At 47.4% G+C, this 144,179-nt stretch overlaps 2 protein-coding genes across 4 annotated transcripts; both read right to left on the bottom strand.

The window, feature by feature from the left end:
- Nucleotides 1-76,352: 76,352 nt before the first annotated feature.
- On the bottom strand, nucleotides 76,353-125,937 carry LOC146808966 (putative G protein-coupled receptor 33). Of its 2 annotated transcripts, none has more exons than XM_085615766.1 (2): nucleotides 125,913-125,937; nucleotides 76,353-80,872 (listed from the first exon to the last, which is right to left on the bottom strand). In XM_085615766.1, exon 2 carries the CDS (start codon nucleotides 80,866-80,868, stop codon nucleotides 79,393-79,395), a length of 1,476 nt encoding a protein of 491 aa, XP_085471892.1. In that variant the 5' UTR covers nucleotides 80,869-80,872; nucleotides 125,913-125,937; the 3' UTR covers nucleotides 76,353-79,392. The 2 variants fall into 2 exon arrangements, with proteins under 2 accessions (XP_085471892.1, XP_085471891.1); XM_085615765.1 differs by lacking the exon at nucleotides 125,913-125,937 and adding an exon at nucleotides 86,428-86,557.
- On the bottom strand, nucleotides 105,864-126,049 carry LOC146808965 (putative G protein-coupled receptor 33). 2 transcript variants are annotated; one of them, XM_085615767.1, is made up of 2 exons: nucleotides 125,913-126,049; nucleotides 105,864-108,964 (listed from the first exon to the last, which is right to left on the bottom strand). In XM_085615767.1, exon 2 carries the CDS (start codon nucleotides 108,943-108,945, stop codon nucleotides 107,755-107,757), a length of 1,191 nt encoding a protein of 396 aa, XP_085471893.1. In that variant the 5' UTR covers nucleotides 108,946-108,964; nucleotides 125,913-126,049; the 3' UTR covers nucleotides 105,864-107,754. The 2 variants fall into 2 exon arrangements, with proteins under 2 accessions (XP_085471893.1, XP_085471894.1); XM_085615768.1 differs by lacking the exon at nucleotides 125,913-126,049 and adding an exon at nucleotides 125,421-125,566.
- Nucleotides 126,050-144,179: the final 18,130 nt, after the last annotated feature.

Raw genomic sequence — 144,179 nt, 5'->3', positions numbered from 1 at the left:
ACAGATTAATGAAGAGGGCCTAGATCAACCTGTAGCCTTTATTAGCAGGAGGTTACTACCAAGGGAACAGAGATGGAGTGCTATTGAGCGTGAGGCATTTGCTGTGGTCTGGGCGCTGAAGAAGCTAAGACTCTACCTGTTTGGGTCTCACTTCCTGGTTCAGACAGACCACAGGCCCCTCAGATGGTTGATGCATATGAGGGGTGAGAATCCAAAGCTGTTGAAGTGGTCCATTTCCCTACAGGGTATGGATTTCACGGTGGAACATCGCCCTGGTACAGACCACACCAATGCTGACGGTCTGTCCAGATTTTTCCGCCTTAGTGATGAGGAACTCCCTGGGGTAGGGTAGCTCTCCCAACTTTTCAGCTGGAGGGGACATGTGTTAGACCTGGCACCTTGGTGTGAGTCTCCCTTACACTTTTTGTCGCTGTGCCTCATGTGTTTTGCTGGTGTTGGCTGCTCAGAGCACTGTGCCACTGCCAACCAGTGCCACAGTGCAAGTGCTCCTTATTTAAAATGTATACGTTGGTTGGATTCCATGATTGGCTTATTTGGTTTACTGTCAGACCCCAGTAAAGTGCACCAGGAGTGCCCAGGGCTTGTAAATACAAATGCTGCTGGTGGGCTTGCAGCACTGGTTGTGCCACCCACAGAAGCGGCCTGGTAAAATGTATCTAAGGTCTGCCATTGCAGAACCTGCGTGCAGTCTGGTACTGTCATGCTGACTGGGCAAGTGCACCCACTTCCCAGTCCCTAAACCTTCCCTTAACTTCATATTAGTCACCCCTATGGTAGGCCCAAGGGCAGGGTGCATTGTAAGCATAAGGTAGGACAAGCCCTGATGTGTGTGGCATGTCCTAATAGTGAATTACAGCCATTTTCGTTTTTCACTATTGTAAGGCTACCTGTTCTCCATAGGCCAGAATGGGCTGCTAGAATTGTTACATTCTATGATCCTAACAGACCCAGGGAACATGGTAGAAATTCGAGTTTAGTATGCCTGAACTCAGAATAATAAAATACATCTTTTAGTAAAGTTTATTTTAATATTCTGTGTTTGCAAATACCACTTTTAGAAAGTTTGTATTTGCTTGCCTGACCATTTGAGCCCGCCTCTGCTATGATGTGTATCTGCCTGTCTGGTTGTGTGAGTGACAGGGCTGGGGAAACCCAGAGGGGCAGGGCTAGGTAGCCTGGTGGTGAATAGGAAGATTGGCAGTCAGATGGGTGGGAGGAGTACACCTGGGCTCTGAATAGGGTTGTGCTTTGCTACCACAATGCTGGCTCCACCTCCTGCGGAGCGGCTGATGTCTCTGCCCTGCACCCTGAATATAAAGGTAGAGTCATGTCAACAGAGTACTCAAGAACTGTTTTGGACTGGGCAGAGGCCCCTCAACCCCAGAGGAACAAATGAATTAGGGGTATAAGTATTGGGACCCTGCTCCCAAGAAATTAGATCCTGCTGAAACAAGAAGAACCTCTGCCAGAGGAGAAGGAACTGGGAAAGCTGTAGGAGGAGTACTGTCCCTGACCTGGGGGATTGGCCTGCAGTGGTTGCCTTGTTGCTGAAGGAGAGGAGAAAGACTACTAAAGACTTTGCTTCAACTTGTGCTTTGAAAAGATCTCCAAGGGCTTGAACTGAGCTTGCCCCCTGAATGAAGTCCCAGGACCAGTGGACTTCACCCCCAGCTCCCCAGAGTCTTTTGGAAGTGCCTGCTGCTGTTGTTGGGCCTTCTAAGGGACTGCGTGTCGCAAGGAGCTGGAAGCGCGACGCAAGGAAGAGAAGTGTGCCGCCGTCGGAGCCGCTTTCGTCGCATCTCGCAAAGGGTGTCGCCGCTGCAGCATCGCATCGAGCGGAAGCATCTCGCATCATTCCGGAAGTGTCTCGCAACGCCGAAGAAGCGTGTCGCCATCGCAGCCATCGTAGCTGTCACATTGCACCGCATCGAGAGAAGAGTCTCGCATCGAGGAGGAAGCGTGTCGCCATCACAGCCATCGTAGTTGTCGCATTGCACCGCAACCAGAAAAGCGCCTCGCATCCACGGAGAAGTGTGCCACCGTCGGAGCCGCTGTCGTCGCATCTCACAGAAGGGGTGTCGCCGCTGCAGCATCGCATCGAGCGGAAGCGTCTCGCAACGTCGGAGAAGAGTGCCGCTGCCAAGGCCGCTGTCGTCGCATCTCGTCAAGGGTGACTCCGCTGTAGCTGACGCATCGAGTCGAGTCTTCTCGCAACATCGGAGAAGCGTAATGCATCTGGAAGATCCCGTCTTTATTTCTTTTGCACCAAGAACTTCAACGCATCTGCATCGCTGCAACACTTTCGTTGCCCGGCGTGTCGCATCTAAGGTACATTGACTTAAAGTGTCGCATTTAAGAACTTAAGAGAAACTAAGAAATCTTCTACCAACTAAGCAACCGTATTGTGTATTTTTAATCGTTTAATGGTCTTGTGATAATCCTATATAAAGAATCCTTATTTTTAATATAAATACCTGTGTGGTGTCCATTTGTAGTGTTGTCACTTGGTTACTGTATGTGTTCACAAATGCTTAACCTATAACGCTCTGAGATAAGCCTTGTCTGCTCGCGCCAAGCTACCTAGAGGGTGAGCAGGGGTTGTTTTATTAGTGTAACCCCTTACCCTGACTAGAGGAAAGGTTCCCTGCTTGTCACAAGTACCTACCTGTGCCAACCGGAGAACCTGGATTCTAACAGGTCCCGTTGACCCGATGTGCCCACAACGGCAGGCCAAGCTCGTGTGGGCAGGGGTGGTGGGAGTGGAGGCAGGCGGAGGCGCGAACCTGCCCAGCCAGCTGAGGGAACCGGTATGTCACATATACGCCACATCCTGGACACATACCGGCATGACACCAGGGGCATCAGCCAGGTAGTGGGGAGCCTCACAGAGATGAAGGGGACCCTCGACGAGATGAAGAACCTGCAGGCAGAGCAACATGCCAGTCAACAACAACACCAAGGACGGATGGAGGCAAGACTGGCTGAGCTCCTGGCGGTGCAAAGGGACATAAGCCATTTACTCCGTCGGATCACCGACAACATGGGCAACCCTCCCTGTGACACCAGGCACAGACCAGCACCAGCCACAGGGAGGGAGGAGGAGGAGGAGGATTCGACGGAGCGTCCCAAACATCGTCAAGGCCTGCATCTGAGGGTCCCCGGAGGAAGGTGGGTCGTCCACGGAAAAGACCGTGAGAGGCAGCAGAGCATCCACATCTCCCAGGTCACCTGGCCTGGCACCTGGCCCTCTGGCGCAACAGCAGCACCACATCCAATGACATTCTCTGCCACATGGACTTGCTGGTCACCGTCTGACCAATGATGACCAACACTGTTGTCTGGACTCTGATGACTTCAAATGCCAAGGATACCATCTCCCCCTGTGAACTTTGGATTCCATGCACCCGGTAGAGCACCTTATTTTATCTACCAAAACACGTACCCCACCGCAAATAAAAAGATTTATTTTTTATTATGAGATGTTGCAGTCATTTTGCATTAGTCCACAACATATGTGTGTGAAAATGTCAAACTATGCCTGAGTGTTGAACTAACTCCACCCATCCATACCCTGGGATCTTAGTCTGGTACAGGACACACATGGGTCACAATGTATCATTCAATGCAGACATGGAGCACAATACTCACCTGTGATGGCCTCAAGCTGCTGAGGGGGGGCTTGCAATACTGTGTGGACAGACCTATTTGGAAGAGTATCATTAAGGCGTAGAGGTCATGGCTCATGTGGAGGTTCCCGGGGAGGGAGTCCCAGGTATGTTTTGCCAGGTGGGAGAACTATGTCCTGCATGCTGGAGTACGGTGGATGTGAAGAATGGTGGCCAGGGCAAGGTTGGATGCAAGGAGATGGCCCAACGGGGTCTCGGATGACAGTGGTACAAGGTTGGTTTGGGGTCGGGGTTGTGGCCTGCCTCCTGAGTGTGGGTGGGGAGTCTGAAGGTCATCCTGCAGCAGACAGTGATCCATTGCAGCTATCTCTGCTGGACGGTGAAGTGGCTGGGGCACGGGATGTTGAAGCTGAGGTGTGCAGATGCACCCTGGATGTGTACTAGTTTCCCGGGAGTTTGGATGTATTTGCTCCGTAGAGGGCAGGGCAGTATCTGACACGGATGTTGTTGTTGACCTGGGGGATGGTCTGTCTCTCCTTGGAGTTGATCTATCTGTGGATCATGTGCATAATGCAGAGGGTGTTGCAGCCTGAGGTACAGATGCTGGTGATTACCATGGCAAATGTGAGCGAGCAATACATGATGCACACCATCTTGTGTGCATGCCCACTGGGTGCTTGTGCAGGGCTCTTGCGGGTGGGACACAAGCAGTTGACCCAGCTGTAAGGGGACAATCCGCAGATGATTAGCTCAGTCCTGTACAAGTCCAACCTCAGGTGGCTGATGTTCAGCCATTCATCAATGGATCTCATGCATTCTTGAATATTGGAACTGTCAATGTCGGCGTCTTTGGTGAGGGTGAGGAGCACCTGGCTGTCAATGGCATACGAGCTGATGATGAGGTGCTGTGCGCATGTGACGGTGGTGAGGGGGGTCCTGGACACATTGTAGATGGACACGCTCAGAGATGATACCTGTGCCATGTGCCAGACGACTACACCATACTACATGCAGAAGCCTTGAGTCCCACTCCCATGGCCTTGCTGGGGTACAGAGCCGGTGGGGAGTAGGAGGGACATGACCTGGTTGGTGTGACAGGGCCTGGAAGGCGTGGCAGCGCTGTGTAGGCAGTCAGAGTTGCACACTCATCATGCAAAGGTGTTGTGTGTGCGCTTAGTGTATGCCTGAGAGCAGGCCGTAGATATGCGGATGGACATTGCTTGGAGGGTGGCTGCAACATCAGACTGTAGTGTGATGTGGGTCATGCAAGGACATGAGGGTCGAGCAATGTGCACGTTGCATGTGCAGACGGTCCAGCCTTTGGCACCGCGTGGTCGCAACAGTGGCACAGATAAGCTGATGACAGCCAAATAAATAAGTGGAGGGAGGAAGGGAGGAGCATCTTTGAGGCGTGTGTGTTGCCAAATCCGGAAACTCTGTGTGCCCTTGCTGCAGGGGCTGCAGCAGCAGGCGGCATGTCCTGGAAAATATGCCACAAGTTGCACACAAAGACAAGGATGTCAGAAAGGACAACTGCAACAGGCGTATGTAAAGGAAGGAGTGTCCGGTTTTCCATGGTACACCCAGAGACAATGGATGCACAATCACCAAAGATGACTGACACCGGATCAGGAAACTGAATGCCGAGCTGCGCACAGGAAACACACCCTCAGCAGGTGTTGAGGGCCCGTTGTGGGGACCAACATGCCAAAATACATACACAACCATGGACTTCATGCACAATAGAGATTCTAATCCATGAAGAACAGCATACATGTTGCTAATCTACACATAGACTCATATGCACAATCTTTGACAACTATGCCAGAGATGCCGCATGCACAGTGGCAAGAGACCTGCATTGACAGATGAGGCACCTTGGAGGGTGAGGAACACCTTTATTACTCAGGCTCACACCTGGGGAAATGCATCAATATGAACAGACTCACAGGTCATTTGGGTGAACATGTGGGACCTACACTGGACACCCTCTTCACACCACAGATGCTGTAAATCCATTGAACTGGCACACAAGTGAAGGGGGTGAGCTAAACAACCCCTGCTGCACACGGAGAGGCTGCAATTATGGGGATGTCCCACACTATGTCCACCCGTAGCCTTCCGTATGTTTCAGAGGGAAGTTTTACACACATTGATGCCTTCATCACAATCCACAATCCCATTACAGGTGACTGTCACGTAGGGTGACTATCAATTCATGGGAGTCATGCTACATGTCATGTGCCCCATGGTGAGTCGACATGTATGCATAGTAACAAAACCTGCACAGGAGCAGTGCCCACACATTCCAAACAACTACCACACCCAAAATGCCTTGCTTCAATCCTTGCCCAAAGGAGACTTTTTACCATGTCCGTGCATGTAACGCTGATTCAGCACACGTTGCAATACTCATGAGGAATAGCAGGAGCCCAACAATGCCACGAGCAGACAGCATGTGCAACTACCTGGGGATGACAGATACACAAGAAGTCACCGAAAAGATAGTCAACCGCATGCATGGTCATTTACTCTACAGGAATAAGGTTGTCACCATGCTAGTTTTAAATTTACTGTCTCAGCTACAATGTGTGGAATGACATCATCACTCGAGTGACACATCAGAACACACCTCTAAGTCACTTAGCATACAGTCAGCTGGACACACACATTGCAACACATGCCACACAAGGCTCAAAGCGTGCACACTCAGACCCAGGGACTCACCATTATGAGAAGAAGTTGCGTATGAGCTGACTCCGGATGTCCTCCTCCTCCTCCTCCTCCTCACTTGCCTCGTGACCAAGCCCTTCATCCTCCACGGGTGGATGTTCCTGCTCATCCGGATCCAGGATGAGTGGAAAAGCTTTCTCCACTTCCATGTAGTGCAGCATGCAGCACACGAGGAAGATTTTGCAGACCTTCACCGGTGCATATGGGAGGGATCTGCCTGTCTTGTGAAGGCACCGGAATCGGCTCTTCAGGAGGCCAAACATCCTCTCAATCACTCGCCTGGTCTGCCCATGGGTGTTGTTGTAACGGTGATCTGCAGCTGTTCTGGGGTTGCGGAGAGGCGTCATCAGCCATGGCATGTTGGGATAGCCAGAGTCCCCTACATGGAAACATCATGTAAAGAAGTGGGTCAGGAGATGCAGTAAGATACAAAGATACCGCTAAATACAGGACAAACAGAGTATACCCACCAACAATACATGCTCGTTCGTTGTGCAGCCGCAGCATCATTTGTGGCACCCTGCTATGCCTCATGATGTAGGCATCGTGTGCTGACCCTGGAAAACGTGCACAGACATGGGAAATCAGCATGTTATATAGACACACCACAAGGGCATTAATGGAGTGATAATGTTTTCGGTTTCAATAGGCTACCTCCTGTGCCTGTGGTGGTACCAAAGCCACATGTGTCCCATCAATGGACCCAATTACATGGGGCATCCCTCCCAGGGCATAGAACTCACCCTTGACACCTGTCAACTGCTCACGAGTCAGAAAATGGATGAATTCATTCAGGTGCTCCAACATGGCTTCTATAACATCATGCAGGACACGGCTGAACATGGTCTGGGACATGCCACCAACATCAGCTATGGTGAATTGAAACGTACCAGTGGCAAAAAAATGTAGGGCTGCCATCACCTTCATCTTGGGGGTCAGCGCAATAGGATACCTGTGTAGCGGTTGGAGGTGTGGTTCCAGCCGGGCGGTCAAGCGCTCAATCAACTCTTGCGAGAAGCGGTAGCGTCTTATGCAGTCACGTTCCCTCATTGCACCCAAGTCTGGCATTGGTCGGGGGAGAGGCGGTGCCCTGCAGAAATTTGGAAGGAATAACGAAGAGTGAGTACATTACAACACCAATGTCAATAAACTGAGCACATGTTCAACAGCTAATACACATATGCGAAATACAGAGTCTGGTATGTGCAATACATCCAGGATATGTATGCCAGCCAGATGAAACTCCTACGAAGAGCCAGCTACAACCGTTGATTGTCAAGTTCTACATTACATGCCCTGAAACAAGCTGTGGGCCAGTGTAAGTGAACAGCCAGAGACATCACAGGAGTGACAAACATCCACATATCTGTACAACGGTAGTACACGGACGTGTACTACGGTAGTACACGGATGTGTACACACTGGTCGTACACGTACGTGTACACACTGGTCGTTGACGTACGTGTACACACTGGTCGTACACATACGTGTACCACCAGTGTGTTCATGTACGTGTACCACCAGTGTGTACACGTACGCGTGCCACCAGTGTGTACATGTACGTGTACTATGGTAGTACACGTACGTGTACACACTGGTCGTACACGTACGTGTACACACTGGTGGTACACATACGTGTACGACCAGTGTGTACACGTACGTGTACTACGGTAGTTCACGTACGTGTACACACTGGTGGTACACGTACGTGTACACACTGGTGGTACACGTACGTGTACGACCAGTGTGTACACGTACGTGTCAAACGCACTGTGCAACTGGTGCTGTAGGGGTACGTGTGAAACGCACCGTACCTGTGTGTGGATTGTAAAATTACATAGGGGACACATGAGGGACAAGTATTATGGCCTAAATGCATGCTGGTTGTCATGGAGACCGAGTTTCCAGTTCAAATTTATCCATCAGGTGGCCAGCAAAAGTCGGTTGGAGACAATATACAATGTTGCAAAGTGGTTGTTGACTTGACATGATGCACAAATTTGGAACCATGCAAAGGCACTCACTGGTGTATGTTTAAAGGGATTGGAGTAAACGTAGGATGCAAATGAGTCTGACCAATCACTCTGTACTCCTGTAAGTGAAACAGCCCAGCAAGGCAGATATAAGGCAGCCAGAACCCATGAGAGGGCACTTGCCTGCACAACACGTCATTGGACACCACTGCTGCTGTCATTGCTTCCTCTGTCACCATGTCCAGGTCTGTGGAGAGGGCCCAGCCATTCACCCAGGAGGAGAATGAGGCATTGCTGGATGTCATCCTCCCACAGTACCCCAGCCTGTATGGGAGACCAGGGGAGCAGGTGAGTGCTGACTCCACTAGCTTTGACTGTGCACCTTTTTTGTGACTGTCACTTCTGGCATTGTGTCCAGGTGTGACAGACATGCAATGTTGTTTAGAGTGGGTCCCAGGGGGAAGAATGCCTTATGTCTCTCATGCAGAGCATGATGTAGTTCATGTCTGCACTCCTCACTTGCATTGTGCTTACTGTGACAATCACTGCATGGTGCATGGCACATTCAGCCTGGCTAATCCTCTTGGGCATTTTTGTTCTATAGTCCTGATGTGATTCAGTGGTCCCCCTGGTGTGACAGGTGACTGTACCCACAGATGTGTGTGAGTTGAGTGGAGCTGCGGTGAGAGTATCCAAATGATGTGTACGCCCCCTGGACATTGATGTGTGTGAATGTTCCTTGTCATGTGGGTGAGTGTCTATGTGGAGTGTTGCACCACAGCTGCATGGAGGATGCAACTGCTCTACCCATCTGATGTGAGAAGGAAGCCGTGCTGTGTGACTGATGTGCTGAGCTAGCCCCACACCTGTGACACCCCCCAGGCAAGTGGCACATGTGCAGAGTGAGGTTTGTATCCGCTGTTGCCAATGGCATGGGATTGATCTGTGCCTATGTGTGTCTGTGTACTCTGCTGAGGTTGCGTCAGTGGCCTGGGGCATGTGACTGCAGTAAGATACAAAGATACCGCTAAATACAGGACAAACAGAGTATACCCACCAACAAGACATGCTCGTTCGTTGTGCAGCCGCAGCATCATTTGTGGCACCCTGCTACGCCTCATGATGTAGGCATCGTGTGCTGACCCTGGAAAACGTGCACAGACATGGGAAATCAGCATGTTAGGTAGACACACCACAAGGGCATTAATGGAGTGATAATGTTTTCGGTTTCAATAGGCTACCTCCTGTGCCTGTGGTGGTACCAAAGCCACATGTGTCCCATCAATGGACCCAATTACATGGGGCATCCCTCCCAGGGCATAGAACTCACCCTTGACACCTGTCAACTGCTCACGAGTCAGAAAATGGATGAATTCATTCAGGTGCTCCAACATGGCTTCTATAACACCATGCAGGACACGGCTGAACATGGTCTGGGACATGCCATCAACATCAGCTATGGTGAATTGAAATGTACCAGTGTCAAAAACATGTAGGGCTGCCATCACCTTCATCTTGGGGGTCAGCGCAATAGGATACCTGTGTAGCGGTTGGAGGTGTGGTTCCAGCCGGGCGGTCAAGTGCTTAATCAACTCTTGCGAGAAGCGGTAGCGTCTTATGCAGTCACGTTCCCTCATGGCACCCAAGTCTGGCATTGGTTGGGGGAGAGGCGGTGCCCTGCAGAAATTTGGAAGGAATAACGAAGAGTGAGTACATTACAACACCAATGTCAATAAACTGAGCACATGTTCAACAGCTAATACACATATGCGAAATACAGAGTCTGGTCTGTGCAATACATCCAGGACATGTATGCCAGCCAGATGAAACTCCTACGAAGAGCCAGCTACAACCGTTGATTGTCAAGTTCTACATTACATGCCCTGAAACAAGCTGTGGGCCAGTGTAAGTGAACAGCCAGAGACATCACAGGAGTGACAAACATCCACATATCTGTACAACGGTAGTACACGGACGTGTACTACGATAGTACACGTACGTGTACACACTGGTCATACATGTACGTGTACACACTGGTCGTTCACGTACGTGTACACACTGGTCGTACATGTAGGTGTACCACCAGTGTGTTCACGTACGTGTACCACCAGTGTGTACATGTACGCGTACGTGTACCACCAGTGTGTACATGTACGTGTACTACGGTAGTACACGTACGTGTACACACTGGTCGTACACGTACGTGTACAAACTGGTGGTACACGTACGTGTACGACCAGTGTGTACACGTACGTGTACTACGGTAGTTCACGTACGTGTACACACTGGTGGTACACGTACGTGTACACACTGGTGATACACATACGTGTACAACCAGTGTGTACACGTACGTGTCAAACGCACTGGGCAACTGGTGCTGTAGGGGTACGTGTGAAACGCACCGTACCTGTGTGTGGATTGTAAAATTACATAGGGGACACATGAGGGACAAGTATTATGGCCTAAATGCATGCTGGTTGTCATGGAGACCGAGTTTCCAGTTGAAATTTTTCCATCAGGTGGCCAGCAAAAGTCGATTGGAGACAATATACAATGTTGCAAAGTGGTTGTTGACTTGACATGATGCTCAAATTTTGAACCATGCAAAGGCACTCACTGGTGTATGTTTAAAGGGATTGGAGTAAACGTAGGATGCAAATGAGTCTGACCAATCACTCTGTACTCCTGTAAATGAAACAGCCCAGCAAGGCAGATATAAGGCAGCCAGAACCCATGAGAGGGCACTTGCCTGCACAACACGTCATTGGACACCACTGCTGCTGTCATTGCTTCCTCTGTCACCATGTCCAGGTCTGTGGAGAGGGCCCAGCCATTCACCCAGGAGGAGAATGAGGCATTGCTGGATGTCATCCTCCCACAGTACCCCAGCCTGTATGGGAGACCAGGGGAGCAGGTGAGTGCTGACTCCACTAGCTTTGACTGTGCACCTTTTTTGTGACTGTCACTTCTGGCATTGTGTCCAGGTGTGACAGACATGCAATGTTGTTTAGAGTGGGTCCCGGGGGGGGGGGGGGAATGCCTTATGTCTCTCATGCAGAGGATGATGTAGTTCATGTCTGCACTCCTCACTTGCATTGTGCTTACTGTGACAATCACTGCATGGTGCATGGCACATTCAGCCTGGCTAATCCTCTTGGGCATTTTTGTTCTATAGTCCTGATGTGATTCAGTGGTCCCCCCGGTGTGACAGGTGACTGTACCCACAGATGTGTGTGAGTTGAGTGGAGCTGTGGTGAGAGTGTCCAAATGATGTGTACGCCCCCTGGACATTGATGTGTGTGAATGTTCCTTGTCATGTGGGTGAGTGTCTATGTGGAGTGTTGCACCACAGCTGCATGGAGGAGGCAACTGCTCTACCCATCTGATGTGAGAAGGAAGCCGTGCTGTGTGTCTGATGTGCTGAGCTAGCCCCACACCTGTGACACCCCCCAGGCAAGTGGCACATGTGCAGAGTGAGGTTTGTATCCGCTGTTGCCAATGGCATGTGATTGATCTGTGCCTATGTGTGTCTGTGTACTCTGCTGAGGTTGCGTCAGTGGCCTGAGGCATGTGACTGCTTTGAGGTGCTGTCCATCAGCCTTGTGTTGCTTGTGATGCACAGTGTGAGCCATGATCAGGGAGTGTGTCGCACCCCTCATGCCACTGTTGGACAGGCCACATGAGGGGCTTACTCCCTCCCCGCATGACAAGGCCCAAGCCCCGGCCCTCCAGGTGTGACCCGCCGAAACCACCCGCACCCCGTCTCCAGACGGTACTCCTGCCCCCGGACATCTATGTATCATGGGGCCGACCCACTCCCGGCTCCCCCGGCCGGACCAGCCGCCATCTTGGACACTGCACCACGAGGCCGCGTGGCCTCAGCTCGACCCTAACCCTAGGCCTGGCCAGACCCCGCCATCCCGGCACCACCATCCACCCAGGAGGTGAACGGACCACTTGGCAGGTCGATGGGAGAAAGGAAGTATCAATGGCTCTCCCCCGCCAGGTGCCGCTCGCCCTCCAGCTCCCCCAGGCGCTGGCTCCACCCCCTGCTGGGTGTCTGGACTCCCTCATCCCGGACCTCCCGACCTCCAAGTGCGAGGGTCCGGACATCAAAGGGCGCCAGACCTATAACTAGGGCAGCTCCAGAACAGGAAGGCAGTTGTATCCTGGAGTCGAGAGACACCGAGAAGAACTCATCCTTGACGGACTACCGGCGCTGCCGTAGCCCTGCCTTGTGAACTGTCGTCCTGCCTGCTGGCGCTGCCGCGGCCTTCTGCATCCTTCATCCTCGTCGGGACCTGCTGGCGCTGCCGCGGACCGTGTAACCACCATCTTCATCGGGACCTGCTGGCGCTGCCGCGGACCGTGTAACGACCACCTTCATTGGGACCTGCTGGCGCTGCCGCGGACCGTGTAACGACCACCTTCATTGGGACCTGCTGGCGCTGCCGCGGACCGTGTAACGACCACCTTCACCGGGACCTGCTGGCGCTGCCGCGGCCCGTCCAAGCTAGAACACCGAGCTCGAGGATTGGGAGCTATCCATCATCTCATCTACCAGATTGGTAACCAGACTGTCCCGCTACCCCCTTTCCCAAACCCAGAGACTAGAATCGAGGGGACCCCTGAGTCCAGACCTCCTTGTATCACTCCATCGTACCTTAAACTGCTTATAAAGAACGTTAAAGCCTATCCTTGTGTGGTGTACGTCTGTGGGGGGGAAGTTATTCGTCTGTACGATCGCTGGAGACGGCTCTCCCCGGAGACCTCTCCCCTTGTCCTCGGCCGACCCTCCCGGTCCGTCTAACATTGGTGGCCAGCGGCGCGATCCGAATCAACGCGTAATCGTACAGAGAGTAGCTCACCCCACGACAAAACCACAATGTCAACCAAAGAGAGCGGATCCACCGAGAAATTCCAGATGGATAAATTGGAAGAGTATAGCCATCGTGAGTTGAAACAATTCTGCATTGAACTAGGCATTGCTACCACCGGTACCAAAGACGATTTCAAGCACGCCATTGAGTCGTGGGCAGAAACCGGGGTAACCAGATCCCCAGACCGAAACAGTACAGCAGCAGAGAGGATCGCCACGGCTCCCGAGGAGCGAGGAACGGGCCTCTCGCAGGAAGAGATCCAAGAGAGAGAGAAAAACCGACTGCACGAGTTAGAAATGGCACGGCTCAAAATGGACGGTGAACTAAAATTAGCCGAGCAAAAACTGAACCTAGAACATCTGCGGCTCCGAGAAGAACGGGAAGAAAAACAGAGGCAGAGAGAGCTCGAAGAAAAGAGACTAGCGTACGAACACGAGCGCAAACTGGCAGAAATAGACCTACGGAAGCAGAACAAAGAACCGGAGGTGCCCGAGCGACCGCGCACCCCGGGAGCGACAGAAAAGAAAGTCCACATCCCCAAGGATGTCGTTCGAGAGTATGTCCGAGAGGACGACATACAACAGTGGTTCAAGGCCTACGAGATCGCCATGACCTCCCACCGGATCGATCGAAGTGACTGGGGAGCCGGCCTATGGGGGAGGTTCGTCAACGAAGGCCGTGATGCCCTGCTACAGCTCCCAGACCATCAGATGTCATCCTATGACCACATGAAGGCTGCCCTCCTCACCCGATATGGGCTCACGCCCGAAATGTACCGCCAGAGGTTTCGAGACTGCACCCGGATCCCGGGTACAACTTGGGTGGAATATGTCAACTATTTCAGCCGAGCCTTTGAGGGTTGGATTAAGGGGAGCCACGTGACGACCTACGAGCAACTTTTTAATCTTATGGTATGGGAGCACCTCTCTAACAACTGCTTCGTCGAGCTCAGGCAGCACCTCCTCGACAGTAAATTAACTGACCCACGGCAACTCGCCGCCGAAGCTGACCGGTGGGAGAGCACCCGAGTGGGCCGGAGAGGGCCACCCGAACAGAACCGGAACAACCAAGGTCAGCACCGTCCCCGAGGAGGAGGAGGAGGCCAGGGGCGAGGGAGAGACACCGTCCCGGCCACTCCCGCTGCCAGCACCCCGCCCCCGGCCGGCCGGGGCAACCCCCCGATGCGCCCGGGGTTCCGAGCCAACGTCACGTGTCACCGATGCCAGCGAGTCGGCCACTACGCCAATGACCCGAACTGCCCGCAGAACCAAACGCCAAAACCCCGCCAGGTAGCTGCCGCTGCCCTGGGGGGAGAACAAATCTCCGAAGAACAGGAAGAGTACGAGCAGGCCCAACAAGAGTGGGAACCGGCCGCCATGGTTCTAGCATGCCTAGGGGGAAGAGACATGGTCCCGCGGGCCCCCCTACCCGCCAACACCAGAAAATATAGCCAGTGGGTGAACATTAATGGGAGCCGGGCCGAGGCACTACGTGACACAGGGGCCAGTGTGACGGCCGTCCGCTGTCACCTGGTAAAACCAGAGCAGATCCTGCCGAACATTCTCTGCCCCGTCCGTTCGGCCGACAATTCAGAAAGTCTATGTCGGATGGCCTGCATCCCCTTCGAATGGGGAGGAGTCTCCGGCATGTTGAAGGTGACGGTCCGGGATGATGCCCCCGTGGACTGTCTCCTGGGGAATGATCTGGAGAGTTCCCCGTGGGCCGCCGTCGAAAGAAGAGAGCATTTGGGGATGTTGGGCCTCCCGGACTGGGCGTGCGTAACCACCCGGTCCATGGCCGCCCGTACAATCCCCCGACCAGAAGAACCAGAATGGCCAGCACCTCCTCCCCCGATCGCTCCAGTAGAGGACACCGACCATACCGACCCCCAGAGCAAACCCCCGAAGGGGTCGCCCAGCCCCAGGACCTTCCCGACCTGGCTCAGTGGCGTCAAGAAGGTGGGCCCACCCAGGAACAGTTCCGTCAAGAGCAAAAAACCTGTCCCTCCCTCGAGGGACTCCGCCAGCAAGCCCTCGCCCAAAGCGCAGGGGACACCACCGGAGCCCATTGGATCTATTGGGACAACGACCTACTATACAGTGAACAGAGAATCGCGGAGTTAGGGGCCAGTCGAGTGTTGGTCGTGCCCCTCCGTTTTAGAGACTTCTTGCTAAATTTGGCCCACGATGTCCCTCTGGCTGGACACCTGGGCCAGGACAAAACCTACAGTCGCCTGGTGACACACTTTTTCTGGCCGAAGATGAGAAACGACGTCCTCAACCACTGCCGGTCCTGCCCCACGTGCCAGGCCAGCGGGAAGAGCGGCCGCAAACTTAAAGCACCTCTGCAGCCCTTCCCAGTTGTTACCACCCCGTTCGAGAGGGTGGGAATAGACATTGTGGGGCCCCTGGACCCCCGTACAGCACAAGGACATCGGTTCATCCTGGTACTAGTGGACCACGCCACCCGCTACCCCGAGGCTGTGCCCCTGCGAACTGTAACAGCCCCGGTGGTCGGCCGGGCCTTAATGGGGATCTTTTCCCGGGTGGGCTTCCCCCGAGAAGTCATCAGCGACCGAGGCACGAACTTTATCTCGAAATACATGAAGTCCCTCTGGCAACAGTGCGGGGTCACCTACCGATTCACGACCCCCTATCACCCCCAAGGAAACGGACTGGTCGAGCGGTTCAACCGCACGCTCAAGGGAATGATTGGGGGGTTGGAAGAGCCCCTCCGTCGCCAGTGGGATGTACTACTTCCGTGCCTCCTCTTCGCCTATCGGGAAGTTCCCCAGAAGTCCCTCGGCTTTAGCCCGTTCGAACTCTTGTATGGGCACCCTGTGCGAGGGCCCCTCAGCCTAATCAAAGAAGGTTGGGAGATGGCCCCCCTAAAGACCCCTCCAGACGTCTTCAAGTACCTCCTGGCACTACGTAACCAGACCCGGCGGTTCAGGGAAATGGCCAAAACGAACCTTGAGGCCAGTCAGGAGGACATGAAAAAATGGTACGACCGAAATGCCTCCTCCATCGAATTCGAACCTGGCCAGCAAGTGTGGGTAATGTCCCCCACCGAACCATGTGCCTTGCAGGACAAATGGACGGGACCCTTCAAAGTGGTCGAACGCAAGAGTCCCGTCACCTATCTCATCGATATGGAATCTCCCCGGAACCCCCTCCGGGTCCTCCACGCCAACAGACTCAAGCCCCACTTTGTGCGCTCAGAGCTCAGCCTCTTGATGGCTACAGACAGTGGAGCAGAAGAAGACTCCGAGCCTCTCCCGGATCTCCTGACGACTCAGGAGAAAGATGGTTCCGTGGACGGGGTCCGGCTCTCTGATGCCCTCACCCCAGAGCAGCGCCAAGGCTGCCGGGACCTCCTGCTGCAGTTTTCTACCTTATTTTCCCTTACCCCAGGGGTCACCCCCTGGTGCTTGCACGACGTGGACACTGGGGACAGTCCCCCTGTCAGACACCGGGCCTACCGCGTACCGGATCGAGTACGGGCCTGCATCCAAGAAGAAGTAGCCAAGATGCTCACGCTCGGGGTCATCGAGCCCTCGGATAGCCCCTGGGCCAGCCCGGTCGTGCTGGTCCCCAAAGCTGCTGCCCCTGGCACCACTCCTGAGCTCCGATCCTGCGTCGACTATCGGGGCTTGAATGCTGTCACCAGAACCGACGCTCATCCCATCCCCCGAGCGGATGAACTGATCGACCGCATGGGGGCTGCCCGCTACCTCAGCATCTTCGACCTGACAGCGGGCTACTGGCAGATCGGTCTCACACCCCGGGCCCAAGAACGGTCCGCCTTTTCTACCCCCGATGGCCACTACCACTTCAAGGTCATGCCCTTCGGCATGAAGAATGCCCCAGCTACTTTTCAGCGTCTAGTGAACCAGGTCCTGGCGGGGCTCGAGGAGTTCAGCGCCGCCTACCTGGACGATATCGCTGTGTACAGCCGCCACTGGTCCGACCACATCCACCACCTCCGAGAGGTCCTGCAGGCCCTCCAGCGGGCCGGCGTCACAAATCAAGGCCGGCAAGTGCCAAATTGGTCAGGGATCCGTGACCTACCTCGGACACCAGGTGGGAAGCGGGCTGGTGGCCCCTCTGCAACTCAAGATCGCTGCCATCCAGTCCTGGCAGCCACCCGTCACGCAGACCGAGGTCCGAGCCTTCTTGGGGCTCACCGGCTACTTCCGGCGGTTCGTGAAGGACTATGGCAGCATTGTGGGGCCCCTCACGGGACTCACCTCCAAGAACCAACCGAAGAAGGTTAACTGGACCCCCGACTGTCAAGCGGCGTTCGAGAAGCTGAAAGCCGCCCTGTGCACTGCCCCTGTGCTCCAGGCCCCCGATTACAGTCGGGAATTCATTGTGCAAACGGATGCCTCTGACCATGGCATCGGGGCGGTCCTCTCCCAACTGAACCCCGAGGGACTGGACCACCCGGTGGCCTTCATCAGCCGACGCCTCCTGGCCCGAGAACAGCGCTGGAGCACAATCGAGAGGGAGGCCTTCGCAGTGGTGTGGGCCCTCAAAAAGCTCCGGCCCTATCTCTTCGGTACCCACTTCCGGGTGCAGACAGATCATCGACCCCTGCAGTGGCTCATGCAGATGCGGGGGGAAAACCCCAAACTATTGCGCTGGTCCATCTCCCTGCAGGGGATGGACTTCACTGTGGAACATCGACCGGGCCAAGACCACGCCAACGCAGATGGCCTGTCACGCTTTTTCCGCCTCGACGAGGAAAGTCCCCAAGAGGATGGGTGACTCTCCCCGCCTTCAGCTGGGGGGACGCATGTTGGACAGGCCACATGAGGGGCTTGCTCCCTCCCCGCATGACAAGGCCCAAGCCCCGGCCCTCCAGGTGTAACCCGCCAAAACCACCCGCACCCCGTCTCCAGACGGTACTCCTGCCCCCGGACATCTATGTATCATGGGGCCGACCCACTCCCGGCTCCCCCGGCCGGACCAGCTGCCATCTTGGACACTGCACCACGAGGCCGCGTGGCCTCAGCTCGACCCTAACCCTAGGCCTGGCCAGGCCCCGCCATCCCGGCACCACCATCCACCCAGGAGGTGAACGGACCACTTGGCAGGTCGATGGGAGAAAGGAAGTATCAATGGCTCTCCCCCGCCAGGTGCCGCTCGCCCTCCAGCTCCCCCAGGCGCTGGCTCCACCCCCTGCTGGGTGTCTGGACTCCCTCATCCCGGACCTCCCGACCTCCAAGTGCGAGGGTCCGGACATCAAAGGGCGCCAGACCTATAACTAGGGCAGCTCCAGAACAGGAAGGCAGTTGTATCCTGGAGTCGAGAGACACCGAGAAGAACTCATCCTTGACGGACTACCGGCGCTGCCGTAGCCCTGCCTTGTGAACTGTCGTCCTGCCTGCTGGCGCTGCCGCGGCCTTCTGCATCCTTCATCCTCGTCGGGACCTGCTGGCGCTGCCGCGGACCGTGTAACCACCATCTTCATCGGGACCTGCTGGCGCTGCCGCGGACCGTGTAACGACCACCTTCATTGGGACCTGCTGGCGCTGCCGCGGACCGTGTAACGACCACCTTCATTGGGACCTGCTGGCGCTGCCGCGGACCGTGTAACGAGCACCTTCACCGGGACCTGCTGGCGCTGCCGCGGCCCGTCCAAGCTAGAACACCGAGCTCGAGGATTGGGAGCTATCCATCATCTCATCTACCAGATTGGTAACCAGACTGTCCCGCTACCCCCTTTCCCAAACCCAGAGACTAGAATCGAGGGGACCCCTGAGTCCAGACCTCCTTGTATCACTCCATCGTACCTTAAACTGCTTATAAAGAACGTTAAAGCCTATCCTTGTGTGGTGTACGTCTGTGGGGGGGAAGTTATTCGTCTGTACGATCGCTGGAGACGGCTCTCCCCGGAGACCTCTCCCCTTGTCCTCGGCCGACCCTCCCAGTCCGTCTAACAGCCACCTGTGTACTTTCAATGCCATGTAGGGCATTGGGGCTTCCCCGGAGGCTAATGTCCCTATGACAAAGGTGCTATTAGTTGGCAGCATACTATGCCCTGTTCAAAAAATCAAAGATGTTCAAATGTGTGTCTCTGTGACATGGAGCAGGTGTAGTGATGTTGTCTCACTTTGTCATCCTCACAGGTAACCGCCAACGAGAAGGGGAGAACTTGGAAGCGGGCCGTCAGGGCCGTGATGTCGGTGGAGGGTCGCAGTCGGCGCCTACCCCAAGTGAGGAAACGCTGGCAGGATATCCGGTGCTGGACCAGGAGGATCGCCCGGATCCTTCTGGGGGACTCACCTCCACGCCCCCACAGCGGGCGTCGACGACAGACCCACCAGATGAAGGGTGTCCTTGCGGTGGTCTTCCCTGACATGGATAGGCGGTTACAGGAGGGACAGCAGCAAGGAGGGGGTAGGTATATGTGTGTTTGTTGTGTGTCACCAGCTTTAGGATGTGCAGTGCATATCCTGTTGCCCCAAGTCAACCGGGGCTGTTCTTCATCCCTTCCCCTCCTTGGCATGTGTTCCCTGGTCTGTGTGTAATCACTCTTGCACATGGTCATCTAGGCTGCCAGTTAATCCAAGTGCACAATGCTTACTGCATCATGTGTGGGGGTGGTCTGTGACATGTGTTGGTACCTTGCCTGTGCCCTGTCCTGTTCAGTAATTTGGGGGTCCATGATTGTTGGCACTGATGCTGAGTCTCAACATAGGAGTATGAGATTTAAAATGAACAGACTTGCAGAATGCATGACCGATGTTGTGGCCTCAGACATGATGTGCATGAGTGGGAGATATGCATAGTGCCGGGATGGTTGCTCCTGTTACAGTCAGATCATTCCAGGACCATGGAGCAGTGTGCCCACTACAGTCCCCTGAGACACCTTTTCCTACAACTCATGTGTGTCATCCAACACTGTGGCCATTCTCGGTGTGTTCAGCATAGGTTGGCCTCTGTGGCATTGTTCCCTGGCCTCATTTGTATTTCCGTAAAGTGTGCTACATGTGTCCACTGGACAGGGTGACCCCATTTGGCTTGTGCATCCTCACACTGGGCAGTGCCTGTGTGTCTATTTACAACTATCTGTTGATGGTTGTTTGTCACTAATATGTGTGGTCAGCCTCACGAGGTGATGTTGAGTACATTTAGGAGTTCTTGCTGCACATTTTAGTAAACCCAGATTAAGAGGTGTAAGTACTTGCTCTGTCTCAATCACATTGTCTCAGGTAGGGGGGGTTTGCGCGGGCAAGGCCTACATGTCCAAAACTTATGTCTCCTTGCCAGGTCTGACCTGTGTGTAATAATTGTCTGGACAGACACTCAACATGCAGTGACCCAGTCATGTTGTGCAGGGTTTAATGTTTGTGCTTTGCAGCATGTGTCAAAAGTTAAAAGACATGGTTCCTGCTTATCCATTTTTGGCAACGGTGTGTGGTCCAGATGCTACGTAGTTTGGTCTGTGTGTGCTGACATCTGTGTGGACAATCTTGGTTCCCATGAGGGTGTCTCCTCAGTGCAGGTGCTCCGTATTCCGACACAATTGCAGGGCCATTAGCTAATGCATTGTCCTGTGTTTGGACATGTGTGCCACTCCACATGACAGGTATTGGGTCAGATGTGTTGCCAAATGTGTCATCATGGTACGGATGGCCATGTGACAGGTGGCATGATTCAAGTTGTTAGTCAAGAAGTCTTGTACGTTGGCACTCACTACACTTGTCAACATGTCTAAATAGTTGATATGCATGACTTTGATGTTTTGTGGTGAATGACAATAATGTGCCTGCATGACAGATGTCTCCCAAGGAAGTGCACAAGACACCACCTTTACCCTTTTCTGGGCCACGCTGGCACATTTAAAACAAAAGCACAGTTAGGAAAAAATTTGTTTAGAGATTATACATATCCATGTTCCCACAGTGTGTTTGCATTTGGGTAAGTCCTTGGTTGTTGCTGATACCAACTTACGAGTGTCAAGTCATCCAGACCACCGTGGTGCCATGTATATGTACTTACTGAAACCCCATTTCTTCTTTACAGTGGCTTATTTGATTTAGGCTGCCAGCTCATACAATGACTGTGTAAATGTAGTTTTGTGTGCACCTCCTTGTGTGACTTCTGTTATACAGGCACATGTGTGTTCTGATCAAAAAGTGGCACATTCACACATTCCAAACACGTCGATTGTGTAAAGTGGTGTGATTCCCAAGGGTTCACAATGTATTTCTTTTGGCTTTCCAAATTACTCACAGGTCTCTGAGTGTGGGGACACCTTCAGCATTGGCGTCTGTTATTTGCCCTTGGGTGCACCAATACTGTTTCTTTCACAGTGAACAAGAGGTGGCATGCCTTCATAGTGTGGCTGTGCTCAACAATTCCCAGACACCATATCCTCTGTATAATTGGATATCGAGTTATTTGCTGTTGTGTCCTAATTTTCATTGTTTCCAAGTGGCATGATGGGTCAACCAACTGGGGAGTGCAGGGCTTACATATGTGCAGAGTTTTCTAGATGTTACTTGTTAGACCCGGCCCTCGTAACATAGCTAGACCTGACCCCTGCACCTCACACCAGCCCCCAAACCCACGGCCTAGCCGATCCTTCCCACCAGAACTCGCACGCACCCAACCCGGACTTCCCCGTCCGTGGCCTTCTGCCCTTCGGCCACACCGGGCCCGCGTGCCCACTTCATGCAACAAGATGGCCGCCCGGCCCCAGCGCGACCCTGGCCTAGAGGCGCCACTCCGGCTGGAGGACATCACGCTCCCCTTGGGATGAGAGATGGAGGAGCAGTTTCTATCACACCTCTGCGCTTCCCTGGGACGGTGGGTTTCGATCGACCTGCTGGCCTCCCCGAGGGCTGGCTCCACGCCTGCTGGGTGTCTGGGACTCCTCCCGACCCGGCCCTGAACGGATCAAAAGACAATGGCAGGAAACCCCCAACAAGCGACCCCCAGGTGACAAGACCCCTGCCTGCACAGGCTCCGGACATCAAAGAGGGGTCGCCCTATAACAAGGAGTGCTCTGGGACTGTCCGGCAGATTCGCCTTGGAACACCTGAGCCCTGCTGAGTGACTCGCGGCTCCCTGAAGATCGTAAGACCTCCGAACTTGTGCTTGAGCCCTGCTGAGTGACTCGCGGCTCCCTGAAGATCGTAAGACCTCCGAACTTGTGCTTGAGCCTTGCTGAGTGACTCGCGGCTCCTCGAAGATCGTAAGACCACCAAACTTGTAACCGAGCCCTGCTGAGTGACTCGCGGCTCCCACAGACTCTCTTGGTCCCGCCGGACCCCACGACGACAACCGTATCCCCCAGCTCGAGGATTGTGAGCTGTGCGACGGGTACGCTCCTGCATTTGATCCACATCCCCAAAGACTGTCCTGCTACCTCCTACTCCCCTCCAAGACTTTGAGAGCCCACGCTCTGCTTGTATATATTTGCTGTGCTGATCATAAAGATCTTACTACTCCAATCTGATAAAGATTTGCTCGTAAGAACTCCTCGTGTGGTGTCTATCTGTCGTGTGGTGCCGAGTGTGCGATCCTAGATACGAGGTTCCTCCCCTGAGGAGTCTCCCGCCAGTGCCCGGCTACGATACCTCGAGGGTGGGTCTCAGGGCAGTCAGGGCCCCCTCCGGGCCCCTCTGAGGTCGCCTTCTAACATTGGTGGCAAGCGACGGGATTCGGGCCCATAATCTAGAGATCGTACCGTGAACGGCTGACGCACTACCGACAAAGATGGCAGAAGGAAACACCGGGATTCTCGTAGAAAACGATGCCAGTACCGTGTTCCAGGTGGAACAGCTGGAAGAGTACACTCACAAAGAACTAAAACAGTTCTGTAAGGAACTCAGAATCGCTACCACTGGTCTCAACACCAAAGAAGATATGCAAAAGGCACTGAAAGCTTGGGTGGATTCTGGAGCCTCCCGGCCTGAAGGAGCGGGGGAGCCACACGACGAAGCTGGACCCTCCCAAGGAGAACGCAGCAGCAACCAGGTGCGAGGCTTCGTACAAGACGGGAGCCTATCCCCGGAGGAACTCGCAGACAGAGAAAAAAGTCGCCATCACGAGCTCGAATTAGCCAAACTCAAAATCGAGGGCGAGCTGAAATTAGTCGACAAAAAGCTAGCAGTAGAACAATTGCGAGTACAAGGAGAACTAGAAGAGAAGAAACTCCAACGAGAACACGAGGGAAAGAGACTTCAACTGGAACATGAACGCAGCCTGAAGGAAATAGAACTGAGAGCGAGAAACAAAGAAACGCGGCCCCCGGGGAACCGGGAGGCGGCCGCCCCAACGGAACAGAAGGTCCACATCCCCAAGGATGTGGTCAAAGAATATTATAAAAATTATGACATTCAGCAGTGGTTCCGGGCCTACGAGGTCGCCATGACCTCCCATCGGGTCCCACAGAAGGATTGGGGGGCTGGGTTGTGGGGACGATTCCTGAGCGAAGGGAGAGACACCCTGCTCGACCTACCCACCTCCATGCAAACATCATATGAACACATGAAAGCGGCCCTCCTCACAAGGTACGGCCTCACCCCGGAGATGTACCGCCAGCGGTTCCGGGACTGCAGGAAGATCCCGGGTACCACCTGGGTGGAATATGTGAATTTCTTCAGCCGCGCCTTCGATGGATGGATCAAGGGCAGCAAGGTAACCACCCTGGAAGAACTAACAGACCTTATGCTGTGGGAACACCTGGCGGCCAACTGCTTTGTGGAACTCCGCCAGCATCTGCTGGATAGCAAGCTCACGGACTCAAGAAAGCTGGCTGTCGAGGCGGATCGCTGGACCAACACCCGGGTCTCCCGGGGCCCTGTAGGAGAGTACCCCCGAGCCAGTCAGGGACCACCCCGCCAGAGAGGGGGGGGAAACCAGGGAGGGCAGAGAGAGTCCCAGGCTAGTCCCCCGAAGTCCCAACCTCCACCTTTCCCGGCACCCCCACCAGCTGTATCCGGCCCCCCCCTTAGACGGGGGCACCGGGTAACCATCACTTGTTTCCGTTGCCAGAAGCCCGGGCATTACGCCAACGACCCTGAATGCCCCATGGCCCCACGCACCACCCAGGCAGCACCCCCTGCTAGACAGATAGCCAATGTAGCCCTAGGGGAGGAGGTTGAGGAGATCGAGGAGTGGGAACCCGCCGCTATGGCCCTAGTGTCCTTAGGAGATAGAGAGATGGTCCCTGGGAGCCTCCTGCCCTCTAACACAAAGAAATATAGGCAGCTAGTCACGATCAATTGCCACCAAGTAGAAGCCCTCCGTGACACCGGGGCCAGCATCACCGGTGTCCTTAGCCATTTAGTACAGGAAGACCAGTTCCTCCCCAACGTCTTTTGTCCTGTCATTTCAGCCGACAACACAGAAAGCCTATGTAAGGTAGCCCTGGTGCCCTTTGAGTGGGGAGGGGTGGTCGGTAAACTGAAGGTTGCAGTGAGAACCTCCCAACCCGTCGATCGTCTCCTGGGGAACGACCTGGAAAGTTCCCCCTGGGGACAAGTTGAGCGCAAGACCCATCTAGGGATGATGGGCCTCCCTGAGTGGGTGTGCGCCACCACTCGATCCATGGCGGCTCGACTGACCCCCCTGCGGGAAGTCGACGACGCCCCGACCCCTGAAGATAGGATGGTCCTAGCCGAGGGTCCCCCCCTGTCCCCACCAGGAGATTCGATCGCCAGTGATGAACCCCCGCCTTCCGACTCCACCCCAGTCACCGAGTTCGGCGATCTGCCCGAATTAGCCCAGTGGCGCCACGAGGGGGGCCCCTCCCGAGAAGAGTTCTGCCGAGAGCAGGCTACCTGTCCCTCCCTGGACGGGCCCCGGCAACAGGCAGAGGCCCAGGCCGCAGGCGACCAGACGGGGACGCACCGGGTGTATTGGGAGAATGACCTCCTGTACAGCGAACATAAGTCGGTGGAGCTAGGGTCCGGCCGGGTGCTGGTGGTGCCCCTACGCTTCCAAAGCCTCCTCCCGGGCTTGGCCCACGATGTCCCCCTCGCAGGCTACTTGGGCCAGGACAAAACGTACAGTCGCCTCGTGACCCACTTTTACTGGCCCAGAATGAGAGCGGATGTAGGAGCCCACTGCAAGTCCTGTCCCACGTGCCAGGCCAGTGGAAAAAGCGGAGGGAAGAGCAAGGCTCCCCTCCAACCCTTCCCTGTCGTCAGTACCCCTTTTGAGCGGGTCGGGATCGACATTGTGGGGCCCCTGGACCCCCCAACTTCCCAAGGGCACCGGTTCATCCTCGTCCTGGTGGACCATGCCACCCGTTACCCTGAGGCCATCCCCCTGCGCACCGTCACAGCCCCCGTGGTGGGCCGGGCATTGATGGGAATCTTCTCCCGCATGGGTTTCCCCCGCGAGGTCGTGAGCGATCGCGGTACCAACTTTTTCTCCCGGTACATGAAGTCCTTATGGCAACAATGCGGGGTATCCTATAAGTTCACCACCCCGTACCACCCCCAAGGGAACGGCCTGGTAGAGCGGTTTAACCGAACTCTTAAGGGGATGATCGCGGGCCTGGAAGAGCCCCTCCGGCGTAAGTGGGACATCCTGCTCCCCTGCCTCCTATTCGCATACCGTGAAGTTCCCCAGAAATCCTTGGGGTTCAGCCCCTTTGAGTTACTCTATGGGCACCCCGTCAGGGGGCCCCTCAGCCTGGTCAAGGAAGGCTGGGAGGCGGCGCCTCGAGGCCCCCCCCGAGATGTGTTCAGTTACGTCCTGACCCTCCGAAATCAGACTAGAAGGTTCCGAGAGATGGCCGAGGCCAACCTGGAGGCGAGTCAGGAGGAGATGAAGCGCTGGTACGACCAGAACGCCACTCTGGACAAGTTTCAGCCGGGCCAGCAGGTATGGGTCCTGGCCCCCGTGAAACCCTGCGCCCTCCAGGATAAATGGACCGGGCCCTTCAAAGTGGTTGAGCGGAAGAGCCAGGTCACGTACTTGGTGGACGTCCAGTCCCCCCGGGACCCCTTCCGGGTCCTCCACGTGAACCGCCTCAAGCCCCACTTTGTGCGAACGGAGCTGAGCCTCCTGCTGGCCACTGATGATGGGTCCGAGGAGGAGTCAGATCCTCTCCCCGATCTCCTGTGCACCAAAGAGAAGGACGGCTCCGTAGAGGGAGTGAACCTCTCCCCGTCTCTCACTCCCCAGCAGCGTGAGGATTGCCGCCAGCTCCTAGGGCAGTTTCCGGACCTTTTCTCCCTGGTCCCCAGGGTCACCGACTGGTGTGTCCATGATGTGGATACCGGGGACAGCCCACCAGTGAGACACCGAGCCTACCAAGTCCCTGATCGGGTCCGGTCCTGTATCCAAGCCGAAGTCTCGAAAATGTTGACCCTCGGCGTGATCGAACCCTCGGACAGCCCCTGGGCCAGCCCCGTGGTCCTGGTCCCAAAAGCAGCTGCCCCCGGGGTCGCACCAGAACTCCGCTTCTGCGTGGACTACCGGGGACTCAATGAAGTCACCCGAGCCGATGCCCACCCCATTCCCCGAGCCGACGAGCTCATTGACCGGCTCGGGGCTGCTCGGTTCCTCAGCACCTTCGACCTCACCTGCGGCTACTGGCAAATTGCGCTCACAGAAGGAGCCAAGGAGCGGTCCGCCTTCTCCACCCCGGATGGGCACTATCGCTTTCGCGTGATGCCCTTCGGGATGAAAAATGCCCCGGCCACCTTTCAGCGAATGGTAAATAGAGTCCTGGCCGGGCTGGAAAAATTCAGTGCCGCATATCTCGACGATATCGCAGTTTTTAGCTCTGAGTGGAGTGAGTACCTCCAGCACCTTCGGAGGGTGCTGACCGCCCTGCGCCAGGCAGGCCTCACCGTGAAAGCCAGCAAGTGCCAGATTGGGCAAGGTTCGGTAACCTACCTGGGGCACTAGGTCGGAAGTGGGCAGGTCGCCCCTCTACAGCCCAAAATCGACGCCATCCTAGCCTGGGAACCCCCCACTACCCAAACGGAGGTCCGAGCCTTTCTGGGCCTCACGGGCTACTAGCGGAGGTTCATCCGGAATTACGGCAGCCTGGTCGGTCCCCTCGCGGGACTCACGTCCAAAAAGCAGCCCAAGAAGGTGCAATGGTCCCCTGCCTGCCAAGAGGCGTTGGAGGCCCTGAAAGCGGCCATGTGTACTGCCCCCGTCCTCCAGGCCCCCGACTACTCCAAAGAATTTGTGGTACAAACTGATGCCTCCGAGCATGGCATCGGGGCAGTCCTCTACCAGGTGAATGACCAAGGCCTAGACCAGCCCGTAGCCTTCCTCAGCCGAAGGCTATTGCCCAGGGAACAGAGATGGAGCACCATCGAGCGAGAGGCATTCGCCGTAGTCTGGGCCCTCAAGAAACTACGCCCTTACCTGTTCGGCACCCATTTTAAGGTCCAAACCGACCATCGCCCCTTGCGATGGCTCATGCAGATGCGAGGAGAAAACCCCAAGCTACTGCGGTGGTCAATCTCCCTCCAGGGGATGGATTTCACCGTGGAACATCGCCCTGGGACTGACCACGCCAACGCCGATGGCCTCTCCCGGGTCTTCCGCCTCAGCGAAGAGAACCCCCAAGAAGATGGGTATTTCTCTCTGGCTTTCAGCTGGGGGGGACGCATGTTAGACCCGGCCCTCGTAACATAGCTACACCTGACCCCTGCACCTCACACCAGCCCCCAAACCCACGGCCTAGCCGATCCTTCCCACCAGAACTCGCACGCACCCAACCCGGACTTCCCCGTCCGTGGCCTTCTGCCCTTCGGCCACACCGGGCCCGCGTGCCCACTTCATGCAACAAGATGGCCGCCCGGCCCTAGCGCGACCCTGGCCTAGAGGCGCCACACCGGCTGGAGGACATCACGCTCCCCTTGGGATGAGAGAGGGAGGAGCAGTTTCTATCACACCTCTGCGCTTCCCTGGGACGGTGGGTTTCGATCGACCTGCCGGCCTCCCCGAGGGCTGGCTCCACGCCTGCTGGGTGTCTGGGACTCCTCCCGACCCGGCCCTGAACAGATCAAAAGACAATGGCAGGAAACCCCCAACAAGCGACCCCCAGGTGACAAGACCCCAGCCTGCACAGGCTCCGGACATCAAAGAGGGGTAGCCCTATGACAAGGAGTGCTCTGGGACTGTCCGGCAGATTCGCCTTGGAACACCTGAGCCCTGCTGAGTGACTCGCGGCTCCCTGAAGATCGTAAGACCTCCGAACTTGTGCTTGAGCCCTGCTGAGTGACTCGCGGCTCCCTGAAGATCGTAAGACCTCCGAACTTGTGCTTGAGCCCTGCTGAGTGACTCGCGGCTCCCTGAAGATCGTAAGACCTCCGAACTTGTGCTTGAGCCTTGCTGAGTGACTCGCGGCTCCTCGAAGATCGTAAGACCACCAAACTTGTAACCGAGCCCTGCTGAGTGACTCGCGGCTCCCACAGACTCTCTTGGTCCCGCCAGACCCCACGACGACAACCGTATCCCCCAGCTCGAGGATTGTGAGCTGTGCGACGGGTACGCTCCTGCATTTGATCCACATCCCCAAAGACTGTCCCGCTACCTCCTACTCCCCTCCAAGACTTTGAGAGCCCACGCTCTGCTTGTATATATTTGCTGTGCTGATCATAAAGATCTTACTACTCCAATCTGATAAAGATTTGCTCGTAAGAACTCCTCGTGTGGTGTCTATCTGTCGTGTGGTGCCGAGTGTGCGATCCTAGATACGAGGTTCCTCCCCTGAGGAGTCTCCCGCCAGTGCCCGGCTACGATACCTCGAGGGTGGGTCTGAGGGCAGTCAGGGCCCCCTCCAGGCCCCTCTGAGGTCGCCTTCTAACATTACACATGATGCATTTCCTGATATGCACTGTGACCTATTTTGTTTGGACTCATGTGTCATATGTATACAGGTGTCTGATTATTTTCTGTCTCTTCACCTTGCCCACAGCATCATCGGAGGACACCGAAGAAGACACCTGCACGGACGTGGAGGAGGGATCCAGCACCGGTGCCACCAGTGCTGGCGAGTCTGGCGTAGCAAGTGGCACGGAGGGCGAGGGGAGTCAGGCAGAGGACCTGTCTAGTACCAACACCGACTTCTACGCTGACGGGTCCGAGGCTGAACTCTCATAGGGGGCGGAGGCTGCCCCAACAGCTGGCAGCATCACTACATCTGTCACTGCCCCCTCCATTCCCATCACCGCCCTCCCAGTTGCTCCGGTCTCTTCTGTCCGTGTAGGGCAACAACATGTCTCCTTCGTGCTAGGCATCGCACCCCCTGCCCCTGCCTCCCCTGCTGCCCTCACTGCCGAGTCTGTGGACATTCAGCGGCAGTTGCAGGTTGGCCAGACATCGCTGCTGAGTGTCCTCCATGGCCACACCAGACTGCTGACACAGATAGTGTCATACATGGAGGGCATGTCATCAGCGATGTCTGACCAACGGATGTTGCTGAGGTCCATGGACTCGTCACTGACGGCAGCAGGGAGTCTCCTGCAGCACTTCGTCCCCCCCACCCCTGCACCATCCACACTTCCCACTCCCATGCCTGTCCCAAGCACACCCAGACATTCCTAGGCACGCACCCCACCAGACACAGGCAGCACACCAACACGGAAGGGCAAGCGCACACCTCCTGTCACGCACACTCAGGGGAAAGAAGGCAAACCCACTGGGTCTAGGGCACACAGGCAGACACGCAGCCACAGTCGGAGTCCGCATTCCTCACTCCCCAGTCCCTCCAATGTCACTCCCCTCGGCTCCCCTGCCCCACAATCTGAGAAGGAGACCTACTTGGCTGTGCTGGGCCTCAGCCCCACTGGTTCACCAGCCCGCAAACGGGCAAGGCACTCCACAGGTAGGGGAGTTGAGTCACCCCCTGTCCACCACCTCCCCAGTAGCGCTGCAACCCATCCCTCCGACCCCCCCCCCCCCTCCATGGGGCCTGTGGTTTCTTCGGGTTCAGGGGAGATCCTGGACGAGCTTGCGGAAGTTTGCAGTGCCCTGCTAACCACCACCTTTGGCGCTGCCCCACCCCCTGTGGTGGAGTCGTCCGTCCCTGCACCCACAACACCTACCCTTCCCCTCCTGTCCCTGCGGTGCCTGGTCCTGCCCCACATGATGCCCCCCCCCCAGTCGATGAACATGAAGTGTCTAATGTGCAGGCAAGCTAGGGGAGACGCGTGGCCATGTGCCCCCCCCCCCCCCCAGGACTTCGCATCTGGACTGGCCTATGGCCTTTGTAAATAGTGTCCTTTTATACGTTTTAATTTAATGCTGAATAAAGCATTTTGTTTTTCCTTTGAACACTATTGCTTTTCTGGTATTGATGTTGGTGCTGATGCTCCATGAGTTGGGGTGGTGATAATGTGTTAGGTGTCTGGGAAATGTTGTAGTCTGCTGCTCATGGGGTGGACCCTGGTATCTGCGTGCCATCACAAGGTCTCTGCAAAGATTCTTTGGTCGTGTATGCTCTTTGTGTTTGGAGACATTGTCCCAAGGAGTGTTCCTTCCTCTGTGGCACCTGACATCTTCCCTGCAGGGAGTTGCACAATTGTTGTGCTGACCTGTGTCTACATTTCCTTGGTGGGTGACGGATCCCTTCAACTATGGCCATGCCTGCTGAGCAATGTCTCCGCCTGCATCGTCTGTGCCATCCTTGGTAGTCACTGTACTTGTGTATAGAGTATGTTGCCATGCCTTCATGTAGAAATTGTCCCTTTTACGCACTATGCATGTGTGTACTCCCAGCCTAGCACACATATGTTACTTGTTCTGCAGGGTATTTGGGCACCTGACTCACAATTGTGGGCATTGTATCTGTGGGAACTCCACCCTATTCCTTCCATGGGAGACAACAACTTGGTGGCTGTCCCAGCACCTGTACATTCCTATCAGTCCTGGAATGTGCGTGACAGTGTGTGTTCCCTTTGGCTCTCTTAGTTTAGTAGGCTTTAACATGACTATACAGTCTTGTGGCATGATCTCAGTGTGTGTATTGTGCTGCATCCGCCAGGGGTGGGTATGCATGTATCATTTGTCATCACACACACATGTGGTGTGTCATGCAGTGGGGGAAGGACATCCATCCTCATGGGAGTGGGACACTGCTGTCAGTGATGTGTTGTTATGGCACTCTCAACATAGTCGCACATCGGGAATGCGTTCATACACCCATGGAGTTGTGGTCATCTGAGGATGATGTACACACCCCCGTGTCTCTGTCCACTGCTGGTATTCCTCTGCACCCACCCCCATGTCTCTGTCCACTGCTGGGAGTGATAGGCACCCACCCCTCACATGTCTCTGTCCACTGCTGGGAGTGGTCGGCACCCACCCCTCACATGTCTCTGTCCACTGCTGGGAGTCCTCTGCACCCACTCCCATGTCTCTGTCCACTGCTGGGAGTTCTCTGCACCCACCCCCATGTCTCTGTCCACTGCTGGGAGTGATAGGCACCCACCCCTCACATGTCTCTGTCCACTGATGTGAATCCTAGGCAGACACTCACCCACCCGCCTGCACCCTTGGTGCAGTACACTGCTCTCCTGGGCATACACCCCCCCAATATACTGGTTAGATTCATGGCGTGTGCATGCCTTGTATCACTAATGTACTGGTGCCCTAGGGGTACGCGTGATGCGGTCCGTACCCACGCTCTCAGAGCATGGGTACGGTCCGTACCCCTACATCACCACAACTATGATGGTACGGACCGTACACACGCTCTGAGGGTGTGGGTATGGGCCGTACCCCTACGTCACCACAACAATGGTGGTACGGCCCGTACCCACGCCCTCAGAGCGTGGGTACGGGCCATACCCCTACATCACCACAACAATGGTGGTACCCACGCCCTCAGAGCGTGGGTACAGGCCGTACCCCTACATCACCAAAACAATGGTGGTACAGCCTGTACCCACGCCGTCAGAGCGTGGGTACGGGTCGTACCACGCGTACCCCTACATCACCCCAACAATGGTGGTACAGCCCGTACCCATGCTCTGGGGGCGTGGGTACGGGCCGTACCACCATTGTTGTGGTGACGTAGGGGTACGGCCCGTACCCACGCTCTGAGGGCGTGGGTACGGGCCGTACCACCATTGTTGTGGTGATGAGGGCGTGGGTACGGGCCGTACCACCATTGTTGTGGTGACGCAGGGGTACGGCCAGTACCCACGCTCTGAGGGCATGGGTACGGGCCGTACCACCATTGTTGTGGTGACGTAGGGGTACGCGTGGTACAACCCGTACTCACGCCCTCAGAGCGTGGGTACGGGCCGTACCCCTACGTCACCAAAACAATGGTGGTATGCCACGCGTACCCCTACATCACCCCAACAATGGTGGTACGGCCCGTACCCATGCCCTCAGAGCATGTGTACGGTCCGTACCACCATAGTTGTGGTGATGTAGGGGTACGCGTGGTACGGCCCGTACCCACGCTCTGAGGGCGTGGGTACGGGCCGTACCACCATTGTTGTGGTGACGGGACGCGTCCACTTCCGTTGTGGCGGGACGCAGGGATTGGTGGACACGCCCCCCGAAGTGACCAGACCCTGGAGGTACTGTATGTACATGATATATGTGGTATAATTTGGGTAGGGGTTAAGTTTCATGCCCCTCGCCCCCCCCCCTTTGATCATGGGTGTTGTTCTGACCTTCTGCGGCATCTGCGTCGGTTTCTGTGCACCAGGTTGTAGGCTGGGAGGGCTGGGATTACACGTAGGATAGGGTCCATGGCTGTCCGTCGCATACAGGTGCTCCTTCTTCGCGTCTTCCTCAATTTCCCGGGAGTTTTTGGCTGCCGTAAAAAATGAGCCGTGCGGAGTGACGTAGCCACGAATCGTACTTGCTGGTCCGTAAAACGCTGCCTGACTCCGTCCGGACGTCACGTACGCGATGTCCCCGATTGGAATTGTGGATATTTTTTAGCCGCACGTAGTTTTGTACGAATCGTACGGAAATGGTATTTCTGTACGAATCGTACTTGCTGGTTTGTAAGGAGGATTTCCCGGGTACGAGTCGTATGAAGAATACGCTCCGTACGACCATTCGTACCCGGGTTTTACAGGATCAGAATCAGCACCTCTGTGTTTGAAAATACCACTTTTAGAAAGTAGATATTTTCTTGCCTAACCATCCAGCCTGCCTCTGCTAGCTTGTGTATTGTATGTCTGGTTTTGTGAGTGACAGAGGCTGGGGGGCTCCAGGAGAGAGGGTGATCCAGCACAAGGTTGACTAGACCTATCTGCATGTAGAGTGGTGACAGGAGTAGCACCTGGGACTGAATAGGGCTGTGCCTGCCTTCCACAATGCTGGCTACACCTCCTGTGGTGCTTCTGATGACCCTGGCCCACACTGACAAAGGAAGAAGGTGTGCACTGGCAGAATGCACCCAGAACTGGTTTGGACTAGGTTCAGGACCCTCTGCCTTCAGGGAACAAAGAGAATAGTTGTATAAATATGGGGGCCCAGACCTCAAGACTTTAGATCACTTCTGGGAAAACAAGACAAAACTTTGCCAAGGAGAAGAACTAAGGAAACTGCAGGAGTTTGGACTGCCCCCCTGCCAGTGGGCTGTTTTGCTGAGTTGCCCTGCAGTGGTTTCTTTATTGCCAAGGAAAGGAGAAGGAACTTTTAAGGAACTTCCATCATCTTGCAGAATATTTCTCCAAGGGCTTGAACTTGTGCTTGCCTCCTGTCTGAAGTCTCAGGGATACAAAAGACTTCACCCCTTCTGTTTGCTGCATCTGGAACTTGCTGTTCTAACTGCTACAGAAGGAAATTATAACACCGACGCCAATGAGTGACGCCGAACTCTGCATCGAAGCTGTGAGCGCTGCTACGACTTACAACGTAGACCCGACCCCGGCCGCCGTGCCCCATCGATGCCAGCGAGCGACATCGGCCTGCCATAAGCCGTGAGCGCTGCTCTGACTTGCGATGTAGGCCCGACGCCTGCTGCTGTGCCGCATCGACTCCGAAGCCAACATCATTGCGGAGCCGATGCTCGACGTGGGTGGTCAAGAATCCTTCTACATCGTGACATCGTACTGAACCGTGGTTTCGGTGCCATCGTATGGAACTGTGGTTTCGGCACCATCGTGACGTCACCTCCTCTCCGATGAGGAACTGCCACCTCACCTGCTTTGCACAAGCATCGAGGACCCGAGGCATCACCCCCAAAGCAAGGAACCGACACCGCACAGCGCCAACGACACAGCATCTCCCCGATGCCGTGAGCTGTCTTTATTTTCGCTTTTCCAAGGTTCTGTTTTGTGTGGGTCTGTTTTGACTCCGGGCCCGACACCACGCACCTCGCGGTCAGTGCCGTACTTTGGGATTTTTTTACCTCAATGTCGTGATAACTCCAGTTGGGGTTATCTGTTGCTTCAGACTGCTTTTAAGTGAATAGCCTATTTGTGAGCTATTTGTACTATGAGCTATTTGTACTATCTTGAAGTATTATTCTTGATTACAGTATTGTGGATTTTTGTCGTTTTGGTCTTGTGTTAAATCTATATAAAGAATACTTATTTTTATAAAACCTGTGAGGTGTCTATCTGTAGTGTTTTCACTATATTACTGTATGTGTTCACAAATGCTTTACACACTGCCTCTTAGATAGACCTGTCTGCTCGTGCCAAGCTACCGAGGGGGTGAGCAGGGGTTATCCAGGAGTGTAATCCCCTTTCCCTGACTAGAAGCAAGGGTCCCTATTCGGTCAAAAGTACCTACCTCTGCCAACTAGAGACCCAATTCTAAGAGTAACAAAACTAGGGATGAATATGACTGCACATTGGTGAGATGCTTTAAGCCAACCCCTCATAACTCTTTTTAGGTTGAGCCTAGACAGCGCTTGTGCCATTAGGTGATCTGTTGTCTGTACTTTGTGGGGTTTGACTGCTTTCACTCAGTGGTTGGCTTTTCTGTGTTTCGTTTAAAAATCATAACTTGCATGTGGCTAATGGTGGGTGCATGTCCCACATGTTCTCTCAAAGTCACTCCCATGGAGTATTGCCGCGGGAGCGAGCAGGGACACGAACGCTGCTTGCATGCTTTTATCACCTTGTTCTTAGTTTCAGCGCCACTAGAACAGCCGTGGGGTCAAGATAATCAGGAGTGGAAAAGACTGGCACACGCAACCGACTCACCCTCTCTTTCCTGCTTACTTATGCAAGCAGTATTGGAAAAAGAATGGTTGCACCGGGTGAAGTGCTGTTTTACATTAGTATGAGAATGGCATAGCTCTGGACTGACATCTATATGAAAGAACACACAAAATGAATTGATTGTAATCTTTTTTATTGATTTTTTTTTTAAATATATTTTTCTCCTTTTTATATTAGTCTTTTTATAATTTTATCTCACTTATCTTATCTATGAATAATTGATTATTCGTACATATTCAATTCTTTTTTTGATACATGAATAAGTTGTCATTACAATTTGTGTTACATGATTTGGTCACAATATTATACGGAGATGACAATTATAGCAACAACTTGTATTTTTAACATATGTTGTAATCAAAACCACAATTTATAATAAAATCAAACTAATGTGAATAAAACACTGGCAGTGATATAAGGAATACCACCAACGTGTTTCGGCAAATGCCTTCTTCAGGATTTTCTTTTACCAGTGAATGCTCTAAAACAAAAATTCAAAAATTATACAAAGTTAACAATTGTCGTCCTGAACTAATAATATGCCAAAGCTAAATTCTTATACTACATATATACAATCTAATGATGCTCATGATAATGAGGTCTAGAATATCCAAAACTGAACACTCCAATTTGAGGCCACTCCAATCCACACGACAATATCCCTCTCCCTGATATGTTGTATATACCAAAAGCAAAAGAACTGTGAGGTATATGTTTTATTTTATACATTTAAATTTATATTTGCACCGCATAACTTCAACTGCAGAGATGCGAACAGATAAGATGAGAGTGAATACTTAGCTAATTTCTTATAGTAAATCGCTCCAAATTTATTTGAAATTCTTATCCGAACAACTTATTCATTATGGTCTGCTACCTCACAGTTCTTTTGCTTTTGGTATATACAACATATCACCATTATATTATCCGTGTATCGTTCTGATCTTGTATTATTTACTATATTGAGGTATGGATCTCTATATTTTCCTATGATCACATATTTAAGGGTACCTTTAGCTAAAAGTAGGTATTGCTCCAATGTTTCCACCGTTATTTCAGGGTACATGGATAAGTCCAGCGTGTTTATTTTTCTGAAAGGCAATTAAAACATTGTGTAGAGCCGCTATTTTATATATCAATCTTACTATCTCATTATTTCTATGTGGGAACACTATGATACTTCATTACTTACTTAAGGACGCTTTGCGTACCATCTGTTGAAATATGATTGTCTTGTTGTAGATATCACCAACATGTAGTGTCTCTAGGTCTATCTTTTCTGCAATATTGATACAATAGTTATTGAATAACTTGTTTATCTCCTTTTTTAATTTATTATAATATGACCTCTCTATATTGAACTAATTATATCGTACCCACCTCACTTGCACAGGACCATGTCGCTTATACATCCATTATTCTTAACCATGACCCCCAAATATATCGATCCATATGGTGGAGATTGTAGATTCCTATGTATACAGGCAAAAAAGTATTTTCAGAACCTATGTTTGCACCTAGATATAAAAGTATATTACTCAGCATGACTGTCGTTATACTAACTCTTCAATAAATGTATGATATACATTTACCTAAAACTTCATGTATGGCTGTTTGTTTTTCTTCTTCTGATATTTTCTATATGATTTCTAATCCACATGTTGTTTTTCCATAGTTCTGCTTATCTATCTCAGGGCCACTGTAAACACAAATTATTCCCAGAAAAAGAAATAAAGAGAGAGAGAGGGGGAGGGAAATAATTAGCTCTACTCGAGAATCAATTCTAAATATAATGCAACCAAGTTGTTATCTGCAGGTTTTTATATGACATTTCTTTATCTCTCCGCATATCACCAATTCGTTTTGCCTTTTTCCCATATCATTACCTATTCATGGCATAATAGCAGATGTGTGGACCTATCTCGATAACAGTGCGATGCTTTCGTTTAGGTCGCAAACCTCAAGCGTTTAGATCAAAAAACAGTAAACTAGCTTGTTGTTCTTATTTTTTTGTTTAGATATAACCTTTACGTGCTATTCTGATATTATGAACACAAACGCCGACCCGTACTCTATTGTCATTAAATGGCGTTATTGTTACATTTATGGTCCACTTATAATTTACTATTTTTATTAGTAAATCTTCATAGACTAGCTAACTTCGATCACAATGTCTACTACATAGCGTTTTGTTTAAAAACGTAAACCTATTTTCCCGTGGTAGCAACTCACCATGAGTACGGCGTCCGTTTTCGTTGCCTCCGTCCAGCTGGTTCATCCGACCAAGTTATATGTCATCATTTACTGTTTAAATAGCTTCTTGACGTACTGCTCTCGCGTGATTACGCACTGCAGTCACCATCTTGGTTGTCATTTTTGGCTGCCATATTGTAGTACGTGTTATCCTCCCTTCTTATATTGTTATTATTATCAATACGCTATAGTGAGGAGCATCTATTGATACGTACTCGATACAAAAACTAAATCTATTATTATACTATTAAATGTACTGTTTATTTTAGTTGATTTTCTCAACCAGTTATCATTAAATTTAATGTGTATCACGTACCCGTATCTAATCCGCGTTTCCCTCTATTTTAGTTCTACTGGGGTTTACACTTAGTTTTTTCTTCCCTTAGTGTTTGTTACCATATCTGTGACATGAAAAAAACGTAACACTACCCTTACGTGATAGCTCACATGCCTCATGAACTAATGTTATTTATCGTCACTTTCACCATGTTTTCATTAATTATTTTCATTAATTCATTAATTATTCTCACAAATTAAGTAGAGGCACCGTGGTATTGTATGTTGCTTTACCTGTTGTTGTTATTATTTGTTGCTAATGTGTCGACATGTGTGTTGACTCGGTTTACTCCCTAATATTTTATTCTCATTCCAAGGACATATTAGTTCATTCTGTAGTTGTTGATTCCTGATCTATATATACATGTTAATATACAATAGACCTACATTTTTATCATACATATTCAATTGATTACAAAGGGGGGTATACGGGCAGTATGGAAACATACAAGCTGATTTCCCATGTCCCTCACAGCATATTGTGCCTATTTGTTTAAATAGTTAATGATGAAACGCTATTAGGTCATAACTTGCATATAATATCAGATATAGTAAGAAGAGTGACATAAATTTAGATATTAGTTAGAATAGTCCTGTCAATCAATCTTTATTTAATTGCCTGATCCCAGGGTATCTCTGAATTTAAACCTTTATCGGAGGTTCCCAGGACAAAAATCCAATAAACTTCTCTAAGTTTTCTGGTTTTTTCCACATTTAGCCCTTCTCTTTGGCTGATTCGTTCTAGGATATACCAATGCATATCTTCGAGGGCATGGTTTTTGTCAATATAATGGTTGACCATAGGAACTGCCATTTTTCAGGTCCTAATTGCGGACCTATGTTCTGTTAATCTTACATTCAACGCCCTCCCTGTTTCCCCTACATAACCCAATCTACAAGGGCATATAATCAAATAAATTACATTTGAAGTTTTGCAATTATTAAGATCGGTGGGAGCGATTGTTTGATCGTTAAAATTCAATGTTGGTGCTTCTATTGCAGTAGCACAAGATTTGCAGCTCATGCATTTATATGTCCCCACTATTGGTTTGTCATGTGTGATACCCATTTGTTGACTCACATTCATTTTCTTCATGCGTGAATGTACCACATGATCTTTTAAGGATTTGTTTTGTCTATATGCAAACATAGGTTTAGAAACTCTTTCTTCTTTAGATGCATTCACATTTAGTATGTGCCAACTGGCTCATACCGCTTGTCTAATTCTCTCGTTCAGCATGGAATGTCTACTGACAAAGACTAAATTAGGTTCTTTTTTCTGTTTTATGGTTGTCAGCAAATGCTGTCTATCATAAAAACGAGCTCTTTTATTGGAATCTCTTATTATCTTCTTGGGATAGCCCCTAGCCAGGAACTTCCTTTTCATAGTCTCAGCTCTGATGTCAAAATCCTGTATACTGGTGCAATTACGTCGGAGAGGTAAAAATTCTCCAAACGGAATACTATTTTTCTGTATAGTAGGATGATAGCTATCATAGTGTAATAAAGTATTTCTGGCGGTGGGCTTGACAAACAAATCCACCACTAGAATACCTGCCTGATGTTTTATCCATACATCTAGATACTCCACCTGTTCTGTACTTATGTGATTCGTAAAATGTATATTCACATCGCATAGATTTATCCACTCTAGGAATTGTTGGAGATTTTCCTGAGTATCATTCCAAATGAAAAAGATATCGTCTATGAACGGCGACCATTTGGTCACGGATTCATAGAATGGGGCTATTTAATTGTAAACATAGTTTTTCTCAAATTGGGACATGTAGATATTCGCTACAGTTGGTGCACATGATGCCCCCATACTGACACCTTGTTTTTGCTTATATAGTTGATTGTTAAATTCAAAAACATTGTCACCTAACAATACTTTGAGACATTCTAGAAGAAACAAAGATGGACATTTGATATTATAGCTTTGAATAAACCAATGTACTGCTGCTAATGCTCCATCTATAGGAATGTTACTATAGAGAGCCTCTATATCCATCGTTACCAAAAATTGAGTATCAGGGCAAAATGTAATATTTTCCACAAGATTAATAATATATCTTGTGTCTTGTACAAAAGCTGGTGTCCTAGATATATGGGGACTCATGCAAGCACTCCAGAGTGCGGTTGGATTTAGCAGGAAGAGCTGGATTTGTTTCAATATTATCATCTCTCTATGTTCACACCACAATACTTGTAAATGGTTTTGCAACTTAACATCTGTTTAATCACACACGCATATTATGTACTGTCTATCGATTATACATATGCCAGGGACACTCCATGGGATAGATCATTTGCACCTTCCTTTCTCAGAGTTCTAGTGCACCATTCTCGAAGTTCGGTAGTCTGTTTTCAGTTACTACCATTTTAAATGTATTGCTTGTCCTGCTGTCTTCAATTATAAACACTTGGGCGCAGATTTACAAGCCCCTTCCGACACATTTACGCCGCCGTTGCGTCACTTCTGTGACGCAGCGGCGGCGTAAACCATGCGCCATGTTGCGCCTTATTTACAACGTGACGCATCTAGGGAGAAGCGTCAAATTGTAAAGCCCTGCACCACATTAAACCTGTATCAGGTTTAATGTATGCAGGGTGGGCGTTCCATTGGAAAAAGCCTCGGAAAAGTGACGCAGTGAAATCTACAAGATTTCACTGAGTCACTTTTCCGATGCTGCTGCGTCAACACCCTGCGCCTGTAAGGCGTAAGGCGTGATGAAGCATGTTAGATATGGGCAGCCTCTGAGCATTGCTGGAGTTGCGTTGCTCTTGGGACATGACTTCAGCAATGCGCCGCCCTTACGCCATCAGATGCTGTTTATCCTTGAGCCAGGATGCGCCGCATTGTAAATGCGGCGCATCTGTGGTGGCGCAAGGGTAAACTTGCGTGATGCATCTTGCCTGGCGCATCCCTGCTGATATGCAGGGATGCGCCAGTCCCTGTAAATCTGCCCCTCGGAGCAGATTTACAAGCCCATTGCGACACATTTATGCCGCCGTAGCGTCACTTCTGTGATGCAGCGGCGGCATAAACCATGCACCATGTTGCACCTTATTTACAACGTGACGCATCTAGGGAGATGCGTCACGTTGTAAAGCCCTGCGCCACATTAAACCTGCGTCAGGTTTAATGTATGCAGGGTGGGCGTTCTGTCGTAAAAAGCCTCGGAAAAGTGACGCAGTGAAATCTACAAGATTTCACGGAGTCACTTTTCCGATGCCGCTGAGTCAAAACCCTGCGCCTGCTTGAAGCAGGCGTAAGGCGTGATGCAGCATGTTAGATATGGGCAGCCCCTGAGTATTGCTGGAGTTGCGTCACTCTTGGGTCACGACTCCAGCAATGCGGCGCCCTTACGCCATCAGATGCGTCACGCATCTGTTTATCCCTGAGCCAGGATTCGCCGCATTGTAAATGCGGCGCATCTGTGGTGGTGCAAGGGTAAACTTGCATGACGATTCTAGCCCGGCGCATCCCTGCTGATATGCAGGGATACGCCAGTCCTTGGAAATCTGCCCCTCAGATTCTTCACTAGCTTTTCCTTGCGATGTTAGGACATAGCATTTTGTCTCAGATTTCGTACATCTGGGTCACTACTTTGCACCGTTTCCACAGTTTCGATCTGTGGTCACGTTACATTTATTCCGCTTACTCTTTTCCGCAGTTCACTGACACGTCTGCCCTCCTTCCGACAGCTGAAAGGCTGCATTTGTTGGATATTTAATGCACGCCTACTTCAGCCGCGGGTGCTTTGAGTCACATGATCCCACTTTCCCGCTGTACAATACAGTAGCTCATTTGTTTGTGTCCGGTCTTTTTTAAAAACAGTTACTATTTTTCAAGAAAATATTTTCTTTCCTTCAAAACTATTTGTTGATGAATCCTCAAGCAGTGTTTCTTAGCCAGCTGAAGTGCCTGCAAAGTCCAAAATAGAAATACATACACAGACGTTTGAAGTGCTGCAAAGATCCGGTTACCCTTTGTGCATACACAGTTCGTACGCATTTTCAGTTGATTGGTTGGTAAAGTGGGCTACCTATAACACGGCTGGCCTCTGAACCTTTCATGTGTTTCTTCATCTCAGCATGGCAGTGAATGTTGGGTGTTTATTTTTATTTTAATGTAATAGCAGGAGTAGCTCAAATCTCATCTCTTTAACATTTGTAACGTGGACTCCGGCTTCAGGCTTGTTTAAAATTGAACTGCATGTGTTGTGGGGTTGCAGGAAGGACCACTTTCAGCGATTCGAGTATGTGTAAATTTCAGCCTCACTACACCTGCTCTGTAAATTTCACACATGATTCCACTACTTTTTTTTAAGAGTTGATAAATATGCGTTCAGTACAAATTATTTAGGGTCAAAAGCAAATGTGTTTAAAGCACAGTTATGTGCCAAGGACTACAGGCAACAGGAAGGAGGGTTGGGGCAACTTGAATTTTTTCTCTTCTGGAATATGACCATGTTACTCCCATGCCATTCGCTTTTAGGCTGCACAGTGGTGGCAAGTTTCCTATAAGTATACATTTTTTAACTGGAACTGTCAACAACTTGAAACCATCTATACAGTGCTGTCCCATTTTTAATAAGGTATATATAGCACCAGCACTGAATTTAGTAATTCATTTTTTTCCAGTTGGCAGGTGTTAGAAATGGGGGTCTCTGGTTGGCAATGGTTTACACCTTTGTCCAAGTAGAGATCCTTGCTTCTTGTCAGGGAAAGGGAGTTACGCCCTTAGACAACCCCTGTTCACCCCCTTGGTAGTTTGGCGAATATGCCACCTTATCATGCATGCCGTCACCCCGCATGCAATACAACGCAGTTGTTACAACAACCGCGTTGTGACAACGCATACCATTACCCCGCAAGTTGGAACACCGACTTGCGGAGGACTGCGCTGGATGTTGGAATAGTATCATTTACTATTCCAACTTCAGTCTGTGTGGACAGTAGGGAAGGTGTTGGATTTTAAATGTAACACCTTCTCGCCCCTCTGCAAGTCGTTGTTTTGACTTGCGGGGTAATGGTATGCATTGTTACAACGTGGTCATTGTAGCGACCGCATTGTAATTGCATGCGGGTTGATGGCTTCGTTGTGAGGGCTGTTTACCAGTTTGGCATGAGCATGCAGGCTTATCTCAGCATCTGTGCCCACATACAATAACGCAGTGAAAACACTACAAATGGACACCACACCAGCTTAGAAAAATTGGAATTCTTATATAAACAAAACAAGACTCAAACGGCAAAATCCACCATACATATATCAAGATATCACCAAATATGGGTTATTCACAAAAATAAAGCTTGTAACCTTGGGGCTAATACGACTGATTGCGGGTGGAGAACTCTGCTCCGCCAGCGTAGTGTGCGGAGATTTCCCTACTCCGAGCTCCGCTGGGAACGCGGAGTAAGGAAAAAACTCTGACTGCACAGCGGAGGGGAGTTAGCCAGCCCCACCCCCCCGGTACATTTGCCCCCCCGCCTCCACCCCCCCTAATAAAATTATAGTAACAAGTTAATTTAAAAGTTCGTGCAAGATGTATGTGATGAGGAGGAGAGCAGCCCACGGACGCAGCAATAGAGGTAAGTGTCTTTTTATTTCTTTTAAATTAACTTGTTACTATTATTTGATTAGGGGGTGGAGGCGGAGCGGCGTTCCACCGAGTTTCCCCCCAACTCTGTGGACCTCCGTGTAGTTCAACCCCGCCAGCTCCGCCTGGGGTTAATTACGACGTCGTGACAGATGAAAATCCCAAAGTACTCTGTCGACTGTGAGGTGCATGGCATCGGGCACGGAGTCACATGGACCCCAAAGTACAGTATCTTGACAAACGATGAAAACAAAAATGGTGCACGTCATTGGGAGGTGATGCTTAGTTGACTCGGGTGGCGGCGGTTCCTTACGACCACAGGGAAGGTGAGGCGTTGGTTCCTTACTGCGATGCGGGGGAGATCAGGCGTCAGTTCCTTACTGCTGTCGGGGAGGTGACGTCACATTGGCGGTGAGGCGGCGGTCCTTTACAACATTGCGGGTCGAATGGATTCGGGAGGTCACCCACGTCAGGTATCGGCTCTGCAATGATAAAGCACCAGCGTCAGTGAGGTCGGAGCTGTGGTGTGAGTCGGGCCGTATGTTGTGATGGTAACGAGAGGTGCCCTTGGCTCTGGTGCAGGCAACGACCTCGGTGACGGCATCAGAGTCGGTACAGTACAGCGTCAGCAAGCATCGAGGCTGCTGTGCAAGTCGGGGCGTTCGTTGTACCCTTCACAATTAATTAATAAGGGCATTTAAAGCACGCTACTCACCCGTGAGGGTCTCAAGTCACTGGAGAGGGGGGTCAGCAGGTCTTCTTAGCCAAAGAGCCAGGTCTTGAAGGTGTTGAAGGAAGGGATGCGTCTGATGTCTGCCGGTAGCTCGTTTCAGGTCTTGGCTACGATGTGGGAGAAGGATCTTCCGCCAACTCTGGCTCTGCGGATGCACGGGGTTTCAGCAAGTGTGAGGTTGGTGGATTGGAGGTTTCTCTTGGGTTTGTGGAAGTTGATTCTGTCGTTGAGGTATTTAGGCCCGTTGTTGTGTAAGCATTTGTAGGCGTGGGTGAGGATCTTGAAGATGACTCTTTTCTCCACGGGGAGCCAGTGGAGTCTTCGTAGGTGCTGGCTGATGTGTTCGTGCTTGGGAATGTCTAGGACGAGTCTGGCAGCGGCATTCTGTATTGTTTGGAGTCTGTGGAGTAGGGACTTATAGATGCCAGCGTAGATTGCATTTCCGTAGTCCAGTCTGCTGGTGATGAGCGCGTGGGTGACTGTCTTTCTTGACTCATGGGGAATCCAGTTGAAGGTCTTGTGGAGGTGAAGGCATTGGCCTGTCGGTTCATGGTGAGTCGAGTATGATTCTGAGGTTTGTGGCGTGGTCTGTGGGGGGTGGGTGGGCTTCTGAGGGCGGTTAGCCACCAGGTGTGGTCCCATGCAAAGGGGGTGGTTCCAATGATGATGACTTCTGTCTTCTTGGCGCTGAGTTTTAGGCAGCTGTTGGTCATCCAAACTTGGACGTCTTGCATTCCTTTCTGGAAGTTGAGTTTGGTGGTCGTGGGGTCTTTGATGAGGGAGGGTATGAGCTGGGTGTCATTGGCGTAGGATACGATGTTGAGGCCGTGTTGTCGGTCGATGGCGTCAAGGGGGGGCCATATAGATGTTGAAGAGGGTCGGGCTTAGAGAATACCCTTTTGGGACTCAACAGGTGATTTTCGTGGGATCGGAGAGGAAGGGTGGCAGTCTGATCCTTTGGCTTGCGGAATGATCGGATCCATTCCAGGGCTGTTCTCCTTATGCCGGCGTTGTGTAGTCTGGCGACTAGTGTGCGATGGGAGACGGTGTCGAAGGCTGCTTATAGGTCGAGTAGGACAAGTGCTGCCAAGTGGCTCTGGTCCAGGAGGGTGCGAATGTCGTCTGTGGCAGCGAGTAGGGCGGTCTTGGTGCTGTGGTTGCTTTGGAATCCGGATTGGGAGGGGTCAAGCATGAGTGGTGCCCACAAATTTGTTGCAGGTCACGGCATCACTCCCCGATGTCAGTGTCAGTGTTGTTTTATCCCTCTGTGGCAGCTGAAACAGCAGTTCCAGGTGCAGAGGAAATGTAGTCTTTGTGTCCCTGAGACTTCAGAACAGGAGGCAAGCTCTAAACCAAGCTCTTATAGATCTTCTTCAAACAGGATACACCGCACAGTTCAGTCTTTGACCTCTCCTGGCAGAAACAGCCAATGAAGGCCAACCCCAGACAGAGCAGGGGCAGTATTTCTCCTTTAACTTTCCAAGCTTTTCTCCTTGGCAGAGGTCCCTCTTGAGTCCAGAAGTAATCTAAAGTTCTGGGGTCTGAGCCCCAATATTTATACCACATTTTTCTTTGCTCTCTTGTGGCGTCAGCAAGCGTTGAGGCTGCAGTGCGAGTCGGGGCATACGTTGTACCCTTCACGAGTGGGGCCCATGAATTTGTTGCAGGTCACGGCATCGCTCACCAGCGTCTGTGTTGCTATTTCCCTCTGTGGCAGCTGAAACAACAGTTCCAGGTGCAGGAGGACAGAGGAAAGGAAGTATTTGTGTCCCTGAGACTTCAGGACAAGAGGCAAGCTCTAAACCAAGCTCTTATAGAGCTTCTTCAAGCAGGATACACAGCACTGTTCATTCGTTGTCCTCTCCTTGGCAGAAACAGCCAATGCAGGCCAACCCCACACAGCACAGGGGCAGTACTTCTCCTTCAACTTTCCAAGCTTTTCTCCTTGGCAGAGGTCCCTCTTGAGTCCAGAAGTAATCTAAAGTTCTGGGGTCTAGGCCCCAATATTTATACCACATTTTCCTTTGTTCTCTTGTGGCAGAGAGTCTCTTAGCTCAGTCCAATCCAGTTCTGTCTTCCTTGGTCCAGCTTCCTGGCAGGAGGTGGAGACAGCATTTTGTAAGGCTGACTATGCCTATTCTGGTGCAAGGAAATATCCTCCCGCTACTCTAAATGCAGCCCAGGTCTATTCAGCCCAGCCCTGACTCATCCAGGAAAGGCAGGACACACCTACCCCCCCCCCCCCCCTCCAGAGGCTGTCTGTAGTGATTGCACAATCCCTGCACCTGTCACTCGAAAACTAGACAGTCAATCCACAACTCAGCCGAGTCACATAGGATGGCTAAGCAAGACAATCCTTACTTTCTAAAAGTGGCATTTTCAAACCCATAATTTAAAAACCATCTTTACAAAAAGATGTGTTATTAAATTCTGAGTTCAGAGAATCTAAACTCCATCTTCCCATCTTGTCCCCATGGGAAGTTATACTGGGAAGATGTTACAAAGTGTCTCCCATGGTATCCTATAGGATAGATAGCCTTGAAGCAGTAAAAAAACAAAATACACAGTATTTCACTATCAGTACATGTCACACACCCAGTGCATGTCCTATCTCTCACATACGCTGCACCCTGCCCATGGGGGTACCGGTGAATAACATGTAAGAAATGGGAAGGTTAGGGCTTGGCAAGAGGGTGCACTTGCCAGGCTGACATGGCAGTTACAACTGCACACAGGCACTGTAGTGGCAGGTCTGAGAACCCTTTGAAGGGCTACTTGTGTGGGTGGCACAATAAGAGCTACAGGCCCACTAGCAGCATTTGATATTCAGGCCCTGTGCACACACGGTGCACTGAACTAGGGACTTAAAGATAAATCAAATAATCTAATCATGGAAACACCAATCCATAAACACAATTTACCTAGGGAGCACTTGCACTCTGGCACTGACCAGCAGTGGCAAAGTACCCAAAGCACCTAGAACAGCAGCAACAAAATACAGCACACAGCAAAAATACAGGAGGCAAAGAAAAGAGACAGGGGAAACCACGCCAAGGATGCCAGGTCTAACAAGAGGACTTTTTTATTTGAGAGCCTTTGTTATGCTGTGGCTTTAAGCTATTAGTTTTCTGTTTTGGGTTTTTTTGCTTCTCAGTATATCATTCTCTTCACTTCCTCTGATTCACTTATCTCTTATATCTCATTTGCATCCCTATTTCTTTCCGCCTCCTAGCCTTCTTTTCTACTTCTGTCTTCTACACCCTTTTTAGGTCGAAGCCTACCAGACTGTGCCTCTGTCTGGTTTGCTAAAACCATCTTGGGGACATTCAAAAAGCTACCCTAGGAATGCCTTCTGCCCTTCTGCCTGTTTCTTACCATTGGCTTTATGGTTTGTAATTCACGCTTGCTTGTTTTAATTTAATTTGGTTGTGATCCTTTTATATTAAACGTGTAGTTTTATTGTAATGCACATGTACACTCTCAATGTCGGAGTTTTGATAATCTACAGATAAATGCTATAATTGGCTGTATGCTAAAAACTAACATTGCATATGTGCTGTACAGTTAACTGCAATTGTGTGTGCCTTTAGTTGATGGGTGGGTGCAGTATTCATAGATTTTGAGAGCGCCAACAAATCTTTTCCATACGTTGCAGATAAATATCAACACTTGGTAGGTTCAGTTTCGTATGAGGATTTCCATAAGTAGTCCGCAAAATTTTAAAAGTGCATATGTCGCATTGCATCTGTCTTTGTTAATAATATATACCCATACTAATTGCTAACGCACTATCTGCGAATCACAAGATTGCCCTGATGCACGTGTGATCCTCTGCAGACATTTGTTTTGGGAACCGTGGTTTCAACCCTTCCCACCCTCCCATTGTTGTTATATAATCCCCTCCCCATCCGCCCATTGCTACTTTCAATTTCTCTCATCCTCCCAATGTTGCTTTAATTTCTCTCCCACCCTCCCTTACTTGCTTTCAATTCACCTCCCCCTCCGGTTGTTGCTTTTAATTCCCAAATGCCACCAAGGAAGCGGAAGCATGCGGCACAGACACACGTGTATTTCGGAATGAGACTGCATTACCCAGTGTTTAGTAATTGTATAGCTTTTCAATGCCGAGCGGCACAGCACACAGGATAATATGCTGCATGGCTAAACACTAATAATGTCCCAAAGGCTAGACCTATTGGCTATGCCAATGCTTGTTTAGTCATTGAGTAAAGCAATCTTTAATGCGGAAAAGTGAGGGAAGTTCATTAAATCAGACATAACCTAAAGAGGCTGTTTCAACCCCCTCCTCCTGTGCAATGTACAGACCCTGTGCCAAGCTTGTGATGCTCCATGCTGTGTTTAAAAGGTCTGCCCTAGGCTTCTCATCCACAGGCTTGGGGCCTTAACATTTAAATGATCCATCTACTCGACCTCATATGTTTAACCTTTCTTTCCTGGACATGTAACACTATATACAGGTTCTTTCTAGACCTTACATCCTCAGTTTGTTGCTATGCCAGAAAGCGTTCTGCCAATGTACTCTTCAAACCCTGCATGAACCCTTTGACTTCCTTCTGAGTGATTCCTCTTCCCCTCTTTCTTCAGAGCGAACCTCTTCTTATGTCCCATCCTCTGCATGCCTTCTATTTCTCAGGTTAGCCTCCTCTCATTCTCGTTCCTGTCTGCCTTAAGCTCTTCTCTTAATTCTAAAAATTGCTCACTTCATTTCATAGATCACAACCTCTCCCTCTTTATAACCCTCATCCAGCAATGTAATAGTATCTAATCTCCTCCAGCCTATCTTTTTATCGCACCAACCATTTTCCTGAAACCACACAGTCCCCACTGATGAACACACCTACCTGGTATACATTTTAATCTACCACAAAGAAATTGGAGTAAATGCTTGGATTTGTTTTCTTGAGAGCACACGAGTAATCTCAATAACCAACAATACCATTGGATTAACCACTAGCCTTGGTTTACGGAGTCGTGTGACATTCGCCATTAAGTACAGAGTTACAAATACAAGGATGAAAGGCAGGGTTGTACCAGCTGGGGTTTTTAATTAGAAATCCTTCTTTTTTCTGCCGGTATTGGCAGCAGCACTATGATCGGGGGTCTATCTCACACTCTTACTAATGGCCCTCCTCTTGTTTGGAAATGTGACAGCCCGAGGACACCATTGTTTTATCATGTAGGACCAATGGCTAAAGAAATACACTCAACAAACTCTATATCACAAGAATAACAATTTGCTGCTTCTGTAGCCTGGGCAACCGCATTCTTGTAGCTTCATGGTGCATTCCATCACTGGTGGTAGCATCAGCCAGCTTAGTGGTCCACCTTTTAGGTACCATGCTATGAGCTTCCCCATAAATCCATTGTCTGTGTGCTGCCCCATACTAGCCTGTCAAACCCTCAATCGTTGGTGTGGTGCCCCGCCCTCCATTGTCCATCTGCTTCCCATTCCCATTGACCCTCCATTGTCTGAGCGTTTCCTATCCCCCCCCAACTCTGATATCTGTTTGCTTCCCCATCGATGTCCCCTATCCACATTCTTCTCTCCCCCTGGCAGCCTCTGTGTTTCCTGCTCCCCACCTTCCACCCACCACCCTGTTTTTTTAAATAAAAAAACATTGATGCTATATCAAAAAAGTGGATTAGCCCTACATCAAACTTTTTTTCTCCATTTTTTTTAGGAATCCATGGGGCATATCAGCAAGGGCCAGCGATAATTATCGCTAAGCGCACTTAGCGCTAGGATAATTATCGCCAGCTATCGTGGAATTTTATCTCAAAAGCGATAAAATTCCTCACGCTAACAGCCAAAAGTGAGATTATCGCTGGAAATCCAGCGATAATCTCACACATTTTGGCGTTAGCTTGCTGATAAGGCAGGGCATACTTAGCCATTATATCCACCTTACATTGGATATAATGGCTAAGTCAGGGTGAAAGCAGGAGTAAGGAAAGTAGAGTTAACTGTGGTTAACGCTACTTTTCTTATCGCTATGCCTATTAGCGATTCCCTTGATAATTGGAGAAATGTCGGTTAGCGACATTTCTCCAGTTATTTTGGGACGGAACGCCCACTTTGCATCTCATTAGAGATGTAAAGGTGGGCGTTATGGGAAAGGGAGCTAAAGCAAGGAATCACGCGTTAGTGTGACCTTGATGATTAAGCGATAAAATTATTGCCACTTTTCTAAAGCGGCGATATTTTGTCATCGCCAGCTTGCTGATATGCCCCCATATTGGATGGTAAAATAAAAATGCTTTCTTCATGTGTGTATGTGTTCATCTGAGTTGGTGTGTGCCTACTAAATGACATGATGGCTGCGTTATAGTCCTGGTTTATTTTCAGCTGTGTTGCACAGCAGTCACACGTTTGGGATCTGGTGTGGAGAGGAGGATCAAAGATCCATGGGACGACTGTAACGTGTGACATATTGAGCCTAAACAATTGTATGCACTTTTTTGATCATATTTCAGTTCATGGAGGATTTAGGTACTCTTTCTAGCCAATCATAATAATTTTATGTTCAGGTGCAGTAAACAAAATTAAATCACTTTGATTCATCCTAACTCTGGATTTTCTTTATTGCAAATGTTGACCAAGACCTTTAACACTAAAATGAAAACGTTGTTAAAAAGTATCAAACATCCTTCCCAGGATGTCTAAAACAAAACCTGGTTACATTAATGCAAATATTGCGAATCTCTCTGGAGTTTTGAGTAAATGATAGGTTACAGAATTTGTTTATCAAATTACCTTTTCAGTTTAGGTTATGGATTAAGTGAAACTTGGCTTCCAGATTTTTGCCTAAAAAAGACATTCCAAGATTACCTTCTCAGTTCAATCATATATTCTTACTATGACCTTGCTTAGTGGACCAGGAGATATTATAAATGTATGGTACATGTTGATATAGGATTTAATTTACTGATTGTATACAAAGATGATCCTTTTTTTTTTTACCAATGACTCAAGTCGCAGTTAAGAAAGACAGGGGCATATCTACAAGGCGACAATTATCGTTTTCGGCCAAAAAGCGGCGATAATTTTATCGCTATATCAGCAAGGTCACGCTATCGCGTAAATCCTTGCCTTAGCACCTGTTTTCTGAACGCACAGCTTTGCATCTCTAATGAGATGCAAAGTGGGCATGAGATGCAAAGTGGGCGTTCCTTCCTGAAATAACTGGAGAAATGTCGCTAACCGACATTTCTCCAACTATCAAGGGAATCACTAACAAGCATAGCGATAAGAAAAGTAGCGCTAACCATGGTTATCAATTCTTTCCTTACACCTGCTTTTCAACTGACTTAGCCATGATATCCTATGGAAGGTGAATATCATGGCTAAGTCTGACTTGCCCTATCAGCAAGCTATCGCCAAACGTTGTGCGATTATTGCTGAATTTCAAGCGATGATCGAACAGTTGGCAGCTTGCACGTTGAATTTTATCGCTTTGGAGATAAGTGTTGCTGATAGCACGCTATCTCCGCGATACAATTCAGCATTGGCCGGCAATAATTATCCTCGTGCTAAGTGCGCTGAGCGATAATTATAGCCTGGCCTTGATGTTATGCCCCGACAATGAGCTAGTCTTGCAGACAATTGCAATTTTATCCTACGGATATTTAGCACAAATCTAATCTAAACAACGGAGTCAAAAGTCTTTCCTCTACTCTAAGATTTTCTGGGGCATATTAGCAAGGGCTGGCGATAATATTATCGCCGCTTTAAAGTCCGTTTACGGGCGAAAAGCGGCGAAAATATTATCGCTCTATCTACAAGGACACGTTAGCGCGTTTCCTTGCATTGGTGCCCAGTTTCTTGCCGCCCCGCCTCGCATCCCTAATGAGATGCAGGGTGGGCGTGCCTTGTGAAACTTCATTGTGAAATATCGCTAACTGGGCTTCGAGATATTTACAACGCAGCCCCATCTGGCATAGTGATATTCTTTTCAGCGCTAACTCGCCCTCAACGCTGCTTCCAGACATCTGCAAAAAACATGAGTTATGTATGTTTTACATTGGGGTGGATTATGGTGATACGACCACAGGGTCGTATCAGCAAGGTTATCGCTGTATTCAGGAGATCAACGCTGGTTTTCCAGCAATGTTTTTGCCATTTCCCCCCTATCGCTGGAATTTTATCGCCCTGGAGAAACGCGTTGCTAATAACGCACTAACCGGGCGATAAATTCCAGCGATAGACGGTGATATATAAAAAAGCGCTAAGCGCACTTTGCCATATTTATCGCCGTCTATTGTTGATATGCCCCTCTATTGTTTATAAACTCTGATCATCTATTATAAGGGATTTATTTTCCTCCATATTTTTCAAGACATGGAGGACCACATGCCGAAAGCTTATTAATGGCGTGTTCTGAACATTGAAATAGTGGAGTTGACTTGAGATGTAAATCGAGCATATCAAAGCGTGACTAAAGATGAAATAGAAACAGCAGTAAGGTCAGGGATTGATCTAAATTGGTCTTCCTGCTTAGATATAGATGATTTTAAACACATTCTGAACCCATTGCTTTATGTTTTTTACTCTGCTGAAGCTGGCTTTACATGTGCTCACAAGCATCACCCAGCACTCCATTCGCTGTGGAATGTGACTGAAGAGTGAAAGCCTCTGTGTGCGAGCTCCATGTCTCTGCTGCTTTTCAATATTCCTAGAAGTCCCGTGCACTCTGCAGGTGCAGGACGTCTTGTTTGGGGATGGGTGTGCAGCAGGTGAGAGGCGAACCTGGGGTCGGGGTGCTGTTGTCCACTGAAGCCTGGACCACCTACCCTGATCATAAGCTGCTTGTAGAGAGATCAGTGGAGCTCTGCTGCTCCCAGTGTATATTTCAATCTGTTTGGAGCTTATCAGAGGAATCTAGGGGCATATTATCAACGGCCAGCGATAATTTTTATTATCGCAGGCTATCTCTGGAATGTATTGCCCTATTAACGTTATTAACAACGCGTTTCTCCAGGGCGATAAAAATTCCAGAGATAGTGAGGTTATCGCCGGTTTGCAGGGAACATCGCTGGTTTTCCAGTGATGTTCCCTGCAAAACCGCAATAACCTTGCCGATACGACCCACAGGGTCGTATCAGCATAATCCACCCCAATGTTAGGGATAGGTAAGTCTGCATTTTAGCTGACGTTGGTTTTTGGAGAAAACAACAGTTTTCTACAAAAACTAATGTGTGCTAAAATGCTGGGGCAGCCTTGTAAATATCGTGATGTGAGCATCAGCGATATTTGCAAGGTTGTCCATCCGGGGTACACGCAGAGACGCCCACTTTGCATCTCATTAGAGATGCAAAGGGAGGCGTTGGGGGAAAAAGGGTGCTAACATGCGATTATGCATGTTAGCACCCTCTTGTAAATAGGGTGATCGTTTTATCTCCGCTTTTTTGGCTTTTTAAGCCAAAAAAGCATTGATAAAGCCCTTGCAAATATTGTAATTGTAATTGTAAAACATTTGTAAAGCGCATGGTTACCAAAGGCATCCCAGCGCTAGAGGCCAAAGTTCATGAACTACATATCAGTTTATGGAAACAGGAAGGTTTTTATACGTTTCCGGAAGACCAGATGGTTGGTTTCACACCGAATGGCAAGGGGAGGGCATTCCATAGCCTTGCTGCGTTATATGAGAAAAGGCGACCCCCTGTACATGCTTTCCTAATTCTAGGTACAACTGCCAACTGTTTATTGCCTGATCACAGGGTTCTCGCAGGATGGTAAAAGGAAATGAGGGAACGTATGATAGGTGGACCAGAACCTAACAATACCTTATGTGAAATGCAGAGAGCCTTAAACTGCGCTCTCTGCTGAATAGGTAGCCAATGAAGGGCGGCCAGAGCAGCCCCTGCTGACTGTTGGTTGGGAATATTCAGGAGTTGTCATGCAGCACAGTTCTGGACAATTTGCAATGTCTTGGCCATGGAGCAAGGTGCTCCTAGGTAAAGGGCATTAGCACAGTCAAGCCTGGAAAGAATGAGGGACTGAACCACAACTTTCCTTGCAGAGAAAGGGAGGAGAGGAATGATTTTCCTTGTCAACCTCATCAGCCCAAAGCAGCGACCAGCAACTTTCCTTGCTTGTTCCCCAATCAAGGTTACGTTCCAACCAAACCCCCAAACTCTTTATATAATCTTTGGGGGATGTGGAAGGCCAAAGCAACTTGGCCAAGATGGTATTATATTAGGTACGGAGGGTTTACCCAGAAACATCAGCTCCGTTTTAGATCCATTCATCTTCAAGAATGAGCACTCCATCCAAGCTGAGACGTCTCCAAGACACATGGCCAACTCCGAGGCAGTGTTGTTGAGCTGATTAAAAGAGACAATCAACTGCGTATCATCGGCATATGTAATGATTTGGATGCCGAAAGGCTCCACAATACCTGCCAAGGGGCTCATGTACACATTAAAAAGCGTGGGGGACAGGGAGGATCCCTGAGGACCCCACATTGGAGTGGCAGAGGGTCAGAGATGCAGTCTTCATGAAACACTTGAAATGACCGGTCATCCAGAAATGAGTGGATCCATTTAAGGGACAAATCAGTCACTCCTACATCTTTAAGCCTCTGGCTAAGCAGCTTATGATTGACTGTATCGAAGGCTGCGCTAAGATCTAAAAGCACAATGGCAGCGCAGCCCCCGTTGTCTAAGATTTTCCTAGTAGCCTCAGCCACAGCTAAGAGGGCAGTTTCTGTGCCCTGTTGGGGTCTGAACCCAGTTTGAGACGGGTGAAGACTGTTATTGCTTTCCAAAAACACGGAGAGAGCACTACCCACGTTTTTCACAAATTTTGCTGATCCCTGGCAATAATAAAATGGGACGATAGTTCCCTAACACATCAGAGTCCAGGTTGGGTTTTTTCAGCAAAGCTTTAACCATTGCTTGCTTCCAAAGAGGAGGGACTATGCCTGTCCGGAATGTCGCATTAATCATAGCTAAGATAACAGTGGCAACTGTGTCAAAGATTCGATTTAAAATGTGGGGGGGAACTGAATCCTTGGCAGAACGTGACTTCAGCTGGCCAAGAATACCTTGCAAGATTGATCCAGGAGAGGAAATACCCCCTACTAGGGTCCGTTGGAATGATTTCAACGCTAATAGTGTGATCCTGCAGAGTATGTTTAGTCAGAGTCTGTGGTCCTAGGAGCATCTTCCCCTTGTAAGGAGACGCTGCCCCATAGGAAGCAAAGATGCGAACTCAAGAGCATACCTTGTGGTGGCCCAGCTATAGCCCTGCACAGCAGCACTGCAGCCACGCGCCAGTGATAGAGCGCACTGATGCTGACACACGCCATCATTGCACCGCAGCACTGCAGCCACGCGCCAGTGATGGAGCGCACTGATGCTGACACATGCCATCATTGCACAGCAGCACTGCAGCCACGCGCCAGTGATGGAGCGCACTGATGCTGACACACGCCATCATTGCACAGCAGCACTGCAGCCACGCGCCAGTGATGGAGCGCACTGATGCTGACACACGCCATCATTGCACCGCAGCACTGCAGCCACGCGCCAGTGATGGAGCGCACTGATGCTGACACACGCCATCATTGCACAGCAGCACTGCAGCCACGCGCCAGTGATGGAGCGCACTGATGCTGACACACGCCATCATTGCACAGCAGCACTGCAGCCACGCGCCAGTGATGGAGCGCACTGATGCTGACACACGCCATCATTGCACTGCAGCACTGCGGCCACGCGCCAGAGATGGAGCGCACTGATGCTGACACACGCCATCATTGCACCGCAGCACTGCAGCCACGTGCCAGTGATGGAGCGCACTGATGCTGACACACGCCATCATTGCACAGCAGCACTGCAGCCACGCGCCAGTGATGGAGCGCACTGATGCTGACACATGCCATCATTGCACAGCAGCACTGCAGCCACGCGCCAGTGATGGAGCGCACTGATGCTGACACACGCCATCATTGCACAGCAGCACTGCAGCCACGCGCCAGTGATGGAGCGCACTGATGCTGACACACGCCATCATTGCACAGCAGCACTGCAGCCACGCGCCAGTGATGGAGCGCACTGATGCTGACACATGCCATCATTGCACTGCAGCACTGCGGCCACGCGCCAGAGATGGAGCGCACTGAGGCTGACACACGCCATCATTGCACCGCAGCACTGCAGCCACGTGCCAGTGATGGAGCGCACTGATGCTGACACACGCCATCATTGCACTGCAGCACTGTTAATAACGTCCCAGTACATTTAACATGTACTGCAACAACATGAAAGCACTGTGCTGAAAAGTGCCTTGCAGGCTGCAGGGATGTGCTTCATTCCTCGACTTGTAATAACATCCTTCTGTCCACACTGTTTTCTGAGAAAAAGTAGCTAAAGTTCCTACAAGAATCTGTAAATCTCGTTATTTACTTACTAGTTCGGTACTCGAGCATCGAGTTATCTGTGTAGAGCGCCAAGAGACTCGTCTAGAGCATACGTGGAGCTCTAATAATTGTTAGGACTAAAAATACAATAAAGCATTTGTAATTGTGCTACAGGTTTACACTCTCCAGGAAAAACACTGACATGCTGAAGAAATGTGTTTATAATCGGCTTCCGTACTGCATAGGCCTGTTTGTGCACCTCTATTATCCAGATGGCAAACCGAAGACTTGTGCACCGCTCTAGTAAGCGTACTCTACTCCTACGGAGACCTGCTAGTACTGTGCCAGTCAGCATGCCCTACTGCCAGAGAGATGAGATGTCACTGCATTGCAGGCCGGCAGACACATTCTAGTATTGTCCTCAAGTACCATGGCAACCGAGACATATAAGTAGCCCTGTCCATGTACTCTGTTGCAGGTCTGCTGAGGAGTGCAAGTGCTGTCGAAATAGGTACATCTGGTATTTTGCTGAAAGCATGAATTTATGCACGTATTAAAAATCTCTCTCTGCACAACACACTTTTGCTTTACAGTGTTACTATATACATATGTTGTATTCTCCAGAGGCAGCCTGCCTTGCTCTGCTAAAAAAGGGCCAGAACACCCTGCGCCTTCTAAAAGCAACAAACATTGGCCGAGCCAATTGCTCTCGGTTCAATATGCAGGGAAGCACAAGGCATCAAAACAAACAGGATGGAGCCAACAGATTGAGAGGTCAAGTGTTGTAAAGTAAAGCAGCTCAATGCTAACATTCAACGGGAGGCGGAAGGACATGCTCAAACAGCCAATAGCATTAAGTGAGAAGTAGAAGTCGGGGAACAAAGATCCGGCATTTTTGTCATTATGTGATTGAAAAAGTATCAAGTCAGTGGCTGAAAGAAGTTTGTGGAGGAAAAGAATGCAAAGGGGGGACACAAAGCCCACTCTACGTACATTGTAACCTACAAGTCTGGATTATGACAGCAGCACCGAAGAATGCTCATTTCTAACCATAACCTTAAAACGTTCTTGAAAAATGCTTCTGTGCTAAACCTTAGCTCACCACTAGGTGTCAGTGCTGTTCCGTTACAAGCCAGAAAGCACAGTTATGGACAGACAGAATGTTCTTATTTTTAACCACTGTCTACACTTTGAAGTTCTTCTCTCACCCAAAATCCCAAACCACATTCTTCTGCTCTGGGCTGTGACTAAGCGCAGCGACTAACCCTCCTGGCAAGGAGGCTCAGTCTAGAATGTTCGAGGTTTTTGGATATTCAAACATGTTTCAAGTAGCGCTGTCTGAGTTTCAGAGAATGTGCCTGGGCCCCATCAGTGACATAGCCTGTAAAACTATTTACGGGTTAACAGTCTGGTGCCATGCCATTCTGGACATTAAGTGGTGTGTTTTGTAGTGAACCATATAAACAAACATGATTATCAAAGTCCCAAGGGCCTCATTTATGAAAAGTGACGCATCACTGCGTGAAAACAGTGATGCGCCACTTTTCACTGCGCCTTCCCTGCGACTCCAGTGATGCGTCATATTTACAGTATGACGCATCATGTCGCAAGGAGTCACAAATAGGTCAGTATTTCTGACGTATCTGTAGGCGCAAAAGTGACGCATCGCTGGAGTGTGTCACAAAAGTGACGCAACTCCAGAAATGTGTCCTTTCACATGGGGCAAGCCCCATGTGAAAGGGCCTGTGTCAGTCTTACGCCTGCTGTGAGGCAGGCGCAAGAAATTGACGCATTTGCACACTAGAAGTGGCGCAGTTAAATCTCGTAGATTTCACTGCGTCACTTCTACGACCCTTTGTTGCGTCAAAACGCCCCCCTTGCATACATTATACCTGGCGCAGGTATAATATGGCGCAGAGGTTTACAAAGTGACGCATCTACCTAGATGCGTCACTTTGTAAATATGGCGCAACATGGCGCATGTTTTATGCCACTGGTGCGTCACAAAAAGTGACGCACCGGCGGCGCAAAAGTGACGCAGGGGCTCATAAATAAGCCCCCAAGTTTGTAGGAGTTTTGAAGCATAGTCGGCAGCAGCGTAAGGTTCTCTAACATGCAAAGAATAGCAACACATATCATGACACATATAGAATAACAAGTTAACAACCTCTATCGTGAGGTTTCACACCTCAAACATTGAGTGCTCGAGAGAGGAGCTGATCATATGTGTACTCTTGGGTTCTGATGCTAACTCTTCTATTACATCTGGTACTGTACCCCTGGCCTGGAAATGTGCTCAGGTTAGAGCCCTTCTCAAAAAACCCAACTTAGATCACTCCAACATGGCCAACTATCGACCCATCTCTCTCCTTCCCTGGCTGCGCAAGCTGATTGAGAGACACACAAACTCCTCGCTGGTACTGTACTTGGAATCCAACAACTTGCTCCATGTCTCTCAAACAGGATTCCACACTCAGCTCGGGACTGAGACGCCCTTCTGGCAGTAACAGAGGAGGCAAGGAGACTTCTGGACGAGGGCGGCTCAGCAGCAATCATTCTTTTAGATCACAGTGACGCCTTTGACACTGTTGATCATAACATCCTGCTTGAGCGACTAAATAATCTTGGAGTGACAAACTTGGCACTCACCTGGTTCCAGTCCTTTCTAAAGGACCGGTTCTTTCAAGTCTTTGAGGGAACTGCCACATCAAACCGGTGGCCTCTTAGCTGTGGGGTTCCCCAGGGCTCTTCCCTGAGCCCCACGCTTTTTAACACCTATATGGCTCCTCTGGCAGAGATAGTCCTTTCATTCGGCATAAAGATCATCACCTACGCAGATGATACCCAATTGGTTGTGGCATTAAACCACCCTGAGGGATCATCCTGCTCTCTAGGTACTTGCCTAGAGGCGGTAGCCGAATGGATGGAACTCTCTCACCTCAAGCTAAATGGGGACAAGACCAAACTCATGATTCTGGGCAAACTCCCATCACCTTCTTCGGCACTCATATGGCCGACCTGTCTCGGCTCTACCCCAGCTCCAAAGCAGCAGATTAAGAGCCTGGGCATTTGGCTTGAGAGCTCCCTCTGTTTCAATCATCAAGCCACTAAGCTATCTGCTACATGTTTTGGCCTATTGTGAATGCTAAGAAAGATCCTTCGACCTGCGTGAAAGCAGCGATGCGTCACTTCTCAATGCACCCACCTTGCGACATGACGGATGCGTCATATTTACTGTATGACGCATCATGTCTCAATAGTTTCAGATACGTCAGTATTTCTGACGTATCTATAGGCGCAAAAGTGATACATTGCTGGAATGTGTCACAAAAGTGACGCAACTCCAGCAATATGTCCTTTCACATGCGGCAAGCCCCATGTGAAAGGGCCTGCATCAGCCTTATGCCTTCTGTGAGGCAGGCATAAGATATTGACGCATTTGCGTCCTAGAAGTGGTGCAGTGAAATCACATAGATTTTACTGCGTCACTTCTACGAGGCTTACTGGCGTGGGAATGCCCCCCCTGCATATATTATACCTGACACAGATATAAAGTAGTGCAGGGATTTACAAAGTGATGCATCTGCTTAGATGTATCACTTTGTAAATAGGACGCAACAGGGGGCATGTTTTATGTCGCTGATGCGTCACAAAAAGGGTCGCAAAGGCAGTGCAAAACTGATGCAAGGCCTCGTAAATAAGGCCCTCAGTATCCGTGCTCAAACGTTAATACTGGTGCAGCAACTAAAGGACCAGCCAATATACATCCCCACTTTGTCAGCTGGAGACACATATTCAAAATATTTCAAAATTGGTTTGCATCCCACAATTAAAGTCTAATATGTTTTAAATTAATTTGCTTTACAACGTAATTCCATGCTCACATAAACTTCAAGTTGAGATGTCATTCAGTTTTCATATATATTTTGTTTGTCTAATTTTTGCCAAAATGTTATTAAAAGTTAAATCCATTCAACACTTTCAATGCCAGCCTACGTGCTTCATCACCATTGGGTCTTCGTCAAGGCATTAGTATTGGTACTATCACTTTTAATCTTTCCAAATTCATGCTATGACACAAATCCAAATCTTGTCTAAATGTATCTAACTTCATGCAATAGGTTAATATATTCACTGCTTCTTACCTAAAATGAACACACAAAACTCCTGACCCCTATCAAGTCATAAAGAAGAATAAAAAACATATGAAAATTAAATGCCATCTCAACCTGATGGTTGTGTGTCAATGGAGTTGTGTTGTACAGCAAATGAACTTAAGATGTGATACACTTTAATTACTGGGTGCAAACCAACATTGAATCGATGATAAACCACCCCTGGTGCATGATTGGTTTTCTGGCTGGTCTAATTCTCCCGATGGGATGAGAGCCTGCCTTTTTTAATTGAAGATCTTTCATTATAACATCATGAGATGATGAAACACCAGAATTATTTCTGCTTGCTGAAGTAGAAATGCAATTGTGTAAATGTTGTGCAATTTCAAATACATTATTGATTGTATTAAAGAAGAAGCTTTAAGTCCAGCAGAAGGGTTTTTTCCAGGTCAAGTTGGCTGTTTGTTACTTTAGTGGTGACACAATGAGGGCCCACTAGTAGCATTGAATTTAGAGGCTCTAGATACATGTAGTACCACGCTACTAGGAACTTGCAAGTACGTTTAATGTGCCAATTAGTAGTAGGGAGAGAGCACGCACGCTTTAGCTCTGGTTAGCAGTGGTAAAGTGCACAGCGTCCCAAAGCCAACAAAACGAAATTCAGAGTACAGGAGGGGTAAAGGCAAAATGTTTGGGAGTGACCCTGTAGAGAGGGTAATAGTTCCGTCAGTGCTTTGAACTTCTTGGGCCCTATTCATATAGGGAAATCTAGATGCAGGCTCTCCTCACATGTAGATTTCTACCTGTAGTCAGAAATCACCACAGCCATGGTATTCACCATTCCCAGCCAGACATATCCTCCGAGTAATAAGGTTGCAAATTTCCAACAATTACATGGAGAGTGTGGGTTCCTATGACTGTTAAGTTACAACAAGTGACTCCAAGATGCTCCCCTAGGTACTGGAGATCACTGCATGCCTAAAACAATAACTCCGAAGTTTTAAGAACTGAGAAATAGAATTCACCTGAGCTAGATCACACACACACACATCATACATGAATCATTTAAGGACATTATTACTTTACCACCCACTTCCTAAGCTAGGCCCTATTCTTCTTTCACTTATAGAGCCCACACTATTTCTCCATCCTACAATGCATGGAAGTGTGTCCACCATAAGTAAGAGGAACAGGAACTTCATGGAGGAAGACACAGACCTTCTAGTGTAATTGGTTTTGATCAATGAAGGCAAATACACAGTCTGTCTCCTGCACTGGTGGAGTGGGGATTTCATCCATGGGGCAGGAGCTTGCAGACTTTGCGAATGCATTCAGTCTGGAGGTACTTACCCTAGAGAACCTGAAAAGAGATGCAGGCTGAGAGGCGGCAGGTAAAAGAGAAGCTTTCTAAGATGCGGGTTGATAATGCTCTCCCTTGATGAGTACATCCGTGCCACCATTCACCTTGATCTACTATATGTCATCACCGATTCAGGGAATCTCAGGGATAGTCCAGAAGAACAAAATGTCTATATACTTCTACTATATTACAAATCCTAACTCACCTTAGGCTCCACTCAAACTCCACATATCTCCCCCTTACAGCTCGGCTAGACTAGGAACCAAAATCCATTTCGGCAAAAATATTTAAACCGCCCATTCCCATCATAACTATCTCTCTCTCTCTCTCTCTCTCTCTCTCTCCTCTCTCTCTCTCTATTTCACCAATTATGTATTTTTCTGTAAGAAACTGAGACATTAGTTGAAGGGGATAAGTACCCATTCCAAGTACTAACCACAACACTTGTTAGAATGAATCACGAATATCACTAAATGAGCCTGAGCTCAACCCCCTGGTAACTAAGGTAAATAGCAGATTGGGTTTAACTTAAAAGCAATGTGTAAAGTATTTGTGCAGTGCTAAAACAGTAATAAAGTCACACACAACACAAGAACTATGCCAAACCAATTTATAAAAATAAAGTACCTTTAAGAAATAAAATAACACAAACATGACAAAAATTCAATAAGGGAAACTGGCGATATGAATGTTAAATGTTAAATATGAAACTAGCCCCAAAAACAGTTAAGCGCTGATTGTGGTCATCTGGTTGCGTTTGACCGATACACAGGCTCAATTTAAAACCGACCACAACAGAGCATGCGTCAGATACAGAAAGCAGTTTTTGAAATGGTCGGAAGTTTTATGTTCAGACTTCAGGGCACATTTATTATTATTTCGTGCAACGAGGCTCAGCAAGAGAACTTGCTATGCTGCGCTGCATAGTTTGAAAGGGAGAGAGAAGGAATGCTCCATATTTACAAAGATATGGAGCATTTTTGCTGTCTCCTTATGAATGGCTCCCTCTGGGCTGTCTGGTGCCACCGCAGGTACCCTTGTACAATAGTATAGGGGTGCGTAAGTTACGGGAAGATTATTTTTGTGCAGGAAGAGATACCTTTCTGCACAAAAAACAATCATTAGAGACATCATGCATAGAGAGAGGAAATAGGAAGAAAACATATTTTTCTCCTCATTACGCCATCATACTGATTTGATGCAATCCCAGGTATGCAAACTTGTGTAAATCTGGAATTGTTTCAAATCCATTGGTGGATGCACAGGAAAGTCCATACTCCACCCATGAAATGCCTCCCAGCTCAAAATGTAACGTAACTCACAGCAGGTAGCTGCGATGCATTAGATTTCTTTACAAAGTCACACTAAGCAGTGCAAATCTCCCCTTGTGTGGCTTTGTAAATCTGAATTGAGGAATTGTGCTGCCTTGTGCACCATGTGTGATGCAAGGACAACACAAACCCTTAACCAATATGGCCCTTAGTTTCTGAAATTAAAGTAAAAAATGAGGCTGCTGTCTTAGTTCCCTTTAACCCCTTGCGTGCTCATGACGGAACCACCCCGTCATGAGCCACGGGCGGCGTGTGCTCATGACGGCGTGGTTCCGTCATAACTGCGGCCATTGCGGCCGCTCCGCCCACGCGGCACTGATTCCCCGCCTGTGCGGGCGAACAATGCAAGCGGGCGGAGTCGTGACAGAACCACGCCGTCATGAGCACAGCTCGCCCGTGACTCATGACGGCGTGGTTCCGTCATGAGCATGGCGGTGCCGCGCTCACCCCGCACCCCCGCAGCGCCGCGCCGGAATTCGCGCCGCAGCGAAGGGGTTAAAGTGCATGCCTGCTAGGGCACACGTATTTAGGTTTCTCTCCCCACAGAAACCTACAAACAAGGATTCCTCTGCATTTGTAAAGTACTGAATTAGAGCCTTTGTAATGCTGCTACATTGATGAAGCTGCGCTACCGAGTGCATTTGTCTTTAAAAATGCTAATCGAGGAAGTGTAAACAGCTAAAGTTAAAGGCAGTCCTGAAGCTGCAGGAGAGGAGCCCCAGAGCCTTCCCTGCAGCCCAAAGTTCTATTTGCGGAATACCCCGGGAACTGCGACAGCTTCCAGCCCTTACCATACTTTAGAAATCCAGGCACACATTGGCCATTCAGGCATCAGCCATCAGTAACATCCAAGTGGCTAAAACGTTATAGCTAAATGAAGGCAATCAGTGTCGGCCATTCTTTGTTTCAACACTCACAAGCTGACAAGGCTGTATATTTTCTCTGCTGAAACTCCTCTTGCTTGAAAGGGCGGCATGGGCAGAAACTGTGCGGCAGGTGCAGAGGCGCCAGGGCCCAGGTCTGCAGGGTCCCCTCTGGTGGCTCCTAAGTGAAATTGTGGCTCAAAACTCCTCTGATTTTCATTGTTGCAGATTTTTATAGTTTCAAACAGGATCAGTAAATGTAATCCTCACAGTCCTACCACTTAGGTAATTCTCTTTCCAGGGTCTTTTATCCAAAGTAAGAGATAGGTTACATATGGCATTTCCATTACTCAGGGCCACTGAACACCGTCTGTACAGAGGGATCCCCTCTTCTGTACCACCTCAACACACAAATACAGAAATAAGCAACAGAAAGGGGGCCAGTCAGCCTTTGCTAAAGGCCTTCCACTGTGTGACAAAAGGAGGCTCCATATTTCTAGTAACATATGATCTATTTAAGCTTGAAAACTATTTTTCCATGTCAAAATCTGCAGACTTTTTGTACCAAATGTTGGATTACGAGGCAAATGCAGAAATTCCACAAGTACACAGAAACTGCTGCAAACGCAGATAGCATGAGTCTAGTGGCCCTGCTTTCAGCCTGCAAATGCTTAGAAAAACTGCAAGTACCAGAATCCTCTGTAGCGGTCTTTTTGTCATTTTTCAATGAAGTTGACAACTGTGAGAGAGAGTCAACAGATGTTTTTAATCACATAAGTAATTTTATAACAATATACACGCTGGTTATCAGCTTTTGCACGCTGCTAGTTATGGTGTGAAGCCAAATGAAAAGACTGCAGACCTGATTTGTTCACTGAGAAGCGTTTTGTCAGATGCCATAAGTCTGATCCGTTTATTATAAAATGTTATGACAAAGGCAGTAGGCCTGGCTTGATTATGTGTTAAAATCACTACGGGCCCGATTCACAGAACTAACTTAAGACAAAATCCTAAACTTACTACCATTTTGGTATTCACAGAAGGCACTTACTCATTTTGGTATTCACAGAAGAGACTTACTCACTTCGGTATTCACAGAAGTTAGGAGTCCTAACTTTAGGACTCCTAAATGGCTTCTGTGAATACCGAAAGTCTTAAATTTTGGATTTTTCTCAGTTTAGGAGTCCTAAAGTTAGGACTCCTAACTTTACTACTACTAAACTGAGAAAAATCCTAATTTTAAGGCTTTCGGTAAGTGTCTTCTGTGAATACCGAAGTGAGTAAGTGCCTTATGTGAATACCAAAATGGTAGTAAGTTTAGGATTTTGTCTTAAGTTAGTTCTGTGAATCGGGCCCAGGGTCTCTAATGGGGCATGGTTATAACACTGCTCTAAAGCCTCTAGGCAATCCTTTACTTACGTAGATTTTCCCAGATTACAGTAGTAGGCAAGGGATTTGGTGTTGGTGACTGACTTGACCAAATTGTGGAGACAGGTGATCCTTGATAGGTTTTCATATAGGTTTTATTGTAGACAACTGTAATTTTGGATATATGTGCAATTTTTTGATGGTTACCTTGTAGGAAAGCTTATGCCTAACACAGTTGGCTTGCCTCTACTGCAGTGAAGAATCCAAAGACAAAAACTTAGTCCATTGGAAAAAGATATTTCATATGCCATAGATCTGTTCTATCTCTTATGAAACATCCTGATACAGGCAAGTGACTTTATTTATTTATTATGAAGCACATGTTAAAGATAATAGGCCTGTAAGGGTGAATTGTTATTCCGCCCTGTTAAAGCTTGCAGGTGTATTTTGTTATATGCAATCCCACAGATTTGTTTTTAGGCAAGACGTTTTGTGCTTATTGCCCCCTTGACAAACCTTAGGGGTATGCGATTTGCACTTTAATAAGTCTTATTAGAATCTCTTCTTACGGTCCAACAGGCTTAGTTGTATGCCGGGATAGTGTAAGAAAAAACATATATACCACTGCTGTATATACCCATGGTATATATACCACTTCAGACATTAAGTTTCTTGATATGTGAGTGATATTTGTCTAATCGCATGTGCAGAGCCACCGGACAGTGCATGTACTTCAGTGGTCAGGCTGGTGGACCAGTCCTTTAGATTTCCCTTTTCATTTCATTTAATTTCTTTTCCTCTTTTTATTTTTATGATTAAAGCATAGTGCACCTCCAAAGACAGTAGTGTAGCGCAAAATGTACCGTCACTCTGTTTAAACCACCTGACCACCATGGAAGGATATTGTACATATGGTTTAGTCGTTTAGTCGTTTAGTCGGCCAACATGTTGGTTCTAGATGTTGCAGTCAGATGGAACTACAACATATACAGTATATAAAGTACCATTTCAAGATGGCCACCTGCTGCTTTGTTTAATTGTGTAATAGCAAGCATATATTTGCCAGTTTTTGGCAACAGCATCTTTTCTTTTGTCTACTTTTATGCTTTTTTTGTATCTTGCATATGTTCCTGAGTTTTTGCATGCATTTTATTGTGGTTGTGTAAATTAGTGAATGTGAGAGTGAGTCAGTGATGAATGGAAGCATGAGTGCATGGATGACTAACCATGTATGTATGATGACTTATTCTGTGCCTGAACCCATCAATGACTAAGGAGGCACTTTCATTTATAAATCAGACCTATTGACATTGCCAAAGCTCGCTATCAACCTTCAAGTGGCAACTAGTAAAGTTTCCCAGTTGGACATCTGATCACTTCGCTGAACACACAAGCTAGAAAGGTATGCATAAAAACATACTGTTGCCACATACAAGAAACACAAATAAGAAGGTGCATTAACTGCAGGCAGTGGTCAAAGAGGGCTCCACATTATTGTATAGACACTGTATGAGGTTTAGTGATGTCCTTGAATTTTGGTGCTTTTGCCTAGTGAAGATCTCTACCTTTGGATTTAGTTACTTTTTAGCTCTGATGCTTCCAGTGGGACAAGGCAGCAGTCTGAAGCTCAAGAGGGCTGCATGAATCTGGTACCTTCTCTTCGAGATCCCGCTGAATTGGATTTGTTCCTATGGAAAGGTTCAGAGAAGCAGCAACCTGCATCTTTGGCCCAGTGGCTACGCACCTTCATCGGATCAGATTGGCAGATTTGTTCCAGTCTTCCATAGGTTTTTGGAGCTAAAAAGTGTCTACATTTCAGGTTTCAAGAATTATTAGAAGGAGTACAATTTGACAAAAGTCTAGGGTGCAGGACCTTAGGGACAGCACTTGGGGGTCAAGACTCACTCAAGCACAGTCCATCAACAGGACGCAGGGCATGTCTAGTTGGCACTGGTCAACTGGACAGTTGCAGAAATCCAAGACAGTAAAGCCTTATCTCCTTGTGTAGAGCCTTTGAGCCCATTCAAGATTAGTGGCCAGGGAAATGAGCAACCCCCCTCTATGGTCACTCTAAGCCACTGTGATTGGAGCCTGCTGGGCTGCTGAAACAATGATGGCCCTGCCCAGGTGTATAATAATATTTGCCTGTTCATTAGTAGACCTCTTTGGAGATAAGTAAGTTCCTGAGCACAACCCGATGGTCCTCCAGATGGTCATTTCCCTTGCCCAAGACCTTTATCTCAGCTCTGGGAGCAAGCTCACAGTTCATCAAGGGAGCTGTTGAGCTGCTGTTTGACAGTGGGGCTCATGCAAATGGGGCTCTCAGAGGCTTTAGGCATGGAAAACATAACTTTCAAAAAGTACCTTTTCGAAAATATTTATTACAAGTCTGACTTCATTAGTGTATTGGCGTGTAATCAATATTAAAAATAGACAAAACATTATATTTGTAGCTGCTTTCTAGATGAGATAACATTACTATATTTAATAGTGTACCTCAGTGCTTTCCAATGGAGAAGCCAACCCTACTACAGTTAAAATAGCTTTTAGGGCCTTTTCACTGTAGGGACATGTTTAACATTAAACTTTTAAATGCCATGCATCTTACTTTATGGGCAGTAGGGGGGACTAATTCATTTTTAAATGGCAGGCTTTGGCATGCCAAATAGGGCTATTTTGACAGGGCAAACAAACATGTTTACATTGTCACTGCAGAGAGTGGCAATATTGGTGCTTCAGCCCACTGATGACATTTACCCTACAGGCCTTGGGTACACTTTGTATTGTATACTCAGGATTTACAGATAAATTAGGTATGCCAATTCAAGGTGTGCCAACTTTATCATGTTGAAAGGGGAGCATAGATACTTTACCACTAGTTAGCAGGTTTTAACTGAGTTGCTACAGCCAATAAAACAGTTAAGGCAAAAATCTGGGAGTACACTGTATAGAAACGACCTTTTCCAACACTCTCCTTCTCTCATCTGTCTCTCTTTCCCCTGCCAATATCTCTCTGTCTCTTGTTCCCTACACCTCCACTATGCATGCTGTAATTACCCTCCAGAAGCAGGAGAAAGTGACATATTCACAGAGGTAGCCATGGGCCTTCAGAAACCAACCTTCAATGGTTCCAGCCCACCAGCCCCCCCCCCAGGAAATTGCCCTGTCCAGTTCTGCCTCATCATAGATAGACACCTGAATAATGTAAATGTGTTTGCCTCACTGATGTAACTTTCTTAATACTCGTCGCAATTTTGATGTTCAAGGTTTTCACCTTGCTGAATCTCTAATTATGTCTCTTCCATCTCCTTGCTTCCCCCAGCTTGTAGTCGTGTCAGTCAGTCAGTCAGTCAGTCAGTCAGTCAGTCAGTCAGTCAGTCAAATTATCTTTATTCGATTAATAAAAATCATAAAAGATCGAGCAAAAAGATACATAACAAGAATACATCAGATCATTACACTGCATACAATTATCAAAAAAGAAAAATTTAAGGATTTAATACATTTAAAACATACATAAATATTTTTTTTTTTTTTTTTTTTTTTTTTAAAAAGGAAAGAAAAGGGTACATTATAAAAGAAGAGGAAATTCATTTTTCACCAATAGAGTGCCTATGCCTTAATTGGAGCTTCTTCAACCTTGCTCCTGCGACTAAAAAACTGGCAACAGCAAAGGCTACATTTATATTAGGAAGAAGTTGCAAAAACAACAGGGCTGGTTTTACCTGAATAAAACTCTGAGTACGTAAAATAGGGAGCAAGTACCTTTTTCTGATCTCAGTATAATGGCCGCAGAACATAATAAAGTGCATCGTATCCTGGACTGAGAAACAATCACAGTCACAGGGTTCAGCGTCATCAGGTCTAGCCCAAGTTCCAAAGTTACCCAGGATAAAGTGAATTAAATTGAAGCGAAATCTTGTTAAGAGAAAGCGATGGTAGGGATTTGTTACCCACAAAAGATATGGTTCCATTCCAGGAACAGAAGTGAGCAAAACATATTTCCCTACCAAAGGTTTTTTTAACTCTTGTGCTTCTCTTTCCAGAGCATATAGATTTAACAGGGTGTTTTTAATTAATTTTAAATCTTCATGAATTATTTTATCTGGAAATGAGAAGAGCTCCAATCGGCCTGCTAAGGACAGCTGTGATTTCACGTAACTTAGCCATGGTATTTTAAGTGCTCTATCCAGGGCTAAACAATCTTTTAAAATGGTGTGATTTAAAGTAAGCTCTAGGTTAAGCCAAGTTTTTAGCCACCCAATCACTGGAGCTAATTTCAGAGTGTCAGATATATAGCCCAGTCCTACCTCTTTATGCAATACGAATGTCGGGGTCGATTGGGAAACAGAAAGAAGAGATCTTAAGAATTTATTTTCTACGATCTGTATTTTAGTGGGGTTAATATAACCCCAGATAGTAGAGCCATACTGGGCAACTGACAAGCACTTTGCTTTATATACTTTAATTATGCTTTCCATAGGACGAGCGCCCAGTCTTTTGGCGAAGCCCATCAGCCCTGCGATCGTTCTAGCGACAGCATTAGTTTTAACCTGAAGCTGAGGGCCCCAAGAGCCCTTTTCGTCAAAAGTCACACCAAGATATGGGAAAGAAGGAACTCTCTTTACCTCCTTTCCTGCACAGTAAAATGTCATCATCTTTTTTTTCCTACCCGCTTGTCCTGAGATCATTACATGTGATTTATCTGTATTAATTTTCATGTCCAAAGATACCATAAAAGCTCCAAAAGATAAAAGGAGTTTTTTTAGTGCAACTCCAGAGCGTGCAAGAAGAACAGCGTCATCCGCATATAGTAGGACAGGTATCTTTGTCTCCCCTGCTCGTGGAATGTCACTGTGTGATGCTTGCATTACTGTCTCAAGGTCATTAATGTATAAGGTAAATAAAAGGGGGGCGAGTATACACCCTTGTCTAACCCCCCTCTCAGACTTAAAGAGACAGGTGCATCTTCCTTCCCTAGTGACTCTTACAGAAGTCATAAGATCCTTATGTAACTCAGCTAAGTAATCGACCAGGGGTGGGTCAAGGCCCATGGACAGCAGGATCCCCCACAGCTTCGACCTGTTGACCAGGTCAAAGGCTGAGGAGAGATCCATGAAGGCCATGTACAGTGAACCACCCCTAGCGACCACATATTTGTTTATAATAAGCTCCAGGTTTAAGCATTGATCTAAAGTTCCTCTTTTGGCTCTAAAGCCATATTGTGCATTGGATAAAATACCCTTACTTTCTAAAATCGTTGACAGTCTGCCTAACAGGACTCTCCCCAAAATTTTGACGCTTGAGTCAATGAGAGAGATAGGCCTGTAACAGGCCGGATCTGTCCGCTGTCCCTTTTTGAAAATTGGTACAATGATCGAAGTTAACCAACTAGAGGGGAAAATAAATTCCCTAGTGGCGTTAAAGATGTTGGTTAGAATTTTTGAGCTAAATTGAGGGGCGGTCTTAAAGAAGTCTGCTGGGACCCCGTCTGGCCCCGGTGCCTTTTTACAAAGAGTGTCTTTTAGGGCAAGTATAACCTCTTCCTGAGTAAAAGGGGGAATGCGAGTCAAAGGTTTTACTAATGTTGGTTCAGAAACTATTGTGGTTTGAGTTTGACTATAGATGTTACTAAAATGTGACACCCAATGTTCATCTGGAATAATACAGTCAGCTCTCTGATTATCTAATCCCACAAAATATGGGTGGTTTATAACTGCCCAGAATTTTACACTATCTTTCTGTGTTTCGGGCAGTAACAACTCTTCCCATGCCTCATTTTTAATCTCGGATTTCCTCATTCTAATAGCAAAATTATATTGTTTCCTCAGTGAAGCTATCAGTATTTTATTTCTAGGCTTACCCTTTAACGCCTTTAAAAGAACTGAATGGGCCCTAGAGCAGTTTGAATCAAACCATCTAGGGCCAGGTGATTTTTTTAACTTTACCTTTATGGTCAAGTCTAGATTGACTTGGTGACATATGACACCAAAGGCGTCAACCACTTTGACACTCGAGTTTTCATTATCAAGACATATAGCTATTTCATCAGAGACTTTTGCCAATGTGTCCTGCAAAAAGGACATTGGGGTGACTTGGTCCCATTTTAACCTGCGATTTTGATCTTTAAGCTCAAGACCTAAGGCACAAAATTTATCATTCTTTCTGAATTCCAGGACTCCAAATGCTAAAACCTCTAAAATCACAGGATTGTGATCGCTAAAAACAGAGGCTTCTACCCCATATGAAAATATTTTAGATAAAAGACTTAAAGAAACAAAAATATAATCTATGATTGTACCAGAGTCATGACCCACGTATGTTGGTAGCCTCATATCATTTGAGCAGGTGCAAAATTCATAAAGGTTGAGGGTAGCCAGGAATGATTCCAGAAACTCTCCGCTTAAAGTGTGTTCAAAATGCGGAGATAAAGGGTAAAAAGGAAGTATCTCAGTTTCCCTCAAACAACCTGCCAAACATGGGTGGATATTAAAATCCCCCATTAGGATTACCTCAAAATCACAGCAACTATTCTCAATATGAGTGGCTAAGAAATCCTGTAAGGCTGACAAATGCTCATTAGAAAAATGACTAGTCAAAGAATTATAAAAATTTACAAGTAAAATAGGGTTACAGTTTGATAAAGTCAATTCAACCATTAAGCAATTTTTGGAATTAGACTGGATGTAACTGCATTTGCCTTTAACGTCAAGAGAAATATATACGGCTAGCCCGCCCCTAGCTCTACCAGCTCTACTAGGGACGGCGGGTACGAAAAAATGAGAGTAGCCATCTAGTGGCAAACACTCTAACAAGTCCCAAGTTTCTTGAAAAGCAAGAATGTCATAACTCCTGATTTTTTCCAACCAAATTTTGTCTTTAAATTTGGATCTTAGGCCAGCAATACGACGCAGTGATGTGAAGGAATTGCATTTTGTGATGGTTTCATAATTATTTTTATTTTTGTTTGTATTTTCATTCCCACAATCTAATAATTTATTCTGGATTGCCTACATGTAAAATGTTTCGTCTATTGTTGTACTGTTTCAAAGACTCCCCTCCGGGTAAATCTTTCTTCTATCTTTACTCCCCTCTTCCATCATGGCGGCGCGTTTTCACGTTCTAGTGCCCCACACACTCACGCTGCATGTATACCGGCACGCTTCCCTGGCCCTCCTCGTCACTCGTTTATCGTCAACTGAGGACGCCACTTGATCTCGGTAAGCGCTCTGATTCTTTGCCCCTTACGGGCTCATCCACCATTGATCATTTCACTTACCTGCACTTTCCCCCTTCCAGTGCATACTCACGGATCACTCATCGTTGTATTTTGATTGAAATCGCCCGTTAACTCTGGATGCCTGGTACCTTCGTTCGGATCCTGGATCAGAGCAAGTTAATCGCATTGCCCGTTTCTGAACTTTAACAGGTACCTCTCCCTGGTCGCCCTTACCGCCCCGGCGCCACTCGTTCACTTGCTCTCTGCCTCACGTACCTTCCTTCCTTCCCCAGCTATCGTTGCAGTTACCTCCGCACCTACGAGCAGCCTACCAGACCCTTATTGCACCACAAGACGCGAGTGGTTTTATTCCGCCATTTGACCACGTCTGCATTCCGATTTACTCTCTACGGTAAGCGGGCCAATTGGCTGCTCCACACCCCGTTACTAAGACCGGTAGTCACTACTCAATGCTTACTTCATTGTGGTTACACACTTTGCGGCTCGTATCCCGCCACCCATCGGCTTCACATACCATTCGTAGCACTCTTCTTCCGGCGCTAATCTAATGCTTGCCTCCCTCTTGAATTTGATATCATCTTGTTACTTCACCAGCTCACCGGTTAGCTTCCTAAAGATAAAAAACTCAAAATATGCATGCTGTCACAAGTGGCATGTGCACTGAGCACAATCACGGCTGGAATTTCCGCGCTGCCTCATCCAAGTTCTAATTTTCCTTTTTTTCCCCTCCTTACACTCCCATTTCCCCTCTCATTCTCCTACAGGCAATTTCTTTCAATACCAGGCTTGTACATTTTTCCGTCCTGATGATGATCCTTGTATCTCTGTAATAGGTTCGAAACGTTGTCGACCCCAATCTAAACAGCGTGCACATTAACCAATTACGTAAAAAAGTGCATTGTCTGTATGGAAAAAGCTTAAACACTGGATTTTGTAATTAAGCTCCTTTGCCTTGCCTGCAATGTCTGTTTGTTTTGTATATGTCTTTCTCTCCCAACGGATACAGGACTGTGTCCCACATATGTTTTGCTGTTGATTATTGATTGTGTTTCATTGAAGAATTAAACTGGATGTCCGGCTGGACATTATTAATATAGTTTCGATTCTGTACTATATTCCCTTTACTCCTTAAACTATTTTGAGGACCACTGTTTGTTTGAAATTAAAAATATCATCATAGATAGAAACACATCCTTGTTGCCACTCACACACAGCTTTAACCCCCTCATATAGATTACCTTTATTTCATTAAAAGGACGAAATTGGCACTGATACTGCTATCACTGATGCTAACTCCCTCTTGGAAGCCATTGAAAAAACTATAGTTGATTTTAGAACACACACAGTGAATTTGAAAACCTCTAAGGTTACTAGAGATATAAAAAAATTCAATACTGAATTGATTTATCCATATTTAAAGGAAGATTTCGTTAAAAACAATAACCCAAGTACTTTGAATTTACAATAACGGGGAAGATCCCGTAGAAAATTCATCACTTTCTCTGATTCCTCTTCTGATTCAGACCAGGGGTCAGGATCATATTTTCAACCTTACCCACCGTATCCATCCTACTACCAATACCCTAGAACCCTTCCTTTTTTAGGCAGAGGAAACAGGGGGAGGGGATTCAGAGGAGAATGGAGACCCCCAATGCCAGCCTCAGAACAAGGAATTTTCAGGACACGACGAAAAACATACAGGCGATAGGACATGAGCCGAATAGAGATAGGGACACTAACAATGAGCTAATTCCTATTTACAACCTATCGAGGCATTCATTGACAGATGTAGAAAGGCAGGTGTTACGTAAGGGGTTATCTTTTGTTCCACTTACTGTGCAGGACCTGGTGAACACCAAATCAAAGGTCCTCCAGTTCTTACGTAAAATAAGACTGAAAACTTTTTTAACAGACCATGATGATGCTAATGAAAAAAACACTAGTGGATTGCGAAACAAATCCTCATTCTGCCCGGAAAGTGCTTCTATGCCTGATGAAATTTGTTTCTTTGAAGATCAAATATTGAGAGAAATTGATGACCTCAATACTAAAAGAATTTCCTCTAAACCCAACTTTTCTAAAGAAGAACAAATTGCTTTGAAAGAATTGACTGATAATCCCCTTACAGTCTTTAAACCGGCTGATAAGGGGGGTGGCATTGTTTTGTGGGACAGCAATGAATACGACAAAGTGATATTGAACCAACTAAACAACTTAGAACACTACCGTCCGATCACTGATAACCCCACCTCACGCTTGAAAGCACAGATTTTATATCTTACTACACAGGCTTATGATGAAGGTTATATCTGTAAAAAAGAATATGAGTTTCTTAACACCACTACACAGAAAATCCCTAACATTTATGTATTATCCAAGGTTCATAAAGATGCTGAGCAACCTCCAGGATGGCCGATTATTTCGGAATGTGGTTCATTGCTGGAACCTTTGGCAAAACATATAGATGTTTTTTTAAAGCCATTTGTACCTCAGACTAAGGCTTACATTAGAGACACCATGGATTTTATTGCGAAGATTGAGAATTCAATATTTGTTGGTGACCAGCAGTTGCTGGTCACCTTCGATGTTGAAAGTCTCTACACTAATATTCCGCAAGAAGAGGCGCTTGTAGTTCTCAAAATGGTGCTAGACAAAAGACCAAGACCACATGCTGTACCTACAGATTTCATTTAATCTTTGGCGAGGATTTGTCTTAAAAACAATTTTTTCGCATTTACAGGTTAAAGGCGTGGCCATGGGGTGTTGTTTTGCCCCAGAAATTGCGCATTTAGTGATGGAATCCTCTGAGACACAATATATATTCCAGGACACCACCCCTTTTAAAGCAAATATCACCCGAGGGGTCCGATTTATTGACGATATCTTCATGATATGGACCGATAATCAAGAATCACTACAGCATTTCCATGGCTGGTTGAATTCTCGCTCCCAAGATCTTAATTTTTCTATTACCTATAGTGATTAGAAAATTAATTTTTGGGATGTTTGGATACTCAATAATACCGGCATTTTAGAAGTAAGTCTTACACCAAATCGACCGACCGCAACACTTTGTTGCACTTTTCAAGTGGTCACCCGAAAAATCTTAAAGAAAATGTACCTTACGGGCAATTTTTAAGAATTCACCGCAACTGTACCAACAAAACAGATTATTTTGAAAATGCGGAAACCCTACAAAATAAATTATGCAATAGAGGTTACCCCAGGAAACTGGTGAGGACAGCTTTCAAACGAGCATGGTTTACACCTCGTGAAAATGTATTGACATCCAGGGAGAAACAGGAATCTAATCAGATGATGTGTGCTTACTTACAGCCCCAAGGCCAAAAAGATCAAACAAATTATCCTACGGAATTGGAGGCTGATAAACCATTTGAACATTCCCAAACCTTTATTTGCATTTCGTAAAGGTAAAAATCTCCGCCAACATTTAGTGAGAGCAGCACGTACGAACCAACTTAAGGGAGACTTGAGAAATATGTTGGGCCTTCTGCCCGTGGTAGGACATTTTAAGTGCAATGGTTGTGCAGTTTGTCCATATACCAGTAATTCAAAATTTGTGATGTGGAATGGTAAAAAACACATTCAGAATAACTTTTCAAATTGTAACACGAAAAATGTTGTGTACTCCTTGACATGTCCATGTGGGAAAGTATACATTGGACAGACCACACAAGCAGTTAAAATGAGAGTAATGCAACATCAATCAAGAATACTTTGTGGGACTCAGGGAGCGACATTGGTTCAACACTTTATGCAGTGAAATCATAAAGAGATTGAGATCAGGCGGTCAGTCTCGTTATTTGTGAATTCGATAAATAAAACAAACTTACAAACAACTCTGAATAAGTTGGAAGCTCGCATGATTGAGAAATATCTTACTGCAAATGTTGGGCTTAATGATCATGTGGAGATCTGGGCACTGATTTAAATGCATGCTGTTGTATTTCGTTATTTACGAGTGACAAATCCATATAAATACCAATGTGACAGAGAATTTCTTGTGAATAGGTATATATGTATATACTGTATAGGCTTTGGATACACACCCCACTAGTTTCGTTGTCTGAAATTGTGAATTTATTTATATTTGTTTTTCTTTCATTTATATTTATTGGTATACTGATTATGTGGTTGTTTTTAATATGTACTTTACACATTATAAAGTAAAAAACTTCTTTGTTTATTATGTATGGATTATTGTAAAAATATGTGTATAACAAGACAAGAATGTAAGCTTGTCTCTGTGCTGGCTACCACTTTGCAGTGCGTCACTTAGGTGTACATGGATGTTGGTTTTCAATTGAGAGGGGAACTGGTGATTTCATGCTTGAAGATGGCGTCTAGGGCTCTAGGCAGTAGTGAGGCCCTTACACACTCTTGTAGCGGTCCTTTTTTCATTTTACTTGGATGATGTTGGAGAGTGAGTCCTTCTTCAGTTTTTTCGAATAATGGGACCAGACGCGTAGTCCGTCGATTGTGTTCGTTACTATGTCACAATCACATGACAGGTCGAGTCGCGTTTTTAACACAAACGCGCCGGATTGAGAACGCTTAGTGCCGATCGAATAGCAGGAGGTCAGGAAGACGGAAGGTCAGAAGCGGATTAAGGTACTTTACGAGTGGACCAGGTATTGACTTGTGGCTGTGGGATATACTAGGGAGACACACAAGTGTTACAGTTATATCCTCCTTCTCTCCCCAGGCTTTATTAAAAAAAGAAAGGGAGTGGTGTAGAAAGCCCCTAGTGGTTCGTATATCTGGAAACATTTTTGGACCAAGTTCGAACAATAAATATTGAAGGTAAGCCAGGGTCGAACTTTCGTGTTTTTCTGCTTTCACTTTTTGAGGTAAGACTTGGATAAGACTTGGTTTTCGCTAATGTTTACTAAAAACTTGTGTGTTACAGTGACATTATTGGACTTTATACATCGCAGTCCTGACCGCTAGGCGACTGGATTTATATTCATGATGTGAGTGTTATCCTCCAGGCGAGTAGGTGTACACTACGATAGTTTAGCAGGAATCACAAGATGAAATGGTGTGGTGGTCTCTTTTTTGTTATCTTTCCTACACCTATGCTTTTCACGTATGGCTTCCGTGCACCTGATTCTGGTACAGGTTACTATGTACATATGACTCGGATGGCCTTGTTCGACCACACGGTGTTGGAGGTCACTTTTTGATTCACATATATACTTTCTCTGCATTTTTTTATTTAGGCTTTGGTTTCTCCGGTGACACGCGTGCTGGTGGTGGTTGACACAGAGATTAAGATAGTATTTACATATGGATAGGTAGTACATATTTATTTGTATTTATATAGGTTTGTTTCCTCACCCTTGTCCTGAGGAGGCCAAGAAGTACATGGCGGCCGAAACGCGTCCGCGTCGACATGTTTTGACAAAGAGGAGTCTGATGAGAATTGATTTATCTTTTGACTATTAAATGCACAGTTTTGCGATTAAGGTTTGAGATTAATACGAACTGAGTTTGCATATAAGACGACCTCTAAGTGTATCACCTTTATGTTATAGGCGAACACTACTTTTTTCAACAAGTGGGTAGAAGGAACCTTTGAATTTAATGTGTTTAGTAGACATTTGTTTTGTATATATAGATGTGTGTTTAAAAAAAGAATTTCAAAAATTATTTCAAAAGTTAGTTGAATCAAATTTACGTTAATTAAAATTACGTAATTATGTGTCCTTGGTTTGTGATTTTTTGTTGATAAAAAAGAAATATGAATCAATAGCAGAACTATGTACTTTCATTAGGGTAATACACAGTTCCCGGTGATAACACAGAGAGAGATAGATATATTTGTTCCTCCTGGCCATTTTTTCTCTTTATCCTCATCATAGATAGAAACACATCCTTATTGCCACTCGCACACAGCTTTAACCCCCTCATATAGTTTTCCTTTATTTAATTAAATAGTCACTCCAAAAGCACTTTTCAAATCAAATGAAGTGGCTTTAGAGAGAAAATAGAAATAGCGAACCTGTTTGATGAAAGCATGGTACATCATTGTAGTCAAATCCAGTTCCAGTCTGAAAGTCTCCAAGGGTGTGGAACGTCATAGACCAAGTTAAGACTTCCATAATTGTGATTATTAGTCACTCTGTCTCCTAAATATGTCTAGGATTTTAACAGTTTAAAGGCAGCTCTTCTATAATTCTTTTTGGGGAGCTGTTAGACCTCGGGCTCCTATGATGATTATCTTATTTTTATTTTCATTGACTGCTGGTTTATGTGAACTAGAATATTTTCCCAACACCAGCAACCTGATACAACACCAGTACAACTTATTCTTCGGTGAAGTAGATGAGGTTTTTAAAGATCATGCTACATCTTATTGCTTCAGTATTACAAGAAGTGTCAATCGCATGTTATCAGAAGAAAAGGCCATTCATGCAGAAGACTCTAACTGCGTTAGATTGGTCACTTGGCTTTGGCCGGAGGTTGGGAACTCACGGGGATTCCTCTCAATTTCCAAGTCATTTTGTAGTGTTTCTTCAGCAAACGCTTTGCTGAACAAGGAATGGATGGATGCCTTGAACACATCTCTAAATGTCTCTCCAATGAACAAGTATATGATTGGGGTGCAGCCAGCATTGATGCAGCACAGCACTATGGTGAAGAACATAACCAGAAGGACCAGTAACTGGCTGGCAGACTCTTGGTAGACAATCAAGCCACTATAGATGTGGTAAGGTAACCAGCACACAAAGAAAGAGGTGACTGCCGTAGCAATCACCTTGAATGGTTTGTTGGTCTTGTTGTGGTTCCCAGCCTTGAGCGTCACAGCTAATTTCAAATAGCATGATATCATTATTGAGAACGGCAACAGGAAACTGATCACAAGCCGGAGGATGAACATTGACAAATGGACTCTTCTCCTTAGGTCTTGTATCTCAGGAGTAATCCAATCATCAGAAAGGGCATAATCATTGAAGCAGGTTATTTTATTGTTGCCAGCTACAAAGGTTTTTGGGAACACCAAGTAGGGTAAACTGAATGCTAAGGCCAGTATCCAAACAGAAAAGCAAACTATTGAAGCTCTTTTGGTTGTCCTGTGAGATTTGGTCCACAGCGGATCCACCACCAGCAGACACCGGTCAACACTGATGACTGTGAGCAGGAACACAGATGCAAACATGCTGAAAGATACCACAAAGTTGACTAACTTGCAGAGAGTTGTTCCAAAGATCCATTGACAATCCATCAGCAAAAAGATGGCATAAAATGGAATGACCAAAGTGAAAAGCAGGTGAGCCGAGATGAGGTGCTGGAACCAAATGATACTGGCCGTCGGCTTCATCTTCCAACCCAATATCCACAGATAGAAGCTGTTTCCCAGAATCCCAATGGTGAATGTGATAAAGAGGAAGATGGCTAACAGAATGGAGAGGACGACTAGGCATGCAGAAGCGGAGGGCACGTTGCTGTCCGGCCATGTTACAGATTCAAGAAGAGTGACCAGAGTGGAGCCACCAGAAATGTCAATATCAACAGTTGTGGAGTTCATGTAACCCAACAGGGTGGAGTCCTCTGATGTGACAACAACAATGGCTGTTGAGTTCAGGGTTTCCGAAAGTGTGGCCCAGGACGATTCTTCTGATGTGGCTTGAGTACTATAGGCGTAGTTAAGAGATTCCAGGAGAGGGGCCAGTGTGGAATCTTTTGATGTGACCATATTGACAGGTGTGAAGTGGACAGATTCCTCCACAGTTGCCAGGGAGGAGACTTCTGATGCAATACTCTCAACAGGTGTCAAGGTCTCAGATTCCGGGAGAGTGGCCGAGGTGGATTCTTCAAAAACTGTAACATCACTATAAGTGGAGGCTTCGGACAGAGAGGAACGTGTCATCAGTCTGTCGTCCATAGTTCTGTTGGGAAGAAATGTGCAAGAGACTGCAGTGAGACCAAATAACTTCCATATAGATTATTTCTAAACAGGAAAATTAAACCGTTTTGTCAATAGGCTTTTCATTGTATTGTACGTGGTTTAAGCCTTTTGTAAAGTTTAGCCCCAAACTCAAAAACATATTTTGTGTACAAATGAGACAATTCATAACTCAACAGCACATAGTTATCTCACACCTTAAGTATAGTGAATATTTTTAGACTCACAGGCAAAGAAAAATAACTAAACTGTCTGACCTCTAAACTGATGTATCTGCTGAAGTTTGAGCTTACAAGGTCAGTTGAGTTCTCATCATACTAAATTGGACAATGCAAACAGTTACCAAAAAATTAAACAAACGAATAAACAGGTAACTGAATGCACAAAATATCAACGTGGTTCTGGACAGAAAAAGTTTTACTAAAATAAATTACATACAAAATATCAACTTGATTTAGAGAACGGAAACATACATTTTGCAGTGTAATCGGTGGACCATGTTCCATGCTCACACCGCCATATCTGCCAGGGCTAGGCAGATGACAAGCCATACTCAGGGCTGGGTGGAAGACAGGTGTCCTGCCAAGAGGAACTTCTGCAGCTCCACCGTGAGGTTGGCCAATGTAAGAGAATCTGCATTGACATGATGCTGAGCAGTCACCTCATCTGGGGAGGCCGATCCACCAATGTGGCTGGACGTGTTGCCTTCCTGAAAGAATGTGATGTAAACGGTGGAGGACAGCCACTCACCGGTAACTAACTATACCTTCACTTACATGATAGGAGATATCTCCAAGCACGTTGATCCGAGAGCATTCACAAGGAATCCGTACTTTGGTGGTCTTTTTCCAGTAAAACACACAAGATGATTGACGGAATGTTGCACATTGGCAAAACATTCACCCCCAGTCACAGATCTGGGTTTAATCCATCGTTATTTTGCTCACCATGCCACCCCAGTTCAGACATCGCCATATGCAAATCAGTCTTGACCCTGTGCCTCATGGGAACAGTCCAGCCCGAACTGCCAAGCCATGTCTTCCCTGGACCGGAATCAAGCATCCTAGGACCGGTGCACACGTTTTCTGGCTGAAATTCCACCCACAGAGGCGGACACTGGAGGATTTTCCACCATCGAGTTTCTGCATCAAAGTGGCTCCTTCCATGGCAGCTAGAGGTTCAAGGAGAAACCTACTGTTCCTTCAGCAGCATCGGATGGGAGAGGTCTCTTTTGTACTCATGTGTACATATAGTGATGTTGAGTGCTTGATGAGATATTTATTGATGCTCTCGTGGCCTGTCTTTTTGTAGTGGGGGCAGCACTTTATATACATACATTGCTAAATTAGCATAACCGCGTTAGATGTTAGAAAGCCATCTTGCCACTTTTGATGCTTTTGCACACGACACTGCAGTTACATGTTATTATTTGAAAACCGCTTGCTCGCCTTTTCTTCACATGAGAACTGTCTGTTGTTCACATCCCTAGCCGTGAGCTGCGACCTTGGTCTGAACATTGTGTAAAGAAACAGTCTGGGTCGCTAGACAATGCATGTTGTTGAGTTCAGGTTGATTGGCCCACTATTTAGCCATAACACGCACGCAGCTGCAAATACCTGAAGGTCGAGTGCTTTTAATATTGCAGGCTGCATGCATCACACACACATTCTGAAGAAGAGCATTCCCAGGACCAGAGCACACCTGATCCTGCGATGTGATTCCACTAAGCTGATCTTTACGGTATGGGGTTCCCCATTCAAGCCTAGAGACCTTTTATTAGTCTAATAATAATAATATTAGTTTACTAGCGAAAGGAAGGTGGCTGTAATCCACTGTCATTTGTAATATGATTTCTCCTTTCATTTTCTATGGTATTGCAACAATGCTGATGGTTTTGCTTATGTTAGCCAAAGTACTGCATCTTAGGACACGAGGTTTATAAAATAAACTCTCCAAACTTTACCGTGTCTTTGTTTACTCTTGTTGTGGACTGATATGAGAATAATTACGAACAGATATTTCTGATTCCCACCATTCCTGAGAATACTCTAAGTCGCTTGTTCTGGGTTGTCTATTCATTGGGACCTCCGTGATTATACGGAGAACGAATGAGACACTGATGCTGGTCGGATAAGGGGTTCTGGGTTCTGAGGTGAGTTTTTGGTACACCACAATTCACTGAGTTCCTGGTTTCCTGCGCATAGTTCTGTGCATGAGCAGAATCCCTGCAACATTATAGTGTGTCTCACTGCAGACACACAGAGCAGTATGATGAACCACATTTAAAGGGGCCTGCAGGGTACCGCGAGAAGCAAAGGCCCCATCCACATTGAGAAGTAACAATGCTGCTTACAGCACGCTTCTCAGACATGAGCTGTGCTGGAAACAGAAAATAAAAGAACTGCAAACCCCAGAAATAGGGCGGTGGGCTTTAGCAGAAAGCGGCTGGATTTAGAAGTGTCACCTCGTAAAGGGAGTCAGTCACGGCCGACTTTGGTTTGTCAGTACATATGCATTCTTTTCCCAAACTCTGCCCTCAAATAAATTGATAACAAGGAGAATTAGTGCAGGCTATTCTGTCTTCTGGTCACAAACCTCACAATTGAAAATAGCGTAGGAGGTTAATGCACTTGCAGCAGAGATCTGTATGCTACCGGCTGGTCACAAGCTTAATGGTCATAACATAGCTGAGATGGTTATTTTGACTCCAGAGGAGCAGTTCCATGTACACTTTTGGTCACAAGTTTGTATTTTAGCAACATGTTTAGGTTAATGCATTTGTTATATAACCTGCAGGTCAGAAGTTCCAATCCTGGTAAAAATACGTTGGGATTAATGCACCTGCTGCAAATAGAGGTATATGAATGTATGATGTTACAACGCAAACTATTACAACACATACCTTTACAACGTGGCTTTTCAAACGCAACTTCCATTACAACGCATGCCATTACAATGCAAGCCATTACAACGCATGTTCCATTACAACGAAAATGACTATTCTAACACCGCCTGGTGTGTACCTCAGGGAAGGTGCTGGTCAGTGATGGATATGCGTTGTAATGGCATGCGTTGTAATGAAACTTTCGTTGTATTGACCGGGTTGAAAAGGCATTGCGTTGTAATGCCTGCTTTGTAAAGGATGTTTCTGAATGTATATAACCTTCAGGGCACGTGCTTGAATTATTTCAGGTTTTGAATCGAATTTACGTTCTTCTGAAAATTGATAAACTGGGTACCAGTGATTTAGGTAATAATTAATTCCTATTGTAAAGTGCTAAATCAAATTTAATTTAGATTGTTCGCTATATAAATGTTGTCATTAGCGTGATTACATATATAGATGTACAGAGATTACGGACGTATGGAGTTTACAAAGAAGCGCACAGTTTACAGTCACACAGAGCTTCAGAAAGTAATTCTCTTTCCTATCTCTTGGATTACTTGTGAAGTAATCCCCTTTCCTATCTCTTGGATTACTTGTGAAGTAATCCCCTTTCCTATATCTGGGATTACTTGTGAAGTACTCCCCTTTCCTATCTCTGGGATTAGTTGTGAAGTAATCCCCTTTCCTATCTCTTGGATTACTTGTGAAGTAATCCCCTTTCCTATATCTGGGATTACTTGTGAAGTAATCCCCTTTCCTATCTCTGGGATTAGTTGTGAAGTAATCCCCTTTCCTATCTCTTGGATTACTTGTGAAGTAATCCCCTTTCCTATCTCTTGGATTACTTGTGAAATAATCCCCTTTCCTATCTCTGGGATTACTTATGAAGTGTATGTTTGCTTCCTCCTGGTGGACTGCTGAGTCCGGAGGGAGGTCTGGGTCTGTTCAGATGGGCTTCTTTGGACCATCAATGTCCTCACCCAGCCATGGAAGTGGGGCATTTGGTGGCTGGGTCCACTGGTGAGGGCAAAAAGAGCCTCAATTGCCCCAGTCTGACCTCTGGTTTCTGCCCATCCTTGCTCAGCAGCACTTACCACCCTGGGTTTCAATATAAGGTCTCCGGTAATCCTGAGTTACAGTAGTCCCCGTCCGGCTCGGGATTACAAAACCCACAGTAACTCCATGTGTCATGAATATTTGACCAGGAGATTCCCACTGGTGAATGCGGATTATCCAGGGGATTTGGGACTAGACCTGAGAATTCCCCTTGTAGCTCGTCCTGTCTAAGGGGACCCTCGCGTTCCTACACCTAGTACCTAGTAGCCCTGCCCTCCCGGGTAAGGGATTCCCCCAAGACCCGTAACTACGAGATGGAGGGGCCGGTTACTGGGCCCAGAGCCCGGGCCCAGCATAAGAACAGCACTAAACCGAAACCCCGTTCCGAGGGTCTATTCATCGTTGGTAGTTCAGTGGGTTCATGTTTCACTGTAGAGCTTCAGGTATCACTTTATGCCACAGAATTCCAGGCCTGGTCACGCTGCTCAGTGAGTTAGGGTGCTACCTGGAGACATCTGAATGTGACCGCTACTGCAGAGATTCGTATCCCGGCAGGGCTCACTCAAGGTTTCATTCTCTTGAGGTCGATAAAACGAGTTCCATTGAGCTGGACAGCATTTGGTACCGCACATATTTCAGTTTGTACTGTGATCTATATAAATATTCATTATCATTGTAATTATACATTTACACCCTGCGTGCATGTGTAGATTACGCCGAGGAGACGTACTTTCCTTGCCTCCCCTGAGGACAGGGCGCAGCCTACTGGAGCCATTTGAATGGGTTTAGTAGTTGTATCACGCCACGTGCTTTACTGCTGGTGAATAACCCGTTCAGATGCTTGCGGAAGGCGATCTCTTCCACGACGCTGCATCTCTCAGCCACCACGGCGCAGGACACCGCCGACAGCGCGTCAGCCTACTCCCAATGACTGCTTAAGTGTACCCCAATGGGTCTGGGGGTTCGCACACCTGCTCTTACTAAATATCCTTCATTTCACCCATAGCGGACTTCTGACGTGAGATATTATTGATTTCATTTTAAGTCTGGAGCTTAGGAGAGAACTGGAGACATTTTTATGTCGACTATATAACGTCTGCTTTTAAAGGTCGAAGCTCTTGTGTCTCGACTGAGGGATCGTGGCGGCACCTACCCCTGACTCACAGCTTCCCAGTCCCGACCTGCAAACCTGCGGTTCTTGGGGGGCCGCGATTCCTCTGGTGTTTCTCACCCCAAAATCGTATTTCCCTGGCCAGTCCTCAGCTGCGGGCCCCGAAGTGTGACAGCCCGTAGGACCCTACTTTGGGTGTTATCCCAACCCCAGTGGCGCTCATCCGCTTCAGACAGCTCTGCTCGCCCTCCCTACACTTGGAGAGTCAAGTGTGAGACTGGAGTAGTGTCATTGACCAGCTGTAGTGCTGCAGCTTGTGGTACTGGGAAACAGCAGGGAATAATACCTCTACCCTCTAGAGACACCGCCCGGGAACCAGTCACTGTCCCTTCTGTGTTTTTTGACCAGCTTGAGTTCCTGGTGATGTGCACGTTTTGTCGCCTGCTTGCCCCTGCGTCACTCGCCTCACGATGGTCGGCCTTACCTGGGGCTCTGGAGCTGGCTTTGATACCAGCTCTGGACGGGCAGCCGTGCCTGGCTGAAGTCCTGCGCGGGTGGACAGCCAGGTCTTCGCTCCTTGTCCTGGTCTGAACGTCACTGCCCGAGGATGCCAGGACGACAGGTTCTGTTCCACGCCTCCCCACGCACCGCACCGTGCAGAAAAGGGAAGTGACGCGCCGGAAAGGTAGCCACTGATTGAGCCATTTTCCAAGGCCGTGGGAGGCCGAGCCGTTGTGTCTCAATGTTTTGATGCAAGTCTGTGCTAATCTCAACCCCACAATTAAGGTATTTCGGTGCTGGGGAGGGGAGATGGTGGGCAGGGAATCCACCCCTTTCTGGTAGGACGGAGGATGAGGTCATTATGCAATATGGTGGTTGTGGCAGTTTGTTATGTAAACAGACAGACACTGACCACTTTCAGGCTACAAGTCCTCTTTCTTGCAAGTGTTTCCACAAACGTGGTGGGTTTTTATTTGGAGTACACAATTTAAGCACTTTTAAAGCCAATAGGTCTAGCAATAAAATCCAGTGAGTCTTCATTGATTGCTGAATCTCTGTGAGGAGTGGTGTGGAGTGAGAGGGAACAGTAACAAATCAATCAATGTTTGGAGCTAGGGATGCATGAGTGCCATGGTGAGCGGCAAAGTGCATACAAGAGGAGTGACCGAGGTGGGAGTGCTCACAATATCAAAACATCAACCTGCGACAACACGGCGTCCACAGCATTGACTACCACTATAGCACCAAAGTGAGCATAGGTGACGTTAAGAGTTGCAAATCTGTACTGCCCCGATATATATCTACCTGGAAGAGTCAATGTGGTGTTCACAATCTTCTTGTAGGTCTATATTGTAACATACAAACTTAACAGAGGGCCTGATTGGTGGGAAACCCGCTGTCCCTCCACGGCGGAGTATAGAAGTACTCTGCCAAGCTGATGGTATCCCACCCACTGTATTTAGATGTGGACTTGCTAAACCCCCATCTACATCAACAGACTGTTTCCCGTCGCGTAAGCGGCACACCTCCGTCGACGAGGCAGACTCCTCTATGGCTAACAGTACTCCTGACACTGCCAAAACCACTTGTACTTTATAACTATATACCCAGGTTCTGATGGATACAGGGCTACCCCATTATACTTAATGGCTAACAGTACTCCATCGCTGTCAAGTCGGCAGGCTTGTACCAAGCCTATTTAGATGACCCTGTTGTGCTGGTGTTGTGCTAGTGGCTGTTTGCCGACGCAGTGAGGCCCTGGTGGAATGGAGACTGTTAAGTACCTCTTATTAATGTATCAATACACCTATGTACTGTGATTGCTTCTAAAATATATGTAGGTAATATGTTAGGCCCCTTTTTTGTACAAATTGCATAGCACACAAACAACACACACACACTATTGAATGCACACCCACAAGCACCACAACATCTTTTTTCTGTAAGTGTCAATACAGGTGTGTTCATTTTACCTTGAGAAGTTGTAAAGTGAACACTAATGCATTCCAGATAAGAAAAAATTACTTATAAGAGCAGGGGCGGCTCCTCCGCGAAGGCAGAGAAGTGTCAACTCACTGCCTTTCAGCACAGCAAAAAAATAAAAATAAAATGCTAATAATGCAATGTCAGTATCATTTTGTATTTATGTCCTGGGGCAGTTTTTTGGGGGGGTAGTCTGCATGGGGGAGGAGTGGTGGCACCCTCCTAAGTGCACATGAATGTTTGGTCGGCCCTCTTGGGACGGCCAAACATTCATGTGCACTTTTCGCCTGTTCTCCACCCAGGCTGCATTACAGCCTGGGTGTAGAACATGCCCGGGCTCCCATTCCCCATCTGAGCACAGAACCATCTTGCTCAGACCAATCACAACACTCCATTGCAGCCTTGTGATTGACTTAGGGGAGCCTATCCTGCTTTCAGTTTGAACAAAAGCCAGGAAGAGGATGGAGAGGACTTAGAGAGGCGGCAGCCGGCCAGCTGACAGAGAGGTTAGGCAGAGAGGTAAGTGAACTTTTTAAATTTATTTTTCCTCCCTCCCCTTTCTCCCCCTCCCTGCCCCACTACTGCTTTGCGGGAGAGCCTGCAACTGTGTTAAAAGCAGTGTAAAAATACACAATGTCAAAGCAATTGTCAATACACGATTCATAGTAAGACAAATGTAAAAGAAGGTTTTCTTAAATCTTGACAACAACAGAGTTGATTAGCGTCATGGTCAAATAATAGCAGCAAAAGAAGGATCTGGACAATGGGGTTCAAGACGGAAATGGAAGTGGGAAACAGAAAAAAAAGTTATGTTTCTACCTCATTTCCTTTGATTCCTCCAACTCAAAGTAGGAGGTATCCCCACCAGAGTTTCCTCAATGGAAAGGCACTTCGTGATTTGGCTGGTGTTAATCTTGGTTGGACTCCCGTTGACGCAGGAGAAAAAATCTGGCAAAGTCAGCGGGACTCTGACGATCTTTCCTCCATGGACCCGCCAACATCTAAATAGAGTGGGCATACCGCCAAATATAAAGGTGGTAAAACCATTGAAAAAGCGATGGTGGGACCAGATCCGCCAAGATCTAAATCAGGCCCTAAGTGCCTAATGTCCTCAATGAATAAAGAGGCGCTATAAGTTACAGTCCAGACATATGTACTTTGCCAGAGCTTGTTTGTATTCATACTGATGTATTTATGTGGTAACAGCATAAGAAGGTAGGAATCAGAAAATTTGTATCTGTTTGACAACTTTGCAGTTTGAAAGAGAATACCTCAAAGCTGAGTTAAGAGACATACATCAACATATACGGCTGCGCTCTACCAATTATTTAACTAATAACGAGAGCCAACAGGGAGACTAAAACAGGCAAGGGAAAAGACGGAACACCTCTCAAGAGGATGTTTTGCTGCTAACCACATACATCACTTTTTCCACCACAAGACGTAAGTGTAAAGCATTCCAGCATTTACGAAATTCATTTTGCTTTAATTATTTCGAAGTACACGCAGGTCTCCATGAACGAAATCAGCCCCCACCGCAGTGAAATCAGCCCCCTGCTCGGCAGAATTCCAAAACGCCCGGTAGTCAGTCCGGCCCTGTTAAAGGGTCAGGGAGAAAGGGTCACTATCCCTTTGTTTCACATTTAAAAAAAATTCAGCCCTGGGGGATTGGGATCCCTGGCGATTAGGTAAACTCAGGGAGTGGGGCTTTGCTACTTCGCTCACCTTTTTAACAAATTAGGCATCAGGAGATGTCGTCCCTGAGGAAACCATTGGCTCAGGGAGATGGGCTGCGCACCCCCATCCACTTTATTAATATATGCAGCCCCAAGAGATAAGGTACTTATGACAGTCTGCCATATGGTGGCACTGTTTGCCTAATTTAGAGCTCATGTGGGCCTTTGGGCAACTCTTAACTGAGTAACAGACACTTAATGTTACACAGCTCATTGGTGCTTGTTTAATTGGCTTCAGAATGATGAAAGGCTGAGTTGTCCATGAGGTCAAACACAGACTGTTTTAGTAGGTGGATTAGTCAGGTAAATCACTACACCAGAGTCGTCCATATTTTAGAGGCATACATCAAATTCTGTGACAGCTGATTGAAGCTCATAATACCACGGCTGGAAATTAGCAACTGAAACAATAGAAAGCCACAGGTTTTCCTGAGCAAGTCGTAAACACCTTGAGTAAAAGCCACACTCCTGATGCTAAACACTTGCTTGAGTTTCACAATTTAATTAAATAAGGTAATGCTCAATAATAGAGGGAGACAGATATCTGGATTTTAACTGACACTTCCATTCTGCTCATCTACCTTCTTCTGCAAAATCACACGATGCTTTTGAAGAATAGAACCAGAGGCAGTGGAGTGGAGTGGCGATCAGCCACCATGAAGCAATAACATGCTCAGAAATCTGATATTGAAGCTCAAATGTATGGGAGCCTCCAAGTCCTGTATGAAAGCCTATCTCTGAATTACTTGTTACAGTCAAATTGAGATGTCTCCAGTCACCAATAATAGTAAAATGATATGTGTGCCTTTTCTTATTACAGTTCAATTGAGATGTCTCTAGTCACTTATCATAATTAAGTGATATAACTGCTCTGTAGGACTTTAGGAAATATGCGTTTTCTGCATTTTCACCTTGGATTTATTGCCTTTTGCTAGACACAATATTTTCTGCTCGCTGTGGAGCTCTGTGAATTTTACCCTTGCTAACCAGCGATAAACTTTTTTTGCTTCTCCTTTCAACATGGTAAAACTGAGATAATCCTAACTGGCATATTTTACTTATATAGTACAAAGTGTATCTTTTATATTTTTATATTTTTGTATATTTTACTTATATAGTACAAAGTGTACCTGGTTCTGTAAGTTAAATGTCACAAGTCGACTGAGCACACATTGTGGCATCCACTACAGTTACATTGTGAACATGACTGCAGGCCTACCCTCTGGAGCTTGGCTGTGCAGTTTTAAAATGCAAATTTGGCCAGTCAAAAAACATTTCATGGGCCTAAATCTACCTTTTAAATATTTATAACTCACCCCAAAGTGGGCCTTATTGCCCATATTGCAGAGTGCATGGCATTTGAAAGTAGGATATGTAAACGTTTATTGTTCCACATGTACTTGGAGAGAAAATGCCCCAAAAGCTATTTTCACTGAAGCAAGGCTGCCTGTTCCATAATTAAACAACAATGCTGCATCTTGGGAATAAGACTAGTTAGAGGAAATAATTAAACAACTATTTTTACTGGTTCTTAATTCTTATTCTACTGCTGCCAGTCATTAATCACCATTTGATTAACCGCTTGATGAGGTGTGAACGGGCTACCAGCGTTGAGACAAAGTCCTATGTTCTAGGCAGGTGTTGTTCAGACCTTAACCTGTGGGCTGGGCCCAGAAATGTTATTAACTTCAAAGAGTAGAATAATCACAGGAGTTATACCCATAGACCCAACTGAGATTGGGTAAATACTTGTAAATGCGACAATATCCCAGCAGGATATACTGAAATTATTTAAAAAGGTATGTACAAGACATTACAAGGAAAAAGAGAGGAAACTCAAAGTTATTTTTTCAAAAGCGCCAATCGGCGTCATATATTTTTTGGATAGATCAACAGAGCACAACAAGGTATAAAATACTCTGGCAACCCTAGTGAGAAAGTGTACAAAGTGCTCGTGTAAGTGAAACAACGGCGCTAGTGACAACGTGAAAAAAACACAACAACAGCCGGCGCATGAAGGCAATATGTACAATACAAGGTCCATATAACAATTTGCTGGATAGTAAGATTGGTAATTTTCTTTTTCAAATGAACCAAGTTTGTGTGCGCCAAGAGCTAACTAATCGACCTAGTTGGTGCACATGTAATTGGCTCCTCTAGTCCTCTCTCCCGCTCTGGATTTACTCCTGTTTTGCTGTGGATCGCTATTTATATACGCGACCAGAGCCTTGACTGCGGCTCCATTCCACCTTGGGCTGCAGCCTGGTCCTCCCCCAACATCGGTTGCTTTTCCTGCGAAGTTCCTATTTGCTTCGCTTCACGAGGGAGACCTCCTCCCCGTGCCCTCCACTTAATTATTCACCTATTGCGGAACACTCAGCCCTCTCCCCTTGCACAAGAGCACTCCCAAATTAAGCAACCCAGGTCCTGATGATGATCCTTAAATTGGCAGGATCGAAACGCCGTTGACCATTACCCACCAGCCTAAACGCTCTTGGCGCACACAAACTTGGTTCATTTGAAAAAGAAAATTACCAATCTTACTATCCAGCAAATTGTTATATGGACCTTGTTTTGTACATATTGCCTTCATGCGCCGGCTGTTGTTGTGTTTTTTTCACGTTGTCACTAGCGCCGTTGTTTCACTTACACGAGCACTTTGTACACTTTCTCACTAGGGTTGCCAGAGTATTTTATACCTTGTTGTGCTCTGTTGATCTATCCAAAAAATATATGACGCCGATTGGCGCTTTTGAAAAAATAACTTTGAGTTTCCTCTCTTTTTCCTTGTAATGTCTTGTACATACCTTTTTAAATAATTTCAGTATATCCTGCTGGGATATTGTCGCATTTACAAATTAACTTCAAAGAGGCCTTCCCTGTCACCAGCAGTTCTAGCTAACACCCAAGCCAGCCCCATCCCTTTTCTCACCAGCCAAGTAGACTTCAATCACAGCGGCCTCCTGGAATGTCAAACTTGCTTGAAAAGTCCTCTGGCATTCTTCATGTAATACTTGGAGTGCGCTTCAAATGAAGGACACAGGATGCCAAAACAATCCTTTTGCATCCAGTTTCTCATTTCTGATAACAATCATTTTTGTTCTACCAGTCTTCTGTCTCTGGTTTTATTGGGGTGTACAATGGCTGCCTCAAATTGGATTTTAATGCTAGATGTGAGAGAACACTAGGATTACCATAGAACACTTCCCATGCACACCACTAGCCTTCAAAGTCAAGATCAGTGTGGCCAAAGGCTTTTACCATCTTCAAAATGCACAAAGTGGGTATGGTGATACCCAGGAATCTGTACCTCATTAGTGAGGGGGTCTCCAGGGGAAATTGCCACCCATTACCTCATTCCAGCCATAAATGTGGCATGTCCAGGCACCCACTTTAGAATACCCCTGGACATGTAGAAGATGAGACGAGAACTGAACCTGCTGTGTGTGACCTGAGAAGAGCCAAGAAGACAGACTGAGCTTTCCTTCTGGAACCCAGGTCAGAGAAGTGGACCCCAATGGTCATAAGGCAGACCTCTTGTTTAAGCTACTGGGACACAACAAGCTACAAGAGGCCTTTTCCTTACCTGCCCAGCATACAAGCGGCAAATGAACATGAACTGGAACCTCTTGTGGGCTTCTGCCTGTCACCATGTGAGTTTCTAAGTGCCTCCCCTGAGGTCGTGAGGGCCTTTAGAAGTGTACTTTGGTGGGGGAGTGGGACTTAAAGGAATATAATCAGAATGGAAAAACTTTGCCCAGGATGAACCTGGCTAGTGTATTCGACCTGTGCTCCATTGTGGTCACCTTCAAATTACCCCTAGATCTTGTTCTACCACAATCGTTGACTGTCATTGGCAAATTGTGTTTCTTGGTGCTATTTCTACTTCAATATCTAAAAATCATATCTGACTGACTAACTGACTAAAGTATTTGTAAAGCACTCAATTGCCGAGGCGTCTTGGTGCTAAGATAGGTTCATACTACTCCAGATGTTTGCTTATTCAAGAGCGCTTAGGAAACAGCCAGGTCTTAACCTGTTTCCTAAAGATGTTCCTGTTAGATTTCAGTCTCAGCGGTGGGGGGAGGGAATTCCACAGCTTTGTGGCTAGATGAGAAAAGCTCTTACCACACCATCTAGCCTTTTGTATTCTGGGCACGAGTACCAGCCCTGTATTGGCGAATCTCAAGCTATGCAGAGGATAGTACCAAGAGAATAGTTTTTGGATGTCAATAGCACCACCTCCGTATAGCGCCTTGTGCTCTAGACAGAGGGCTTTAAATTTTACTCTTTCAGGGATGGTAAGCCAATGGAGCTGTCTCATACTGGTAGATGTGGGATGGTATTTAGGAAGAGTGAGCAACACACGGGCCGCCGCATTTTGTATAGATTGTAATTTTGCAATTTGACCTTTGTCTATACCCAAGTATAGCACGTTCCTGTAGTCAAAACGAGAGAGTACCAGGGCTCCAATTAGCGTTTTCCTTAACGTGAAAGGGATAAACAGCAGAATTCTGCGTAGATCTTTCAGGGTGAAAAAGCAAGCAGAGGTTACTTGGTTGATTTTTTTCCCGAGCTTTAGTTCGCCATCAAATATAAACCCTAGATTCTTAGCCTTCATCACAACAATGTTGGCCAACAATGTTGACTTCAGATTGTGGGGCCTTTCCCAAACTGGATAACCCCAGTCTTATCCGTATTAAGTTTAAGGAAGTTGGCATTCATCCAGGCCATGACTGCAGTTAGTCAACCACAGAACTGGGCCGCTGAAATGTCCACCCTCTGTGAGACCGACACCACTATCTGCATGTTGTCAGCATATAACACCAAATTGAATCCATGATGTTTAATACATTTCGCAAGAGGGGTAACAGAGATGTTAAAAAGTGTTGGTGACAGAGCTGACCTCTGCGGGACTCCACAAGGAAGGCACTGGTTCCCCTTTTTGGATTTTGTCAATTTTGTCATTTTATCTATTATATTCATTCTATGTTTATAATTAGGGCTCCCAGTTTTATGGTATTTATTTTTTCGACATTTCCATCTGTATTTATCCATATTAATTTTGAGCTCATTTTTTCTGTATTTATCCATTTTTATTTTGTGTTTTCTGTATAAATGAAGCTGCAATGTGTATTTTTCCACATATATTTGACTGATAAGTGTATACTCGCATTTGAATGTCAAAAAGGTTTCAGCAGTATACAGTGCAATAGCGTTATCTGACAACACTTGCATTGTAGAATTGAATAAATAACTGTAGATCTCCACTTAATTCAGCTTAATTAGGAAATCTATTGTCATTTTTCATTTCCCCTACCTCTCAATCTGTACACCTACTGACCTGGCACTCATGATTGACAGTAGAAAAAATCATCCAAAGAAGACCAATTTGCCGTATTTTTCTGCATTTAAAAATAAATACAGACAGGAAAATAAATAGTTTTCTGTCTGTATTTATCTGTAAAAATCAGTAAAAACGGAAAACCGGGAGCCCTATTTATAATTCATTTTGGGGTTTATATCATTTTGTATTTTAAATTTTTGACTGTATTAGTACTTTATAAATGCTTTGCACATTCCCTCCAAATTAAACCTGTCTGCTCTGTGTCATAGCTACCAGAGGGTTGAGTCCAGGTTAATTTAGTAACTGTAGTGATTCACCAAAACAAGGATTGTGATTATTTCTTGAGGTGCGTACACACCCCCTCAACTAATAGCCCAATTTCTTCACATGCCCTTTTCTGTATTACAGTTGAGCTGTGACATCATAATGCCTGCAGGTACAGCCTGCAGCCCGGGTGAAAGGCAGGTCATGGAGCATTAGTAATGGTGGACCTAAAGATAAAAGAATAGAAACTATATTTTCTTTTTCCGAATGCTTTTCTAAAAATATCATTGATCAGCGGACAGGATATATTTAAGGGAACATGTTTATATTATTGTATATTTACATTGCTATATTAGGAAATTTTTTTGTTTTTTTAATACCAAAGGTGGTTGCAGGGAAAGATGTAATTTTTCTGCTTGTTTCTACATATTCTGAGCAGCAGCATTTTTTAATCTGGCTTACATTAAACTCATTTAAAAATCTTTTTTCTACTAATTTCTTATTGCTCTTAGGTTTTTTAAATTTTGCACCGCATATTCTACTTTTATTTTTCATGTCTACAAATATATTGTTTCTTTCATATGTAAGCACAAGACACCAAGGATTTACATGGTTTTTTAGAAGGCTGTTGGTGTGACCATGTATTATAAGCAGGGCCGCTGGAATTATGTGATTCTATGGCTGCTGCATATTTCGCGGTTTAGAAGTATTTGCAACATAACCCATAATCTGCTGTATATTATGCAGATTATAACCCAAGGCATATTTTGTGTCTAGCTCAAATGAATCAAAAATGATTAAACACATGGAGCCCAGTGTTGCCATGCATAGAAAGGCTCCATTTAAAGGTTGAGTGTCAGTGGCGGCCAGTAATTCCAGCATGAGGGGGCAAGCAGGCCACATATGCACACACATACAGGCACACTCACTCACAGCCACCATTCACAAGCACGTACAAATGCAATCAACCATACATGGCACTCATATACAGTCATTCACACATACACACACACACACACAAAGAAAGATGCACACACAAAATATTAAAACAAAAAACAATTTACCGGCTGCAGAGGTGATTGTGGGTGGTGGAGGGAAGCCCCAGTGAATCCTGGATGGATTTGGACCGCCACCTCCTTCTATTGGCTGACTTTGGGTCAGCCAATGAGAAGATGTGGCAATCCTTTACTAGTCATAGAGTTGGATAAAGACAGGGAGAGTTGCTGACACCACCCCACTCTGTGATTAGGTGTCACTGATTGACACTCAGCCCTGGGCACTTCAAGCCTTAAAAATGGTGCGCCCAAGTCCAATTCTATCAGTGAATCTCATCATAAGGGAGAGGACCTCTCAGAACGTTGCCAGGCTCAGGAGGTCACGCTCACAGGGTTGTGAAGTTCTCAGCCTGGAAATGTTCTGTTCAGACAGCCACGCTATGACATTGAACTTCATCAGGGCTTTTAAAGTAATAAACTGGAAAAGGATTTCCAACAGGCCGGTGACTGGACATATTGCTATCCGGCTATGGTATTGTTAATGGGCTAATATACCTGAAGCCTTAACGTGGAGCTGTTCCGAATTGAAATTTACCAGCTCTGGTCTCTACATATGAAAGTATGGGGATATTAAGCAAGTTACACTTGCATCAATTTACTTTCGCTACTCAATTTGGATATTTGACCAGTTTATTACTTTGAAAGCCCTGATGAAGTTCAATGTCATTTGAATGAAATGCGTTGGCTGGAGTATGTGCGTTGATGAAAAAACGTTGATATTGTCTGAATAAAGGAGAAACCTCAAAGAAACACTTGTCCGTGTATTCTGTACTATTGTCATTTGGAAAAGAAGCTCAGTGGTGCACCATTCCAAATAGTTTTAATTTGGTCAAATCTGCAGCATAATTTGGTCCCTTGCTGCCTCATAATTCTAGTGGCCCTGAGTATAAAAAAATAAAATACCCTCTCATGTCTGCTATAAAGATATTGCAAGTCTCCTAGAAGCTCCATGACCTTCTAAAGGAACTTGTCCATTAGCTACAAACTCTTTGGTGACTTGCAATATTCTAATAATGTACAGTAGGGGGGGCTTCAGCCTACATATTCCACCCATGAAAATATAACAGCACATTGCTGCATATAACCAACCCTGTCATTCGTAATTACAGTACTTCAACCGTACCTATTTCTTTCAGAAATCCCTGAGCTGGCATTATCATCCCATTCTATAATCACTCTATGAGAATATCTCAACACTCTTGTTGCAATACCTTCTCTCCTGCATAAGAAACCAACCCCCAACAACAAGAGTTCAAACAAGTGGTTGAGGACAGATCTAGCCATGGGGAAAGGGTATGTCATTAATGGAACTGTGCTTAAGTCAAACCCAAGAAGTATGTACTATCCAAAGAAAGGATCCAATAAGGAAGTTCATAGGGTGGAAGTGCCCATGGTACATTTTAAATGATTCAGGATACAGCATAAACACAATCCAGTGCAGTGACAGGAGATGCTTTAAATCCTCTGTACAGTGATGAAACAAAAACTGTTTCAAATGAACGCTGAGAACACCTGCTTATCTTCTTGCAGGACAGAGATATAGGTTGTGATCTATGATAATTATGAGATACCTGCTTTGCTCCTATCCAGACCCCCAACAATATACAGGTGTCTTTCCCTTCATGTATAGTGAAGAATCTTGAACTAGTCTGCAAGAAAGATGGATGAACCTTAGAGTAAAATATCCCAATTATTGCTTGTGGGGCATCCTTTGCTTTTTGGGCCAGACACTGCAAGAAATATATACATGCTTCACTCCTCCAGGGGGCAGGCTACATGTCTTAAACAAGGCTGTTAATACAGGGTGCTAAAAAATCCAGCCGGTGGTCAACATGACCCCTACTGCTCTGCTAGCTGTCATCCAAGGTCAGGCATGGAGAATCTCACCAGGCAAGAGTCATGGTGGCAGAAGAAGCCAGAGTCTGAGCAGATGCTGCTGCAACGGTGAAGCCTGAGGATGAACCACACACGGATGCCCATCGTTCTCAAAGAGGCTCTTACCACACCAGGGTGTCATCAGGACCAGCAGCCCCCTTCAAGAGGGGACAGGGACTTACTAATGAGAGGAATAACCCCGCCTTCCACTCAGAGCCTTTAAATCGAGATCATCCCGAGAGTGCCTTCAGCCAATGAGCTGCATCCTTTGCCCTTCTCCGCTACTTCCTGCTGCGTAAAGCATCTGATGGCGACAAGCCAATGCTATATGGAACTATATATTTAAATAAAGAATATATGATGACGGCTGCCCCTTGACACTTGTAGATTGGGTACAAATGCTCACCTCACTCAGTACCAAGCCTCCTAGGTGGTGGGTATGGGCCAGCAGTCAGGGCACTCTTGGGTGCTTTTAGAATCAAAGAGCCGTTCATGATAACAGACAATGAAGGCATCTGCTCACCTTTATGTCGAACTTTGATGATCACAGCGGTGGAAAGGGGGCCTGGCAGCACACGTCAGCACTGCGTATAACCGTCCGGGGTCTAGCCAGGCCACCGAACAGTTTAATGCACCATCTGCTTCCAAACACTGAAGAATGCTGTACAGTAATGCAAGGGCATGAAGGCCAGTTATTGTTTGTGTGTGGTCCGGGTTCAAAGAAATTTAAATATACTTGGCTCATTTTCTGAGTGTGATAATGACATTGCCTCTTACATTAGTCAATGAAGCTGAACCTGTTCTGAAACTTTCACTTATCAGCCAATGGAAGAAGGAACAGACTTGGCACAGTCCCGCGGGTCTACTTTATGGCAACAGCGGGTTGTGTCAGAGAAAAAAAGGAGGCAATCTAAGAAAGGCAGTAGGATATTAGGGGCATATCAGCAAAACCGGCGAAGCGCACTTAGCGCTAGGATAATTATCGCCGGCTAGCATGGATTTTTATCGCTGAGATAGCGTGCTATTAGCAACGCTTATCTCAAAAGCGATAAAAATCCTAGCACTAACTGCCAAACGTGTGATTATCGCTGGAAACCCAGCGATAATCCCACGAAGTATGGCGATAGCTTGCTGACAGGGCCTCACATACTTGGCCATGATATCCACCTTCCATAGGATATCATGGCTAAATCAGTTTCAAAGCAGGCATAAGGAAAGTAGCATAACAGAGGTTATCGCTACTTTTCCTGTCACTATGCTGCTTTGCGTGAGGCTTGATAATAGGAGAAATGTCGCTTAGCGACATTTCGCCCGTTATCCTGGGGAGAAAACGCCCACTTTGCATCTCATTAGAGATGCAAAGATGGGCATTAAGGGAAACGGAGAGAAAGCAAGGTTTCACGCGAAAGCGTGACCTTGCAGATAAGGTGATAAAATTATCGCCGCTTTCCTCCGAAAACGGACGCAAAAGCGGCGCTAATTTTTTCACGCCTGCTTGCTGATATGCCCCTTAGATAGTTGGTAACATTTGCCCACACTTGATTGGCACAGATTATTTACTTATAGGTCTCTAGTTTAAAGTACTACATATGGCAGCCTCCCACCTATGGGGGCCCTACTGGGGGCCCCCAAAGAGAGTTTCCGACTGCCTTTTCATGCCGGAAAAACTGGCACGAAAAGGAAGAGAAAACTGCCATCGTACTCCCTCGGTCGCAAAGAGGCGGCAGAGGGAGTACTGGGAGATTTCCAGACGGCGGACAGGCTCTCCGAGCCTGTCGTCCGCAATCTGGAAATCCGTGTCGGATTCCTTTCCGACCGAGCCCATCGGAATGGCTCGGTCGGAAAGGAATCTGGCCGACATGATCCGAATCAGTGGGAAGGGCTCCGACCGTCGGTTGGAGCCCTTCCGACCGAAATCGGCCCCCAAGTGTGACTAGTGGGCCTGCAGTACTCATTATGCCACACACTGAAGCAGCACTTCAAAGCAGGTCTCAAGACTGCCATTACAGCCTGTACAGCAGTTTAAGCTGCTATTTTGAGCAGACAAAAAAAAATCTTTCACAGGCCTAAACCTTTTTTTAATGTATATGTTATCCCTTAGGTAAGCCCTAGACCCTGTAGGGCATGGTGCCCTGTATTTAAAAATTAGGTCATGTGGGCATACGTTTTTACAAGTCCTGGTAGCAAAAAACTCCTACATCCGTTTTTCACTACTGTAAGGCCTACCTCTGGATGTATGTCGTTACAACGCACACTTTTACAACGCATGCACTTACAACGCATTTTTTACAACGCAACATCGATTACAACGCATTCCATTACATAGCATGACACTACAACGCAATTTTAAAAACTACCTTTACAACGCATTCCATTACATCGCATACTACCTTTACAACGCATACCATTACAACGCATAATATTAAATTGCATTTAAGGTAAGTATTAGCTAGTATAGGGGTAAAAATTACTTTTCTAACTCCAGGGGGTGCAACAGTAGGGTAAGTGTTGGATAGTATAGGGGTAAAAATTACTTTTCTAACTCCAGGGGGTGCAACAGTAGGGTAAGTGTTGGATAGTATAGGGGTAAAAATTACTATTCTAACTCCAGGGGGTGCAACAGTAGGGAAAGTGTTGGATAGTATAGGGGTAAAAATTACTATTCTAACTCCAGGGGGTGCAACAGTAGGGTAAGTGTTGGATAGTATAGGGGTAAAAATTACTATTCTAACTCCAGGGGGTGCAACAGTAGGGAAAGTGTTGGATAGTATAGGGGTAAAAATTACTATTCTAACTCCAGGGGGTGCAACAGTAGGGTAAGTGTTGGATAGTATAGGGGTAAAAATTACTATTCTAACTCCAGGGGGTGCAACAGTAGGGTAAGTGTTGGATAGTATAGGGGTAAAAATTACTATTCTAACTCCAGGGGGTGCAACAGTAGGGAAAGTGTTGGATAGTATAGGGGTAAAAATTACTATTCTAACTCCAGGGGGTGCAACAGTAGGGTAAGTGTTGGATAGTGTAGTGTAATATTATGCGTTGTAATGGTGTGCGTTGTAAAGGTAGTATGCGATGTAATGGAATGCGTTGTAAAGGTAGTTTTTAAAAATGCGTTGTAGTGTCATGCTATGTAATGGAATGCGTTGTAATGGATGTTGCGTTGTAAAAAATGCGTTGTAAGTGTAGTGCGTTGTAAAAGTTGCGTTGTAAATGTTGTTCCCCCTACCTCTCCCATAGACTTACACTTGGTTGCCTAATTGCATTTAACTGCTAAATTTTGATTATAAACAGTAAGGGATGTCATGTTTACACTCACATTAATAGTCATTTAAAATCTTCTTTAATGGTCAAATCTGAAAAGAGACACTTTTAAGAAAGTTGGCAGTTTCTTATCCTAATCATATGAGCCTCTGTCGGTGTCCTGGGTCAAATGACTGCAAATGGCCCCTCTGTTGTGATTTGTGTATTCAGCCCAGACAGTGAGACAATAGGGGACTTGATGTGGTCAAGATGGGCCATCCTGCCATGATGTTCCCTGCCCCACACACACTTGAAAGGAATTTCCTCCAGCACACACAATTCTGGTACTAGCCTTTTGTCACCCCAGACTTCTTGGAGCTTTGGTAGGGGAAGGGAAGAACTTTCCAGAACTAGATGTGAGGATAGTATAGGGCACCCCTCCACCTCAAAGGCTAGCAACAAGTATAAATAATAGACCCTCAGAACTACTCTTCAGAACATTCTTGGACCTGTAAACATTGTAAAAGAAGGACTGCACTGCAATCAGAGGACCGCCCTACTGCTACAAGATGATTGCCCTCCTGCTTTGGGACTGCTTGCTCTCTGGGAAGGAACATTGCACTTTCTCCCTTCATCCCAGGCTAACATGGGTGACTTCAAGTGCCAGTTTGCGAACTCCAGACTGTCCAGAATGCTGCAGCCAGACTCATCCTCAGCTTACCACGACACTACCACATCACCCATCACCTCCCTGACTTCCACTGGCTCCCTGTCGAAAAGAGAGTTACCTTCAAGCTGCTCACACACACCTACAAAGCCCTCCACAACTCAGGACCCTAATAACTCAACTAAATAATCTCCTTCCACCCTCCCAAGAGATACCTCTTCTCCACTGACCTAGCCCTTGCCAAATCCCCCGCATCCACAGAGCCAGAACGGGAGGCAGATCCTTCTCCTACATCACAGCCAAGACCTGGAATGAACTGTCCCTCACCATCAGACGAAACCCTACACTGCAAGCTTTCTGAAAAAACACAAGACCTTGCTCTCGCATGGCCTCGGAGCTGCCCAAACCGCCCCTTAGCTCCTTGAGATCATTATGGGTGAGTAGTGCACTCTATAAATCCCTGATTAATTGACTGATTGAGTTGACTGACCTCCTCTCTGAGATACAGGGCCACAACAAGGTACAGAGGCCTCCCCGCTACTGCGTAGCTGACCTACTGCACTGGACCTGCCTGTACCTGCAACTGGGCTTGCCCGAGCCATGCTGACCTCTGTTGGAGTGAGTTCTGGATCCCCAAGATGTGCCTCCTTACATCTTGTACCCCTGGCTGACATCAATTGAGCTCCTTCAGAAAATAGAGGTGAAATCCTGAAGCTTGGGGCTTTTTCTAACTGCAACGGTCTTGTTTGCACCGAGACTCTGCTGCTCCTGATGACTGCCAATGTAAACTTCTACCGAACTCGACACTTCACTCTGCAGTGGCCACCATCGTCAGACAGCATGGGCTCAGCATAGTATCCTACGCCTACGACACCAAGCTCATCCTCTTGCTCACAAATAATCCCGAGGGCACCAGACTCCGTTTCCAGGGCGGTATGAAAGACGTGCCAGCCTGGATGAAGCACAGCTGCCTTAAGCTAAACTCAGAGAAGACCGAGGTCTTCATCCTTGGGCCCTGTACCTTCGCCTGGGACAACACCTGGTGTCCCTCCGCCCTCGGGAACCCACCCACCCTCACAGACCACGCTCGGAACCTCGGCATCATCCTTGACTCCTCACTCTCCATCAACCGCCAGATCAACGCCATCGCCTCCACTAGTTTCAACTGCCTTCGAATCCTCTGGAAGGCCTTCACGTGGATCCCCCCAGACTGCAGAAGGACCATCACCCACGCACTCATCACTAGCAGGCTGGACTACGGCAACGCCCTCTACGCTGGAATCAACAAGACTCTTCTGAATAGGCTCCAGGCCATCCAGAACGCCGCAGCCAGACTCGTCGTCGGGACACCGCGCCATGAGCACTTGACCCAATACCTACGAGACATTCACTGGCTCCCTGTCAATAAGAGGGTCACCTTCAAACTCCTCACCCACACCTACAAAACCCTCCTAACATCAAACCCTAATACCTCAACAAGTGACTCTCCTTCCACACACCCAAGAGAAACCTCCGCTCCGCCGACCTCGCCCTGGCAGAGGTCCCCCGCATCCACAGAAACGGCAGAAGGGCTTTTACCTACATCGCAGCCAAAACCTGGAATGAGCTCCCGGTGAACATCAGGCACACCCCAACCCTGCACATGTTTAGGAAGGACCTCAAGACCTGACTCTTCGACTGATCCGGAGCCACCCCCTAGTGCCTTGAGACTCTCACAGATGAGTAGCATGCTTTACAAACCCCTGATTGATTGAGGGATGAGACTTTCCTAACCCCTGCCCCTCTATCGTGCCCTCTGTTATCTCCTTATTGGAGTTTTATCCCCAGAAACATGAGCTTTCAGGGCGCCCTGGGCGGCTGCCCTGCCCAGTAGTTCTCCTACAGGTGGTAATTCATTTCCCAAATTGGGCCATCTGAGGACTAACTAGGACCCACCTCAGGACCTCTTCCCCATCCCATTCTAAGGATGCGAGACTTATGGGGCATACACGGTCCTGCCTCAAGGTCTGACTTACACTTCACACCTGTCTGGTGTACTGATCTGGGGAAACCAGACTTTCCACTATCATGTTCTGGCTGGCACTGGTATCCCTCAGGGCACTGACTGAGATATTCACATTAATGGATAGAAATGAGGACTCCGAAGGAAGACTAGGACATATTCCCCTTCTGTCCCTGGGGACTACTTGCCAATCCTGTAGAATTCCCACCAGTGGTTGGGCTCTTGGTACAGATCAGGTCCCCTTGATTGTGCCCCAAATGTGAGCAATCAAAGCACTGGAGTTGGAGAGGGTATGCCTGGGGCCGCTGCCCATAAGAACCTCTCCCCTGCTTTTTGCAGGGGTATGGAGACCCTCCCCCCACACTATTCTGGGACAGATCTGTGTCATTTGAGGATTCCCCTTCACTCTGATGGGGGGGATCTGAACCACCCTCTCCAGGAGGAATTACAGGTACCTCCTCAGACACTGTGGTACCAATCCTGATGCCTGCCTCCTTTGCAGGCTCCCTTGGGTCAGTGAAATTGTGGTCAATCGGGTGTTGGCATAGCTCTGGAAAATAATGACTGAACACATGCTCTCCAGCAACTAAATTGTGCAGACCCTCATAAGTATTTACCTCACATCCCTTCTCCCACCATCCAGTGCATTACAAAAGTAGTCCATGAATTCCACCCAAGACTGTTGAGACAGCTTCTTACTCTTCCAGAATGTTTGCCTGTACTTTTCTGGGGGCCAGTCCATACTTTCTGATAAGTGTGTCCCTCATGAGTGGATACTTCTTCCTGTCCCGTTTTCTTAAGGCTCACAGTGCATCCTTCCATTCATTGAGAATGTACCTCCAGATACTAGCTCACCAATCCTCCTCATACGCCCTGTGCATCTCTAAGGCAACCTCATAGGCCTCAAACCAATTATCTATTTCACCCCCCACAACATAGTGAGGTACCAAGTCTTTGGGTGTGGGGACCCTCCTGTCTCCAATGGATATTGCGTGGCCGCTGCCTCCATTTTTGCTGGACTCTGAGGTTTATTTGACCTTTATGTCCAGCTTCTTGAGACTCACTTCATGAGCCCACAACAGTTTATTTTCCTCCAAGCCAGCTTTATTCCTGCAGGGACCTTTCCTAGTCTGTCTATACCTCAGCCCATTTTGCTTTTGTAGCCAGTTCCATCTGGACCAGCTGCAGCTTGAGCCTCCTTTCAGCTTTCCTGTCCTCCAGTTCCCCAGGGGACAGGGGTTGGTGGAACAAACTGCTTCCTATGTGGGATCCAGTAGGGGGCCTCACTCGTGGGCCTCCCACCCTCCTCTGGTTCTGGGGCCAGTGGCAGAAGACTTTCCTCTCTTTCCTGCTCATCCTCTTCGTCACCATCCTCCTGCTCCTGTGCTGCAAGTTGAATTCTGTGGACCTCTCAGGCTCAGAGGGCTATCTCATATGCCGGCTTTGGATAGACCATGGCTGGTTTCAGTACCATCTCCCTGCACAACCTTTTTCAGCTCAGCCATACTGTAGCTTTCAATGTTGTCAAGATCCAACCCCATCTCTGCAGGCAAGAGTCACAGGTTCACACAAGGTGGGGCAGGATTTACATTTGGAAAAAGGATAAATATGGTCAATCAAGGAGAATTGGAAGAAAGTTGAATCTGGTATCAAATCATGTATATGGGATTTTAATGTTACACAAAACCACTGTATGGCACTGCACAAACACTGTATCCCACACTGAACACCAATGTGGGAAATTGGGCTGTTGGTTGAGGAGGCTGTGTGCCCTTCTCGGGCAATAGACACAATCCCTGTGAGGCTCAACCAAGAAAGTCGCTAAATAAACATGTTTTTAACCCTCTGGTAGCTTGGCACAAAAGCAGTCTGTGTATTGCAGCACAGCAATCCTTTTTCTGAGTCTTCCACAGGCTCAGAAATGATGAAAAGATTTGGGTTTGAGGTCCACTATTTATACCCGATGCCCTCTGTTCAAGTGGGAGAAGCTTTTAGAACCCTACCACTACAAAGGTGTCTGGAATGTCCTGCCTCCCTACCTCCCTGCCCTGACCCCAGCTTGTCTGGATCCCTTTGTGAGTGTGGTGAGGCAGAGTCTTTGTGATGTGCAGGTGTAGTAGATGACAGCTCTGTCCCACAAGTTAGAGATGGCCCATCCTGCCAACATCAATCCCCCCTTTGTCTCACTGAGTGAGGGTAATACACAAAAAACGACTGCCAGCTACACCTACTCAAGTGACTCGGAACACAGGCTGCAGGCACCAAATGGTTGGGTCAAAATCCCAATTGTCTAAAAGTTTAGACAAAAGAGGGCAACCCAATATGTCTTTGAGGACTTGGGTCAATGTAATATAACAGGTGAGGGTGTCAAAAAAGGGAATTATCCCAGCACTAATATGGTAGTTTCTAAACTTTTCAATATGTCAAAGCTGGACATTACAGTTTAATTGAAGGTTATTTTAAAAACAACATAAACATAAATTACATTTCAAAAAGCAGGTGTATATATTCAAACCTTGTCTTTATATTAAAAAAGATAAATCATCATATATACAATGACAGAGGTTCACAAAAATAAATATTATGACACATTGACATCGGTCATTATTTGATCATATCTAACTTCATATGCCATATAGCAATGTATCAAACAATCTCTTCCTATATACATGGGTTTACGCCTATCAAAAAGTATACTGCACTTTATATGACATATTTAACAGTGACTACAAAGAAAGTTGGAATGTGCATCTGCATTTCAGTCCCGGTTGTTGACAAATCAATGAGACCATCTTCAGGAGTGTAGATACCTCAAGATAAGGAATCCCTCTTTCTGGCCCAATTGGAGAAATTGTGTTAAACATGACAACAAGCGAACAGGGGCCACGAAAGATGTGATTTAAGTAGTATTTGGGACGCTCACTGTGCACTTTTATGTTCACTGATTTCACAGCAAGCAGCTATCTGTTATTCAGCTCCAAGAGACCTAACAGGGTGAACGTGCACTGTACAAATACACATGTTATGTAATCCATCCATTACAATATTATATTTAGGCACACATGGTGTACTTAGGTTTCCACTTGTATAATAAGGCAAACAGTTGATTTAGTCAAGGTATTTTAAAAAACTTTCCTTTGAAAGAACCCCAGCCCACTCAAACGATGTAGTACACCCTCTCCAAAGAAGCCATGCTGGGGTGACCTCTACCCTAGTCCTCTGTTTGCTTAGCTACTGCCTTCCCTTGTTCGCACAATATGGTTCCTTGTGTGAAGACAAGGTTTGAATCCTTATCTTTGTAAGGTGGCTGCCTAATAATATTGGTACGATAATAAAAGAAGTCTAAAGAGTGAGGCTTCATCGCCCAAAAACCGAACCAAACTTTTCAATAACAGATTATTCTCTATAGATGTGTCATTTTAAAGATAATGGAATAATGGTTATACAAATAGTGGCATCAGAGACCTTGGATGTCTTCTGCCCTGTCCCATGCTAGCAAATTTAGCGCTGCTCGCCAACTTTTCACCTGTGATGGCAAGTATGTCACATGCACAGAGCATGAAATATCTACCTGTATCATACATTTGTAGAATTGTTCAAACCACTTTAAGAGAACAGTCAAGTCAATGTTCATGAGACTATCTAAATGAGACTTGTCACAGTACTTTGTTTGAGAGCCTCAGACTCAAAGGATTTACTTTTGCTGTCCTGTGAATTTCGAATCAGATCCTCGTCAAATATTCTTTTAAACAATGAATGGAGGGATATCCTGAACAGTCCCCTGAATGTTTCACCAATGAACAGGTACAGCATTGGGGTGCAACCAGCATTAATGCAGCACAAGATGATGGACAGGCCCCTCACTATCAGGATGACAAGCTGAGGGAGAGACTCTTGGTAGATGATCAAGCCACAGTAAACATGGTAAGGCAACCAGCACACAAAGAAAGAGATGACAGCGGTAGCAATCACCTTGAATGGTTTGTTAGTCTTATTGTGTCGCCCAGCCTTGAGCGCCATGGCCAATTTCACATAGCTTGCAGTCATAATTGAAAAGGGTATAAGAAAACCCATCATAAGCTGGACGATGTACATGGACAACTGGACTGTTCTCTGTAGGCGTTTTACCTCAGGAGTACTGCTGCCATCAGAAAAGGCATAATCGTTGAAGCAGGATGTTTTGTTGTTGATGTCAACAGAGGTTGTTGGGAAGGCCAAATAGGGGACACTGAAAACTAGTGCTAGCACCCAAATAGAAAAACACACTGCTGACACCCCTTTGGTTTTTCGGTAAGACCTGGTCCACAAAGGATATAGGACAAGCAAACATCGGTCAACACTGATGGTGGTGAGCAAGAACACCGAGGAGTACATGCTTAGAGATATCACAAAGGTGAACAGCTTGCAGAGAGTCAACCCGAATATCCAGTCTCCATCCTTCAGCAGGAGGATGGCATAGAAAGGAATGATCAAGGTGAAGAGCAGGTACGCCCAGATGAGATGGTAGAAACAGATGGTGCTGGCTGTCTGGATCATCTTACAGCTCAACACCCACAAATATAAGCTGTTCCCCAGAATCCCAATGGTGAAAGTAACGAAGAGTAATGCAGAAAGATGAAGAGATATCACGTATTCCATGGTGGAGCCACTGGAAACGGCAGGATCTGCGGCTGTAGGCTGCTCACTTCCCAGAAAAGAGACTATGGTTGAATACTGAGTAGCGATACCACTGCCGTATGTTGAATTCACAGATCCCACAAAAGTGGCTTGTGTCGGACGCTCAGGAATGGTACCATCTCCAATTGGTGTCCCGATAACTGGAAGATCGTTCATAATAACCTGGAGCAGTGTTCTGCAGGGAAGAGATAAAGATGTCAATGAAACTATTTGGTTGTACAAACTTTTCAATATTTTGTGTCAATATTACTTGTCATTGTTTTCCTTGCATTCTTCTGTTTAAACTGTTAATTACTTTTTGTTTACTACAAATCTAAGAATGATGAATTGTACGGTCAGAGGTCACTGGGGTGTATCCACTGAAGGTGATGTAAATTACAACAGGAGTCCTAGGGCACCTTCCCAATTGTGACTTACCAAAATTAGTCGGACTAATTAGTCAAAGCTTATTCCTGGATGGGGGACATAATTTGTCAGATCCCTAATGGACAACACACAGGCAAATGCCTGCCTAATAAATTCTGGTTGCAGACCAGGAGAATAATGGTGAAATGATGAAGTCTCTGATAGGGCAGTGTGTTTTTCCAATCACAAGTGGGAGTGGCATAATTATTTGGATAGCTGAAAAGGGCAGTGAGGTAGACCTTGCAAACAGATGCTTTCACTAATATACTCACTCCTGTGGTCAATTGTTTAGAAATGCTATTCTTAAAAAGATTAAGCAATGTCTCCCTATTAGCAATCTCCTATCAGAGTGGCAAGTTATCATTTGTTTAAGAATGAGATCAAGGTGTCATAATGATGTGTCTGGTTAACAAACGTTCACTTTAATCAACCTTTATTCCATTTGTATATATAGATTTGCAGTCTGCATTTAACATGATGAATAGGCTTTACCTATTCAAACAAATGGGCATGAGTCAATTTCCATTAGTTCTATTAATATAAATGCATGCACCATTGAGTTGGGTAACAATAGACAGCTGTTATTCAGCGCTGAGATACCCTTGGGTGAAAGTGTGCTTAACAAATACATATGGTATGTTATGTTAATCCCTGCGTTAAGGTAGCAATAGTAGGTAATGTTGCAGCACCACATTATTGTAAGCATTCAAACGCCTTAATCTGGGCTGTAGCTGAGCTCTTCAACCCATCAGGACCTCATTTATCAAAAATGCAGGTGAATAACCACCTAAATTAAGAAAGACTCAAATAGATATAAAGGCATACAATTTTACATCACTGGTGTGAACACAGGGTCAGATTAACTGTGGGCTTGCGTTGACTCAAGTCCTCAACTGGAATTTACCAAGCCACACAAAGCCACCTTCCATGGTAATGCAAGGCTGCACATTTCTGTCCCAAACTTCACCAGCTAAGCTGCAAGCTGTCGGACCACAAAAAACTACATCGCCTTATCATAAGAGCAGAGTATTATTGAGGTGAGCTGACAGAGCTTCTTGGTAAGAGACGTATCATGCAAACTCCAGAGGCCAAAAGGGCATATCTGAGGTGCATGCCCACAGTTCTATGTGAGCTTCAGTGCTGAGATAGACTCTTGCAAGCAGGCTCCAGGTGCACTAGCTGATGGAGCTTTGTGTGAGATTTGGAGGACTCTGCAGGGTGGGGCAGCTCTGTGAGTCTCAGGATTAGGACAGAAGAGCATGGTGGACGGCATGCCATAGTGGGAAGAGTTTGGTTTGAGTCAAAGCCCTGGAGTAGCAGAGGATATTTAAAGGCTGGATTGAGTTGCATTGGCAGTGGTGTTTGGCTAAACACTAAAGCTACTACTGCAGGTGAAGTTTGGGGAGTAAGAGCCGTTTTACGTTGAAGCCCAGTAACTGGAAGTGCTTCAGTTCAGAACTGTGGTATTGTTGCAAGGGCAGCGCATTGGACCCCGGCCCAGAAGTATATCTCAGAAGGTAAGCAAAGCTGTCTCGAGGAGCACAAGAACAGAAGGTGAGAACCGAGACAAGTGAAAGATGGAAATAGCTCACCCAGAGGGAGCGAAATAAAAAGAGAGAAATATCTGCAACATGAGGACGGCATGCCAGAATATCAATATATGTATTAATATTCTGATCATTGGTCACAATATGTTTGATAATCTGGTGGATGAGAAAGAAGTGTTGAATCCAAGACTGTGTGCGTGTCTTACTTGGAGTCAGGCCCGGCTCCAGGAATTTTTATTTGGGTGGGCCAAGGGTGCATTCGGGTGGGCCACTGCGTGCCCAATTTGGCGCTTCTGGAGGTAGCCTACAAGCCCTATATTACATCATATGTACTTGCAAATAGGCAGCATGATACAACGGATTGCTTCTGTGTGTACACAGAGTATGTGGAGAGTTATTTGAAAGTAAGACCAATGTCTGGACCTAACTACAAACCCTCAAATTCCAGCTGGCCAGGCAGTAAGAGCAATGTCTGAACCTAACTGCAAACCCTCCAATTCCAGCTCCCCGGCTTCAACACAAGTACTTGAATGCTAAGCGTTTTTTAAAGCATTCAAGATTAAGGAAGTCCCTATTACTACACAAAAGACTTGACACCATTGCACTAGAAAGGCTGGCTATTTACTCATTGCAATTTGCCCAACACATTTCTCTGCACAAATGTAAGTTTATACATTTTATTTTCTTGTCATTTTTGTGCAAAGTACTTTCATAGATAAAAATTCTTGAAAAACAGTAACACATTTGAAAAAAGAGAAAGGAGTATTTTTGAAAACTGCCAGCAGTTTTCACACCGACCATTTCAAACTAGCAGTTCCAGTCATAGAGGTAACCTTCTATTGTTCTTTGAAAACTCCCTTACAAACTCATCCATACATAGGTTTGCAGTGAGCTTTTTCTCATGTGCTAAAATGGTCAAATTTGGTTTCCAATCATGATTTGTTGTGCGTCGGAAAGGTGTGAGGACGCAGAATAGGGTTGAAAAGGAGCTCACAGGCTGCGGTTGAAACCCTATAACCAGCGCAGATACATACATTTCATGAAGTGCTGGAAAAGCTTCAGCATAATCTTGTACCAGTTCACAAATGGTGGCAACAGCTGCACCATTTGGGACTTTTTTTTGTGACAAAGGTATTGCAACAGTAAGTTCTGCTGCAAGAGTAGCTTTGATTACATTAGTTAGATCAAGGAGGGGTTCACACTTGTTCATATCAAGAAAATGAAGTGATGAGGAAACCAAGATAGAAATGGCTTCGATAAGTTCAATGTTCTTCTGGGAGAATCTGGTCTCCATTTCAGCTATTGCTCTGTCCAGAATGTTCAAGATGGGCTGCCTGAGCACTTGCTCGGCTTGTTGCCAGGGTCTTTGAACCAAGCAAACAGATGGCTCAACTGCCTCGGCTCTTCCTGTTCATTTGTTGTCCCACCCACCCCTAGAAATGGGCCCATATATCTAGCAAGGCCTACTTCAGGGCCCTCCTTTATCTCTCCTTAGTCTTACAAGGCCCAGTAATACGCATTATTTTCCAAATCTCTTTCTAATCGTTAACACTCTCAAAAAGTGTTTAGTTCCCCATGTAAGGTCCCTTTGATGGGAAGAGGAGGTTTCTGAGGGGGGGGGGGGGGGGGAAGGAGTATCAGGCAAGTAACACTACTCAGCCTCCCTCGTTGGCAGCCTTCAGAGAGAATCTCTCTTCATTAATGCCTCCACCTGACCCCGGACTCTGCAGCGCACTCCTGTCCAGGCCTGATTATCAATTTTCTACCACCCCTCTATCGTGCACCTTATCTCACGGCTGACCTTGATCCCCAGCCCCATATCAGCCACCATCAAGTTCCACTTTCATTATTTCCGTAAAAAACATTAGTAAAATCACCTTCAAACTCAAAACATTGACTATAGCAGTAAATGTAAATAGCACACACTTTAAAATATGTTACACAGTGGCCCTAATGACCCAACTGCTAATTAAATCAGCAAAAACAAAGGCCATTACAGGGTCTTTTTTAGCGCTGGTGCGAAAGTATTTATTGCTGTCCCACCAGTGACCTCTTTCTCCATAGACACCTTTACTACCACCCTCTAACAGTGCACTGTATCCCCTTTCAGTCATGACCTCCTCCTCAGACTCCCTCCCTACCACCCTCCACCAGTGCCCCTCATCACTCCAAAGCCCCTCCCCTTGACCTCCTCAGAATCCCTCACAAATACCCTCCACCAGTGCCCCTCATCGCTCTATAGCCCCTCCCCCATGGACCTCCTCCTCCGATTCCCTCACTGCCACCCTCCACAGGTGCGCCTCATCGCTCCAAAGCACCTCCTCCTCATGACCTGCTCCTCTGATTCCCTCTTTGCCACCCTCCTCCCAGACTCCCACACAACCACCCTCCACCAGTGCCCCTCATCACTCCAAAGCCCCCCATGACCTCCTCCTCAGACTCCCTCACAAATACTGTCCACCAGTGCCTCTCATCTCTCCGTAGCCCCTCCCCCTCATGACCTCCTCCTCGGATTCCCTCCCTACCACCCTCCACCAGTGCATCTCATCGCACCAAAGCCCCTCCCCCTCATGACCTCCTCCTTGGATTTCCTCACTGCCACCCTCTACCAGTGCCAGTGCCCATCATCACTCCATAGCCCCCTCCCCCATGACCTCCTCCTCAGACTCCCCCACAAACAACCTCCACCAGTGCCCCACATCTCTCCGTATCTCCACCCGCCATGACCTCCTCCTCGGATTACCTCATTGCCACCCTCCACCAGTGCCCCTCATCGCTCCATAGCCCTTCCCCCATGATGTCCCCCTCGGATTCCCTCATTGCCACCCTCCAACAGTGCCCTTCATCTCTCTGTTGCCCCTCTCTCATATGCATTTTATTTGTTGTATAGCGCTACTCGTAGTGTAGGGTGTCACAGTACTGTACATCATGCACACATTATGCAGAGACAATGCAAGGCTGCCCCGGGCCCACGCAGGGGGCCCTCCTAAGAGGGCGGCCCCCTTAGTGCCACAGGATGGTACACGACGAACAGCCTCCCAGCGTTTGGGACCCTCGAGGGTCCCCTTATGTCCACATCACTTCCGGGCAGGAGGGGTTGGGGGGAGAGGTACTTATACCATGGCTGCGGTCCGCCGAGGTGGGGGTTGGTTAGCTCCTGGGGGCGCTTAGGGTAGTGGTCTCCTCTCCTGGTTGTGGTGAGCATACTACAGACCGGGGGAGGAGGCTGAGGGGTGACGTGGGTCCGGTGCGCTGGGCCAGCCCGGCCCGAGACTTGCCCGTCACGTGTATGACACAGGGTGTTTTGGGAGAGGGAGGATACCGGCGAGCTCGGCGGGGCTTCCTCCCTCCTTCCAATGTACCTGGGGCCCCTGGCTTGGTCTAGCGGGACTTCTCCCCTGGCTGCGGGAGGCCCGGGTTTAGAAAGTTGATGCCCGGCTTAGTTTTGGCATGCCCAGGCCCAGGATCCTCTGCCCGTGTGTGCCTGAAAGGGGGGCGGGGTGGGGGGGGGGGAGTGAGCAGCGAGCGTTGCTTTCCAACAGGGAGCCGTTGAGTGGGCCTCCGTCTTCAGGGGCTTGTGGTGCCCGGGGCAGTGTCCTGCTAAGCCTGACGAGGGGTCCGTAGTTGCATGGGGGTGGCACATAGCTTCCCCCCTCTGAGCCTCAGCATGGGCCTTCGTCCGCTGGGGCCTGTTGTCGCGGGGGTCGGCGAGACTGGGGGGCTACGGGTCAGGTCTAATAGATTCCCCGGGCTTCCGTTGGGTGGGGGGCACCAGGGGTTGAGCTTCCCGCTTTCGGCCTGGCCATCCCACGGCCAGCGCTGCTCGTTTCTGGTGCCCCTGAACTGGAAGTGCCGAGCCTCCTGGTGAGAGGGTAGGGACAGGAGGTGGAGTTCTTCAGTGCGCAGCAGTCAAACTCTGGAGCGAGCACCGCCGTAGGAGCTCACTCTAGAAGTTGTGGGGGAGGGGACACAGCTCCCGCCATGGTTTCCCCCCCTGTGGAGGCATGTATCGCGGCCAGTGGGGGGGGTCGCAATAGGCAATTCAGGCTCGAGGCTGCCCACCCGCCCGGAGGACGCGCTGCCTGGGGTGACCTGCGAGCCAGCCGTCCAGTTCCGAGTAAGGTAGCCTGCGGCAGGCAGCGTGAGTTGGTGCCTCCACGGCCTGGTGGAGACACGGGTGGCCTCGGTCACACTATTAGCAACTGCAGGGCAGAGCCAGTACGCCCCAGTGTACCGGTGCCTAGGCACGAGGACAGGGGCAGTCAGGCTTGTGGGCATCGGCGTGATACACTATTCAATACATGCATTGCTAGTAAAGTACTTTTCACCCTGAAGTGTACCAAACTATGTGTTTTTCGCCATGTTTTCTCAACGGTTTGCTCTGGGTAATTACTGCATTTTCAGTGGGTGCTAGAAGTCTAGAGGCTTTTATCAGGTAGTTTGTGTGTCAGCTGTCCCCGACATACAGGCTGCATGTTTCATTCGTATCGAGTTTTGATTGCTTTCGATCCCGGGGGCGAACGCTACGCTCTCCTGCACTGGTTGCTGTAGGTACAGTGCTTGGAACTGCACAGGATATGCTTCAATGCTGCCCCCCTTTACAGGCATCTGTTGCCTCGGAACCACGTGGCTTGCAGGGGCCTCGTTCCCCTATTCACAAGGCTGGCAGAATCCACTGGACACAGCCTGACAGTGGGTGCGCGTAGCGTGTGTACACATACCGCATGCTGGCGCTCGGGGATTGTGTTTCATGTTAGGGGCAGGGGGGCATGCCCCCTTGGCATGTCTTTGCGTTGTTGCATGTCCGGTAGGTAGGCCGGAAATTTCTATGGTGCCGGGCAGAGGCATGCGTGGCGCACGTGTGTGAGCCAGCCCCCATTGGGCTGCTGGCTCTGTTGTGCACTGCAAGGATTGGTGGGTAACCGTCAAGGGTTTGTTTACTAGGATGTGATGGGTCATTTCTTCCGCAAATCACTGGGCATAATCTATAGGTCACAGATTTGCAGGCTAGTACATTTCATATAGTTTTCTGGCATTTGGCATTGAGATCGAGGTGTATTCCCAAGTCAAAGATCCTTTCCAAACAAGATAGCTCACCGGGGTTATTGCCGGCTGCAAACCCCATCTGTACTGTTCAGGACATAAGTAGCCAGCTCAAGCTTTCACTCTGAGTGTGATAAAAAGAGTACCAGTAAGTTGCATTGCAATTGACAGCTTTAGTAAGATCAAGATAAGTTTTCCATTTGCACTGGGTGTAATATGCCCAGTTATTATTAGTGTATTCCGCTACACCTGCACGAGTTGGACTGGGATGGGACTCTGTAAGCTGAGCAGGACCTCTTATTCCCTGTTTCTGCGGGCTCCACGTACTACCTCCCGTTTCCCCCTCCTCGTGGGGTCTCTCAGCCTGGCACCTCTCTTCAGCTCCAACATGCCCACAGGTTCAACCACCTCTTAAAAAAATGCCACTGGCGCTGGGAGGGCTACAGCTCAAAGAGCAAAAGCTGCAAGTTATTGGACCTTGAGCATTCACTTATTTAAAAACTGCAGGCAAACCGCTTGTTTGTTCGCCCCACTCCAGTAGCTTTTCCACAAGCAGGCCTGCATTCTGGTATGCGGCAGCAGGAGTCTGGCCATGGGCTACTAGCTGAGGGTGGGGACCTGTGCCAGCATTTGGGGACGACTTGCTCAGCATGCTCCCTGCAGTTTTTCTCTGACTAGGGTGAAGCAAGGAACAAGCTGCGAGCATGCACGGAGGGATGCGTCCTTTGACCTCATCCACATGTGAACATGGTTAGTTTCAGGCCAAGAAGCGAATCATAGTTCGAATCAGGTGGGATTAGGGAAATCCCAAGGTCTTATAAGTACAGCTGTCAGTGGCCACCCAGGGGAGTGGCCGGAGCGACAGTTCAGGTGAATGAGGTGATGGGGTGCAGTGTTTTGGTGCAACTAGGTGCAAGCTGGATTGGTTGTACATTATGGTGTGCAGTACTCATTATAGGATGCTAGCAACTAAGCATTTCATTTAATTTGCCAGGATCCAAGGTCTCGGCTAGGGCCGGCCATGCGTCCAGTGTGTGGTGCAATGGGCGGAATCCAATAAATGGAGGCATGGGTTTTTCCACCACTTACCTTAACTGGGTTGGGGGGCCCAGGCATGCGCAAGCACAGCTGGGGGTAGAAGCTGCAGCACACTGTTGAGAACTTCGTGGGGGTCCCAGGCATGCGCCGGAACATCTTGCTGTAGTAGCTGCGACAGTCTGGGGAGGGGGGGTTGTACTCCCCTCCCATCAGTTTGTCATACAACAGGGGTGACATGAGTTGACTTTCCCGGGTAGGAAGGCACTGCTGGAAGATGTGCAGTCTTCCATGCGTAAGATGAGCAGCTAGTTGAGGAGCATATGAGTTTTAGGGGTCAGGGTAAACCCTCGTTTATTATGGCGAGGAGCCCGGCCAGGGGAAGCCAGGACTCCTTGTACATGTAGTTAACAGTGCCATGCGTAAATTTCAATGAACAGAGGTGTTTTAGCTTTATCAGGCATGGATTTTAGCAGGCCAGGTACACAAGTTGTTTTGATTATGAGGTGTTCACCTGTCCAGGGGAACAGGGACCCTGTACCGGGAAGAGGCCTGGGAATCAAGGGGATAGAGATAAAGATGCCTACCTTGGTGGGGGACCCTGGGGTGACGGTGGCCACACCCAGTGCTGTGGCGGAGTTACAGGGCGATCCAGAGGCTGTAAGGTACAGAAGCGTACCTTCTGCAGGAGCACAGTAAGGGTGCTAAAGCCAAATATCCCCAGGGAGGTCCTCGCGTTGGACCCTGGAGGAGCGACGGCGCCCCGTTAGTCCTACGGGCGGTTGTGGACCTGAGCAACTGGGGGTTGCCTGCAACGCTCTGCCCCCCCTTAGCTGGGGGGGAGTGAGTAAGGGGGTGGACTGGTTGTCCACTGGTGGGAGGGGCTATCCCCTCCCCCAAATCTAACAAACACCGGTTGGCTAGGGCCACGGTGTATTTTGGCTCATCAGGTGGGCAGGCGGCGAGGGGCTGCCTGCCCTGGGATCGCTCGTAAGATAACCCACCATTTTGGCATATCTGTTATGCAAATAAACCTGCAGCAATTTTCTCCACTGAAAAATGTGTCTTGTCTGATTATTTCTCTAAGTGATTGCTGTGGGAGGGTTGGGGAGTGTTGCCGATATTGGCACTATGCAGGGCTGCCCCGGGCACACGCAGGGGGCCCTCCCAAGAGGGCGGCCCCCTTAGTGCCACAGGATGGCACACGACGAGCAGCCTCCCAGCGTTTGGGACCCTCGAGGGTCCCCTTATGTCCACATCACTTCCGGGCAGGAGGGGGTGGGGGGAGAGGTGCTTATACCTCTCCCGCCCACTGATTGCCCTCTTTCCTCTTCTGCCTGGACGCCGTTTCCCTCCCCACAGTTTACCCGGCAAACAGGCTGGAGGGGGGTGTGTTTATCTAACATATTATTTGTGTTGCAGGCGGAGTTACAGGGCGATCCAGAGGCTGTAAGGTACGGAAGCGTACCCTCTGCAGGAGCACAGTAAGGGTGCTAAAGCCAAATATCCCCAGGGAGGTCCTCGTGTTGGACCCTAGAGGAGCGACGGCGCCCCGTTAGTCCTACGGGCGGTTGTGGACCTGAGCAACTGGCGGTTGCCTGCAACGGTCTGCCCCTCCTTAGCTGGGGGGGCGTGAGTAAGGGGGTGGGTTGGTTGTCCACCGGTGGGAGGGGATATCCCCTCCCCCAAATCTAACAAACACCGGTTGGCTAGGGCCACGGTGTATTTTGGCTCATCAGGTGGGCAGGCGGCGAGGGGCTGCCTGCCCTGGGATCGCCCGTAAGATAACCCACCATGTTGGCATATCTGTTATGCAAATAAACCTGCAGCAATTTTCTCCACTAAAAAATGTGTCTTGTCTGATTATTTCTCTATGTGATTGCTGTGGGAGGGTTGGGGAGTGCTGCCGATATTGGCACTATGCAGGGCTGCCCCGGGCCCACGCAGGGGGCCCTCCCAAGAGGGCGGCCCCCTTAGTGCCACAGGATGGCACACGACGAGCAACCTCCCAGCGTTTGGGACCCTCGAGGGTCCCCTTATTTCCACATCACTTCCGGGCAGGAGGGGGTGGGGGGAGAGGTGCTTATACCTCTCCCGCCCACTGATTGCCCTCTTTCCTCTTCTGCCTGGACGCCGTTTCCCTCCCCACAGTTTACCCGGCAAACAGGCAGGAGGGGGGTGTGTTTATCTAACATATTATTTGTGTTGCAGGCGGAGTTACAGGGCGATCCAGAGGCTGTAAGGTACAGAAGCGTACCCTCTGCAGGAGCACAGTAAGGGTGCTAAAGCCAAATATCCCCAGGGAGGGCCTCGCGTTGGACCCTAGAGGAGCGACGGCGCCCCGTTAGTCCTACGGGCGGTTGTGGACCTGAGCAACTGGCGGTTGCCTGCAACAGTCTGCCCCTCCTTAGCTGGGGGGGCGTGAGTAAGGGGGTGGGTTGGTTGTCCACCGGTGGGAGGGGCTATCCCCTCCCCCAAATCTAACAAACACCGGTTGGCTAGGGCCACGGTGTATTTTGGCTCATCAGGTGGGCAGGCGGCGAGGGGCTGCCTGCCCTGGGATCGCCCATAAAATAACCCACCATGTTGGCCATATCTGTTATGCAAATAAACCTGCAGCAATTTTCTCCACTAAAAAATGTTTCTTGTCTGATTATTTCTCTAAGTGATTGCTGTGGGGGGGTTGGGGAGTGTTGCCGATATTGGCACTATGAATCATACAAGTGTGTAAATCAGCCTGTAGGGAACGTCACATAATCTAATGAGGATTACCAGGTGTAGGAATCACATGTCATCCATGCTGCTGGCCAATATGTTTGAAGAGGGTTGGGTCTGGAGAAGCACAAACACAGGATTTAAAGCATACCCCAGTGGTTGGCTTTACTGATTAGAATGTATATCTGCCAAAACTCTTTATTGCAACATTAGAATAATTGAAAGACTGGCAAAATTCGGATTAACTAGCAATACAAAAAGAAAAGAAAAAAAATCTAATTATACCATTCTGGTTTGTATGCAGGTCTTTGATGACAGTCCATAGGTCACTGTCCTATGTTAGGATTGTAACTTCTGAACTGCAAGTAATCAAAGGATCTCTGTGACAAAGGCAGTAACCCACTGAGCTATCCACGTTAACTACATTCATTCAAAAAACTTTATTTCGGCCACAAAAGCCATAAAAGCAAGAATACAATACAACAATTTATATGTCAAAAGCAGATCACATTTTAACCACCAAAACAGAATAAAATAATCAGATTAAAAATATTCACATTATTAAAAGTTGGTGGAAAATTTCCTACGCTGAAACCATACAGCATTAAGAAAACGTGAAACTGCGAACACAATAGGGGGATGGGTGTCATATTTTAAAACTCGCAGGGCATTAACGCAGTCTCTAAAACCAAGGTTCCTGCAAATTGATTTTACCCAACGTTTCCTATGGGTAAGGTACGCTGGACAAACAAAGAACATATGAATTTCATCCTCCAATTTGTAGCCACATGCAGGGCATGAGATACTTTTGTTGGTGTCCCATCTAGAAGTAAAGGACCTAAGTGGTAGGGTACCCATTCTAAATTGAACATATAATTTCCTGGCTACGGGAGGGAAAATCAAATCCAAAAATAACTCCCTCCCATAGTTCGGTTTAATCTGAAGAAACTGTTCGGTCAGCCTGCCTATATTTGGATCCATGTGCAGGCGTGTTAGATGGAAGTATCTTAATTCTTCAACAAGGTTGGTTTTAGAAACAGATAGGCAGGAGCCTTCTGGGGTATCCCAGAGTTCCTGGCGACCAATCTTGAGACAAGTATCCCTAACGTGGGTTAACCAAGGAATCTTCATGTGTTTAAGTGTAGGCCAGAGTTCCAGAAATTCCTCTCTAAAAATTTCCAGGTCTGGATTAGACCATAATCTCTTCCAATAGTGAACAGGCCGGGCCGCCACCACTTCTTCAATAGGAAGCAGTCCCAGATCTAGTCTTATTGGGACCAGCGGGGTACTAGGGGGTAAACTTAATAGTCTCCTGATAAAGGAGTTTTCGACCCTCGTTAGACTATCTATTTTGGAATGACCCCATAGTTCTGCTCCATAGGTAGAGGCAGGTCGGGCTTGAGTTTTAAAAATTTCTACCACTGGAGCCGCTGGTTTAAAAAACCGTGCCGCTAAACAATCTAGCCATACCTCCTATTGTTTGGGTCAGCTTGAGTGTAGAATTGACCACCTGGCCTCCCCAGCCAAGATCTTCTTGGAGCATAATCCCCAAGTAAGTGAACGTTTTCACCCTTTCAAGGGGGATACCATTCAGAACTGGGCTGGGGCGAGTAGTTTTAGGAGGATTGAGGATCATAAATTTCGTTTTGGCTAGGTTGATCTCAAGGCCCCTGTCACTACAGAAGTCAACAAAGCCATCTAAAATTCGCTGGATTCCCATAGGAGTACGTGACAACAACAGGGTGTCGTCAGCGAACATTAGGGCAGGAACCTTGCCCGAGGCAAGCCTAGGAACATCAATATCTTTTAGGGCTAAAAGATGTTTTATAAGTCCATTGATGTATAGGCAGAACAACGTAGGAGCTAACACGCATCCTTGTCGGACTCCTCGGCTAACAGGAAAGCGGTCGGAGAGTTCGCCATACTTCCCACATCTAACCTGGGCGAAATTGGTCTTATGTAAATTCTTCAGAACATCCAGGAGATAGGGGGGAACGTTGAGCATTTGCAGAACGGCCCAGAGCTTTTCTCTCGGAACCAGATCAAATGCTGACCTTAGATCAACAAAAATGAGGTAGAGGCTGCAACCCTCTACTCTCACAGTCTTCCAGAATATAACCTGGAGACGAAATATCTGGTCAAGGGTTGAAGTACCCTTCCTAAAGCCGGCCTGCAAAGTGCTTAAAACCTTATTTTCTTCTTCCCAGGCCTGCAATCTATTCAAAATTATGCGCCCGAATAGTTTTTGGGTCGTATCAATTAAACTTATCGGGCGATAATTCGAGGGCTGTAAAGGACAGCCTTTTTTGTGAATAGGCACTATCTCCGCGCCACGCCAGGTTACTGGCGGATCTGCACCGTACAAAATAGAGTTGAAAAGGACACATAAGTAAGGAGCCCATACCGTAGGTTCGGACCTAAAAAGATCGCCTGGGATTTTGTCCAGGCCCGGTGCTTTATTAGGTATGAGCATAGAGATGGCATTTTCAACCTCCTTAATTTTAATTTGTGGGATAACTTCAGCACAACAAGCTGTGTTAGGGGAAGGATCAACTGGGGTAAGTAGATTAAAGTCCACTATGGAGTATAGGCCCCCGAAGTGCCCTTCCCACACTGCAGGGGCAATATTGGAACCAGTGATGGCATCAGGATCTTTCTTTCCATTGCTAACAATGGCCCAGAAAGTCTTAAAATCCTTATTCTGTAAAGATACTCTTAACTCCTCCCACATATCGTCTTCCCAAGACTTCCTTGCCCTGTTGGTCTGTTGTTTATAGAGGGCACGGAGTGTTTTAGTTCTAAGTTTATCCTTTGCTTTTATTGCCACAATCAACTCAGTTTTTAGTTTCCTACATTCACCTGTAAACCAAGTTTGCTTGTTGGGCACAAGTGCCTTAGGAGCCTCTGAACGAGAAAAGACGTCCAGAAGATTCATAGATAACTGAGTATGAATAATAACGGGACTGGATAGACTTTCCGCGGAAGAGCAGTCTAGCACAACACCGGCCATATCATTAAGGCAGGGAAGTGCCAATCTATAGGTTTCTGCCAGTTTCTCAGGGCGCATGAGGATGCTAGACCATTTGACTCTGCGTTTATTATTATGCAGAGTTAAAGATTGCAAAGGGGGGAACACCCCACTGGCATACGTTGAGAATCTACAGTTTATCTGCATTTAAAAACTACAAACAGACAAAAGATTGCTCTCCAGCTGGACCCATTAATCCCCAGAGTTATCTGGACATTTTAATACTTGTCGTGCATCCTTGGCAGAACCAGTCATGATAATGATTTAAACGAACAATTTAAATGAAAAGCCCCTGGCCCGGATGGTGTCCCCGTGGATCTATATAAACAGGAGATGGATCTTTGGGCACCCATTTTAACTCGCATTTTTAATGCTGCTATTGAAGGTAAACTTCCTTTGACCTGGGGACAATCTATCATTGTCCCCCTATTCAAGAAGGGTTCTAGGTCCGAGGCACGTAATTATCGCCCTATCTCCCTCCTGGACTCATCAATTAAAATTTTGAGCAGAATACTCCTTAATAGACTGGAGATATGGGCAGAAGAAAATACCATTTTATCACCAGTCCAATATGGTTTCAGGAGGGGAATGGGTACAATGGAGCAGTGCCTGAACCTCGACCTCATAATAAATAAATATGTCACGGTCAAAAAAGGGAATTTGTTTTTATGTTTTGCCGATCTCAGCAGTGCCTTCGATCTGGTCGAACACTCTATTTTATGGCCAATACTATTGGAAATGGGCGCCCCAACAGATATTGTGCACTTTCTGGCCAGATTATACGAAAGTCTCTCTTGCAAAGTTCGTTTTGGGCCTGACGGGGAATCTACCCCCTTTTTTAGAGTGACTCGAGGCATCAGGCAGGGCTGTGTTTTGGCCCCTTTGCTTTTTTCTTTATTTGTTAATCAAATTGATTCAATTCTTAGGCAAGTCCCTGCCGATGCCCCCCGAGTAGATGGCGACCCCATTCCAATACTGTTATATGCGGACGACGCCGTCCTCCTGTCACGTACTCAAATAGGCCTTCAACGTTTAATTAGCTGCTTCTGTAGGTTTATTGATGATAGGAAACTGCTAATTAATAAAGAAAAAACTTATGTAATGACTTGCGGGAGCAAGAAAGGTGCTAAAAAGACCTTCTTCCTGGACGAGAATAAAATCCAATCCGTGACCAGTTTTTGTTACCTTGGTGTCACATTCTCTGGTGATGGGAAATGGGACAACGAATGTGATAATGTGCGCCTTAAAATGGTAAAGAACATCAATGGAGTGTTTAGATTTGCCTCCAAGCTTGGGAATAGTAGAATTAATGACATGATTTCGATTTATAAAGCCAGATGTATTTCTTCCGCTTTATATGGTGCTGGTGTATGGGGGCACCATACCCTTTGTGGTAATCATATCCAACTCGATGAGAACTCATTTTTGAGACGTCTACTGTGTACCCCCGCCTCAGCTTCCACGGAGTTAATTCACAGAGAGGTGGGGCTAGATTACATCGAAGATCTTGCAGCCCTTCGCCCCCTGACTTTATGGCGTTCCATCTGGTCCAAAACCAAAACCATATTTACCCAAAGAGTAATTAGAGATTGTCTAAGGCTGGACTACTGTCTGTATATACCTTGGCTCAGACATATTTATTACTGGTTCAAGCTCCTTTTCAATCAAGATCCTTTTTTTAATTCCCGAGGAAGCTGCCAGTATATCTAAATTAGATCTCAAGGTGTCTTTTTTACGTTATACAAGACAATCTAGAGATCCTGTCCGTCTTAAACAGTGTACTTATGTCTTCTATGGTGAAAATAATCTAAATGAAGGTTTTCAGCCATATCTGACCGAAGTCACAAGAAGATCTCATCGCTTTGTTCTTACCCGCCTAAGGCTCGGAATAGTACACCATCTTGTGTCCTTTCCTATCACAAGGCAGCATAGTAATATTTTATGCCCCTGTGATAATTCATCCAAACAGAGTTGTTGTCATTTTATGCTTTTTTGCAAATTTTATGTATTTTTAAGACGTTATTTTTTAAAACCTATCTTTTTAAAATACAATGTCCGGACTACAAAGAGCGCAATGCAGTTACTGTTTAATCTGGAGAGCGCAGATATATGTTTTTATACAGCTACTTATATTTTGAAATGTATATGTGCCAGGAAATCTATTATTATGTAATTCTCTTGGCCTTCCATAAGTCGCACTGTCACTTTAGCGAGTGAGCAATACAAGCGACTCTTTGCTCATGTCCAGAATCGTGAATTGCACTTTACTTTGCATTTTTTTTGCACTCTAACCGGCAAGTTTGTTCTTTGGTCATATAAATTTTAAGCCTACTGGAATTATTTTATCTGTTTTATATTGTTCATCCTATCATGCACTGGCACTTTATACGGGGATGGTAATATAAACAATTTTGGGGGTCAGCATATCAACTATTTCTATTTTGTACCTATCTATGTAACTGGTCTATATCCTGTTATTCTAAAGTTTTTATTGTATGATGTTGTATGTTATTTCATGTTTGCTATGTGGCTTTTTAAACATGCCGAATAAAGCATTTTTGAACTGAACTGAACTGAACTGCAAGTAATCAAAGGATCTCTGTGACCCACTGAGCTATCCACGTTAACTACAGTTTATCTGCATTTAAAAACTACAAACAGACAAAAGATTGCTCTCCAGCTGGACCCATTAATCCCCAGAGTTATCTGGACATTTTAATACTTGTCATGCATCCTTGGCAGAACCAGTCATGATAATGATTTAAACGAACGATTTAAATGAAATATACACCGCACACAAAGTATGTGTCTTGCTCACAGATTTAAAAAAAAGCAACAATAGCCACACAGTCTCTTACCTGCTCCTTACGAACTATTTTGTCACAGCTCGATCTGATAAACAGCTCAAGAGGTCAGAAAGGTCAGGAAAATGAATCGGCCAAATCAAACTCCACTTCACTAGCTGGAAAGAATGAAATATCCACGCAGCAGGACCGTACACAAATGCAGTGCCAACAAAAGGATTTGTCCCCTTGCCATGCCCCTATTGTACCTGCACGAGTGGGCGGGGACACAGCCCACCTTTCTAATAGGAGATGCGTGATTGGGGGTGCGAGACCAGGCCCAATCACGCAACTCCTAAAGTAAGAAGAAAAATAACGTTCAGAGAACGTTTTAAATTGCAGTGGCCATTTTCTGCTGGCCTTGCTGACGTCATTGCCAGGGCCGAGGTTCATGTTTGGGTGGGCCTGGCCCCCGCTAGTACCGGGCCTGCTTGGAGTGTGTGTGTCTGAGCGTGATTGTGTGCTGGTTGCATGAATATCGCCACGCCATCTGTTTCATTTCCTCACCTTTTATTCGGTCTTTATCTTCGATCCGTTCCGTGAGGTTGTGTGTCCTTTCAGGCGGCGCAGACATGTCTTTTGTTGATGAGCCCTCGTTTCCAAGCAGCGCGTGACCGCCCGCTCTGGCGACGGATCAGGACTGCCCGAGGCCGCCGGTCCACCTGGGATGCTGCCCTGCGGCCCTCTGCTCCGGGCCCAGCCCTCGTGCCTGCTTTTATTGAGGCTCCTGCTTACATCACGCATTCCAGTCCGAGCTCAGCCTGCCACCGAGGAAAGAGAAGTGACGGAAAAGAAATTCTAGATGAGTTCTTGAGACATCCACTAACCCCGGGGGAGAAGGGGCGTCGTGATGGAGTGAGGCAACTCTAGTCAGGGGTGATGGAAAGGAGGGATCGGGTGTGGTCGACAAGTTGTTGGTGGCCCGCGGGCACACAAGACAATCACAAAGACCCAACAGATAAGGAATTAAACGAGTGAGTCTACGGAATAGTTATTGTGAAGCACAACTCTTTGTATGTATTTGTTGAGCAATTTTATACAACTCTAACCACAGCCTGAGATGCATGTCACAAGGCAGAACTTTCACCGCACGGTGACTTATCACAGTTTAAAGCTGACTCCCCCTCTCTCTACCCTGCTTCGCTCTAACTTTCTGTGCTTTGCTCACCACTGTTTTCTGTCGTTCCATCATCATTGTTGCCATCTATTTTACCATTAAAATTGCCTTGTCTTTGCGCATCTGCCTTTCTCTCGTTTCGTGCCAGTGTTTTTTGCTTTTCCTCCGTTTTTCTTGCCTTTCTGACTCGTTCTGCGCCCTGGTCTCTGCCCTCTCTATTTTTGTGCCAGTGATTTCTTAGTTTTTCACCCGCTTTTCTTTGCCTTTGTGCCCTGTTTTTGTGTCCTGTCTTTATTGCTCTCACCGTCAAAGCGCCCCACTATCTCCACTGCTCCTTACTTGGTCTTTTCCCGCTCTGTCCCGTGGCCCTCCCAACCCCACCCACCACCCCCTGTGCTCCTCCCCCTCCCAGGACCTATTTAATGTAGGCTGAAATGTGGGCGCGTGCAGCAGGCATGCCAATGGTGTGCCACAGGAAAGCCCTTCTGTGCCTGTTTGCCCCTGACCTGTGGACTTAAACAGAAGAGGGCCCCTGACGTACCAATTAAAGGGGGAGGGAGCAGGGGAAATACTAATAGAGAAAACCAACAACAAAAGCTCCCCCTGTTTCTTTAGAATAGGTAATACATCCAACAATTAGATCACAGACCTCATTTTGACCACACAATTTGTGAAATTTTTTTTTCTCCTTTATTTAATATCAAAAATATGTAACTAAAACATACGGGCGTACAATATCTTTCAGTATAGAAAAGATACTCTTAGTGGAGAGTTAATCACCACTATAAAGAGAATTATACCATGACTAATATCTCACAGTAAGGAAATATTTACCAAAAGAATATGAAGCACATTAGAGCGAGACACATGTACAAAAAAGAGACAGTTAGAATTATGTCACTTAGTCATAGACAACAAATACACAGACAATAAAGTGACCAACCACAATCACAAGTACATAAAAAATACAGAGGTGCAATAAAGTGACACAAAAAAGGCGCCGAGGCGCGTTTCGGAAGAGGACCGAGGTCCAACTAGTCCTTCGTCAGGGCACAGAGAGTCACACTTTTGTATTAGGTCATAGATCCATGTTACATATTGCTCAGGTCATCCATCCAAGTAATACAATTCTCAAAAGGGCATATCGATACCAACTGTGAGATATCAGAATTTCTGGATGATAAGGACAAATCTGTGGGTAAAAATGAGGAAAGAATATATATATAAATATAATTATTCAAAACTTCAACATGGAGAAAATCTATTGGAGCTACTCACCACCAAGGGAAATACACCAAGTTCGTGCAGAAATGTCAGGAAAACGTGATTAGGGAAGTGAATAAGCAAAATGTAGAAGAAAGGATTATATAAAGGACCAAGTTATCTATAGTCAAATACAGAGACTGAAGAGTAAGGGCACTTAAGTACATTCCGATACATCATACAAAGTATTATTCACATATAAACTGAAAATAGTCAGACTGATCGCCAAGGTTATGTAGAGCAGTTAATAAAGAACAAGATAGAAACATTCAAGGGTCGCAATAGGTTTAAATGTATATAAACCAGACAAATACAGCGTATTTGATAGAAGGAGAGAGAACATCCATTTACTGCATGTAAATCACTAGGAATTGATATAGACAAACAAAATACAAAGTGTAGGAGAGTAGGGTCTGCTATCCTATGGTCACCCCAAATTTTTGCTTTTTGCTTCACTGGTTTTTGACATATTGAGGCTGTGGGCCTGCTAATCAGACCCCCAGCCTGCTGTTCTCTCTACTAAATTGACACTATGCACTATAGGTGCATAACCCATTGGAGCTAGATCACCCTGTGAGCCCCTGTACCAGTGTACACTAGGTACCCAGGGCATTGGTGTATCTAAGGCCTACCAGGGGCTGAAGCATGTATTGTGCCACCCCTGGCCTGGCCTAGCAATTTGACACAACTGGCTGATCACTCAGCTGGGGTAAGTTGGTGTATCCACCTCTTACTTAGGTGTAGTATACCTATACCTAACCTTAAATGGAACACATGTTAACCTATAAGTCACTCCTATGGCAGGCCTTAACAATCCTGAAGGCAGAGTGCTTGGTTCCATGTGAGATGGTGCTCTGGCATGAGCTGATCCTGTCTGCAGTGGTTGGAACAACTTCCTTCTACCGTTTCCAGATATCGTCATACCATATACTCTTAAGTGCATTATGAACCTTGCGGTTAAATGCTATCTTTGGTTTGGCTTTATCAAAACATGTCGAGTAAGGTGTCATGCGAATTGGAATACTAACTCCTCGCCAATTCTGGCGACGGGGTTAGCATTCCACCCTTCTAGAGGGATACGACATGTACAGAACCTGAAACCCGGGTAAAATCAGACATAGCCTCAGCTCCACAAAATGGATGCTGCCACCACAGACACAAGTCTGCCCTCCTGCTGCTGGGAGTCCTTCCAGCTTGGTAAGTGTGGACAAAGGGTTTCCTGCCAGGGGAGGTGCGAGCACCACCCCAGACAGGATTTTGTGTATTGGTCAGGTAGGGCTTGAAAGAAACCAGACATGCCTGAGGCTCACAAGGAGCCTCGGTGCATATGCCAGTTCAAACCAGTCCTGGGGCACACCAGCCCCGGACCTGGGGCGAGCTGGACAAAGGATTGGGGGTGTAACCACCCCCCTTCCTGGTCCCACCCTTAGGGAGGGACCTAGCAGGTAGTCCGGCCCCTAGAATCCGCTTAAAGGTAGGAGCTGTGTCCTAAGACTTCAGACATCCTGGAATCAACTTAACCACAAGAAGAAGACGGGAACTTCGACGCTCTGCTGCACAGAGGACTGAAGTAAATCTCCCCTATGGTCAGGGAGTGACTATCTTGCTAACGCAAGCACCATCCAGCAACTCGACGTCTGCTTTGCCGCCGCCTCCCGCCGGAGCCCGAGCCCAGAGACCGACAAGACCTAGACCTCCAGACCTCTCTCAGGCCAATCCACAGTCCCTGCAAAGAAGGAACCCGTGGAGGCACCAAGACACGTGGAGCCAGCCATCTTGGAAAGACACTCGACAAGCTGCAAGCGCAACAACAGAGGCTCCCTCCGAGTTGTGCTTTGGGTCCTGAGAAGCCCAACATCCGAGCAGCATCTGCACCAAAGGTGAGCCCTCCAGAATCTCCACGATCTGAGTGGGGCCCCTCTGCACTTTGCGACTCGACACGCCTGCCCGGTCCCTGGCCCGTTGGCTAGTGGCCATCTTGGCGACTAACTTTGAAAACTACGATGCTGGTCTGGTTGCTCCAGACTGGCCCCTGCTCCCCTCCAAAGGAGCAGCCCCTCTGACCTTGCTGGTCAGAGTAAACAGCGTTCTTCAACCTCTACGACTCCTGCCTTTGCCAAGGCTTGTTTGCTTCTTTTGTGTCGCCGACACTGCCGACAGCGAGAACCTGCATGGGACAGCTTGTGAACCGACTCCTGGATATCGTCGACCTTCAGGGACCACGTGGCTGTGGAGAAAAGCTACCCCTCTTTGCCTGTTTGCACCCGACATCGCCTGGTACCCACCTGGTCACTGGCTAGTGACTGTGAACACTGTCCCCTCTGCTTTCAGGTCTTCTACAACTCCGATCCACCCTTGGATCCACCGCATCTCTTCTGGACCGACCGCCTGCAGCATCTTTGTCATCAGGCTCCATTGAACAGATAGACGAAACCGACGCACTTCGAGACCTATGCACCCGCTTCCTGTGGGTGAGGTAAAGCTGGCACTCCGGTGCCCAAGTGTAGAGATACATCTCTAGTGTCTGTGTTTAAAGTCTTAAGTTCGTAGTCCATCCAGAAGACCCTTCTAGCAGTAACTTTTGAACTTTTACGCACCCATTGAAAACCTATGGGAGCCCGCGTGTAACTTTCCTCACTGCACACGCGACCCGTGGACCTCCTGGTCACTAACTGAAGTTAGCTCCTTGTAGGCCCAGCGATTCTAGAGGCCCTAGGCCTTTTCCCTTTCCTATTCGTGGTACTTATACCACTATTTTAGTATATGGTTCGAGCGGCCACCAGGACCTATCTATATAAAATGCAACTTCTGTATATTGTAATACTTTCTTGTTTAACGATTTGTGCTCCTGTGCTCATAAAGTGTCTAGGGGATACTTTGAGTAATAAATACATATATATTTTGAATATATAACTGTGTGGTGTCCTTTCATTGGTATAAAGGGGGGTTACATATGGTAAAACAGCTTGCTTTACATGCCAAAACGAGTTTAGCCTGAAAGACTGCTTAGCCTACGCTACCACTAGGGCAGCTGGTCCGAAAAGGTTGACTTACAACCACACCATAAGGGTTGCTTGGCATGGTACAAGGTGGTCACTTTAACTAGTGAACATCATATACCAGGCCAACTTCTCACACAAAGGTTAAGTACCTACAATGTAGAAGTCCGACCGAGAGTAGCCAAATTAGGACACAGAAGTACTGGTGGAGTACGTCAGTACACAGTCGTGGGGTCGTTACTATGGAAGAGACAGATCAAATAAGCCTCAAGAAACTAAGAGGTTTGCAAAATATCCCCCTGTGCGGTAAGTGCTAGTGGGTAACAGTTCTTACTAGAGGGCCAAAATTTCGTAGTATGTAATAAGAGTAAATGGACCCGTGGCTAGATAAAATCTGCCTAATATGGGAGAGCTGCTGAACCTGGAGTACATAGATGAGCCCAGAAAATGTAATTAAAACCTTCCCAGTGGCCACATTTATAGTACGGGAGATAGGGAGACACAGACCCGGGGGCTGGTTTAGATAGGGAGCAAGAGACTTACTAGGTACTGCTATGGAGGGTTCAAGGTCTATAGCGCATCGGCAATTCCGGAGAGGTGTATTTATTCATAACCCAAAAGAACCTCAAAAGGACAAAGCTAAAAAATATAAGAAGTTGTTGGTTTTCTCTTTTTGCCCCTCACCTGTGTCCAGCGCCAGAAAAACTACTCTTTCCTTGATTTGTCTCTACCCCTCTGCACTCCTCCATGCCTTCATCCCTGGCTGTGCACCACCACCACCACACCCACTGATCCAACACTCAACACAACCACACCGCTAGCACCCCACGCTTGATATCATGCATGATTCTCAATGCTGGCTCAATCAGCAAACATGCCACAGAGAGATGGACCCTCTGAATGATGCCTCCCCAAATCTCCTTGTCCTCCTTTTCCTCATCAACACCAGAAATCGCCACCGCCACTCTGGCTGTCTACAAGATCATAAGACAGGACCGACAAAACAGACCCCAAGGAGGAATCACCTTTATCAAACTTTCGTCATCAGCTGCAGCACCAACTCCGTAACAGGAACTGACTAAATGGGACACCTTAGTTTCAGACTACAAGTCTCGGCCAACTTCATCCTGAGCAGATCTTTGGTCTTCTGATCCCGCGATCTCAAGCCAACTTCATCAGCAATATCTCGGTTTTGATACCCCACTAGTCATCAACGGCAGCACCTGGATCCTCCTGGGAGACCTTACCTTTCACCTAGAAGACCTAACTGACCCCAACTCAGTCTCGCTCCTCAAAAGCCTTGGTAACCATGGGCGCATCCAACACGTCTCAACCCTTACTCACAACACCGACACATCCTGGACCCCGTTTTTACCTCATTCAACAACCTCATGAATTAAGGTTAACCAATCCTTGTCCACTACCACTCCTGTCACTTTAGGGGTTCCCCAGGGGTCCACCTTATCACCTACTCTCTTTAACCTGTTCATGGAGCCTCTAATCGAAATTCTGAAATTTTCCAATGTACAATACCACATGTATGCAGACGACACCCAACTATTCCTTAAAATCTCCTCCCCTGAGGATATCCGGCTACTCATCACAACTCTCCAAAAAACCCAAAATTGGCTAACCAGAAACCACCTTAAACTCAACTCGCTCAAAACCGAATTCCTCATAATTGCCCCATCAAAAAGATCCCTCGACATCGAAGATTGGATGAAACACCTAACAGTTTTCAACTGCATTCCACACATTATAGATTCCACAAGATCACTAGGAATTACACCTGACAAGAATCTCAACATGCAAGAGCACATCAGCTCAGCCACCAGTGGAGCAAACTCTCAAATGAGTATTCTAAGAAAAATTAAACCCTTCCTCCCCTGCGACGTTCTTAAATCAGCGGTGCAAGCGCTAGTTATCCCCAGATTAGAATATGGGAGTGCTACCCTATGTGGTCTGCCAAGATCCAGGTTGGCTCCACTAAGGGCATCCCTTAACTCTGCTGCAAGGCTTATCACTGGATCGAAAAGGTACAGCCACATCACTCCAGATCTGAAGGCACTAAACTGGCTCCCTTATGAGGCAAGGATTCAGATGAAAATTGAATGCATGACCCACACAGCCCTACACTTCAATACACCGAAGTACCTAGCTGACAAACTGGAACTGTCCGGCGGTGGCAGATCTTCTAGAAGCACCAGCACTCTACTGTTGAAACCTCAAACATTTTAAAAAAAGTAAACCTACAACTGAGCCTTCTCCGGATTGGGCCCTATAATCTGGAACTCCCTGCTCCCTGAAATCAGGCTGATCGTTTCAATCACTTCATTCAAAAAAGAAGTGAAACTGCTTTTAATGAACACATCTCTATCCTGAACCCACAAACTAAATCTCTGGATACTGATCTGACCAGCTGTTCTACAACCAGGGCTTGAACGCCGTCTAAGTACTGGTTTATATCTCACTGTCTCACTCCTGATTGCAACGGACATCGTCATCGTTTATGTTTCTTGGTTATCTATTTTCTACTTATTTAACTAATCTGTTCTCCAACCAGGGCTTGCACGCCATCTAAGTACTGGTTTATAACTCACTGTCTCACTCCTGATTGCAACGGACATCGTCAATGTTTCTTGGTTATCTATTTTCTACTTATTTAACTAATCTGTAAAGCGCTCTGATACCCTCTAGGGTCAAGTTCGCGCTATATAAAACTTTATAAATAAAAAAATAAATAAATAAAGAAGGCTGTAGAATTATGAATGTGATCAAACTCATTTTCTAAATTATCATGTCACTGAAAACAAAACAAAAAATAAGTACAAAAATACTGGGGCAGAAGTATCATTTTAGCAGTTTGCGAGTTCTTAATAGCCATTTTTAGCGAATCGCTATTAAGGACTCGCAAAATGCTATGTATGTAGGAATCACAATAATAAAGGCCCATAGGAATGAATAGGAAGACATTCGCAATTTGCGATTACCCATTAGGTACTCGCAAATTGCAATTTCAAGGGTGCAAGGGTGTCAAAAGGACACCCTGTAGCTCCCCTGAAATATGTATGCGTGCACATGTGGGGCACATACATGCATAAAAGTGCATTTTTCAAAGAGATCGCAAATTACCACCAACTTGAAGTTCATGTTTTACCTTCGCCCTTTAGTCTTTTGCAATTTTTGATTTTGGTATTCCCCTTATTTTTCCCCTGCCTTTGTTTCTATTCTGTTTAATTCTCTCCCCGTGCGATTACTTGGTTATGAATCATTTGCTCCAGCAAATATTTTTCTTGCTTTCACAATGGATTTTAATTTAATTATCCTTTAAATCAGGTTCCCGTCATTGCAATTATTGCGCTTTTTGTCTGTCTCTACACGTACAGCAATGACCAGCTGCAATAATAGAACATTTCCAGGCGAATTATAGACAGAGCAGAGTTTGGCATCCTGTTGAATCGTGTATCCCCTAACTCAGCCCGAGAAGTGATCAGCTGCTTCTGTCTGAACCTGCCCGGGCTGAGTTTAGTTTCCGAGAGCTGCCGAAGAGCAGAGGGTACACGATACGATGAGATACCATATATTGCACAACACCGGGAAGGAGCTATACAGAGCGTTGTATCCGTTTGTGTGTAATAAAGTAATAACTCTACTTAGGGTCACCTTTTTAGGGTGTGCAGATTGTGGGTGATTTTTATTGCTAAAGAGAGCGGATACATAAATATATTAACAACTCCACAAACGTGTTTTTTCAAAGTCTGAGAAGTATTTATTTTTAGATCTGGCATTTGAAACAGCTTTTAGATGCTAGATTGCAATTTATTTCCGCATTCCTTTTAAAAGTTTGTATAAATGTTTAAGTGATATTGTAACATTGGGGCTGCCTGAGATTTAAATCGCTGGTTAGGTAGTGATATGGACTGGCTTTTGAAACAGCTGTACTTGTCTCGCCAGAATATTGTTTTACACAAAAGCATACATAATACACATAGATGCCGGGGCTTCTGGTCAGTAAGCTTCCCCATTGGGCTGTTGAACTGCCATTGACATTTTGCTTCCACCCATCACAGTGTACAGGATGGGGCAATGGGTCAGCCCACTTTACCCTCTGACTCCCTTGACATTGAGTGACTGCTCAAAGTATGTACACTTTGTTCACAAAATAGTTGTTTTCACTTCAGGGCAAAAACACTTTCAAAGTGTGCTTACATTTTTTTTTTGTATATTTGCTTTGAAAAAACATCTATTTATTTACATATGTGCGGCTCCCAAAAAGTTAACCATAATTTATCCGAAAAAAACATCCTTCTGTGGCACATGCAATGAAAATGTGGCGAACCTCTTACACATGGTGTGTTGAGGCCCAATGGCGGGCAATAACGGGGCAGGGTGGGGTTCAACTTACAGGTGCAAGCAAGAGAATGAAACAATGTCTGTTGCAGTGCTTAATTGGTAAAATATTAAGTCCAGGTGCTCAAATGTTTTTAGGAGGCCACACCCACTTCCCCCAAATCCGATCACTTCCTCCATTGGCACCACCAGCTTACTCTATTGGCTCCACACACGTCCTCAACTGGCACTGCTAAAAGCCAGATGTAATATCACCGTACAGATAGGTGCATGTAGTGCTACGATGCCAGTCAGTAATTAACACTTCACAATACTTGAAACACACTTTTACCAAGTGGGACCCTTAAGCACGAGGGGGACCGTTTATCCGCATGATCAATTATCACATGGAAGGAACCATGCATCACACGAGACATTTCTAATACACGGTACTTGGCCTTTTAACACACAATTGTAACGCAGAATCATCTTAAATCAGTGACTTACTGTACCACACAGACATTTGCCACATGTCAGGCTCTTTACCACACGGATGGAACTTAATCCTTCCTCTGGGAACTTTACCACACTGGCATTTGTCAGCTTTTCACACACGTGTTTCTTCCACAAGACCGTTACTGGAGGGATTAATCACGTGCCCGTTGGCCCTGCGGGACATTGATCATACACACTATGTAGCATCCATAACGTTTATTTTAGAGTGAAACAGGACCTCACATATTGAAAACAGGAAAGGGTCACTGAGATTATTTACAATAATATTAGTCAGCTTCTGTATTACAACATTGAAAACATACCTCACTATCCCTGAATATTAGATGAAAACACATTTAGAATTTGGAGGAGTGTGCTTGGGACCCTGTCTGTAACTTGCCTGAGGAGGGCATGAAAGAGCTGAAACTGGATCATAGAATCCAAACCTGTTCTGAACAGGGTCCCACAAAATTAGTTTGGCCCAGGGACCGCAAAATCCTTATAATGTGCCTGATTTGTCCTTCCTAAAACTCAAACCTTCTCCCGTCATTTGTATAAATATTAAGTGTGAGTGTCAAGTTGAATGCAGCTGGGAGGCACGGTGTTTTGTCCGACACGTTCAAACACTCCCTTTTGTCATTTAGGTAACCTGGACGTCATAAAACAGCAGCTCCTTGCAACCATGGACCTGTGCTAAAATATACGTCTGTTAAACTGATTAAATACACAGATAAAATGCTTGGGAATGTAACGTCACTAATGAAAACAGTTTTGACAATAAAATGCATAAATTATTAAAAAGAAATATGTACTGCCTTTTACAAATCAGTGGTAGGTCGTGGCCACACACAGATTAAATACAAGATAGATTTATGGCAATGAAAACATTCTTAACGTATGTGAACGGTAAAAAATTTCACAATGGGTGTATGTTTTTGGACGAAGTGGCATTCTCGTTTCAGCTTAATTTTTGTGATAATATCTTCATTTTTAGGTACGCTTACGTTGATAGCAATATCAACTGGGGAAAGGATGGGTCCTAACCGCCAGTGCTGTCGAGCTTTGTGCTGGGGAACCAGGTGCGAGGCTTTGTGTCAGCTCACTATACTGTGTTTCAGGGCAAATCACTTAATCTCCCCACGCCTACCAAATAATGAATGCGTCCTTATCTGAGCGTAACTTTCGGGTGGAGTTTGCACTATATAAATCTGCAAAACAAAAAAAACGGTATCCTCCTCAGCTGTACCGATGATGGCTGCAGCAGAACTTGAAAGGACATTTTGATGAAAAGGAGGACCGTTTTTCGCACCGATTGCAGCGTTGATACAGAAGGACGCTGTGCTGCAAGACTTCAGAAAGCCCTGAACTCCAGGATTCACAGAGCGAAAGTGAAACTCGTCGACGTTCTGAGCAAACATCTTTCTATGGACAGAGACGTCATCGAGTGATCCTCGCCCTCTCTCTGCTACAGGCATGGACGATAGTGCCCACTACATGTCCCAGGCTGTTACAAAGCATAGCAACAGTGTGACAAAAAACAATGTCCGGCGGAGTGGCTGATCTCACCGCGTGTGACAGTGACGACAAATTGATAGTATGCTACTGCACAACGCACATGACACAATCTAGTCTCACACCCTAGATTGTGCCTGGACCTGGGTGGTACACTCTCTGGACCTAACAGGCAGATATGCAAACGAACCGGGAAAGGTAGGTACATTTCTTTTTTAATAAAATTACTGGGCCCGTCGCACAGGGGAGCAAAATTCAATAGCCCCGGCCCTGTTAAATAAGTGCCGGTGCTAAGTGTAATGTCGCGCTAGCGTGGGCCTAGGCGGTGACAAATGGCTGCGACACAGTTAGTTCAGTTGGTGGCTAGCTAGGTAACTAAACCACGCCCAGCGCCCTGGGCTTTCTATTAACCCCTCACACGTGGTCTCAACCTCCGTCGAGCCCACCTTACACTTACACTTTAGAGGGGTGTTTCACTATGGCACCGCCCCTACTATTGCGAGGGCCATGGATCTCGCGATATTACATTCCTCCTTTACCAAGAGATGTCAATGGGGTAAACATGTCTTCAAAAACATAAACACACAACTCTTAGTCCAGACCGTTCAATACCGATCGTCAACATCAAAGAAACGAAAAAGTCTTGCTTGGACGTTCTTGATGGCTGCTCGCCCGGGCTGCGACTCGACCCTTGGTCGCCGACTAGCCGTTGGTCACATAGTCTCTGTACTTCTACGATGGCTGAGGACAGGGCCGGAGATGGTACCTGTTCTGACTGCTACGCAGCTGCGACCCTGGAGGCTGTTCAGTTGGACTACTGAGGGAGTCCGGGCTCTGATCATCAGATTCCTGGTCTTGGATTGACGGGAGTGGCTGGCTGGAGGGAGAGTCCACGGTGTCTGGTCGCCGGGGTTCTACCGCACCTCGGCTAGGGGTTCCGGGTTCACCTGGGGGGCTTCCATTTCGTCCTGACTGTTCTAAGGTTTCCCCCTCCTCCGGGGGTGGGACTTTCTTAAAGAACAATACATTTCGGGTGACTGTCTCTAGTCCTCGCTGGGCCATCATCATGGTGCCTTTTATCGTGATGACATTCCACGGGTGGAGCTCGAAAGGTGTGCGGAATTTCCCACCCGGGTGCCGGTCTTGTACAAGCACTAAATCACCCACAGCGATGGGGCTTTCCTTGGCTGTTTTTTCTGGGATGCCGCTGCGTTGGTCTTCCTTCGCCGGTGGTCCGACAGGTTTGGGGGACTCGCCGCTCCGCCCACACTGGATGGTGGGGAATGGTGTCTGTAACCACCCGGCCGAAACACAGCCGACTCGGGGAGATGCCGGTGGTGCAGTGGGGAGTGAGCCGGTATTCCCTGAGGAACTAGGTTGAGTCCTTCAGCCAGTGCAATCTGCATGGTTTTATTCAACGTTTGCATTATCCGTTCAACCTCCCCATTGGCTTGGGGCCACCTCGGCGTTATTTTCCGCTCCTTTATATTGTGGGATGCCAGATACTCAGCTACTTGGGCACTGGTGAACGGTGGCCCATTGTCGGTGCGGAGCTCACCGAAGAGTCTGTGGGCGGCTATCACTTTTTCCAGTTTGGGGATTATTTCTGCGGCGGACGTGGAGGTTACTATTTCAATTTCTGGGTATCTGGAAAAATCGTCCACTAACACGAGCATGTGTTTTCCCCCTGGCAAACTGCCGAAGTCGGCACTCACTCTTTCCCACGGGCTGCTCGGGCCTGCTTCTGTTATGACCGGTGCCGGTTTGTTTGGTAGGCTCGTGGCGAGGCACACGGGACAGCGCTGTATTATCGATTCTATTTGGTGGTCCTGACCTGGGAACCAAACCTTGCTGCAAAGACGGTTCTTTGACTTGACGATCCCTTGGTGTGCGCCATGGGCAAGAAGGGCGGCTTGTCTGGTGAGGCTAGCCGGTAGGACAAGGCGTGGGCCTCGCAGAAGGCATCCATCGGCCGACACTGACAGTTCGTGGCGGACTTGGTGCAAAGACTTCAGCGTTGCTTGGGCTACTGCTGTCCGCACAGGTAATGGACATTGTAGCGGTCGCCAGTCCCCGGAGAAATCTGCTTGTATGGCCAACTGGAGGCAGTCATCGCCACGTGTGGCAGCTATGACTTCTTGCAGTGAGATTGGGAGTGGCCGGGACCGCTCTATCACCATTCGCACATAGTCTTCCGTGGCGGCGGCTTCAGCAGCTTCCGGAGCGGTGGCTAGCCGCGCGTGCCGTGACAAGAAGTCGGCGGGGTTTCTGGTGCCAGGTCTGTACTCCACTGTTAGCTGGATCTCCTGTAGCTGCAGGGGGAGGTCAGGACGAGGAGCCTTGGAAGAGCGGGACCAGTGGTCGGTAATGGCCGTGAACGGATGGCCATATAGATAGATGTGAAAGTGGCGACAACCCCAGAAAATAGCTATGGCTTCTCGCTCAATCTGCGAATACCGCTGCTCCGTGGGCATGAGTGTTCGGCTCGCATAGGCAACCGGCGCCCATTCTCCGCAGTCTTGACGTTGCGCCAGGACGGCGCCGAGGCCTGTGGGGATGGCATCGACTACTAGCTGTGAGTCGTGGCGCGGGTCAAATTAGGCGAGTGTGGTGTCCGCAGACAGAGTGGCCTTCGTCTGCTGGAATGCATGCTCTTGTTCTGGGCCCTAGGTCCAATGGGTGGTGGTTTTCGTGAGTTCACGTAGTGGGCCTGTCAGGTCCGATAGGTTCTTGATAAACCGGCCGCAATAAGTGACCATGTCCATGAAGCTGCGGACTCTGGTCACTGATGTGGGGGCCGGCGCTTCTTGGACATCCTTTACTTTGGATTGGTCGGGCCCAATGCCTTTATCTGAGAACCGATACCCGAAGAAACTGATGTCTCGGCGCAGGAATTCGCACTTTTCCCTGTGCAGGGTCAGTCCGCAGTCCCTGAGTGAATACAGCCGTAAGGCGACGGAGGTGATCTCCCAGAGAGGGGACGTGTACCAGAATATCATCGCTTACGTTAAGCACCCCCTCCAGCCCCTGTAGAACGGTCTTGATGATGTTTTGGAACACTTCGGCCGCACTGGAGATTCCGAAGTTGAGGCGTTTGTAGCGCCAGAGACCGGCATGGGTGGAGAAGGTCATGTTCGGGCGAGAGTCTGGGTGGAGAGGGACTTGATGGTACCCTGACCGGAGGTCCTCTTTTGAGAACCACTTCGACCCTGCAAGCTCGCCTATGATGTCGTCAGCAGTGGGCATCAGGTGCCGCTCCCACTTGATAGCAAGGTTAGGGATCCGCATGTCGATGCAGATGTGAACTGCATCCGGCTGCTTAGGCTTCTTCGCAACCACGATGGGGGATACCCACATGGTGGGGCCTCGCACCCGCTCAATATTTCCAGCTGCCTCCAAGAGACGGAGCTCTGTCTCGACTTTTGGGCGGAGGTGTAAGGCAATTCTCCTGTGTCGGAGGGCGACTGGGGCTACCGACTTGTCGATGTGCAGGCGGACAGCTGGGCCTTTAAGACATCCAATCCCATCGAAGAGGGGTGCAAACTCCGCTACTAGGCGGTCTAGATCGTGTGCCCGCACCGTGAAGGCAAACTGGATGAGGCGCAGTTCTTGTGCAGTGCGGCAGCTGAGCAAGAAACCTGACCCTTCCTGGGACACATAGATTTTGGATGGCTGGTGAACGCCGTTGTGCGAGAGGTCAGCTTGGAATACCCCACACATCCGAAGTGGGGTGGGGGTCCAAAAGCGTACCCCTGGACGTTGGTGCTGCGAAGGGCCGGTTGATTAGGTAGTAGTCTGTAGGCACCGACGGCCGTAAGGTTGATTGTTGCTCCTGTGTCGATGAGTGTCGCCACTGGATGACCTTGTACCTTGACGGTGCACATGGGCGCTGCTGTCGGGGAGGCAGATAAGGCATGTAGCATGTGCACCACGTGCACGGTTGCAGCATCATCTTCGTCCAGCTTACCGCTCGAAGAGTCATCCGGGATCGGATCGAGCATCCGCACTTGTTGTGATGGCCCCTGCGACTGTTGCTGAGGTTTCGAGCGACAGACTTTCGAGAAATGGTTAACCTTTCCACACGCGCTGCAAGTTTTCCCTTGGGCCTCCACACCATCCGCAGAGGCGGACTTTGGGGTTCTGTCTGGAGCTTTGGGCTGAGGGTTTCTTGGGCCTTTGATGTGGACCTCGTGTTTCAGAGCGAACCGCGCAGACGGGCTCTTATTTTACGATAGCCGTGTCCTTGAGTTCCATATGGGCCGCTTTGGCCTTGGACAGTTCCTTAGAGCGCCCTAAGGTCAGGATGTTCTTCATCGGCATGTTGTGCTCTTCGAGGACGCGTTCGCGTAGTTTTGACGAAGCGCAGCCTTGGATGAATTGCGCTCTGACTTCATCATCCTCATCAGGTAGAGTGCATGTGCTCGCTAGTTCCTTGAGGCGGGTGTAGAACACGTCGACGGATTCGTCTGGAAGCTGTTTCGCCTGACGGAGAAGGAATCGCTCGTAGTCCGGGTTGGCATACGGCTCGAAGTGCGCCGTGATGGCGTCGCGCATCGTAGCATAGGTTTTCAGGGTTCCAGCTTCATGGACCGTCTTCGCGATTTTGTGAATGTCCACCCTGCCCAGGTGGAGGAGCATGGACCGCTGTCGAGGGGCCTGGATTTCTGCTGCCTCGAAGAACGTCTCCAACCGTTCTACCCACTCCTTCCATTGTGCAGCTTGGGAAGGCAGCGGGCCAGTAATGGTGAAGGGTTCCAGTGGTGGGACAGTAGTCATGGCGAAGTAGCGAAGGCCCCGGGGCACGGACCGTGATGGGTTACGCGTGGGCGCTACTAGGCGCTGGTTGGCGTCAGTGGAGCAGGCGACAGCGACTAGGACCCAGCCAAGGGCGCGCAAACGGTGCGCTTGTTGCGCTCTCGTGGACCACACTCCACACATGTGGCGCAGCTGCAGCCTATGTGTGTCCTGGGGCCAGTGCGCTGAGAGCAGAGATGACGTGGCCGGCCACCCTGGGATGCAGAGGGTGTGGGAAAGCAGGAGTTCCTCAGAAGGCAAGGTCTTCTTTGCTTTAGCTCTTGTGTCCCTTGCTATGGTGGCTGGCTCCCACTGGGCGAAGATAATGTTCATTGTGGGCCCCTTGGTGAGAGCAGGATGACCCAGAACCCTGGAGGCAGCGCGTGGAACGCGGGGCAGGGCCACCTGAAACTGCTGATTTGCACACGTCCTCTCTTACTGAAGCTGGCGGTGCAGTACTGCCGATGGCCAGAGGGGGGCAGCAGAGGGTCGGTAAAGGCTTACCACGTCGACCCTCCGTGGAGGCAGCACTCGCTGCTGCAAGCACTCTCCGGGGCAGGCTGTTGTGCGCGCCCGCGCACTCAAGTGACGAGCGTGCTCCCAGGAGCACCAACGGACATGCGGGGAGCCTCGCACGCTGTGAACTCCGGCGGGGGGACACGCGGCGAACACCAGTGCTTCACTGGGGCACGTGAAGATGCCGCCGAGGGCTCCGCATCGGACACAGGTTTCGTGGAGGCAGCCAGGGGAGGCACGGTGGATGCTAGGTAGGTCAGCGACGCGCCGACACCACCTCGTCGCCACTGTAATGTCACGCTAGCGTGGGCCTAGGTGGTGGCAAATGGCTGCGACACAGTTAGTTCAGTTGGTGGCCAGCTAGGTAACTAATCCACGCCCAGCGCCCTGGGCTCTTTATTAACCCCTCACACGTGGTCTCGACCTCCGTCGAGCCCACCTTACACTTACACTTTAGAGTGTTGTTTCACTATGGCACCGCCCCTACTATTGCGAGGGCCATGGACTATCCCATGGTCTCTCGCGATATTACACTAAGCACCGGAAAGCACCGGCACAAATTAAGCACTTTTTGGATATATTCCCCACGAATAAAAACTAGAAGGTGAAAATGTGTCTAGTTTCTCTGAGTACGGATCTGGCCGAGCAATGAGTGTACCCTGGGTGAGCTCGAGACCACCAAAGTTGACCAATGGAAAGAGATGAGCTGTAATGGGCCATTATACACAAGATACACATCAAAAACACGAGATGAGAAACGGACTGATGTTTTAAGGAACCAGCCGATATGCTGGCAAAATGAATGAACCAAGCTAATAATAGAGCACCTTGAAGGAAGTAGCACGCCCTGTTGATCTGGAGCGAGCTGGGAGTGTCGGCCTCGTGGCTGTGTCATTGATATTTGATGTAAGAGGTAACAGACTGGAAAACGTTCCTTTATGCACAATAACAGATGTTTTAATGTTTGAAATGCACCTGCATCTTCAATGTTAAAGGGGAAATCTTGAAATAAAAAGAACGTAAACGAACAGTCCTGTATTTTGCGTGCAGTTTAGGTGCTCATTTAGATGGTGATTTATTTCATGTTTCCTCACGAAAGTTGCTATTAGAAAGTGACATTCCAACTGCGTGCGATTTGAGTGCTTAGTTGGGTCACCATGTCTTCTCGTTGCTGCCATAAAAAATAAGGAATACTTGGAGCATTGAAATAACAGCTGAAACGCCAGATTTTTTAAAATAACTAGTAAAACCGTCACATAAGAGAACGTTTTTTTTTGCTACCTTTAAATGGGAAGAGTAGGGTGGCCACACTTAGGCGGTGGCTTGTTTTATTTTTGTGGAATGTGCTTGCAATAAAAAAAAAAGCAAAATAATAATAATAATAATAATAATCATTACAAAAGCACACCAAGGCTAGACCTATTAGCTTTACCAACTCTGCCGAGAAAAGCGCACCAGAAGTGGTTGAAACGTTAGAGCTGTATTGCTACAATCTTTAAAGGCAACAACAACAACTGATGGAGAGAATGCAGAACAATGCCATACATTCACCCCAGTACAGAGATCTGGGCCTGGAATCAAGCTATCCTGGCTGAAGAGGGGTGAACCCCCGAAACCGGTCCTAGGATGCTTGTTACAAGTCCAGGGCGGACCTGGCCTGGCAGTTCGGGCTGGACTGTTCCCATTGGGCGCAGGGTCAAGACTGATTTGCATATGGCTGGGTTCAAACTGGAATGGCATGGTGAGCAA

The sequence above is a fragment of the Triturus cristatus genome, chromosome 7, assembly GCF_964204655.1.
Source record: "Triturus cristatus chromosome 7, aTriCri1.1, whole genome shotgun sequence".
Classification (NCBI taxonomy): Eukaryota; Metazoa; Chordata; class Amphibia; order Caudata; family Salamandridae; genus Triturus; species Triturus cristatus.
The sequence above is the reverse complement of the archived record's forward strand: the minus strand, read 5'-3'. Positions and strand labels throughout refer to the sequence as shown.

Excerpts from the sequence above, each read along its gene's own strand:
- LOC146808966 (XM_085615766.1), bottom strand. The coding sequence starts at position 80,868 with ATGGACGACAGACTGATGACACGTTCCTCTCTGTCCGAAGCCTCCACT.
- LOC146808965 (XM_085615767.1), bottom strand. The coding sequence starts at position 108,945 with ATGAACGATCTTCCAGTTATCGGGACACCAATTGGAGATGGTACCATT.